Source organism: Saccoglossus kowalevskii, chromosome 17 (assembly GCF_978046115.1).
Source record: "Saccoglossus kowalevskii chromosome 17, keSacKowa6.1, whole genome shotgun sequence".
NCBI lineage: Eukaryota > Metazoa > Hemichordata > Enteropneusta > Harrimaniidae > Saccoglossus > Saccoglossus kowalevskii.
The window spans coordinates 7,623,479-7,744,144 of NC_140657.1; the positions used below are offsets into that span (position 1 = coordinate 7,623,479).

General features: G+C 34.0%; 4 protein-coding genes across 8 annotated transcripts; 2 read left to right on the forward strand and 2 right to left on the reverse strand.

The window, feature by feature from the left end:
- Positions 1-20,772: 20,772 nt before the first annotated feature.
- LOC100366284 (SH2 domain-containing protein 3C-like) lies at positions 20,773-52,694 on the forward strand. Of its 4 annotated transcripts, XM_085492544.1 has the most exons (6): positions 20,773-20,893; positions 20,985-21,058; positions 45,496-46,679; positions 47,701-47,801; positions 48,508-48,676; positions 49,905-52,694. In XM_085492544.1, the coding sequence occupies exons 3-6, from the start codon at positions 45,519-45,521 to the stop codon at positions 50,397-50,399; spliced, it is 1,926 nt and encodes a 641-aa protein (XP_085348670.1). In that variant the 5' UTR covers positions 20,773-20,893; positions 20,985-21,058; positions 45,496-45,518; the 3' UTR covers positions 50,400-52,694. The 4 variants fall into 4 exon arrangements, 3 of the variants coding, with proteins under 3 accessions (XP_085348670.1, XP_085348671.1, XP_085348672.1); XM_085492545.1 differs by lacking the exon at positions 20,985-21,058; XM_085492546.1 differs by lacking the exons at positions 20,773-20,893; positions 20,985-21,058 and adding an exon at positions 33,948-33,973.
- Positions 52,695-63,221: 10,527 nt separating this feature from the next.
- Positions 63,222-119,534, reverse strand: LOC102804110 (formin-binding protein 1-like). Of its 2 annotated transcripts, XM_085492054.1 has the most exons (14): positions 119,393-119,534; positions 98,483-98,598; positions 91,096-91,143; positions 89,952-90,162; positions 81,520-81,624; positions 80,431-80,559; positions 79,400-79,546; positions 78,526-78,738; positions 77,038-77,061; positions 72,019-72,128; positions 69,863-69,995; positions 69,060-69,250; positions 68,509-68,669; positions 63,222-68,203 (listed from the first exon to the last, which is right to left on the reverse strand). In XM_085492054.1, exons 1-14 carry the CDS (start codon positions 119,414-119,416, stop codon positions 68,061-68,063), a joined length of 1,755 nt encoding a protein of 584 aa, XP_085348180.1. In that variant the 5' UTR covers positions 119,417-119,534; the 3' UTR covers positions 63,222-68,060. The 2 variants fall into 2 exon arrangements, with proteins under 2 accessions (XP_085348180.1, XP_085348181.1); XM_085492055.1 differs by lacking the exon at positions 77,038-77,061.
- LOC146732613 (uncharacterized) lies at positions 82,572-84,714 on the forward strand. Its single transcript, XM_085492056.1, has 3 exons — positions 82,572-82,935; positions 83,779-83,994; positions 84,364-84,714. The coding sequence occupies exons 1-3, from the start codon at positions 82,691-82,693 to the stop codon at positions 84,521-84,523; spliced, it is 621 nt and encodes a 206-aa protein (XP_085348182.1). The 5' UTR covers positions 82,572-82,690; the 3' UTR covers positions 84,524-84,714.
- Positions 84,022-89,710, reverse strand: LOC102807232 (uncharacterized). The gene is made up of 10 exons (XM_085492053.1): positions 88,906-89,710; positions 88,650-88,739; positions 87,854-87,962; positions 87,430-87,652; positions 86,749-87,271; positions 86,467-86,653; positions 85,858-86,115; positions 85,591-85,762; positions 84,839-84,987; positions 84,022-84,685 (listed from the first exon to the last, which is right to left on the reverse strand). The coding sequence occupies exons 1-10, from the start codon at positions 89,314-89,316 to the stop codon at positions 84,507-84,509; spliced, it is 2,301 nt and encodes a 766-aa protein (XP_085348179.1). The 5' UTR covers positions 89,317-89,710; the 3' UTR covers positions 84,022-84,506.
- Positions 119,535-120,666: the final 1,132 nt, after the last annotated feature.

The following is a 120,666-nucleotide window of genomic DNA, read 5'->3' on the forward strand; positions in this document are numbered from 1 at the left end:
AGCTCTTCAGCAAAGGCTAAGAGGTCCAATACCTTAGCCTGTGCTAGAAAAAATTTGCATGAACACAGGCTAAGAAATACTAAGTACAGAGTAAATCTGGTCAGTCCAGAGCCTTAGCACAGGCAAAACAAAACATGCATGAGCGCTTAGCTCGGCTAAAAAACCATTGTATTCAATGTTCATTTAGGAGATTTACTACTATATTCATAACTTTTTATTTCGATGTGCCATTTCCTGCATGACAATCAACGTTAACACTTATAGAGAAATTTACTCAAGAAAAAAATGAACTGATGACGAGACTCTGTGCTACTTCCTGTTATTCTGCAATTTGCACTTTCTGAATTTGCTTTGGTATTGTTTTATAGCTGTAGAACTAACCTTCCTAGTTACTCTAACTGAGCAATCATAATTAAAATTCCTGCAGATTTTGCCTATTCTTAATAAGTTTGGGCGTTCCTTACCCCGTGCTAACCATCGTTTCCTTCTGTGCATGTACTCAAACATATGAGATTAGCTGAAATCTTAGCCCGTACATTGTGTAGTATGAACACTACTATTGAAGATCCAGGGGGCAAATGGATGAAAATTAAATAAATTATAATGGCTCAACTTGGACAAAAAACTATTTAGTCTATATAACGGGAACAGGGGCATGCTACTGTGGTTATCCCTTTCAAGTAAGCTTAGTTATAATCCTCTACCAAATTAACACCTTATAGAAACTGATAATTAATCTATGTCAACACCACTGTTACATCCTCTCCTGTTTCATAAGCCAAACATGCCAGGGTGTAGCTACACAAAATGAGACAATTTTGTGGTTGGAATATAATCAGAAAAATTAAATTTGATCAAAATAGCCAAGTCCATTCTATTGATGCGAGTGAAACTAAAAATTAAGTTTTTATTTCACTATGAAATCAGGAAAGGGAAACAAAAATGGTTAGTTTTCTCTGCAAGGAAACAAAAATGGCTAAAAGTAAACAATGACCTGTGAAAATTTGTGTCATTATAACAAGTGGATTTTTCATCATATTTAGAACAGATATAGCATAGTGCACTCATTATACACTGACCAATGGAATACTAGTAAAAACTGTTTCAGATGTATAAATCTTCTAGGGAGGTTATAACCCACATTGCATGCACATAGGATACTGGATTTTCTTTTGTCTCAGACAGAAGTTGCATGTCCCTGTTTTCTAAGGTCTCTGCTTAAATCATAACCATCTGAATACCATTATATCATTTTTCAAATTAAACTGTTTTTATATTTTTAATATCATTTTCTTGATTTTGAAAAAAAATATAGAAACAATATTACACTTATTATAATTACTCTATTAGCAGCACATACGCTTAGGTAAATTACAGGGATCTTCAATGGTCGAAATAAGTAATATTTTCATGATTTAGTATCCACAAATGTAATTTTAGAGCAAATATGGTATTGTATTGGATCATAATTATAATACAATTATTTATTTTGTGAAAGTACCAGGGGATCAATGAAGTTGTACATTCATAGTGGCGCATTCCCATTGTGGAGGGACTCTATAATTTTGTATGTACACAGCTTCATATTTTGATAGACAAAATCATGCAGCTGCATTGTTACATAACATTCTTTTGTCTCTTGTCTTGTAGGAAGTTAAATCCCCCTATTGTTCTCAGAAATTGGGTTCCTAAGTACTGTCCTAGTCTCTCAAGAGACAAACAGTGTGTATATATTGCACAACCCCCTAATATATTCGGTTAGGAAACAATTTGATTTGATTTTATTCTGTTGTCTAGATGGATTTTTTGATATTTATATTTTTTCAATCAGAATGTACCGGGTATCATTTTTTGGAAGTATATCTGAGTTGCATAGGGGAGAAAATAACATATCACAAGATGTCATTTTATCGACATTGCTATTTGTGAGGACAGAAATATGCCAGCATACACAGACACCACAATTTTTTGTTTCCAAAATTGGTTACAAAGTGTATTAATTAAAAACTGGTCATTGTAAGCTAATAGCAAACTGAATTATTTTTGCAGATAATGACAATTTATAAAAAGGAAAAAACTATATATATGGGACATAAGAAGTTGAAGAACCAGGATTTATGAACGTTAAGGGAAGAAAAAAGTTTAACAGTATTGATGGTTGCAATGGTTTAGCATTTACATGTTTATCAGTTTTACACTTGCACACAGATTTTGAAAGTTCCAAGTGTGTAGAGTCACTGTACATTGCTTTCCATAATATTGAAAAAATCCTGCAGAGATCAACAATCGGAAAAAAATTGACATTCCTACATCTTGGAGAAAAAATATTTTACACTAGAAAAAGAATAGCACAAAAACAAAGAGGAGAAAAAACATTTTGCACTGCCCCCTCCTTAAGCTAATCACCTCTCAAGAAAACTTGATAAATATCTGGAGGAGTATGACATTGCAAACATAAAATACTATTATCCACTAAAACAGTCTCTATGGCTGTGCACTACATCAAAAACAAAACTTGGCATACTTTTAATATTGCTTACATATACTTGTTTTGTTTAATGTTTTCATTAATTATTCAATTTCTGTACTTCATGTGTTTGTACAAGCACTGAGCTGAATAATTAAGATGATGTTTTGAAGCAATGTTTTAACCCCCTCCCTCCCCCATATGACCTTTTTACTTTGCAAAGCTGTACCTCCCAGATCTTTAGTTGTTTATGCATAGACGGTCTTTGGTTATAAATTATTTACTTTCCAGTCATTTTTTGAAGCGTAAGCCTTTGTCGGCTGTGGTGACTTCCTGTCACTATGCTTTTGTTTCCCTTTGGTTAGCTAAACATAAACGCTTGTTAAAAAACACACTTGGAAGTAAGAGGTTCTAATAAAATAGCAAGCAATCTAATCTATTCCTGAAATTGTTAAATTATATATAGTGTTATCTGGAAATGTAAAAATAAACTTCTAGAAATGTGTTATTCAGTTCAAAAAATAAACTGGCTGCATGCAGAATCTCAGAGAAACAATTGCATGTACATGGAGGAATGGACGGATGTTGTAGCAGCAGAAGTTTGGGCCTGGACATTCCAGTCGCATTTTTAAAATGATTTTAAATAATGTACGTATTCTTAACAAACTGTTACATGAGAGGGGGCAGAGCATGAAATAATATTTTAGTTTTGGAAACTTTACAAAGATGTGTGTTACAGTTCAGTAATTCAATACCTTTGATGAGCCATTATTAATAGCACACTAAGGGTTAGATTTGAATAGATTCCTAGTGAGATTGGTGCATTCTTAATTAAAAAAAAAACTTAAAAAGTTTTACTGCTACTAAATTATACATATGTTTGGTATAATTTATTGTAAAACATTAATGTTGTTGTGAAAATAGTTTTATACAAAACAGTGAAAATTTGCCAAAATCCTTGTATGTGTTGCCAGTGATATGCTAGTTTCCATTGTTATTTAAATGTACTCATCAGGGAGGTAATCCATTACAAAACATCGCTGATCCACAGTAGTCTGGTTTCAGGCTACACCAAGTCACAGTCCTTAGAGGGACTTTGACCAAGTGCAGGCTAAGATTTAAGCTAATCCCAAATGTTTGCATATCAGCTATGCGCAATTGTGTTCACTCACAGGAGGGCCCAACAGTTATAGCACAGGCCACAGTGTTGAGGGTCTGTGCACTGGCTAAGAACACCCAAAGTTGTTTCCCAAGGGAAGCAGCAATTATGAACAAACAATTAAACAGCAATGGTACAGTGCCATAACTACGCTGTTAACCAAAATAAACCAAACACAAATTATCGAACCAACCACCATATATTTTTCTCCTTTAATATTTGTTTTTTCATTCCTTTTCCATGTTTTATAGATTTATAATGCTTATTTTTTTTTATTAATATCACCAGTTTTTTCAATTGTTTTTTTTTAAACCATTGTGGTGCTTCCGATACGAGTTTGCTGATAGTTGATAGAATGGAATTGTTGTGACGTTGATTGGTACACTCAGAAGCACAACATCACATGTGCAAATTTACTTTACACCCCAAAACGGCATGCGCACGCATGCGAAATACCATATCTTCGACTTCTGGAGAAGTCGTCTACTAGTATCCCACCAGTCATCACTCCGTACACGCTTCCACACTGATTGGTCGCTGTAGTAGAGCATACAACAACTCCAATTTGGTTCGCTGTCTACGACATGCACTAATAAAACTCTGCATCCTGTAACGCCGTTATATACTGTTTCTGTGCATCCAAATAAATCGGTCCGTCTTTGCTCGCTTTCTTGTGCACGTCGCTTCATAAATTTGAACGAAACATGTCAGCAGCAGAAATTTTGCGTTCGTAAACAGCTGCTTAACAAAGTCACCGACTGATGGCGCCCCTTAGCCCGTGCTAAGGACTGGCCCTCCCAATGCGTAGACGCAATTGGGTCTAGTCAAAATGTAAACACCAGCTTAAATCTTAGCCAGTACTTCATGTAGCATGAACATTACTATTGTCCAGCATTATAATACCGTGAACAAACATGCCATTCACTGTGAAGTCAGCTAGCTACACATATGAATCTCTATGCTAGACCCCCCCCCCCATATAACTTACTGAACCACCCAACACCGTTTTGTACACACGCAGTAGTCGTGGAATATTTTTACAGATATTTTTCATATCGCATTAAACCATTCATAATAGCAGAATATAAAAATGAAGCAGAGCATCATGGGTATTTTTTAGTTGATTGTGTCTAAGCCACTTTAAAATCCCCTTCCATCTACCCTTCCACATAAACTTCTACAGTTTATAACACACATTATGAAAAGTTACTGATTAAGTATTTCAATGTAAACTGTTATAGTTTGGGTGTATTTGAAGACTGAACTTTAGTTTTTTGTCATTATTAAAATGGGAATTTTGTTTATGTTTGAGCTTAACCCCACTCATAAAGACAGGTTCTTTTTTCGGATTAATAACTCGCTGTTTATGTGACTTTTTGGAGTAACTCCCTGTGACTTTTTGGAGTAACCAGCTGTTTATGTGACTTTTTTTGGTGGAAAGTCAGTTGCTGAGTATTTTGGGGGTTGCACACTGTTCGAATGTTCAGTAGTGAATGTCTTGCTTGTTTGTTCAAGGTATTATAATGATAGACATTGATGGCATACAGAACCCGCAGATACAAAGTCGAACACATGAATGAAAACCAAATGAAAGCAGCCCATATTAGCACATTGTAATATGGGCTGTTCGTAAAATGTTAAAATACTGTGAGCAATGTACGAAAAAGCAATTGCAAAGTTGGCGAATTTGCTTGTATGATTGACCAAAGTCATTGTCAAGCCAAACCCGCAGTTAAATTGCGAAAACATTAACTAAATGTATAGAAAATGCCCCATATATAGGCAGATTATACCATATCTATTTTAAAACATTTCTAAACTTGAAATAGCCACGAATTCGGATAAATTACAAATTATTATTACAGCAGTGTGTTTAGGTGATCGACCAATGTCTAAAGTTAAGCTAAATCGGGCGTGATTAGTACATGCATGGGATACTGCCTGAGTAAACCAGCTGTTGATTTTTTTTTTTCGTTTTATCACACACATAAAAAAGATATGTGGCAATCAACTTTGTAAGCAGTTTATAGTAGATTTGTCGTTTGACTGTTGTGATAATCTGCTTATATATGAGGCATTCTCGAAACATCTACTCAATGTTTTCGAAATTTAAATGCAGGATTGTCATGATAATAACTTTGGTTGAATATACAAAAAACTCCGCCAACATTTCGTTCGTTTTTTCCATCTTTGTACGCTGTTTTCTCACATTTTACAGTAAGCTCGCGTGAACATGTATAGGCTGCTTTCAACTGGCTTTTATTAAATTTGTCGACTTTAAAACTGCGCGTTTCTATATGCCAACAAATTAGGTCATATATACAAATACATATACCAACTTTGCAATAACTTTTCACAACTTTGCAATAACTTTTCACAACTCTGCACGGTTTGCTAACAACTTAAAACCACTATGTTCCGACAGCATCAACATCATGTTCTTGAAAATTAGAAGTACATGTAATTTGAAAACCTTCAATTAGTTAAAAAAATTACAAAAATGCAAAGATTTCCCACTATAAATGATTGACATAACAGTAAGAAAAATACAGGAACGGTGCGTTATATCTTTTCCATGTGTGTGATGAAACAAAAAAATATATTAAACAGTTAGTTTACTCATTAAATTAAATGGCCCGTTTACTCAGGGAGTCTTTTATGCAAGTACTAAGTACGCCCGATTGTGCTTTACTTTAAACATTTGTCGGTCACCTAACCCCACAGCTGCATGTATTATTTGAAATTATGCCGAATTGTCGGCTATTTCATATTTTTTGATGTTTTAAAATTGATATCGCTTGCACAAGTACCTTTTAGAATTGATATGACCTCTACATACGTGGAGTAACACTACGGTAATTTAACAGTAATTTACGAAATATTTATTCACATTTTCGAACTTTTAACTAAAGGACTTATTAATAATATATCACAGGTAACAATCCCAAATAAAACTACCAACTTTGCAATCGCTTTTCACAACTTTGTAAGCAGTTTGTTGTTGATTTTTCGGTTGACTGTTGTGATTATCTGCTTCTATTTAAGGCATTCTCGGAACATTTACTTCCGAATGAAGCATTTCAAAACACAATAATCCTAAATTTGAGCATGAGTTTCCCAACAGAATGTTCATTTTTCGGTTACACCACATAACAGCTTAAACTTTATTTTGATTGACACTTATCCTTCAATTTATCTTACTTTTCGTACTAATGTAATCATTATTTTTGAATATTTGCTTATACCTTCACCGATGACAAGTTTCTCCTGATGCTTGGCGCTCAGTTGCAGATTCTACAAAGTCACCGCCCTGAACACGTGACAAGGGTATATTTGGCTGCTGTATCTCCCCTCTCTACAGGTTTCAAGATTTGAAAGATTGCGAATTTTAAGATCCTAAAGACCCGAAGAGTGGTGTTTCTCAGTTCTGGTCCTAATTGCATCCATCAAGGCATTGCCTGATGCAGCCTGCTACAATTTATCTTTTATTTCTTCTTCGTTTTTTTCAATTTCAGTCCATGTGTTTTAGACAATTGACCTTTATTAAGCTGCCTACATTGAAGGATATCAGTCAACCATTTGCTGATCTAGTGTTTTACAATATAACGTAACTTTTTAATAATCTACAACTGATTATTCTGTTTTCACTTACACATTATTCGAAATTCATTTTTGGATTGAAGCATTTCAAAACATAATCCTAATTTTAAGCACGATTTCTCCAAAAGAATGTTCATTTTTTGGTTACACCACGTGACAAATTAAACTTGAGATCATGAAGCCCTGAGATCACAGGATATTCGGTCAGGCCAACTGCCCCACCAGAGCTCTTGATAGCTTCATTATTCTGTTCATGTGCCTGGTTTAGTGCCATGCCCGAAAATATTTTGGTTTTTTCGTGGATGACCCAATGACCATGATCTTGCCGAGAATGAGTTCTGGAATATTTTCCATGTCTCTGATGTGTAATTGAAACCATCAGGCACAATTGTGGTGGTCTAATGCGAAGAACTATAGGACCAGTGTCTTTAGGCTTTCCACATACAAAAGAAAATTTCCCGCACATTGTGATCTGATGAAAATGACACCCATGAGCTCCATGTTGAGAATTGTATTCCGGTTCTGAAATGTTGGGTTCTGAACCATTTATTTTTTTGCATAATTCTTTGGTTTTATCATCCTTGCATGTCTGGGTGAGTAAGTAAGAAATCATTTTGCTGGAGCTTTGATAGGGATAATGCAGTCACCTGGTGAGCATATTTTGTCCTTGTTACATGTGTGACCTTCAAACAAGAGTCATCAGTGCCTGATGATGCAATTTCAGCTTGTTTTAGAGCATTGGTCCACCCAGATCCCTCCAAATAATCGCCATAAACGTTTAACATGGCCATTTCTATGTGTAGACCACCCAACATTACGATGCATTTGTCCTACTCGTGTGTGTCAGGCCATAAAGTGGTGCATCTGCTGCTACAACAGGCATCTCCGGGCCCAACATATTTCATCATAGCTGATGTCGCTACCTTCTCATAAAACAGAGGAAAAGGTTGTATGAGTGTAGAAAGCATGTTAAGAAGCATGCAATGCTGAACAGAACGCATCATTTTCCACTTCTCCATTTTTCATTACTTGACCAGCATACTCCAGCCAGCTCTTCCCCTTCAGCTCTGCATCTGCAAATTCTCTATTCTTTTGAGCACAGGCATATGACTCATGATTCTTCCTGGCATTAGGTGAAGGCATCCTGAGATCGTCTTGTCTGCTACCCAAATTTAACAGAGTAGGAAACTGAAACATGCGGATACATGCGCCTTGAAAGAACACCTGGGCAGTTGTACTCGGAGGAATGTAATCCAACTTGTCAAGTACTCCAACAGTGACCAGCCAACATCAAAGTTGGACAGGAACCACCACCCCTTTCTTCGTATAACTCTCATTGACAGGCAAGCTGGTTCTCATGTTGAAGGCTTACACTAAGACCGAAGTCATAAAGCTTGGTAATCATGTTTTATACCGAGTCTCTCTGAGATTCTTCATTCCAATATATATAGCCAGTGGCGGCTCTCTTTTCATGAATAACGAGCATTTGCAGAAGCTGGTGATTGTTAAATTACAATATAATGACTCAGTATGCATCAAACATGAACTGCAAACGTAAGCGATTTTCAGCGTATACGCGTTTTGGAATGTACTAGACAATTAACGCATATGATCTATTCCGTATACATGTGATAAATAGATAATCCCATGAGTTATTTTTTGTATACTTTATGAGTGAATTCTGTCAGTGTGTGTATCAATCCGAGCTGCACTTTCAAATTTCATTTTCGACAGAAAAATAAGTATTTAATAATATTCTAACTAGCATAATTGTTTAATTTGCCCCAGAAAATGTATATTTAGACACCAGTATTTTGAGTAGCTTAGAAGCCGAAATATTGATTGTTACATGTTTTTACATAGTGTCCATTTTGGAATTCGAGACGGCTGCCACAACCTATTTTAAGAAGGTCGGTCCTATCAAAAATTGAAGGCTTAAGCAATGTGTAACATATGGACCAAAATTGGTACTTTTGTCCGAAATGTCCACATCATCCTCAGATATGGGCCTAAGCTACCTGACTACAAGAGTTTCAAAAGATTATCGGCACTACTTTGTCAGTACCCATGAGATCCCTAGTAGAGATGTATGTTCCCATTACGGTATACTCTCTAATGTGAAATCAAGTCTGCAATGAACGTATCATTGATAACTTACATCATAAGGTTATTTTAACCTTTTCACCACCAGACTTCTATCATGATTTATATTTCAGTCAGTTTGACAGTGGCTGTCATGACATATACTGATAAAGGTTAATGACAAGACCAGATGGCGAGCTGGTCGAAATCAACCAAAAACATCTTATGACTCTGCAGTTTTTAAGACACAAGACAGTAGCTGTAATTCTAAACCAATGTTGTTTGCGAGTTTAAATAAGGTAGTATGTTTGTGGAATGTTAGTGCGAGATTATTACCCCATCAATATTAGTTAGCGTTGACAATGTATAGAAATGTTTTCTCTAGACAGCTTGACGAGTAATTAATTGATTATGATGTGTAAAACTTTCATGTGATTGGTTGTTTGTTGGAAGGCAAGGCCTTGGAGTCTCTTATACTGATTGTAATTGGTTAAGGGGTGACAAGAAATAAAGATGGATTTAATGCTGTCTCGGGTGAAAACCAGGGACTTGGCAGAGAATCGTTTTGGGAACATGAACGAAGCTTGTGTGTGTCTTTTGTTAGCCTAGCGTGGAAACGACCGAATCCCGGTTACCTAAGTGAAAGGTTTTTAACCATCAAAAATACCTATCACACGTGGTGGAGAATCCGGGCATTGTGTTCAACACAAAAATCATCCTGGGAACACTGTATGATTACAAGACAAAAGACATACATGATGGAAGGAATTCGTGAAGTTTTAATGGAACATCTTGGACAAATGACACAAGCCATTGCTGGAGACCAAAGAATGACACAACAAGCGGTAGAAGGAATTCAGAAAGTGGTGGAAGATCTTCAAAATCGTCCAACGCCTGTCAACATGGGAATTGGGCCAGCTCCGTTTAAAGGTAAACAATCAGAGAACGCAACATCCTGGTTACAGAGATTTAATGCGTACGCAGACTTTAACCAACTGCCGAATGATAGAAAAGCGGCAGGATTCAGAATGTTGATGACTGGCCCAGCCGAGATGTGGGTAAATGAATTGCCAGCCAAAGTAAGAGATGATTATGAAGCTTTAACGGCGGCCTTTATTGCATATTTTGAAAACGCCGATTTGGACTGGATACTAGAACAAGAACTGTCTGAGCGAAAACAAGGGACCGACGAATCCGTAGAAGATTACGCGGCAAATATCAAGTCGCGTTGTGCCCGACTTCGTAAAACACCCGAAGAACAATTACGTTATTTTCGCGCCGGGCTACGGAATGACATCAAGAGTCAGGTGATTGTCCATCAACCTCAAACCATTGATGAAGCGAGACGAAGAACCAGACTGAGTGAGATAGCTTGTCAGATGCAGGAAGGCGAGAAAAAAAAGAATGGCGCAGATCTATCAGCGATTGAATTCAGCGTGGAAAGGTTAGCACAGAAAACTGAACAATTATTACAACAACATCGACCGCAGTACGTATACAGCCCGCAGCAGTTCCAGGGACCAGAGAGTCAGGTTGGTTCAAACCTAACTTACCAAGGTAGACAATTCAATACAATTCCGATATGTGGCATTTGTAATAAGAAGGGTCATTCAGCAGCCGGCTGTTACAGCCGTGGAAATTATTTCAGTGGAAATTGTTATAATTGTGGCAAAAGGGGTCATAGGGAAAGGGAGTATCGAAGAGAAGCACAAAAAGGAAATTCGAGAGCTATAATTTGTTATAGTTGTGGGGCGAAAGGCCATATTGCTAAAAATTGTGATAACGAAAAACAAGGGGGTAATTTAAACCCAAAAAGTCTATTTTAGTAAGGGCGGAGAATAGACTGACTAGCCATAAGAAAAGAATGGTAGACAGCCCTCTTTTGTGTTCAGTATCAACCGATATCTATAGAAATAATGTAATTAAAGTAAAATTAGATAATGATTATGTATGGGCATTGGTAGACACGGGAGCTGAGATTTCAGTTATTTCAAGAAGTTTCATACGAAACTTTCCAAACTTGAGAAATCGTAAAATATATCCCCCCCTTCGAAGTTCAGCACGTACTGTGAACGGTCAAATAGTTCCGCTCAGGGGTCGAATCTATGTTAGGGCAGAAATAGCGGATCAAAAAGTGACTATTCCTTTCCACATTGTCGACTATACAAAAAGTAATGTGATAATTGGAGCAGACTTTCTAGCGGAACATAAAGCAGTTATTGATTTCTCATCCCGAAAGTTTCATTTGAGACCGAAGTCGCCAATATGGACACAAAATAGTATTACAATTCCTCCCAAGACACAGCAAATTATGACTTGTAAAACTCGATATCATTATCCAAACGGGGTAATTGCAGAAAATAAGTGCGTGAATAATTTATCTAAGTACGGGTTATTGACTGCAAAAGGCATTTTTGAAATACATAAGAATAAGGTGCCAATTTAGAGTAATGAATCCGTTAGACACAGAAATTCAAATTCCTCGAGGCATTAAAGTTGGAATGATACAATGTTTGACCCCGGATACTGGCATAATTAACGTCGGCTCAGAGGGGGAGCACTTAAGTTTGAATGAGTTCAAGTACGATGATCACCCTAGTGAAACAGTAAACCCTTTCAATATTGACATGGCGAGGGCAGATTTAAACTCTGAACAAAAAGAAAGGTTAAGGAAATTCCTAAATATGAATGGAGATATATTTGCCGAAATTGCAGGACACATGGGTCACACAAAATTAATCCAACATAGAATAAGATTAGTAGGCGACCCCGACCCAATTAGTTGTCGGCCATACAGGGTCACTCCTCAAAAAAGATCAGAGATTGAAAACCAAATTAATGATATGTTATCTGAAGATATAATTTCACCTTCTGTTTCGGAATGGAGTTTTCCGGTTGTCTTGGTTACGAAACCTGGGGGTGCTTATCGATTCTGTGTCGACTATAGGAAGTTGAATGCAATCACAAAATTAGAACCATATCCCTTACCCTTAATAGTGGATTGTTTTGACTCCTTGGGAATAGCCAAACCCAAATATTTTTCGACGCTTGATCTAAAAAGTGGATATTTCCAATTAGACCTACATCCAGATAGTCGTGAACTCACTACGTTTACGACCCATGCTGGGAATTATCAATTTAACCGATGTCCGATGGGGGTCGCTGGGAGTGGACATTCATTTCAACGGCTCATGAATATTGTGCTTAGGGGATTGAATTGGAAAAGTTGTTTAGTTTATCTAGATGATATAATCGTATTTTCCGATACTTTTGAGAAACATTTGGGGGACCTGAATCAAATATTCCAAAGGTTAAGAAAGGCTAACTTAAAATTGAAGTTATCAAAATGTAATTTTGCGTGTAGAGAGGTTAAATATTTAGGTCACGTGATAAGTAAGGACGGTATCAGAGCAGATCCAGAAAAATGTGCAGCCATAAGGGATTTCCCCGTTCCACGTGATGTAAGAAGTTTGAGAGGATTCTTAGGTATTTGTAATTATTATAAAAAGTTAGTGTTCCAATATGCGAAAATAGCCAGGCCTTTGAATACAATGACTAGCAAAAATATTGCGTTTGAATGGACGAAAGAATGTCAACAGGCATTCGAACAGCTGAAAGAAGCGCTAACAAATCCGCCTATATTGGCATACCCCGATTTTGAGAAGCCATTTATATTAAGTTGCGACGCCTCTGGCCAAGCCATCGGTTTTATTTTATCGCAAATACAAGACGGACGTGAGAGAGTTATTGCGTATGGCGGGCGGGCGTTGACCCCAGCAGAGCGTAATTATCCTATAACACAATTAGAGGCTTTGGCCGTAGTGGTAGGAATTAAATATTTCGACCCGTATTTAGGGCACGCAAAGTTCAAGGTAATAACAGATCACTCAAGTTTAAAGTATATATTTGGGTTAGTAAGACCTAAGGGCCGAATCGGAAGGTGGGTCATTGCCCTACAACAGTATGATTTTGAAGTTGTACATAGGCCCGGTAAGGTTCACCAAAACGCGTACCTATGAGGGGCCCCAAACGATCACAGAATTAGAGGAGGACGATGATTTGATTGGAATAGTATCCTTAGTAACTGATAAAGTCCAACCGGAAATTAATAATGAAGGAACAGTAGACGTATATTGTGAAGAAAATGTAGTCGGTGGAACGCCTGCAGAAACAGGCTGGTGTAATGTTAGCGAAATGCAACGAGCCGACCCAGAGATAAGCCAAATAATAGATTATTTAATAAACGGGACCCTACCGCCTGAACCGCGCAAGGCGCGAATATTAGCATATACTAGAGACGAATATGTTATGGAGAATGGAAAATTATATCACCTCTGGTTCCCCAAGGGTAAATTTAGTAAAGAACAGGATTGCGTAAAACAGTTAGTCATTCCGCATAAATTAAGAAATCGCGTTTTAGAACAATTTCACAATGAAGTAACGGCAGGTCATTTTGGGTTTGCAAGAACTTATGCTTCAATCAGGCAGCGTTATTATTGGCCAAAAATGGCTTCTGAAATCCATAGTTGGGTGTCTACGTGTGTAGATTGCGCCACTAGGAAATCTCCTAAACTACGCTCCAAGGCCCCCTTGATACCGTTAAAAATAGAAGCCCCTTGGCATAGGGTCGGAGTTGATTTTATTGGGCCCATGCATAAAACTCGAGCGGGAAATCGGTATATTATTGTGTTTACTGATTATTTTACGAAATGGGCCGAGGCGTTCGCGACGGAAAACATGAATGCTCGAACAACAGCTAGGATTCTATTTAATGAAATTATATGCAGGTACGGAGCACCAAGATGTCTCTTGTCAGACAGGGGTCAAAATTTCTTGTCGGAAGTAATCAAAGCGACCTGCCAAATGTTTGGAATCAGAAAAGCAAACACGACGCCATATAACCCACAATGTAACGCGAATACGGAACGTTTTAATCAAACATTAATTCAAATATTAAGTATGTTTTGCGACTCTAGACAGGAAGATTGGGATGTATTTATACCGGCCGCGTTATTTGCGTATAGAGTAACTAAACAGGAAACGATTCAAGAAACACCGTTTTACTTAACATATGGGAGACGGGCGACGTTGCCAATAGACACAGTGTTATTAGAACCAGAACAAGAGAATAAAGTACCCCGAGATTATGCGGAATTACTGAAAGAAAAATTAAAGGTTGCCCATGAGACTGCTTTAAAATGCATTGAGGCTAATCAAGAAAAAATGAAATATTATTTTGACAGGAGAGCGAAAGAAAGTACGTTCCAAGTTGGGGATATTGTTTATTTGTACACGCCTAAAGCAACGTCGGGATTGAGTAAAAAACTAGAACATCGGTGGCACGGCCCATATCGCACGTTCGAAAAAGTATCTCCCGTGAACTTTCGATTGCAACGCGTATGCGATGGGAAAATATTTAAAAATATAGTTCATGTAAACAGACTGAAACGCGGAGCTTTACGCGAAGAACAAAATGAAGGAGATATATTTGAGGAAGCCCCTGAGTTTGAAATCGTGAATGCTGATGAGAGGGGTACGGAAATGCAAAGTGAACCCCCATCCACTCAAACGGAAATTCCTGGAGAAAATGTTCCTAATTTAGATGATATACCCGAAGGAGAAAATGATTCGGTAGGGCCCAGAGACACAGAGATGAATAGTAAGAATAGCGGATATTTTGGTATCGAAAAGATTATTAAGGGTAGGCTAAGGAACGGTAGAAAAGAGTATCTTATTAAATGGGTGGGGTACCCAAAAGATCAAAATTCTTGGGAATGTTATGAGAATTTAAACGAACAGGGGAGATTATTTTTAGAAGACCATCCGATACCCCTTATGGGATCGACGAAAGCAAACAAAAGAAGGCGGGAAAAGTTGATTAATGGTTTAGAAGTATATTAAAAAGAGATTAGTGTGTGACAAGACGAGTGTTATTTAGGCCCTGGGACGCACATCATTCATTACTAACGATAATACTTAACGAATTCATTCATACGAGATCATTTCTCAAGGAGCGTGGAAAGAATCCATGATAAAGCCTAAGTTTAAATTACATGGAGGTGTTATGTCCGCACTATAGCTACGTACGGGTTTGGTGTTGGGGGTCACACTTTCATGAAGACGCCGGGTGGTGACGCCATGGACAATTTGATGAGAACTTAGAAAACGCTTTAGATGGGTACTTAATTCTACCATTCGACCACGCAAATTGAGAATTGGCCACGAATTTTTCATTTATCATGTGTCATACCCCTTTCTTTTCATTTCATTACTAATTTATAGTGCGTCTCCCGAGAAATTGATGTCAAGATGAGAATAGCGTTGATATTTATTAGTGTATTACTGGTCGTACGATGGAAACCGTCTGTGCAGATGAGAGATTATGTTCTGCGCCCCAATTATGGAGTATTGTTTGAACGGGTAGCAAACATCGATAACAGCCTAACGTACTGGCATCATACGTTTGCAATACCTTATTTAGATATTCCTATGATGAATGTGAATGAGTCATTATGTTCGAACGAAACAGTTCACCTCATTCCGAAGTTTTGTGAGGAATACGGGGAAACTTTGAAGTTAGTCGAACAACAGAATAAGTTCTATATGTATCATATTTCGAGAGATGAACGAGCGATTCGTGTGTTATTTCCAAAGATAGAGAAAAAGAATTTGGGAAATGAACGGCAGAAAAGGGGATTATTAGACTTTGTAGGGAAGGTATCGAAATCTTTATTCGGAACGGCCACGTCGAACGACGTAAATATTTTGAGACGGCATGTAGCGGCATTGGAAAGTTCCACCGAGGTTATGACAGATCAAATTGTTGCGTACGAAGATGATTTAAACTCATATGTTTTCACAACGAATAAAAGAATAGGGAATGCTCTGAATGGGATTAGAGAAAATCATGAGGCCATTTATTCGATCGTATCTGATTTATCGCAGTGGAGAAAGCGCTTGAACAGAATGGAACTAAATCAAGAGGCGTTAGAAAAAGAATTAAAATATGAACGGCGATCCACACATTTAATGTTTCGATATGCTATTCAACGCCTACAAGCGTTACAGTTACTTGAAAGGGAGACACAACGTAGGGTGGGTTCGATTGACGTGTTATTACAAGAAAGGTTACCTTTGCAGTTGGTAGGACCGAGAGTGTTAGGGGATGCTTTAAGGGCAGTGCGAAAGAAACTACGAAAGAAATATCCTAATTTTGATATAGCATACACGAATTTGAATTATTATTACCATAATGCGAGAGTGACATTTCGGCGTACAGACAATAATGTGTACATAAAGATTGGAATCCCCATTACTATAAAAAAAAACGACATATTCGAAGTGTATAAAGTGATAGTCATGCCTATGCCCCTCCCTTATGATTTAGGTGATAAACCTCAGCATTTCGACAATAATACAGCAAAGAACGGGCGCACGAAGATAGCGTCAGTTGCAGAGTATTTTGGGGTTAATGAAGATGAAACTTACTACATTGAAATGAGTGCAGACCAAATTTCGTCTTGTACTGGTCTGACAGTAAAAGATTGTCCCTCTGTGATTACCATGATAAATATGCGTAAGTCGTCGTGTACGAAGGCCTTGTTCTATGATAATAAAGAGGAAATTCATAACACATGTAAAATAGATTTAATACTCAACCCAGTATACGACCCTAAGATTCTCGAAATCGGACAGGGGAATATTTTGGTGAATAGCAATGATACAAAATGGTTAATAGCATGCGGGGATAAAAGCCCTGAGCCTATTGAAGGTTGTACAATGTGTATAATTAAATTGCCCTGTGGATGCGCTATAAATTCCGACAATCTCTATATATCGCCATTGTTAACCAGTTGCACAGAAGACGAGGCCCCCACGTTTCTGCATCCGGTAAATTTGCCATTTTTAATACCCTTTTACGACCCAGATGATTTGACAGAAATTACGGGGGAATCGATGTTTGAAAACCCGTGGCGAGTACAACTCCCTAACATCACCATTAACAGAGGGAATTTCGAGGAAATTGTACGTTCTGATGCACGTTTGGTGGTAGATTTAAACAGAACGGCAGATTTATTAAGGAAAAATAAACCAATTTATTATTCTAAAGTAGACAAATTATTTAGCGACATTACGGATGAAACCCCTGCCTTACCGTTTTTGGAAGTCAAAACTATTACTATAATTGAAACCATTCTGGCTATTATAAGCACAGGGTCACTGATTTTGTCAGTATATACAGTTTGTAAGGTGAGAACTTTGAGCATATTGATTGCATCCCTTCCCAGGGTCCGGGCTAAAACGTTATATTTGCCAGTAGACGAGTTAATTACGGATCATCCCTTGCGAGATTTGAAGAGTTCCATGATCCAACTTCGAAATGAAACGTTAATTCTGATTTTAATGTGTTCAGGATTCTTATTAATATTGGCGGTTATTCGATTGTGCAAGTGTTATCGTAATCGCTCTATAATGTATCGTGCACCTAAATTGCCCCGTACTAAGTTAATTTTAGAGATATCCAATGACAAGCTGTATGTCTTGGTAAATGTTATGACCCTGTACGTGTCTCCGAGCCATTTGGCCTTTGCAAAGCGACCCGTGATCTAGAATTTAACAGTTGAACGTGGTATAATTTCGTCCGTGTTGAATATCGAATGGAGTGATTTAAAATACAAATTTCATGGTGTAGAACGTGTAATTCCTTTGCCCAAAGCCGTTAAGATACCAAAGTGGAAAGATAGTAAGTGCGTGGCTGTGGAAGGGTAGATGCCGTCTATGATCGCAAGACTTTGAAAGAATATGAATAATAGACCACAGGTATCCCAATGTTTGATACAATTCCTATTTAGTTTCATCACAAGGAGCCCAGGAACTATGATCAACTGTATGCAGTCTCTATGAGTGGGGGTATCGTTTATATTGTTAAATATTTATGTAAATTGCATTTGTGATGTTGACCCAGTGGACCTGAATGGTGTGAAATTTAACTGTATTTTTTATACAGGTGATCTTCTGTTGCTATCCACTAGTCATGATGGTCTACAGAAGGGCATTGATATCATTCAAAATTACTGCCAGAAATTGAAATTTAAGGTTAACATAAACAAATCTAAAATTGTAGTTTTTAACAACACTGGTAAAAACCTTGAAGACAAAATTTCAATTCTACATTAATGGAACACAACTTGAATGTGTGAATTATTATAACTACCTTGGCATCACTTTTCAATCAAATGGGAAATGTAGTACAGCCACAGCAAGGTTGTATGAAAAAGCTCACAAGCATCATTTAAAATGTACAAAATGCTTTGGGATTCAAGTGACTGCCATTCAGTGGGTCTAGCCTGTAAACTGTTTGATTCTGTTATTAAACCAGTTATCCTTTATGGGTCAGAGGTTTGGGGTAGTTTTCTGTATAATATATTTAGCAGAACTGGCAATAGCAAATCAGAGATTGATACTACTGTTCCTCTATGCACTATTTATATATTCACCTGATTATCAAACCTCACCAAATGGAGAATTTTTTATCAATGCTTTTTCAAGTGTAGACAAATATGTTTATAGTATTTTAGCTAATTTTGTATTTCAGATTCTAAAATTGATTTAGTTTAGTTGTGTTACTTTATTTTTCTTATATTGGACTTTACTCGAGCATTGTTTTTGTGTACGTTCCGAATAAAATCTCCTATCCTATCCTAGTTCCTGGGCTCCCTGTGGTTTCATGTTACAAGCGACTGTGAATTGAGTAGTGAATCAGTCTTGAGTGTCGAGGGCGGGCCTTGGGTACAAGCCAGTCTGCACATGCGTGTTCCCATGGCAATGTACTGTAGTCATGAAGACAGCCAATCAGTTACTACACATGATACGGCGCCGCCTTCGCAGTTACTTGGCGATTCGTCTTCTTGGGTGTACTCGGAATGGCTGGATTCTAGTCTAGGCCAATGCTTGCCAGTCGCGTTGACAAGGCATGACTTATATTATTCGAAAACAAGCGTCCTTCGATAAAAATAATACGACTTTACGCTCTGTAATCCAATCATACACAACACCCAAGTATTTTTGGTGTTAGTAATATCGCACAAATATCTGGTTTATATTTTCAAAAAATTAAATGTCGTTAAAATATCATACTGAGAACAGAAAATAAAATGTAATAATATAGTACTGAGAACATAAGATACAAATGTAATTACTAGCAAAATATTCAGCGAATTATGTTTTCGTATCAGAGTAAAAGGCACAGCAGCTGCCTTGTAATACTTGCTGCATTTATTTATTTTGTTTTTTAAAAAGTCATAAGTTCATTACAGATAGTCCAGCTTTATTCACACAGGCAGTCAGCCGAGGTGACCCCTCGTTGCATCTTTCTCTCGTTCTCTCCTCCCCTTTTACAAAAGTTTACAAACTCTATATAGAAAATAAAATATCTAAGGCGTGGCAGAGTAACCATGCGACCAGCCAATCGCTGCAGTCGTTGGCACGATCACGTGATTACCAGGGTTGTGTCTTATTGTTAAAGCCTTGCGAAGTCTCCACTACCAAATACAATAAGTAAACAACCTATTTATAAAATTCCTGTAATCTATGTTTATAATCTCCATCCTAAACATGCAAGTTGTTGATTCTAAACAATAGTCTAATGGCATGTGAACCGAATGTGCGAACGTGAAGTCGCTATCATAACAATAAAGTTAACAAAATTGTTAATAATTGTAATTGTTTACAAACAAGCGTCTACCCATGAGTCTTTGCGTTTTTAGCATGCGTTGTTGTCGTCGCTTGGGGCTCAATTCTCGCGCGTGCGCAGTTGACGACCCCTCCGCTTTAAACTTCATTCCATGTTGAAATGACAATAGAACAATATTTACGTCGACATCCTAACAACAAAATACAAATTAAATAAAAAAAATTGATTAACTTATGTTTAGTAGTAGTATACTTGTAAAGTTTGTTTTTCAAGTGAATTATATTTTTGGTGTTGACCTTTGCTGGTAGTATACGTACGTACGTACGTTTTTTTACTTAAAGGGGCACCTTCCAGTTAAGCCTAATCTCACAACAAATTTACTCTCTGGATTAAAATAACAATGGATAACACAAGATAGATTAACATTGTAAACAACATAAACAATAGTGTCCCATGATTCTTTGGTGCAATCCAAGGGATTGAGCGGTTCCCCTTTAAGATTGGCGGCTTAAAGTGTGCCCTCAAATTCGGATATTATTTATCTTTCGTTTGGATACAAGCTGTCGATGTAATATAATTATTTGTTTCTAATGAACTGAAAGCGGAAAATTTTAAGAATTAATAATGATTAATGACTAACACTACTAGTAAAGGACATTTTCATTTAAAACAATTTCGAGAAAAACATCATTTTTACTTGATATCATAATCGAAAAAACAAAGCTTATACGGTCATCGAAGAGGGCGTGCATTGTAAACTCCCTATGATACTGCTATTTAGCGACGTACCCTTCCGGTAAATGCTGGACATACGCCTTTACTGTTGTCTCTTGATTGTTCTCGTGGAAAATAATTTGGAGTGATGGACGAATAAACTAAGAGAGACAATTCGGTAAGTAAACTACGTAAAGTGACAATCTCTCGGTCGGTTTTATCACGTTTAGCATAGAGGCACGCATGTTACGCTCCCGTTTTCTCCGCAGCGTTGGCAGCACGGGGAGCCATACTGCAGTCGGCCGGAGTCAGGCGGACAAGCGAGGTATCTACTTATAAACAGGTATGTGGCATACAGAGCTGCTTTACTACCCCTATCAGTCAACACTGAGCCGTTTCCTCAGTAACGTTCGATGCTATGTTGTGCCTAAATTCCAGTGGTGCCGGTGTTATTGACGTTCTGACAATGGTTAGACATATTACAGACAGTGCATTTGTCTGAGTGTTTACTGTTGTACTGTGAATAGTCCGACGTCTGCGTACTTTCCAAAATCTGATATTGCTACTAACTACTGTCGGAAAACATCTGATTAAGCTTTTCCCCTAGAGTAGTTTTGATTTCATTGCAATTTTATCACTGCTTATATTACAAAATGTAAATTAATACAGCTATTGTTTAGACTAATCTTTCCCAAAATATCGCTATATTCTGTTGTGTGTGAGTCATAACAATTTCAATTCAAATCCTGTATATTATTTTAGTTCTAAAAATTTACAAACCATTATAAAAAAATACAGACAAATAAGAGAAAGTTATGTTGCAATTTTAGTAAATAAACTTCAGTAAATAAAATTCCAGTTTTTAACTTAATTCTGAATTTTTTTCACTGCAGTATACATGGAAATAATTTTTCAAGAGATTACATTTTGTACACTGTTGTTTTGTCGTCGTTATGGTACCCAAGTATGGTATATCGGTAAATCACATTTTCGTGAGAGACTTTGATAGTAATTGTGAATATGTGTAGCAGTGAATATTTAAATGTGACTTTCACGAAGTTTTGTTTTCTCGAATTATTAAAATATGATAAATGATAGTGGTGAAACTGTTTTTATTTTTATCTGATTATGTCTGGAATATACATTGATTTATTTTGATCACATGACATTTAGAATGTAATAACAGGTTTTACCCAGACAAGATTGTAATCTGTTTATTGTTCCAGCCAGACCTTCATCTCAGTTAGCATACATCTCAACAAAATATGTCAGTAAATAATTAAGTGTGAATTCATTCACAAATGTTTATATATGAAAATATTTTTCATTTTAGGGGTGAGAGGATCTCATAAAACCTTTCAGTAGACATTCTCCAATGTAAAAAGGCCTAAAATGGGCTATATCAAACTGTTCAACACATATATGTACATAACATATTTGTAGTTGTGTATTCCTGGAAAACTGAGAAAATAGTGCGTTTTTGGCAAGGTGAATACTAGTATGTGATAAATGGGAATCATGTTGGAAGATTGTGTGAATTATTTGTCTACATGTAATACTTGAAATAGAAAAAAGCAAAAAAACATTTACCAATTCTGAATGGTGTATTTGTCAGGTTTAAAAACTCTGGTGTACTTCTGCCATTCACACATTTTCATAGTGCTAAATATGGTAAATGCACTGTTTTTTAGACTAACTTCCTAAAAATAAAACTGATTAAAAAAAATCAGTACATATAATTAGTATCTGTCCCTCTTTGCATCCTACATACATGTATCTGCTATATCATGTTGCGTATACTGGACTACAGATGCTAATAAATCTAGTCTGAGTACAATTTAAATGAAAGTTTATAGTTAAACATCGTATGCTGAACATTATTTATTTAAACATATAGCCAATACAGCTGTCATCAAAGTAAAAAAAGTTTAAATAATTTATACAGAGTATGTGCCTATAGGGGTAAACTAGCAGAGAAGTAGGTCTTATGCAAGATCCCCCAAGGTGACAAATCATGGTAATTTTTATTAAACAGAAGATGTCATACATGTATATATATATATATTTCCCCAAATATTAATAGTTGCCAGTAAAGTTTAGAAACACTTTTTCAAAAATGGAAGTTGTGGGTTAATTATTATAATAAAGGAACAACTGTACCCAAGTATTGGGATGTGTGACCTTTGGAGTTGGTACATATTAGGCAAAAAATCAATGCAAAAATCATCTGGCAAACGTAAATTTTGCAAAGTTGTATGACTGCCGATAGGTAATTGACTGTTCATACAGCATAGCAAGCAATCCTGGTAACCAGCTTCCATTTGGAACTTTTCTGCTGACAGCCAGGTGCATATTGTAAGGCCTGTGACATTTCAATTAAATAACCCTTAAGTGAGGCCCTTGTAACCTGTGGTGTCTATACAACCTGCAGGGCTTTATAGACTCATGTGCATTAACACTGACTTCATGTGGAATTCATCCTTGGTGAAAGTGTCTATACACCTGCTATGTTTAATTATCACACTGTTAATTAACCTTTGTGTGCATTCCATGTTGATGTCATAATGGGTAGGGTTTACAGCGTTAATCACTTGTACAGTTATTTTAGACTGGACTCGACTTGAAATGCAAGCACACCTGTTTTGAGTGTCTGTTTGTATGTCTTGTATGCTTTTCACATATCTGAATGAATAGTAACATTAAGTATGAGTTAGGTATGATAATGTACGTGTACCTGCATGTAATCGTCAGCAGTTTGTCATCAGTATCACTCAAACATTTTATTTATTCATGAATTTAAGTTAAATGAAGAGTTGGTTGTTATAGACAAGTTTTCAGTTCCCTGGTTGCTATGATACTGAGTGTGCATAGTGTGGATGTCATAACAAGGGGTCTGATTATTGCCATTCAAGTCTGTTTGTTGTACTGTTTTAAAAATAATGGTGACACAATAGACACATAATTTGCAGTGCTTTTTTTGCAGAGTGTGAGAATAAAAATAATTTTTTTTTGTAAACCAGGATGCCGAGAATACGAATTCAACAAGTTTGGTTCAAAATTGAAACTGTACTAAAAAAAAATGTACTATTGATGAACAGATAAGCTTTATCATATACCTCGTATTGCCCGGCTTCGTAACGCTATGGGAATCCCGATGCGCAAGCCGTGCAATTATTCTCCATATCACGCCCGGGCCCCGTTTACCATATTTGGTAAACGCGTCTATATTTCCTGGAACTACTTTCTGTTTATAAACAATGCGCGTAATTTGTGTCTGTGCTTCGATAATGGCTGACGATATTATTCTGTGGATGGAAAATATACCGAAAACACAAGTTGGACTCATTATTACCTTGACGAAAGCCGGCATTCCACCACAACCAATCATAAATATAACTGGTCACAAAAACGTGTCAAGTTTACAGCACTATGATACTTACATTCAGCTGGCATCGGTGTCGCGGGATACACCCAGCGACATTGATGCCAGCTGACTGTCTGACGATACTGTCTCTCAACGGAAGATCGTCGGCGCATTTCAGATATTCTTGGTTACGCCAGAATCTGGAACTGTAAACCAAACTGCTTCTTGTCAAGCAATTGTTTCTCGTTCACCGACTAAGGTTTTAACAACTGTGAAATTAATGTGTCTTTACCCGTCTTTACCTGTGGCTACAACATCAGCTCCAAGAAATCGTCCGTTGTCGGACGGTCAGTAAATGACCAACTTAGCTGGACTGTAGTGTCTATTCATAAGAAAGAAAGTTTATAATGAGTTCGTATTTATTACCGTTAAAATATTGTAATAAACTTATGTTCATTTGCTGTTTCATTAAAACGTAATTTGTGGATATATTTGGTGACATTAGTTTGTCTGTAGATCCCTGTCATGCGGTACCGGTCTATTTTGTGAGAGATGTTGACGCGTTTGCGTCATTTAGAATCCTCCGTATAAATCCGCACCAGTAAAAAGGCCCGTATCGAAAGCCGAATGAAATCGAATAGGTTTTCTTTTGGGCCAGACGAGCAAAAAATAACATAACTAAAGACTTTTTTTTCATATAAGGTATAGTATAATCTCCTTTTTGCTTGCAAGATGAACACTCAGTGTTATGTGCATACTGTATATCACATATTGCACCTGATATTGCCTGATAATTTGATAAGCGGTTGAACATTTGAAATCAGTGGGGTGGCTGGAAGTTTTGTTTTAAAAAAAAAAGCTAGACACAGAGATAGAAAAAAAAATGCATGCAAAGTGTGGCAGAAAAAGAAAATGCTGGGACTTTAAAAAATAAAAAAAATAAAATAAGTCATCTTTAAAAAAAAATTGTGCTGGTTTTACTCTTCAAGTCAACCCCCAGAATTTTAAATAGTTGACACTTAATGATTTCAATTTCATTATTCCCAAGATTTAGCTGTTTCTTGCTAAAAGCTCTGCACTCGTATTTATTTTTCTCAAAAATGTTCATCAAGATCTGTATATCCAAAAGGTATTTTTGTCCATTTGGTGTTCAAACTTTAAAAAAAAGGTTGTAGAAGAATAAAATATTGCAAAGATTGGATTCTTTGTAATATCGATTTAAATAATCAATTATTCTCAGATTATGGACAAAACTTAGAGAATTATTTTGTCTGCAAACTATTGATCTATATATTCAATAACACTCCTACACTTACCAGAGAACGGATAAATGTCTGATGTCAATGATCTTTTATCTGTTAATGTATTTGATTAGGTTTTGTTCATGTTATGTCAGTCATAATTCATAATGTAATGTATACACACAAAGATGGGAACTACGCACATGTCTGTTTCCTCTATAGCTATATTGCACTCTAGTTTCCATAATTTTATGACATTTTCCAGCTACAGGAAAGCAATTTGGATTTATAGTGTGTGCATTGTATTTCCGATATTTGCATTTCTTACAATATGCGTGATTCATGCACGCTTGACGACTATGAATTCCTAAAATAAACAGTCTTTACCGTTATACAGTAACACTTTCAGTATGGTTATTTACACTTTTGCTATGTGGAAAGAAGCTGATAGGTACACAATGTAATTGCTTAATTAACCAATTCATTCACTCAGCCTATTAATGATTCAAGGTAACAGTAGATTACACAATCAGCCGAAAAAAACGAACAATGTTGAATGTGTTAACCTATTCCCCACCAGACTTTGTTCAAATTTTTCTGCACTTTTTTCTTATATTCTTCAATATTTCTGGAATTAAACATGTGTTTTGGAGCCAACATACAAAATTTGAGTTATTTTTCAGTTTTTATGCAAAAACTTTGGCTATTTTTGTCCCAGTCTTCTGAAGGAATGTACACAGGACTATTTTGTGAATTTGTGATGAAAAGAGGGAATTAATGGTGAAATGGTTAAAGCCAGAAACAGGTAATGTGATTTTTATTGTGAAATGAGAGTTTTAAAAAAATGTTGCCTCTCTGGTGATTTTCCCAAAAATATATGTGGCATTCTGTTTACTGTACATCACTCTAAATGACATCACTAAACATTGCGTAATGTGGTCATTTATCGGACAAACAAACAAATAAGTAAACAAATATAGTGACAGTAATTTAACAAGGGTATTTGGGCAATAAACCTGATTCACAACATATCATTGACAAGTCACAGTAATGTATACATAGCTCAGTTACATTAAATTGCCATTATCATCTGGTCTTGTTTGCCCCTGTTTGATCTGTTTCACATGTTGAATAGCACTGGTTATACAACTTCTGTTATTAGTTAGATCTTGATCATGACAAACACTAACTATTGCATGTAGCTTATGCTGAAGATGAATGTGGAGAAAATATGAAAACATATTTTGTTTTATTTTTTCAAAAGCTGAATGTTGTGAATATGCCTGCTTCTGCTGTTGTACCACGGTATGATACAATTGTTCTTCAATATAATAATATAATAATAATATAATAATAATATAATAATAATAATAATAACTGCATAATTGCATCTTCAGAAATACAATGCTTCTATTAGTTAATAAATATTAGTTGTGATAACTACAGTACTAATTATATGAAAGGAAATAAATTAGGCAATAGGATACAGCAAATGTAACTTATCAGACAGTATTTTCATTTTTTTATTAAAATGAGTTACGGTATATAATTAACTGTCTTTTTTTATTATGAAATCTTTTCAATATGATTGTTATACCTGTTTGGTGCATATACTTTACGGTATATTCTCCATATTAGTGTTGTATTACCCGCTATACCAAGTTATGTAATGTATGCCAACCATTTTTTATACCACACACGTAGTTGTGATATTTGATGCTAATATTTACATCATTAATAATTTACTCTTTAATATGATTTTTCTTTTACAGTCATAATCAATTTCAATCAAATTAGGTTGACAATAATCTACTTTAACAGTTTTTTTGTTCATGATTAGCCTGGTTACCAACAGATTTTCTCGCCCAAATTTGTCTGCACTTTTTTTTGTATATTCTTCAATATTTCTGGAAATGAATCCTGATTTGGGAGCCAACAGACAAAATTTGAGTAAATTTTCAGTTTTTACTCAAAACATTTGGTTATTTTGTCTCAATCTTCTGAAGGAATTGCAGACATAAACAGGACTATATTTTGAATTTGCAATGAAAAGAGGGAACTGGCGATGAAAAGGCTGATCACTAATCGTTTTCTGTTCAATAAAGGCCGATTTCACTACGAGTAGTGTCACATGATAGTTCCAAGTCTGGCCAATTCTCTGTAATTTGTATCTATATGTACATTAACCACGATAGGGGATAGGGAGTAGAAAACTCAGTGAAGACAAAAAAATAAGCCATATTCTAAAACTAGCCAACTATCTGATTTTGTTATTATTTCTTTTTCCCACATACATGTACCTGGTAGTTTACAGTGCCCTGAACTCCACATTTTTGTTGTAATCTACACAGTTTTCTTATTCTTTATTTATAAATTAATTAATTTTTAGCTTAAATCTAAAATTGTATATTTTTCATAACCAGCAAAAAGTTGCCATCCAAGAGGCCAGACCTACTTCTGAATTGAAGTGTCGACATCCTTGTTGGTTCGAGTATATTTTGTGCTCCAGTGACATGATTATTTTACTAACTTTTAAAGTAAAGTAATATACCACCAACTGCTTGAGTACATGTCCATTATAATGAAACCCAGTCTGACTGTGTGGGGTCATCAGAGGTCACTTGGCAAGGTATTGTTTAGTGTAAACACAACTTATATTGGCAGCCTTCCAGTCTATACAAACAACAATGGTATATCTTTATTATCGTCATTATTTCCATAAATTTATAAAATCTGATGCAAAGTCACATGATCAGCCATGCTGTCCTAGTCTGAGTGTTTGTTATTCTTTTCTCCAATGACAAACCACCTTTGACTTATTGACACGAGTAAAGAGTAAATTACCGGAACTTATATATTGAGTCATCGCAATTGAATTTCCTGCAACACCCAGATGATGAGCCAATATTCTCTGAATTTAGGAGTTACCCAACTTCCTCTGTAAATCCCAATATTGATTCATTTTATCTACTCCAGTAGGTATAATATTGTAACTTTGTGTGGTCTATATTGCTGCATGGTTGACTTTGCTATGAGACTCCATCCTTATCTTCAGTGGTATGTACATACTTTTTTGGTATTGTATATCATCTCATGGGTAAACTTGTTTTCACAATTTTGTCTGTGTGTAATAAGTTAATGTTTTTTTGTTTTTTTCTCAAAAACTTTTCATAGTTTGGAATGATTAGAATATGGATGGTAAAGCATTACCAGTGATATGCTATGTCAATTGATAACTTTCTGAAACACTGATAGGAAAGCCATTTTGAGAAATGTTTTCCGTTAATACTTGGGGAATTCTTGGTATATCTTAACTGCTTTCAGCCTGTATCAGTTCAAGGTGATAAGAATGTAGCACAATTATTTAATCTCACATGAAGGTTGCCGAAAGTATTCCATATCACGGTATCTTGAATGTACTCCAGTCTGCAAATATATCTAAATGGCACAGTGTCGAATTTTTGTGGACTGTTAAAAATTCTCACAATCTGATAAATTGGGAACATTCTATCTTTAAATGCTCTCTGCTACTGTACTGTGATTGTTCTTGTCTTGTGAAACTCATACAAAATTATCTTGTATGGTTTTAATCAGTTTACAGTCCGTAAAACTTTATTATTTCATTTTACATTTCACATGCGTTTAAATAATATATTATAAAAAAGAGGTAGTTGTCAATCCCTGGAATTGCCCCATGGACTCATGGGATGTCGTTGTTTATGTTGTTCACACTATTCAATCAGTCTTTCACATTCTTTTGTAACCTATCAGATCTTTGAAAGCTGAAGTCAACTATATCAGCTTCGCATCTGTGTTTTTATTATCCGCTGGGTTTCTATCCCGTGCTAATAAACATTTCTTAAAAGTTTGGATTAATTTTGACCGGCAGCCAATTGTAAATTTTTATTCATTTGGTGCAAAATTAACAGTTTTTGACGGGGGAAAAGTTGATTTGTTGCCCTTTAAAGTTCTTCATACTTGTTAGAAAGTTTATGATGTCTTGTTTTGTAAGGCCAGGAAAAAAAATTCTGTTTCTTGTTTCATGGAAATTTAAAAACTTTTTTTTTTTTTGAATACTGAGCTGAAATGGAAGAAATTTGAGACAGTGCGAGTACAAGGGCATTTTAGAATTCTTTAGAAGGAAAAAACTGTCTGAGGCGCATAGTTCAAAATGATGCGTGTGGAAACGAGAAACAGAAATATTTTTTTTCTCAGCCTTACTAGTATACATGTATGTGTATGTCGAGTGATCCTGAAAAAAAAACTTGCCTGGCCTTCAAGGAGTTGAGCAAGACTCATTTCAAAGTAAACTAAACTACATGAATCAGTGATGCACGAAGTGTATGCAATTAAGGTTACAACAATTTCGCTCATACATGTAAATATTATGAACAGACCTTATTTTGTCTTTTAAGTAAGTTTGTATACTTTTTATAAGTCCACAAAATAGTCTTGTGGATTATCACTTTATTTTTGTAAAAAAAGAAAATTTAATTTATTTTTTCAAATGTCAAATTGTATATTTCAAAAAAAGGTTAAGCTTAGATCCTGAAAAGCGGGCAGGGCTTTGCTTTAAATTTGTACATTTTATCCAAAATGTACATTGTATATTGCATATATAGTTACTATACAGTTTGTTACAATGTGTGGCAAGTGAGTTAATTACAATTCAGTTGTCGGCATGGCAATTTTTCTTTTCTCTCCTGAGTTGTACATATAGAACTACCCTTAGTGTCAATCCTTGTAGGTGGGTGTACATGTACTAATATGCAAGCCCTAATGTACATCTTAAGTTAAATTGTTTTAGTGTTAAGTTATGGCTACCCTCTGAGTTGGTCTATTAAAAAATGTCATGTTATATTATTAAACATTCCAGCTAGTGTTGAAAGTTATCCCTTCTATGTATGTCACCAATACTCTGCTGGTGTGAAATGAGTAATGCCTAGTAGCAGTCAGTTTTCTATTGGCTAATGTGGGTAAAAACATGCCTTTATTTATTCTGGTAGGTGTGTACCACCACCAGTACTAGACCAGTATGTTATCTTTATTACATCCACTCCTTTTGATTTACAAGTAGGAATTCCCAGTATATAAGTTTCTGAAACAAAAAGTAATAAAAAAAAAGTCAAAATCCCAACCAATTATTACATCTACTAATTAACAGCATTATTGGTCCATTCTTTATTTCATACTTGTTCAGATCATTTAAAATACAATTTTTACTGTAGACCCAACTCATTTGCAGAAGCACATGTTCTAGATGTACTTATCATATACCTTGTATTGTCCATCCTTGTGTAACCCGATGAGTAAGCCATGTAATAATTTTCCGTATCACGCCCAGCACTATTTGACGATATTTGGACAAACTTGTTCCTTTTATAAATTTACTCGTACACTAGTTACTTGTACATTGTATTGCCGGAGATTAGATTCTAATTGATCTTGACAATGCAGATTTGGCTAATATGTTTTGAGACTTACCTTTATAAATATTAATCTCATTATCACAACTATCCGCCAAACACAGGAAGATAATCTAACCACATTCAAGGGATTAATAACCAAGATAAATGAATCGTTAGTAGTTTGAAACGATGACATTTCTTTTTAAAAGACCCTATGTACCTTACATGTATTAATATAAAACCCTTATTGACTAGGTGCAGCTTTTGCATTTGTCAGTCGTGTGGCTAACACACCCATGCAAGCTTGCGTGTTTCTGCCATACGACAACTGGATGCCAAAGCCATATCCAGTCCATAGAGAATGCAATAAAACAAATATACATTTCTATTCAAGATAATAATTATAATAACACCATATTAATATAACGCCAAAATCCTCAATAGTGCACATTATTATCTTAATCTATTTGCTTATACTGTTTCAAAATTATTAGTGATCTTAACTCCCCAGGGTGCATACACTTTCAACTCAACTTTACTTACAGGTGCACATGGATTAGGTGCCAACAATTCCATTCGTGTACCAGGTTACATTTATTCCTATATTGAGAGAGACACTAGGAGTAAATCATTTTGCCAAAGTACAACACCATGGTATAGCCAGGGTACAAACTCATAACCTTGTGATTGCCAGTTCAGTGTGATAACCGTTTATCCATGGTGTTTCTGTAATTCTTAACAACCTCCAGGGATTCTCAATACCTGGCAACCATCAGTGGTGAAAACAAATGCAGAAAACTATCAGAAAATTGTAACATTAACCCTAAGCATGCATCAGATAAAAATTTGGTTGCTCAGAATTGTTTCGTAATTGAGTTTGTGTTAATTGTTGTCTCGACTAGATGTTTTCACTGTTACAGAGCGCATAGAACAGTGGTGCCAGTCTTAGAAACATGGAAATGTTCTGTGACATAGCTCTCCACTCCAGAGAATAAAGCAAATATCACATATACAGGTGCACTAAGCTATTTGACTGCCATTAAAATTGATCGCCAGATTTCCTTGAATTTTACACTATGGTTTTCAGTTTGTGCTGTTCACAAAACCCACATAAAAATATATGGTTACCCATTACTTTTCGCACAAAACATAGGTAGACACCAAAGACTAAAATGGCAAATTTTGAAGCAAAATGTTTCATTTGATTATACATGTATTGTGAAAAGACCACACATTACAAAGATTTGTAATATAATGGGTATTTATAGTTGTCATATATACATGTATTGAGGAGCTTTTGACAAATATTCTTTGTGAAATAATGCCTTAACATGGATTTTTATAAATATTGATCCAAAAATGTTCGTTTTTGCATTTTGGACAGTTTTTCCAAAAAAAAATATTTCCTGTTGGGTAAAAATAATGAAAAGTGAATAAACATTGGTTATTTGATATTTTAGCAAATATTTATTAGGGATGACTGCCTGCCAATGACCTTAGGTAAATAATTTAAATACACCTAACTAAATCACATAGGTGTTGTTATCACTGACTTCTTTATAGAATAAATTGTTTTGTGTAGAGACCACTTTTGTAGTTTTTACTATACATTTTTTTTTATAATGTTAAAAAAAATGGTTTTGTTTCCTAGATAGTGTTGTTGCTTTCTTGTGTATACAAGCTTTTTAGTCTGAAAACGGGGACTTATGTTTTGACCTCTGTGTGTCCGTGCGTGCGTGTGTGCGTCTGTGCGTGCGTCCGGACCTGTATCTTAGAAATGCCTGGACCAATCACAATCAAACTTCACACATACATCATACATGATATTATACATATGCACGTCAATTTGTTTCATGATCTGATTCAAGATGGCCGAATGGCGGCCATTTTTGTGCTAGAAATCATAAAAATCAAGCATTTCTCGGCTGTTTACAAATGGATTTTGTTCAAACTTGCTATATGCATTAGACATTATAGGACCTTGATGCACCTCATTTTGTTATACGATCTGATTCAAGATGGCCGAATGGCGGCCATTTTTGTGCTAAAAAATATTAAAAATCAAGCATTTCTCGGCTGTTTACAGATGGATTTTGTTCAAACTCGGTATATACATTAGACATTATGGGACCTTCATGCAAATAATTTTGTTTTTCAGATAAGATTCAAAATGGCCGACTGGCGATCATTTTGTATTAATGAATGTGGTTCTTGTGCCATATCTCTGACTTGCTTTCACTGATTATGTTCAAATTTTAAATATTCATTATACATCATGTCATAGATAGACAGATATATTGGTTTGACTATCCTATTCAAAATGGCGGAATGGTGGTAATTTTTGTGCTACATACATTGGACATTACGGGTTCCTGATGCTCGTCATTTTATTTTTCAGATTGGATTCAAAATGGCTGACTGGCGGCCTTTTTGTTTTAGTGATTGGGCTTCTAGAGCCGTATCTCTTAAATGCTTTGACTGATTATATTCAAATTTTATATATTCGTTATACATGTACATCGTGTTATATATATACATGTATTCAAAATGGCTGATTTTGAATGCTGTTCCAGAGCAATTTCTCTCAATATGGACAAGTACTTGTTTGACGATCAGATACAAATGTCAATCATTTTAATGTTAAAAAAATCCTGACATGGTTATATTCCAGCTATATTACTATAAACAAAACTATATATCTTAAATTTGATAACTAACTGGGACTGTGCCATGCATGGCTTGTTTTTTATATTCTACAATATCTCTGGAATTTAACTCAATTTTGGAACCAACAGACAAAATTTGAGTCAATTTCACAAACAATTTGTCTATTTTTTTTTATCTTCTGAAGAAAAATGCAGGCTATAAACAGGACTATTTTGTGATGAAAAGAAGGGTCTGGTTGTGAAAAGGTTAGACCAAAAATGTTAAAATCGCAGACACACACCCCGTCCCCCAATTTGGTGTACATTCCTTCTTTTTTTTTCTCTGTAAAGTGGCACATGCATGCAATGTAAGTGGATAGATCGCTGACAAGTGTGGTCAGTAGTCTGCCTTTACATGAATTCTTACTGTGAGGAGATGTAAGCCCTGTCAGATTCCAGTCTGTATGCGTCAAAGGTTATATATCTATTGATGCAACCCGCTGAACACAAGTTATTTACCAGTCAATTGACATGTATCTGGGCTTTTTACAGCTACCTCAGTGTGAAGGCCAAATGGTGTTGATCACTCAAAAATCCATAGTAAGTTAAATTTCTCACTATGATGTGATATAATACAGGACTGGAAATATTTGCTGTTTGATAATTTAATCACGTTTACAGGAACTAAAAATCACTGAGGCTTCCTTTCAAACCTTTCACAAAATTTTGTGACTTTTTCTGACCCATGAAAGTTGTCTCTTGCTGAACAAAAGCAGTTTGTGTAGTATTCTGCATAGCTCAAGGATTTTAGAAGGAGCTCTATTTTCTATGCTTTCCTCATCATAAGGGTTTTAATGAACCTTGCAAAACTAATAAAGAAAATCATCACATGAGAAAACAATCTCTTCCTATCAGTCACAGTTGTTTTTTCTCCACCAGACAGGAATCAATTAATTCCCACTTTAAATGCGAGCAATACTGTTTCCATGACGATAAACCCTTCAAAGTGGATGCAGAGACAGTTGTAATCTGAGAATTTATTTGTAGCGTAGGGAAAATTGATCGATATTCACAAATTTTTTTTTAATAAATTATTATTCTTGATGCATCCATTCATGCAGCAATGGTATACAATTTTTTTTTTAAATTATATTTTTTTTTTTCTATTTGACTGGGCATTTTTACTCCCTCAGAGTTTTATATGAATTGTACATGTATCAGTCAGAACAATGTTTCAGTCAAAGATTGTGAACTTTCAGTGTCTTGAGGTGATCGTATCTAGCATGTACATCTCCTGGCAAAAGTTAATCAGTGTCAGTGCATCAGTGTTCTCGCCAGACATGAGACATGAAACATTTATCTTATGGTTTAATTTTTTGTCCCAGGTTTTTTTTTTCTCTCATGAGACAAATTGTCTCACACAAATGTAAGAAAATACAAGTGACTATTCAAAAAATTCAAATATAATAAACATTTGAGTATACTGTCTCCACTATGAGGGGAACAAAATACTTCACATATGTCTGTAGTTCCACATGAATGGGTAATTGTCTTATACTTTCTAAAGTGATAGAACAATTTCACCCCAGTATTTAATTCTTGATAACACTGGATACTACATATAGTATATTGTGTATACACCAACTGTTGATTAATCACTTTATTAGATATTTACAAGTGTAAGCCATTCCCATGGGATTTACAATCCAAATATTTCCAAACATAAACCAGAGTAAATACTGTATTTGGATAACCCTAATCAAAGGTTAGAAACTGCAATCAAGGGTATATATTTGTAGCAAATGTGAGACATCTATGGTAAAATTATCATATTTGTAGCAAATGTGAGACATCTATGGTAAAATTAGCATATTTGTAGCAAATGTGAGACATCTATGGTAAAATTAGCATATTTGTAGCAAATGTGAGATATCTATGGTAAAATTAGCATATTTGTAGCAAATTTGAGACATCTATGGTAAAATTAGCATATTTGTAGCAAATGTGAGACATCTATGGTAAAATTAGCATATTTGTAGCAAATGTGAGACATCTATGGTAAAATTAGCATATTTGTAGCAAATGTGAGACATCTATGGTAAAATTAGCATATTTGTAGCAAATGTGAGACATCTATGGTAAAATTAGCATATTTGTAGCAAATGTGAGACATCTATGGTAAAATTAGCATATTTGTAGCAAATGTGAGACATCTATGGTAAAATTAGCATATTTGTTGGAAGATAATAACCGAGCATAATATGCTAATTTGCCATTAACATGCTCTTGTATTTTAGCAGTGAAAACCATGTCTTGCAATTTTGTTTTTACTATCTGCATATATATTCGATATCATATTTAATTTGGGTTTCAGGGATTTTGTATATGTGTAACTTAGTATGGTTATGTGTTAATAAGTGCTTCTGGCAAATTCTACTCCAAAGTTACTTTTGCATGGCCTTATTTTGTATTTTGCTGCCGTATCTGACCAATGTAACCATATGTACATGTATGTTATACAATTCCTTGTAAACCTCTGCACCTGTGTCTTTTGCACTCTGTGATGAACACCATGTGAATAATTTATCAGTATATGATGATTTTTGTTTTGGGTGTTATCATGCATAACCTGCATATCTCCACAGTGTGACATAATAGGACAGATCAGATATTTTCACATACTGACACAAATTTTTTCATTGTACACTGAATTCTGGAGAATTAGAGCAAATATTGCATGAATGAGAAGAATCACTCTGACATAGTGTTTGCATGAAAATTGAACGTTGTGATATCAACAATGTTACCATACTATGCATGTACAATAATATATTTGAATTTTGTGTTATTTCAGTAATAGTTATGCTCTGCCATTTCACTATTTTGTACTGTGGAAATATGTACATGTGATTAATATATAATCCCACAATATTTTCTCTAGTTTGACGTCAACAGACACAAGTGATTATCGCTTGAGTAGCATCAATCCTCACCTGCATCTCGGGGGGGGAAAACTCAGTAATCACTTGTGTCTGCTGACGTCAACCTGGGAACAAATATTGTGGGATAATTTATAACTTAATTTATTGTCCTTTGTGGAAATAGTTATAATTGTGAGAGTTGTATTAAACCTTTTCACCACCAGTTCCCTCTTTTCATCATCATCACAAATTCACAATCTAGTCGTGTTTATAGTCTGCACTGTCCTTCAGAAGATTGGGACAAAAATAGCCAAATTGTCTGAGTAAAAACTTAAAATTGGCTCAAATTTTGTCTGTTGACTACAAAATTAGGGTTCATTTACAGAAAAATTTAAGAGTATGAGGAAAAAGTGCAGAAAAATTTGGACAAGAAAGTCTGGTGCTGAAAGGGTTAAAACTGAAAGATTTTCAATTGTGTAAATATTTCTCTTACTTTATCACATTATCTGCTGTAAGCCTTCACAGACAAAGACAAAATACTGAGTCAGTAGGTAATAATTATTTCTAACTAACTATAAGATTACACAGTATGTCAAATTGGATAGATGTTTCCTCAAAACACAGTATTAAAAAGCCTCTCCCCCACCCCAATTTCAAATTGCCTGTCCCTTAGATGTCACTATTTCTAAATCATGGTATTATATTAATCTTTCCACCATTTAATCTTCGTCAGTTCACGGCATGTATCACCATATCAAAGTCGGACAGTATGCTAAAATCCATGTCAGTCTCTGATGTCTCGTTTTAAATAGACATTTACGCTGAATGTTAAATGCAATCTTATGAAACATTTTATAAAAGCTGTGATGTCTTTATTACTTCATATAAGTGACACAGATTATTGCTAATCCTAAATCTTTTTATAGTGCCAGACAGGGTTCTACAAGAATACATATGAATCATTATTGATGACATAGTCACCGTCTGGTTTGTTTATGAATTTTTGACAATTAAAAACAATAAGTATCTATACATGTATCTAATATCAAACTTATTTTCATTGAAATTTTTAAGTCAAAAAAATCAAACACAAAATTATAGACATCATATTAGGATTTGAAGAAAACTTTTCAAAATATTTTAGCAAAAATTGGCTGTGGTCATAATAAATAAAAAAAAGTGGCGACCTGTTGGCCATATTGTGTCTTGAATTATTTAAAAACAAAATGGGTTTTAAAAAGTGCCAAGAAGTGCATTCATGGTTAACCTTGTTCTATGAAATTGTGCTAAAAATAGCAATTTTTGAAAAATATTAGTTTCTCAAAATACGTCACTGTAACACACAAAAGAATACTATTTCATAGTGTCATAGGACAGTAGCTTCATGATTATACATAGTAAACAAATGAGCATAGTCATGCAGGTCATGACCAACTTTCTCAAAAATTATGAGTTTTTTCTTAGTCTTGCACAAAATAGTCGATTGTTATGCTAATTGTTATTCAAATTCATGGCATTATTACAAAATGATATTAATCTGAATACAAGATAGGTACAACTCACTGCCTGTACATAAATCAATATTGCTACATCGCTTTATTTGGTTTGAGCTGATACAGTGGCATCATGGGCTCTGTGGTTACATACTTCCTTATATGGATAATACAGTGTGCTAGTCTATGAGGCTTATCACATGTATCAATAAGCTCTCTAGAACAAGTGATATTGGGTGATAATGAGGTAACGTGCACTGAATAGAAACAAATTTATTCATTATTTTTAGAACTATGTCTGCCTCTGGGTTATCTTTGGAAATCTAGAAATCCAGTTTGTGTTACCATATGTTGGTTATTTTAGATTGCTTTCCATGGGTCCAGACCACCCGGCATGCATTTGTATGTATGTAATAATACGGGTATACCTTCCTGTTGTATGTAATGTATATTGGCAAGGTAGTGTAAAACACTGCTAACATGATAGACCTGAATGGCATTGGACTCAAAATTTTTTTATAATTTCTATTCAAAATCAATCTGATCAAAAAGTGATGTAGGTATAGGTTTTATTCTTATTTAAATCATTCAGTTATTTTTTGTTTAATTATGAATATTTTTAGGTTTTTAGCCATTAGTAACAAATATAGGTTTTTTGTATACCCCCTGATGAACAATTTGATAACTGTAAGACAAACAAAAAAAAGTCATAAATAAACAGAAATACCGGTAACATTACATTTGAATATAAAAATTAAAAATTACGAAAAAAATTGGAGCCTTTATCTACTTAAGATTTTAAACAGATTGGCACAATTATTTGTTATTATTTATATTCTATAAAAATATAGACACATTCTATTTTCAATAAAAATCAAAAAAGAAAAAGACCAATTTTTTTTGACAATTTGAAAAATAAAATGTCACACACTCATCATTTTTGGGAAACAAATTACCCCGGTAACCAAACTTTTGTTTTTGTCTTTGATATTTCTCTGATACCTGAGAAGATTCAGTGCATTCCAGCACCTAATTTATTTATTCAGTGAAATTCTTAAAATTCAACACATTGCCTATATTACCATAATATTTATATATTGATCATTGAACGCTGGGTATTTTATAAATAACACTTCACTCATTACAATCACTCGCTTACCGTAAACATCATTTTCCCGCCAAAATTTTTAGCGCTACATTTTGCCAATTTTTTCAAGTATTTTTCTGTATTTATTTTATTAATTTTGGTTCAAATGGATATAATTTCCTTTCAGCTGCAGTTCTTGATCAAAGTTGTTGAAAAAATATAGAAAAAATATCTGGTTTCATTATTTGGAAAGTTCGCATACTAAACATTTTTTTTTGATTTGACGTATTAGTTATGCCTTGCTACCACCACATGTTGTTTTCTTGTAATATTAATCTAGGGTCCTTCCTGATTTATTGCATGCATTTTTCATTCGGAAGAAGGATTAGACCCAGCTGCCCATGCGGACATGGCTACAAATTAAAAATAATTATTTTCCGTAAGGAATTTTAAATATATGTATCGTATTTATTCTATTACATATGTATGATCGCATCTCCAATAGAAACGCATATGCTGAATTGTTTAAAAATTATTGGACCATAAAAAAACTCATAAAATTCAACACTCGTAGAACAAATACAACATTTCTTGTATTTTGGTAATCTCTAATCAGTATTCCAAATATTCTTGCATTTTATGTGTTATATCCATCTTATACATGTATGCATGTTTTCTCAGATATTTATTGGTGAATTTGAAATATTGGAAAAATCACAATCTGATGAAAGATGGTTGTCTAGCAGCCATTTTGGTTTACAGATTTTGTTATTTTATCAGGTGTATTTAACATGTCCTCATAAAGCAGAACTTTTTTCTGGTTACTGTGTGTCATAGTATTTAATATTATTAAAAAAAAAACATTACAAACTCAAAAAACATTACCAAAAAATATTAGCCACAAATTTTTGTTTTGTTTTGTTTTGTTTGTTTGTTTGTTTTTTTTTTGGGGGGGGGGGGCGGCATTCTGCTAAAATTTGATGATTGTGGCTCCATTGCAAAACAGGGAAATACAACTTAACTTGATTTTGAATCAGTTTTTTTGTCCATTTTCACTCTTCATCCCTGCATTTTTGTCGTTAAAATATGAAGCCAGGCCCCCTCCAAAGTCTGGCCTTGTGTACAATATATGGATTGTTGAATACTGACTGACTACTGTAGGGTTGCCCTTTTAGTAAATCAAGTTCATTATTTTCTTCTCTAAATTGCTATGGACAAGCTAAAATTGAATTGATCAAATACACCCTAGGGAATGTGCATTGGTAATTTGTTCATGCTTGTCAGATTTACAGTCATCTACCCAATCTGTTGTCGCTCAGGGTGTTTAGCGCCGATAGGATATTTTTACATTCATATATTATCATATTAATGTTCATATAGTCGGAATTATGGAATCATCATTCAAATCATATCCTTTAAAATATACAGTACAGATAAAAATATACTATTATGAAAACTATAAAAAAAATTCCAAATTATATAATTTATGAAAGACTATAAATCATCTTGTATTAATTTTCCTCAATTTTTAGTGAAGATTTGATCAGCATTATCGATTCTGGGAGAGATGATGACTGAAAATGTTTCTTCCAAATTTTTGTTTCCATTCTTTTTTTTCTTCTAATTTTGAGATACATTGCTCAGTGTAGATGTTAATCCCTGATTAATGTTGCTGTCATTTTTCTTTTGAATAATTTTCTTTCTGTCCTTTTTTTTCTAAGGGACTTTTTTCTATTTTAATTTTTTTTTCCAGTTTTACCCCACCCCTCCACTCAAGTTTGTTCATCCCTTTTTGGTGTTATTACTCAATTTGTTCCTTAAATATGTATCAAGCAGTAACTTTATATACTGACTCAACAAACCACTGCCTAATATTATATCTAAATCATCTAGTTTTAATTAAAGTGTCTATATTTCAACTAAAGGTTGTCAGTGTCAGTTTAATTTCAAGTGACAATCTACCAGAGTATGTCTATGGTATTTGATTAATTCTGTAGCAGGTTGTTTCAGGGTCAAAGGTCATTTAAGTCATGTGATTCCATCATGTTTTATACATATTTTCAAAAGTCATTAGTCTCTAACAGATGTTACATACTATATACATGTATATGTCTGTAAAGATATATGACCTAGATAGATATTTGGTTAAGCATACTATATACATGTATATGTCTGTAAAGATATATGACCTAGATAGATATTTGGTTAAGCATACTATATTATATTATCAAAAGCATACACATGTAACTTGCATATCACCACCGTGTGGCACAAAACAGGGCAGATCAAAAACCATATCACCACAATGTGATGCCAAACAAGACAGATCAAAAAACCATATCACCACAGTGTAACCCAAAATGTATGTGCTGTCTAAACATTGTCTTGAGCTTCCATGGTTATACATGTACAATGTATAAGGTCTGATAACTACTGATTATCATTCAGTTCTTCCAAAAAATCTGTTGAATCAAAAAATCACCTTCAGATCAGATTGATACAATATTTATGGTTGTCACTCGCTGATGTCAATCTGAAAGAAAGTATTTGGGGATTATATATAGTTACTCCATATTATTATACATCTGTCACCGTAACGCCATAAGTTACAGCCGTGCCATAATTTTGCGGTATTTCACTAGGTAATTTCATCCTACCATATTATCTTTTTCACCCAATAGAATACATCACTATTGCCTCAAAAAATCTCCATAATTGGGAATTTCTATAATAATGGACTTTGTATATTCATTTAATACAGAATTGGAACTATACATTCTCAATGATTGTTCCATTAGCAGAGCTTGTGCTCACATGTATGTAAATTTAATACAGAGATGTTTCTATGATCAAAATAATGATTAGTGTGAGTTTTAGTTATATACACTTCTAATAGAACAATTACAGTACTGTAACATCCACTTCTAATAGAACATGCAATTACAGTACTGTAACATCCACTTCTAATAGAACAATTACAGTACTGTAACATCCACTTTAAACCTTTTCACTACTAGACTTTCTCGCCCAAATTTTTCTGCACTTTTTTTCTTATATTTTTCAATATTTCTCAAAATGAATTCTAATTTTGAAGCCAACAGACAAAATTTTAGTCAATTTTAAATTTTTACTAAAATTTGGCTATTTTTGTCCCAATCTTCTGAAGGAAAGTGCAGACTATAAACAGGAATATTTTGTGAATTTGTGATGAAAGGAAGGAACTGGTGCTGAAAAAGTTAAGGGGTACATTATTTTATTTTGATTATAAATGGGGGTACATTCAGTCGTGATTGTCACATACAAAACATATAACCCACCTTATAGTGTTTAGTGTCTTAAAATATTACTCATTTTTGGAAAGAGAATAAAAATGTAACAGTTGGTATATGTTTTGGTTCATTAACTGAAACTTTCTTGAAGTAAGCAGTCTGTATATTTTAGATGTGTTGTTTACGTCACATAGGACTTGTACTGACACTATTACCTTGGCACTTTAATGAATGTAATAATACAAAAAATAAAACAAATTTAAAACTGAATCCCACCAGGTAATACAATTCTCAAAATGCAATCTGACAATTAAAATAAAATATCTCTTTTTACAAATATGTAAATCATCACTCCAAAAACAAACTTAAAACATATAATGAGTTCAAATTACACTGTTTTAGCTAAAATATGATATATTAGATATCTTGGACAATTTGGTGAAATATATATAGCTGTAATTTTTTGAATAACACTTTTTAAGATATTATTTGCATACTTGTTTTCATCTTCTAATTGTGACTAAATGACTACAAATAGACGCAGGACTTCCAGCTTTTCAAAGGTGTGTTTGCCATGCCTGTATCTGCATTCTATGCTGCGTTACTTAATCAAAAGTGAAAAATATCTTTTTTTGTAAAAAAAATAATTACGCATATATGCTGGTGATAAGAAGTTATACCTTCTAAATATTGCACTATCATTCCATTCCTTATATGGGGCTTGCATTTCCAAATAAGGTAGGAGTCTGGTTATGGACCCCTCATGATTGAGGTTGTTCTATCCTTGGTGCCAAGTCTGATAATATAATAAGTTCACTACATGGATTTGCAACTGTATTAACTGTCTGAGTGCATACTTTGTGATATTTTCATAATAACTAAATTGTTATACATCTTCCTGAACTATCCACTTGGTGTAGGGATCAAATAGCTGAATGAAATGGTATAAATTATTGGAACTTTTTTCCTACGATCTTTGGGTTTTTTTAGTGTCCGCCATCTTGGAATTACTATGTAATTTCTTCATATTTGGAATTTACATTTCCTAATACTAGTATGATAGGATGCTGGATGTCATACCTCAAAATTACGACGTGCTGTAACTTATAGTGACAAATGACTAATAATATAAGGTTATTAACAAAATACCAGAATTTATGTTTGAGTTTATCATACAGCAAAGGTATTATTAGTACAAGAACATAAATCATGGTATTTTATTAATAACCTTATTATTATACATGTATATCCTTTTTAGAGATGTTAAAAATGTCATCTAAACTATCACTTTCGCTTTTAAAGTTTGCCAACAGGCGCAGGGAGAGACAATTTAAAAATTTGCATAATCAAAATGATGCAATTCTGAGGGTCTGTTTTTTATACACGATTGGTCCCTAAGATAGAGTGTAGCTTTTGTAAGCTTTCATAGAAGGTAGAAAGACTGTCTGGCACATGCGTGTGTGCAGTCACTTTAATAAATACTGACTGAGAGATGCGATCAAATTTGAAGATCAGTGGCCAGAATATTGCCACCTTGACGAAAATCATTGTTTAACATGCCAAAATTGTCTCACTCATACCAGGTAGATAGTCAACAAATTTGTTACTTTCAATCATTCATGTTTAATTAGATTACAAAAATTTTTGTTGAAAAGGGTATTTTTTTGTGTGTTAATGTTGATATACTGATGAGGTCTAGAGGTTCAATCCAATAACATATAAATTTGCATAATTATAAGGTTGTGCATGCTAATTTGCATATAATTATTGGATTCTGCATTCTAATTTGCATATAATTATTGGATTCTGCATTCTAATTTGCATATAATTATTGGATTCTGCATTCTAATTTGCATACAATTATTGGATTCTGCATTCTAATTTGCATATAATTATTGGATTCGGCATGCTAATTTGCATATAATTATTGGATTCTGCATTCTAATTTGCATATAATTATTGGATTCTGCATTCTAATTTGCATATAATTATTGGATTCGGCATGCTAATTTGCATATAATTATTGGATTCTGCATTCTAATTTGCATATAATTATTGGATTCTGCATTCTAATTTGCATAGTTATTGGATGCTGATTCCGGAACTTCATAGGTTACAGTTGTAGATGTTTAATAATACTTATTATTCAGGTTGTATCATAGTCTTGTTTGAAAATACAGTAACTGTGCGTACTGTTGAAGATCAGTAGACTGAAATAAATAGAGTTGTGTGAGTGAACTCCTTGTATTATTGAAAGACGTGTCCCATGAGAGTACTACAGACATCCTGCTTTATTATTACCTCCTGCTCTTTCAAGATTCGTGAGCAGTATTGTTGTACGGTCTCTGTCATTAAATTGTGTAAATTTACAATACTTTAAATGTCATGACTTATAACATTTATTTCACTCATTTCGTATGCAATTAGAGTAGAGTTATTTGATTCACAGGAAATGCTTTGAAGATTTAATTCTAAAGACTAGCAAGTTGAATGAAAAAGAAAAATATGTGTCAATGATCCATGATCACATGATTACGGCATATGTGTATACGATGTATTGTGAGCGGTCACGGTATTTGTGGTTATTAGAAACGCATCTTTAATTAGAAATGCACTTTTAAACTAATAATTGTAAAATACTTTATTTTCGCTTGGAATTAATGTTTGCTATTTTCGCTGATGGAAGGATTCAGCAAAAATAAAATCCAGCACATCAACCTTTTTTTCTATATTTTACATTCAACTTACCAATAATCAGTGAAAATTAAATTCCATACAAAACACTCAAAAAGTTATTTTCAGCAAAAATTAATTCCAGCCAAAATAAAGTATTTCACAGTATACAGTACAGTCATGGGGTGGCTTAACTTTCAAGTGGCTTTGCCTTTTCATAAACAAACTAGTGAGTATCAGTGTCATGAATAAATTCAACTTTACTTTGTAGTATTTACCCAACTTACTAAAATAAGTCATATTTAGGCAGATTAATTTGCTAGAGTTATATATATTCTAAAGCTAGCTAAACTATGCCTGCTAAAAGCTAGCTAAGTATTAAGGCTGTACTATACATGTACATGTATGACTTTGTTTGACTGTGCAAACACATCTGTCTCTTACGTAAGTGCATATACTGGTAGTACTAATAGAGCAAATACATACATGTATACCGTATGTGCCATAACTGTCAAATGGCCAATGTTAATCTAGCTATAACCTTGGTTGATGCTACATGTAACTGTGAGATGATCAGTCATTCATGACCATTTCAAGGTAAAATTTTATTAGATTTGTGAATTTGTATCATTAAGTCATCATTCCAGAATTTTTTAATTAATTATTTTTAATATTGCAGGTTATGATTTGATTCAAAACAAAATGGAAATCGCTAAAAATTTATCTCCGGAGAAGGTGAAGAAAGACTTGGAAGAGGAATTGAAGCTGGGAAGTGATGATATCCGCAGCCATGCCTGGTTTCATGGATCTATTAGTCGAAACTTGGGTGAACGCTTAGTAAAAGAAAACGGGGACTTTATTGTGCGTGACTGCATCTCTCAACCCGGGGACTATGTATTGACGATGCGATGGCATCAAAATGCACTGCATTTTATCATCAATAGAGTGGTGTTAAATCCAGACACTACGAAACGTAGAATTCAGTACCAGTTCGAACGAGAGAGTTTTGACAATATCCCATCTCTGATTCGGTATTATGTGGGTAATAAGAAAGTGATATCGGAAGCGACGCACGCTGTGATTTCTAAACCGGTAAATAGGACGATACCATTAAGTTACCTTGGAGATAGTAAATACGGTACTATCACAGCGTATCCGCAAGCAAAACACCACAGGTCTGGAAGTCAACCGAGTATACCAGCACAGCGTGTTTCAAGTTTCCCACAAACAATGTCAGAAAGATGTGAAAGCCAACCACAAATGCAGACTTTGATTAACAGTAAAGTGTCTGAAATCCGAAATGAACACGGTATGACACGATACGGTAGTGAACCGTTACTAAGTCCCAAAACTGAACGCAAATCAGGATCTGACTTTTTGGATAAAATGCAGTCATTTGGATCTGATAGCCAGTTGGAAGTTAAGCAAGCACCGCCCCCGAAACCAAGTCGAAACCAACCTTTCGATAGAGATAGTAGTGACTATTCACAACTGGTGCAACAAGAACCGATGCCGATTGAATTCACTAAGCTGAAAGAAGAAAACAAATTGCACTTCATCAGTCCAATTTTGAGAGCCAGGAAATCTTCTGACACTCGGAATTCAATAATAGACACAGACACAAAAGATAAATCTTATTATAAACTATACTCTGTTTCACCGCAAGTCATATCTGAATATGATATTGAACTGATCTCCCGACTGGGCACAGAATCTGTTTTTAAGCCATCAGAATTTACAAGTACTTTATTGAGTGAAAAGAACAAACCACTGGAAAGTGCAGCCATTATTAAAGTTAAGGACATACTCCTAAAAGGAGATGTTGTGACAATTGCGAAACATCTGACAAAACAAGATTTATTGGTAAGTGAGTCTGACTCTCTGTTCTCTCAAGCATTCTTCATAGTGAAAAGGCCTGTCCACTTGATGGGCAGATTTCAGCTCAGACAGGTAAATAAATAAACAAATTTCCTGTCCATACGAACAGGTGAATAAAATATCAAATTTTTACTAACTGACTAAATTGGATGTCCCAAATCCCAAGTTTCCAATGTTTTCTAGATTTCTAAGACTTATAAAATGATGATGAGCCAAGAATTGAAATTTTATTATGAATAATCTTGCTAGCGTCAGGTTAACTTTTATTCACCAACTCATCCAATAGACAGGCTACTTTAATTTCATCCTTTGCTTTTTGTTATTCTCTCTTAATATGAAATCAGATAGCTTATAATCCTATGAACTTATAATTGCTACATCTGACTAAACAGAGAGATAGATAACTTCCTTTAATGAGATTTGTCAACCAATTAAAGCATGGCCTTCTATTATTCGTTTGTCAATTTCTGATGGATTGGTGATCCTACTTCAATGTTAGGTTGTTGCTCAGATGTACACTGGCGGCCATAAACTGGTTGGTGGCCATGTATCAATTTAGAAAAATTTAAATAGATATTTGACAAGTTTGAATAGAACATTGACAGAAATTTGAATAAAATATTGACAAGAAAATTGATAAAAACACTATTGAAAATTTGAATAGAGCATTAACCAAAATTTGGTAATACCATTGGCAGAGATTTGAATAGACCATTGACAGGAATTTGATAAGACCATTGATAGGAATTTGATAAGACCATTGATAGGAATTTGATAAGACCATTGATAGGAATTTGAATAGAACATTAAAAACACTGCCAGGCATTCATATAAACCATTGGCAGAGATTTGAATGACCGCGCATAGGAATTTGAATAGAGCATTGACAGAAATTTGAATACCGGTAAAGCCAAAATTAGAATTGGGCATACCGGTAGTCAGAAATTTAAATATTGTAAGTTTAAATCGACTATTCTAAATACTATTGTTATTATTTCATTACTAGGTGACTCGTATATTGTATGAAAATGACACTCACTGTTTGTCAGGATTGGAACTATTAACGTTACCACATGCAGTTGTATTCAGACAAGATCTTCTAGAAAGGTGTGTAATGATTGGTTGATTTGGTGTGTTTGTAGGTTTCACACCACAATTAGATTCCACACATTGCAAACAATGTAAAAATCGCTGTGAAAGACTGTTTTTCCTAGTTTACAAAATCAAATAGTGAATATTGTCACAGACGAGAAAAAACTACAATGGTATCAACAATATTAGAAAAGTTTAATCAGCTGACTGCTCACTCTAAATGTATCAAATTGTCATATTTTACCTGTTGGTTTTTGCTAAAATTCCATTCAAAAGTTGCAGGCTTACTTTTCAGGTATCTTATTTCAAAAATAAACCTTGATACAAATTCTAATTTTGTGATGTCAAATCTATACATGCATGCATTTAGTAATTGTAAGTAATTTAATATTAAAACATTATTAAGATGTATCAAGCAATAGGTGTTACGGTAATCTATTGTATAACTATACATGTATATTCATCAGTTCCATCAGCTGTAATTTTTACATAGTTACATTTATAGGTACAAAAATAATGTATTATACATTATAAATGGAGATCCAATCAAATATGAGTCTTTGCGTTTTTAGCATGCGTTATTATTGTCGCTTGGAACTCAATTCCCGCACGGGCGCAGGGGACAACCGCTACGGTTTAATACGTTTCCTAAATGTACACTGTACACTCTAATATATGATCTATAGAGTACTTAATGTGAATGCGTTTGTTTCTCTTTTAGATTTTATTGTCTCAAGCTGTGGGTTGCAGTAACTATTATGACTTGTGTGCATTTAACAGAGCGTGTTGCTATGGTAACCAAATGGATAGAAATTGCGGAAATGTTAAAAAGTAAAATATGTAATTTGTATGGATTTGCAGCTGTTATGGAAGGACTGTGTTGTTCACAAGTAAGTAAGCTAAATTATTCTTGTCTGGGAATAACCATTATCTCCGGTATATGTTCTAAAGTAGGTTGTTGCTAGTAAATGTATCTGGGATATTAGACTCAACTATTATACCTTTTAGGGTAGATAGTGGAAGGAGGGCTAGTATGAGAGATAACCATTGTATGCCTAGAGACACATGTAGGGGCAGATATTAACACAAAGTATACGTGTTCAACCATTAAAGGGTGGTGTTTGCCACACAATGTGTGTATTCAAATTTTATATTTTGTATACATCGCTATGAGTCTCATAGTCCCATATCCAACACAATGTGGTGTGGTGACCATCATCCTTTAAATGATTGAGGGGTTTATAGATGATATCATTGACATTTGGTTTTTATGTTATGGGTATCAAAGATAGTGAATTGTTGTTGTATGTGTGCGTATTATGTGTATTCTAAGCATTCATGGGAGTGTTTGGATCCAGGGATAAAGAGAATCATTTATCAGTATATATTTGGATTATCCAAAGACAACAGCATTGGACAGTAATCACTACACTTGGAAATCGCGTAAACCGAGCTCCAGACATAATCTTAGACCAAGACAGGTTGCAGTTGAGATTAAATGTATGGTTTGATCTTGAATTTAGGAGTTTTGATGTGATCAGAAATTTGTGGAGCTGTTGTCTTGTTGTATTTGAACACGAGATGAAGTTGAGATAGTTTGACCAAAACCATAAGTGCAGACAATTAATTTCTCATTCAAGTTCATTATGTACAATGGGATTTGTTAATGGAAGAGATTACTACACTAAGGAATGTTCTAAAATTCAGTGGATTACATTAAACTACTGTATTTTTGATCATTCAGATATCTCAATCACTCTCTTGATGTAAATAGTCTCAGTTTGATGACTCTTTAAACGACTAAGGGTTTGTAGATTGACATTTGGTTCTTGTGTTATGGTATCGAGGCCAGCGAATTGTTGTTGTATTTGTGCGTATTATGTGTATTCTGACCATCCCCCATTAAGCTATAGCATAATTCATGGCAGTGTTTATCAGTATTTATTTGGATTATCCAGGGACAACAGCTGATGTTAATCACTACCCTGAGGAAATTGCGTAAACAAAGCTCTAGACATACTGCACCAGGGAGTTCTCTAAATTCAGCAGACCCAGCTTCTGTATTTTTGACAGTTCAGAAATCTCACTTTCTTTCTTGTTAACTTTGTTATATTTCAGGTATCTGGTTTGAAATTGACTTGGGATGGTTTACGAAGATCTCATACAAACCTTGCCATTAAATTTGACACAAAACTACGTCACGATTACAAATGTTTGAACATCGGTGATCATAAAAGTATTCCCCTAACAAGGACAACTATACCACATATAATCCCCTTACTGCAGCTGCTGCAAAGGGATCCCTCCTCTGTCCATAATCAAGAAATTTGGGAAAAGTCTACGGATAATCACGGTTTGGATTCGGTGCTGATACACTTAGATGCCGCAAGATGTTACGCACAACAAAGTAATTTGTATAAAATAAATGCAGAGACAGAACTCCGTGAACTGAACGTTAATGATGAGTTGCAAGACTGTCTGAAGACAGAGTTTCATCTGAGAATACTATGGGGCATCCAAGGTACTGACGTTTGCAAAGAGGAAAGGTACGGGAAATTTAACCGGATTTTAACTGTCATGGCTGATAGAATTGAACCATTGCAAACTTTGTAACTTTCCAATTTTGAGAGAGTAGCATTTATTAACTAAAGGCAGTTTGATAATGTAAATAATTATTTGTTCTTTGTAAGCAGAAATGCTCATTTCAACTGACTTTATAGATGTATCCACATTGTAAACATGATGTCTCTGACAAAAGCACACATGTCACGTTTTTCAATAAATTCCAACTTCTGACTGAAGACTGTTGAAATTTATATATTTATGTACTGGATGCTCTGCACTTGAACAATACATTACAATGACACATTATGACATAGTATAGCGACACATAACAATACACTTTGGTGACATGTAACGAGAACACCATCGCATACAATGTAACTACACAGTAACATTGCAAGGTGGTGTATTACTGGCTTGGTGAATAATTGCTATATTCATAGAGTGGCATTTCTCATGCATTTTTGTGTGTTGCTATGTACAGTATAGAACTCATTCGCTAACAGCAACGTGATTTTGTAATAAATTTACAAGTGGATTATCTGTAGACATAATTAAATATAGATCTGGCTATTACACAAATATACACTGCTATTACACAAATATACACTGCTATTACACAAATTATCACTGCTATTACACAAATATACACTGCTATAATACAAATATACACTGCTATTACACAAATATACACTGCTATAATACAAATATACACTGCTATTACACAAATATACACTGCTATTACACAAATATACACTGCTATTACACAAATTATCACTGCTATAACACAAATATACACTGCTATTACACAAATATACACTGCTATTACACAAATATACACTTCTATTACACAAATATACACTGCTATTACACAAATATACACTGCTATTACACAAATATACACTGCTATTACACAAATATACACTGCTATTACACAAATATACACTGCTATTACACAAATATACACTGCTATTACACAAATATACACTGCTATTACACAAATATACACTGCTATTACACAAATATACACTGCTATAATACAAATATACACTGCTATTACATAAATATACACTGCTATAATACAAATATACACTGCTATAACACAAATATACTGCCCTATGCATAATTTTCTATTTGAGGCTCAGTATTTCCAAGTTTTTGTTTATTTTTGAGTAGTAATGAATATTTGTTCAGAAATTTTAAAATTATTAATTCAAAAATTATGATTTTAACACACTACATTGGTATTCACTTGCTATAAAGTATAAAGTTACAAAATGGGAAATTATATTTGCAATAAAATTGAACCAGTAAACGTCAGATGCTCATTTGTGAATTGTTTTTCACTCCCAATTAACTTTTTTGTTTCTGTAATTTATAATTTAATTAGTTTGTATTTAAGTAGACATCAGTATAATTTATAGAGTAATGTATTTTTCATTAGATAAAGATGTTGTGTATACTTTCACTTTATGTAGAGTTATGTTAAATACCTAAATGTTTTATACAATAGGTGCTTTTGTTTTAATATGTAACATCTATTCTTATTGGAGATATTTAAATGCCTTAGCCAATGGCTGAGGTGCTTATATTTTTTTTGCTATGTAACATCCATCCTTATTGGAGGATTGATATATTTGTGTCTGATATTTAAATGTGTTAGCCAATGGGTGAGGTGCTTTTATTTTGCAGCTAGCATCACCAAAGATGAGTAAATATGGTGCTAAAATAAACATATTCTATTCATAAATTTTGTAAATAAAATAAACATATTGTAATTTGTAAACTTATTATATGCCAGTGTCCAAAGGACGACTTCTCAAAACCATAGAAATGCTTTATATAAATTTTAGTGTGTAGTAATTCGATTAAATGCGATATCTAAAAAAACAACCCTAAATGTACCTATAACGACATGTATAATATGAAAATTATATTCAGATTTATTTGGTCAGCAACCAATCATAACCTGTGTAACATGCTGTTCTCTAGTAAGATGCACTGTAATTGGTTAACAGTAACCTCAAAATTGAGTGCATAGGTACTTTGTGTGAAGCTCTACCATATTTGTTCATTTCATAAGAATAATTCTTGTTTCAATGAATATTTTGATAACTTTGGTGATTATTTTTGTCATAATTGGTGAAGATTGCAATGTTTGACTACTAAATGAAATCCCCATGAATTTTCCTTGTATCAAATTTGTAACAATACTTGAATATTACAACTTTCATTGCACTCAATAGTAATCACAACTGTTAAAATTAGGGAAAATATTTGAAGGATATCTCTGTATGTTACTCAAGAGAGAAAACAATTCTTGATAAAGTCCATTAATACAAAGTAGCAATTTGTTTATATAAATCCCCACAATGGCTAGTGAACAGGTATATCAACTTCTGAATTCATAATATGGTATTGTAGGTATGTGGTATGATTGTAAGCTACTATTGAATTGTGGGTATGTGGTATGATCAGATCCTACCATTGAATTGTGGGTATATGGTATGATTGCAAGCTACTATTGAATTGTGGGTATGTGGTATGATCAGATCCTACCATTGAATTGTGGGTATGTGGTATGATTGCAAGCTACTATTGAATTGTGGGTATGTGGTATGATCCGATCCTACCATTGAATTGTAGGTATGTGGTATGATTGCAAGCTACTATTGAATTGTGGGTATGTGGTATGATTGCAAGCTACTATTGAATTGTGGGTATGTGGTATGATCAGATCCTACCATTGAATTGTAGGTATGTGGTATGATTGCAAGCTACTATTGAATTGTGGGTATGTGGTATGATCAGATCCTACCATTGAATTGTAGGTATGTGGTATGATTGCAAGCTACTATTGAATTGTGGGTATGTGGTATGATCAGATCCTACCATTGAATTGTAGGTATGTGGTATGATTGTAAGCTACTATTGAATTGTGGGTTTGTGGTATGATCAGATCCTACCATTGAATTGTAGGTATGTGGTATGATTGCAAGTTACTATTGAATTGTGGGTATGTGGTATGATCAGATCCTACCATTGAATTGTAGGTATGTGGTATGATTGCAAGCTACTATTGAATTGTGGGTATGTGGTATGATCAGATCCTACCATTGAATTGTAGGTATGTGGTATGATTGTAAGCTACTATTGAATTGTGGGTTTGTGGTATGATCAGATCCTACCATTGAATTGTAGGTATGTGGTATGATTGCAAGTTACTATTGAATTGTGGGTATGTGGTATGATCAGATCCTACCATTGAATTGTAGGTATGTGGTATGATTGTAAGCTACTATTGAATTGTGGGTATGTGGTATGATCAGATCCTACCATTGAATTGTAGGTATGTGGTATGATTGTAAGCTACTATTGAATTGTGGGTATGTGGTATGATCAGATCCTACCATTGAATTGTAGGTATGTGGTATGATTGCAAGCTACTATTGAATTGTGGGTATGTGGTATGATCAGATCCTACCATTGAATTGTAGGTATGTGGTATGATTGTAAGCTACTATTGAATTGTGGGTATGTTTTATGATCAGATCCTACCATTGAATTGTAGGTATGTGGTATGATTGTAAGCTACTATTGAATTGTGGGTATGTGGTATGATCAGATCCTACCATTGAATTGTAGGTATGTGGTATGATTGTAAGCTACTATTGAATTGTGGGTATGTTTTATGACCAGATCCTACCATTGAATTGTAGGTATGTGGTATGATTGCAAGCTGCTATTGAATTGTGGGTATGTGGTATGATCAGATCCTACCATTGAATTGTAGGTATGTGGTATGATTGTAAGCTACTATTGAATTGTGGGTATGTGGTATGATCAGATCCTACCATTGAATTGTAGGTATGTGGTATGATTGTAAGCTACTATTGAATTGTGGGTATGTGGTATGATCAGATCCTACCATTGAATTGTAGGTATGTGGTATGATTGCAAGCTACTATTGAATTGTGGGTATGTGGTATGATCAGATCCTACCATTGAATTGTAGGTATGTGGTATGATTGTAAGCTACTATTGAATTGTGGGTATGTTTTATGACCAGATCCTACCATTGAATTGTAGGTATGTGGTATGATTGCAAGCTGCTATTGAATTGTGGGTATGTGGTATGATCAGATCCTACCATTGAATTGTAGGTATGTGGTATGATTGTAAGCTACTATTGAATTGTGGGTATGTTGTATGATCAGATCCTACCATTGAATTGTGGGTATGTGGTATGATTGTAAGCTACTATTGAATTGTGGGTATGTGGTATGATCAGATCCTACCATTGAATTGTGGGTATGTGGTATGATTGTAAGCTACTATTGAATTGTGGGTATGTGGTATGATCAGATCCTACCATTGAATTGTGGGTATGTGGTATGATTGCAAGCTACTATTGAATTGTGGGTATGTGGTATGATCAGATCCTACCATTGAATTGTAGGTATGTGGTATGATTGCAAGCTACTATTGAATTGTGGGTATGTGGTATGATCAGATCCTACCATTGAATTGTAGGTATGTGGTATGATTGTAAGCTACTATTGAATTGTGGGTATGTGGTATGATCAGATCCTACCATTGAATTGTAGGTATGTGGTATAATTGCAACTTACTATTGAATTGTGGGTGTGTGGTATGATCAGATCCTACCATTGAATTGTAGGTATGTGGTATGATTGTAAGCTACTATTGAATTGTGGGTATGTGGTATGATTGTAAGCTACTATTGAATTGTGGGTATGTGGTATGATCAGATCCTACCATTGAATTGTAGGTATGTGGTATGATTGCAAGCTACTATTGAATTGTGGGTACGTGGTATGATTGTAAGCTACTATTGAATTGTGGGTATGTGGTATGATCAGATCCTACCATTGAATTGTGGGTATGTGGTATGATCAGATCCTACCATTGAATTGTAGGTATGTGGTATGATTGCAAGCTACTATTGAATTGTGGGTATGTGGTATGATTGTAAGCTACTATTGAATTGTGGGTATGTGGTATGATTGTAAGCTACTATTGAATTGTAGGTATGTGGTATGATTACAAGCTACTATTGAATTGTGGGTATGTGGTATGATCAGATCCTACCATTGAATTGTAGGTATGTGGTATGATTGTAAGCTACTATTGAATTGTGGGTATGTGGTATGATCAGATCCTACCATTGAATTGTAGGTATGTGGTATGATTGCAAGCTACTATTGAATTGTGGGTATGTGGTATGATCAGATCCTACCATTGAATTGTAGGTATGTGGTATGATTGTAAGCTACTATTGAATTGTAGGTATGTGGTATGATTACAAGCTACTATTGAATTGTGGGTATGTGGTATGATCAGATCCTACCATTGAATTGTAGGTATGTGGTATGATTGTAAGCTACTATTGAATTGTGGGTATGTGGTATGATCAGATCCTACCATTGAATTGTGGGTATGTGGTATGATTGCAAGCTACTATTGAATTGTGGGTATGTGGTATGATCAGATCCTACCATTGAATTGTAGGTATAATAACAACCTTTATTGATATCGTATCCCTTCTGGGATCTAGATTAGAATACAATAAGGATATAAGGAACAATAAAATACATAAGTAATAATAATAAAAAAAAAGAAATAAATAGTACTGTAAAATCTGTATTAGAAACCGCGGCTTCTATTAAAATGGTACAATCCAATAGAGGGGGTGCGGCTTCTATTAGAGCATCTACACATATGAGAAATGATGATTTTTTGGTTCTCAATTGTTTAAAAAGAATGGGTGCGACTTCTATTAGGGATGCGGCTTCTAATACAGATTTTACGGTAATACTGTGAAAATATTATTATATAAATATTTTTTTGATGTTATTTTGAGGCAGCTGGTAAATTGCTTTTCATGAAATTCTCTCTTTTATTAAAACAGTCGCTGATAAACTTGGCAATTGCTTGGACAGTTTCAGAATTTTTGTTATTGAGAAGTGCTTTCAGATTACCGGATAAGTTTACGTTTTCAAACAAAGCATCTCTTTCAAATTTGTACTGGTTATGTAGGTATGTGGTATGGATATGTGGTATGATTGTAAGCTACTATTGAATTGTGGGTATGTGGTATGATCAGATCCTACCATTGAATTGTAGGTATGTGGTATGATTGCAAGCTACTATTGAATTGTGGGTATGTGGTATGATCAGATCCTACCATTGAATTGTGGGTATGTGGTATGATTGCAAGCTACTATTGAATTGTGGGTATGTGGTATGATCAGATCCTACCATTGAATTGTAGGTATGTGGTATGATTGCAAGCTACTATTGAATTGTGGGTATGTGGTATGATCAGATCCTACCATTGAATTGTAGGTATGTGGTATGATTGCAAGCTACTATTGAATTGTGGGTATGTGGTATGATCAGATCCTACCATTGAATTGTAGGTATGTGGTATGATTGCAAGCTACTATTGAATTGTGGGTATGTGGTATGATCAGATCCTACCATTGAATTGTAGGTATGTGGTATGATTGTAAGCTACTATTGAATTGTGGGTATGTGGTATGATCAGATCCTACCATTGAATTGTAGGTATGTGGTATAATTGCAACCTACTATTGAATTGTGGGTGTGTGGTATGATCAGATCCTACCATTGAATTGTAGGTATGTGGTATGATTGTAAGCTACTATTGAATTGTGGGTATGTGGTATGATTGTAAGCTACTATTGAATTGTGGGTATGTGGTATGATCAGATCCTACCATTGAATTGTAGGTATGTGGTATGATTGCAAGCTACTATTGAATTGTGGGTATGTGGTATGATTGTAAGCTACTATTGAATTGTGGGTATGTGGTATGATCAGATCCTACCATTGAATTGTAGGTATGTGGTATGATTGCAAGCTACTATTGAATTGTGGGTATGTGGTATGATTGTAAGCTACTATCGAATTGTGGGTATGTGGTATGATTGTAAGCTACTATTGAATTGTGGGTATGTGGTATGATCAGATCCTACCATTGAATTGTAGGTATGTGGTATGATTGTAAGCTACTATTGAATTGTAGGTATGTGGTATGATTGCAAGCTACTATTGAATTGTGGGTATGTGGTATGATCAGATCCTACCATTGAATTGTAGGTATGTGGTATGATTGTAAGCTACCATTGAATTGTAGGTATGTGGTATGATTGCAAGCTACTATTGAATTGTGGGTATGTGGTATGATCAGATTCTACCATTGAATTGTAGGTATGTGGTATGATTGCAAGCTACTATTGAATTGTGGGTATGTGGTATGATCAGATCCTACCATTGAATTGTAGGTATGTGGTATGATTGCAAGCTACTATTGAATTGTGGGTATGTGGTATGATCAGATCCTACCATTGAATTGTAGGTATGTGGTATGATTGCAAGCTACTATTGAATTGTGGGTATGTGGTATGATCAGATCCTACCATTGAATTGTAGGTATGTGGTATGATTGTAAGCTACCATTGAATTGTGGGTATGTGGTATGATCAGATATTACTATTGAATTGTATGTATGTGGTATGATTGTAAGCTACTATTGAATTGTGGGTATGTGGTATGATCAGATCCTACTATTGAATTGTAGGTATGTGGTATGATTGTAAGCTACTATTGAATTGTGGGTATGTGGTATGATCAGATCCTACCATTGAATTGTAGGTATGTGGTATGATTGCAAGCTACTATTGAATTTGTGCAACTCCATTATAGATATATTTCAGTTATTAGTGGTGCTAAGTATTCTAATTATTGGTACCTAAGAGATTCAGCCAATGAGTGTGATGATTTTTACCTTGCCCGTACTATCAAAGATGGAAGGGAAAGGTATATTCAGGGAAAAATTGTGTCCGGCGTTGTCGTCGTCGTTGTCGTCGTCGTTAATAATTGTTATTGTGTGCATAATAACTTTACTAATTCTATTCCAAACTTTATCAAACTTGGTCACCTTATTCATCAGTATAAAGTCTTCCCTGAGCTTGAACAACAGATGCCCTGTATGAAAATATCATGCAAAAATTGAGAAAATCTGATAAAATATTTTGACTGTTTTTACTTGACTGATCACTGGTGATACACATCAAAGGTCACTGATGTCAGTGGAAATATGCATTGTTGTACGTGTTCAATGAAGCAAATGATTTATCTTGTAATTTATCTCAGAATCCCATACTGGGTTTCAAAACCAACTCATGGAAAGATTGCACAGTCTGATACACATTTGCAAACCTACCAATAAAATCTTTACAGAAAACAAGATGTCAGAAAATCAATATAAGCACTCTTATGAACTGGGTGCCAAACTTTGATCAAGATCTGAATTTAATAGAAAATCTGTTTAGTTCAAAGTTATCAAATCAAAAACAATACATAAAAAATACATAAAAAGCAAAACATTTCATCCACATTTTAAAAAGAAAATTGTTCTAAAATATATGTATTTTGTATTTGACAAACAGTTCATTCGACAAATGAAAACTCACAGGAATATGTTTCAGCTATTAGGTAGAACAGAATGATAGAGTTTTTATAATATAGGTTTAAAAACGCACTTCAAAGATTGCAGTGTTTGAAGATGTAGATTTTCAGGAGGCAACAGTACTGTTGACTTCTCCCTCCACTGGACACCAACTAACTATTTAAGTTGATTTGCATACAAAGCAGAGCTTGCAACATAATAGCTATTCATAAAGGGTGATTTTTTTTTTACTTTTCATATAATACAGTAGTCACACAATGAGGCAGTTCATATTTGTCTCAGTGAATCATTAATTTTTGACAGACACCTGTACAAAATACTTGGACAAAAGCCAGCTAAGATTTTCTGTTATCTTGCATGTTTTATGAATCTATTCACGTCTAAATGCAGCCCTTTTTTTTTTGAGATGGGGCATTTGTTTTTATACTAAAATATCAGAATTACCTTGAATAAAGCTGGAAATTATGTCCCTTAAAATAATTAAACAAATAAGGCACCAATGTTTTTGTAAGATGTTTACATCTTTAATGACATTCGGTAGACTGATTCCCCACTGTTGGTTCAACCCCAAAACTTGTTTGTATTCAAAATTAATTATGACAATGCATATTTATATTGAAACAAACTATGATAAAGGGAATTATATTATATAACAAAGGGCAAGGTCACCAGAGTTCAACTATGTTATTCTACAGTCAGTACAATTTGTTTCTTAAATGCATTTTGTAATAAAAAATAACTTTGCAATAACATGCCTTGTTTTATTTCTGCATTTTTTTAAAATTCCTGTGCAAAATACAGAATAAGAATATGCAACTGATGTAGCGGATACATCAAGCACCACTGATCCAGAACGTCTGAGGTTGAAGAGAAGCTGATTGATAAGTGGACAAGGTTATGTCATGAAAGGTGCCAACAAAGTGTTTTTAAGTCAGGGTAAAGCTGACAACGTTGCCTATAAAATCGATAGAATAATTTTGTAAGTCGTAAAAGCTTTTCGAAAAGTCAATATAGCTGGTCGAAAAAATCAGTTTTAAAATCAACAAAGCTACAAAAGTAGGATCGAATGTTAACAAATTTAGATGGAAAGTAAGCAAAGTTGGATTGAAATTGGGTAGAGTTGAAATGTCAACAAAATTTCTTGGAAAGTCATGAAAGTTTGTTGAGAAGACTACATGTTTGAAAAGTTGCATGGAAAGTCATAAAACTAGGTTGTAAAGTTGACATTAATAAGGATAAAAAGTTTACAAAATTATTCACAAAGTAGTTGACATGTCAACAAAATTGGTTGAAAAGTCAAATAATAACATTAGAAATTCATAAAAAATGGCATGGAAATTTGTTAACGTTAGGCTGGAAAAATGACAACATTGGTTGGAAAAAAATTGCAAAATCTGTGTGTTGGTTTGGTTTGAAAGTCTTAAAAGTTTAGTTGAAAGTCGTAAGATTTGATAGAAAATCATAAATGTTGAGTAGAAAATCAACAAAATTAAATGGAAAGTAGTAGGTGCTTCATATATATATATATATATATATATATATCCTGTGTTCAAATCCGTGTCTATTTGAATACATAATTTGCTAATTAATTTAACAATTTGGAGCCTGGTAAATTTCAAGAAACACTTTTAAAAGCTAATTAATTATGGATTAAATATGCACATACTAATTATAATAATTGATTTACAAGAGTCGCCCTGGTAATTCATTACAACCCTGAGACGTACTAATACTAATCTTTGTGATTTAGAAAGCAAATTACCTGGTTTATATTTTTTTCATTGAACACTGCCCTCTCTGGTGGAGTATGTAAATTGCTTGCATCAGAGTTTATTTTGATCCAAGACTACACTGGTATTTCATTTGTGAATTATTTTTTCTTAGTTTTCAATCAAAGCAATATTTGTTAAATGCCATTATAATGTTAATTTTTACAAAGTTTGTGAACTTGCTCAAAATAGTGAAATTAAATGCCAGTGAAAATATATGGTTTTACAATATTTTCATTATATTATTACTATGTTACAACAGAGGTAACACGGATTACCGGTATAACATGAAAATATTGTCGTTCAGTAGAAATTATTTCTTTTAAATTATGTAGAATTCCCATCTATTATTATTTATCTGTCACCGTAACGCTACAGAGTTACAGAGTGCCGTAATTTTGTATTGCACTGTGTATTTTCATCCTACCACATTAGGAAACACAGATTCCAAATAAACGTCCTCTAATAATACAAAACAAACATGGCTGCCCCAGGGTTTGACCAGACCCCACACAAAAAAGTTTGCTCAATTTGTGCTAAACGTTCTGGATTTCGGCAATCCCATGTTGTATTCCTGGGAGGAAAAAATGTAAAAGAAGATTATAATTTCATATTATTGTGATCACCTGAAAAATGATCAGTTGTGACAACAAATCCTGAAATATTTAAGTACTGAAACTGAAAGTCATGGTGTTTATTCAAACATGCTTTTCATTTTTTGTAACAACTAAAGGTCACTTTACTATTTTATAAGGAAGTACTCCTAAATTCAATTGCAGGATTCTGTTGGATAACGATTTCTCATGACCAATACACAATCAAAAACCTGTATTACAGCGGTCAATGAAAGATTTTCTTTGAATCATACAATATCTTAACCTTTTCACTACCAGTTGGCCAAATTTTTTGAGTAAAAACTGAAAATTAACTCAAATTTTGTCTGTTGGCTCCAAAATTAGGGTTCATTTCTGGAAATATTGAAGAATATAAGAAAAAAAGTGCAAACACATTTTGAAGAGAAAACTCTGGTGGTGGAAAGGTTAAGGAGGTCTGGGTCAAATTAAAAACTATATTTTATTTTCTTCATGCTTTCATTAAAATTGGGTAATGCAATTGGGCGATCAGACAATTCTTCAATTACCAAGGGTCTGAAATGTCATGGAAAATGTTTTAAAACAGCATTTTTACACTGGTTTCTATAGTAACATTATTTCTTCATATCTTGAAACTCTGTGGTTTAGAATGAAAAAGACATTATTGATATGAATACTAATATTAAAACAATTTCAAAATTTAGTTTTCTCCCATAATGCATTGCAATACCCAATCCTATGCTTAGTATTGCAAAATTTGAATTCTGTCTGAACTGTTTAGAGTGGCAATGATTCATGTATACATACTTCCTCGAGTATGTTTTATTTACAGTGCATTCAGACTCGAAACTGATTGTGAAACTGGATGCCATCTTTTAAATCTGCAACATCCTGTTACCGATAGTTAAACAAATATTGAATTTGGGATAAATTACAGGAATTCACATTTTTAAGTAGGCTTCAATATTACCATATTCCACTCATATCAAAACTGTATTAGAGATAAAGGCAATACTGTAATGAGGTTATCCAAGTGTCTGTTTCCAGGAAAAAATAAATTATAAATAGGCTTTTATCTATCACTATTTTAAGAAGAATGAGATTAAAGACTTGTTTAAAATACACTGGTTATAGCAAAACATACTGTATCTGCTCCATTAGTAGTGAATTTGTTTACAGAAACGATAGGTGTGGATCTATGGTCAAACATTTTAAAAGGCAATGGTCATCACGCCACTTGTGTTGATAAACTGATTTTTTCACAACCCAATGTGTTCTCTCACTAGCAAGCAATGAATTAGAGTTTTCATCTGGCCATGAATTGCACTAATGACTTCCTAGATGCGTTCCAATTTTTAAATGATCTTGTTTGCTGCCATCTTTTGTACATGTTGGTCTTGACAAAAATTAAAGTCAACGTTGTGAAGAACAAATTATGTAGACATCTGGGCGCAAATCCGTATTTGTATTTTGTCAGACAATGTACAAAAAGCTTCAGCCATCCATCCACATTTCATGCATTGTGATATGCTGTACAAGTTCAGTGGGACAACATTGAAGACATTACGGAATAAAGATTGTAATACATGTACTGACTGCTGAAGTTCCGAGTAATTTCTTCTTACATTATATGTTCTTGACACAAACCCTTACAGACATAGAAACTAAAACCAATACCAGTTACTGTCACCTCCATATCAAACACCAAAACAGCAACATTGCCAGGTAAGTTGCTGAATTTCATTCAATCATATAAATTTCTAAATAATAAATGGAAAAGTTATTCAAACAAAATGTACGTATGAACTGATGTACTGACCGCATTCACCTGAACGGCACATCCTTGTAAAAGTGGTCTGAACTAAACACCTCTAATCGAATAACAATGTTAAGACTTCGTGACAAACCAGTCAACAACTTAGCTAGCAATGTTGCTGTTTTGATGTTCGAAACAAAATGGCGATGACAGTAAGAAACCACAGACAAGCAAATATTACGTTTCTTTATATTTATTTCTTTGCTATTATCTTGGAAGAGATCCAATAATGTGACAAGTAAAAATTAGTACAAATTAAATTTTACAACGCATAAAAAAAAAAAAAATGCACTATGGGCAAAATTCACTGATATAAACAGCACTCTTTTTATGGAAAAAAAAATACAATATTATGTAACAATAAGTTTAGTTAGAGTTTGATGACACATGGATGGGGTGGCAACCAAATTATTGACAAACGATGTAAGTAGCAATGTTTATATAAAAATGATATATGATAACAGTTTTTAATTTTCATCAACATTATTTGTCATGATTTGATGGAATTTGTTGGAATAAAATTTTGTGATAGTCGCTGTGAATTTAAAGATCCAAATGAAAATGTTCTTGGTAAATGTTCGCAGAACACACAAATTTTAAAACATGTTGTCTCTCATGCAATAAAAGCCTATACAACTCTCCTAGTAATTTTGCTCCTGTGACAAAAATGTTCATTATGAAAGAAAGTGCAGTTGTCTGTCAATGATAATTATGTTTGTTTTTAGATTTTACTATAATCTAAAAGATGAAACTATTAAAGTTGATTGTAATGCCATTGCCTAAACTCTTATACATTATTTTAACTTCACAGAAGAGCTCCGTCACTAGAGAGCTAGAATAATTTATGATGCTAGATTCATAGCATGTTGTAAAACCAAAATTGGTTACTGTAATTTTGAAAACTTTTAATTCATATTGTACAGGTGTTTTCTACACAAACAGAATTACAGCTACCGTACATTCCACATGTTTGCTATAATGCACACCCATCTATACTCCAAAATCAAAGTGTACAATGGACTCGCTGATTTTTTATTTTAATAATAGACAGATTTTGTTGATAATGTATACAACTATAACGACACTACATGATATTTATATGATGAAAACTAGTCTACTAGTAAATTTGATGAATTGTCTGCAAGTAGCAATGTGATTAAAGCCGAGTCTAATCTAGTAAAGTTGTACATATGACGTATACTAATAATGACGTGGTCTTCCACAGCTATTCGGTTATTACGCCAAGTAGGCATAACTAATTATACAGCCTCTTACTGCATCTTTGGCACTATGTACAACTACCACCAAAAAGCTGAAATCCTTGTACCTGTCAATGTCCTAACATATTACCCACGACTCTGGCTATATATACAGGAATCATAAGAGCTCACTGAAAGTATACAAAACATTTTTACAATGACTTCCCATAAACAACGCACACAGGATGCAGTTATATTTATAACGATATCAAAGCAAGCAAGTTTGCCATCTTTGAATATTTTCTAATGGTGTTGTGATAATCATCACAAACACAACGGTGACTTCATCTCAGCGAAGCGCAGTACATGCATGCATGGACATCAAGGTCAACTGTAGTACTGGAAAACCAGCAACTAAATACTAAATAGCATTACAGAACAGACCAAATTCCAAGATGGCTGAATGATTTTGCTACAATTCATGATTCATAAATTTCCAGAAGAAAAAACTCGACTGAAGATGCAGATTTAAAACTGATATTTAACTTCACTTAGTAATTTCCATTGAACATTGTGTCTAGAGATGATCCTAAGTTACTGGACGAATGTATTTTTGATGACAAAAACGAAAATAAGAAAAGAAATGACTGATATTTTGGCAGTTATAGAAGAGTATGGACATTTGTGTATAACACTTAATATACAATAATTATTATTTAAATTTGTAATAATAAAATAAATTTACACTTTACTCAAAATATTTGCAATTATTGGTCAATGTGATATTACTTGACCCTTGACCGTATAATAAAGACGACAAAAAGTTGAAAATGAAGGAGCAGTCATATCATTCAGGTCAGGTCAGGTCAGGTCAGGTCAGGTCAGGGTTCAAATGAAAACCAATAGTCTTGTTGATATAAATATAAACCAAGAGATATAAAGATAAGCCTTTTTACCACCAGTTCCCATTTTCATCTCACAAATTCACAAGATAGTCCTGTTTATAGTCTGCCCTTTCCTTCAGAAGGTTAGGACAAAAATATTCAAATTTTTAAGTCAAACTGACAATCGACTTAAATTTTGTTTGTTGGCTTCAAAATTAGGGTTCATTTCCAGAAATATTGAAGAATATATTAAAAAAAAAAAGTGCAGACAAATTTGGACGAGAAAGTGTGGTGGTAAAAAGGTTAACAGTAATAGTCGAAAAAAAAATACACTACTGGCATTTGACAAATTACAGTATAGGAAAAGCACTGCCAAACTGGTTAAGTGTGTTTTCAAAACATCCATGTGTGCTTAAGGTAATCAGAGCAAATGCGCAGTCAACATATTATTGTAAAAATATATCACTGGTATTTCCTTATTTTGACTTTTTCAGCAAATTCACTGGGTTTATATTTACAATTTTTTCGGTGTAAAACAGCAAGTGACATGTTCACATGGATTGTATTTAGCGAATTTCAGTAAATAGCGAAAATAAAACTCAGTGATTAATTAATACCATATTATATAAGTGAGTGTGATTCTAATGGGTCAAATATGATATGAAGACTGCATTTATTTTCTTGAAAATTACCTTCGCTTCTCGGCAAAATCAAACAATGGGAAAACTTGTTTTTTTATATTTTGCAGGCCACTCATAAACAAATAAAGCGAAAATAAATTACAAGTAAAATAAAGGTATAGGTTGTTAATTTGGCATATTTTTCTTCAGCAGGATGAACCTGTCTTAATTCAACCTGGTTGTGAGGTGGAGAGGGTGTGTGTGGGGGTGGTGGGTTATAGTGAAAGTGAAAGTTATGGTGACATCAGGCATGAACTTCACATACACATACTGTAAAATGACTAATTTTCACTGGGTTTAAATTTCACTGATTTACTATTTCAGGCATATTCACGGTTTTATCATTTAGATAATATGTTCTATGCTCAATTTTACATATTCACTGGGTTTTAATTTAGCGCATTTAGCAGTCAGCGAAATAAGCAAAATTAAAACCCAGTGAATACAAATGTAATTTATCCTTTTACAGTACAAGAAAACGTGTCTCGAGATAGGAAAGGCTCTGAGAAGGTTTGTCAGTTTACAGAGAAGTCTGGTTTTTATAGAAGTAAGTCTATTGGGAAAGGGGATGGTAATGCTTTATTTTGACATTTTAATATTAGTTTCAAAATAAATCAGTTTATACAGCACACAATTATTATCAATATATCAGCATAATCTTTGATTTCTATTAACTACAAGGTTTATGAAACTTTATTATATTACAGACATAATCTAAATCCCCTAAAAATCACTTGAATTTATAGCTTTTTTATCTGGTTAAAACACCAAACATCATCAACATTATAACATTCCCAACTAAAATACTTAAATTAACAATTTACATAATTGAAGCAGGAAGTGACACCTGACTAATTTACTTTTTTTTTAAACATTTCTACCAGACAGTTATGAATAATGAACTTATTTGGATGTAAATGAGACTTCTTTGCCATATATGTATTTATGCTAATTAGCATAGCCTTATTTGGAATGTGTGCCTTTCTTTAAATATACAAACCAGCATCAAATCAAATCAAATGTTGCCATTTAGTGTCCTCATTAAAAGTTAAAAAGTAGGTTATTCATGTCGGTATGAGTGTTTGTCCATTGCTTATTCTTGGGGCGGATCTATGTCACAGATTGTTCTGTGTGGCTAAGACACTCACACGCATCACTATACCATGTATTTCTATCAGCTCTGTACAAGCTGCTGTGAGACGCTGGTCGAAGAGCCGGTGAAAACGGCTAAAATTAAGAAAACAACATAAACTAAACTTTGAGGTAATTCTGAGCAACCAAATTTACACATGTTACACATGTAGGGGTAATCTTGTTACACTGTTCAGTGAAGTCTCGACAACTATCCCTAAGTACCGTTTTCTAAGGCTGGGAAAATGCCTGCTCCGAGAATAGGTTTTGATAATTTGTTTTTAAAGATGAAATAAATTATGAGGCACATTTTTTTTGTAAAACATGACTCAAAGTCAGGGAGCTTAAGTATAAATAAAAATGCAAATGCTGATATAAAAAAAAATTGATACAGCATTTCTAGACATATCTTTAGACGGTTGGGTGGTGTTGGGTGGGATGGGATGAGATGGGATGAGATGAGATGGGATGAGATGGGATGAGATGGGATGAGATGAGATGGAATGGAGCGGGTTGGGATGGAATTCAAATTACAGATATTAAGTACAAGACTGATAAATCAAACGTCAGTCGGATTTTTAAAAAAAAGGTTAATATCACAAAATTGACTGCAAATATGGTAAATTTGATAGTGTATATCAGAAACAGCATTTTTTTCCAAAACAAGGAGGCATGCATTGCAGTTTTCAATATAGTGAAAAAACACAGGGACTGACCAGTATGAAAAATACGGTTAGGTAGTTAATTTAAGAAACAGGAAATAAACAAAATTCCTGTGTATCATATTACAGCAAACATTGGCCAGACATTCTCATTCATAATAGCAACATTTGCAGTAATAGCGCCCTCTACAGATTTTATGAAAAATATTAACATGATTTTGCAAATAATATTTAATATTTAGAGGCATTATTAACATCGATGAAATTTTCATAATGTCATTCCGACTTCTTCGTCTAGAGTATCGCAGTGAAATATTCGCTGAGACAAAAATTCATGAAATTCACTGACTCACGAAATGTCAACTGCTTGACGAGTTCGGCACGACTTGACCTGATCCTGGGTGAGTGTTCTAGTTTCGGTCTATTAACTAAAAAATGTGTTAAAGTGGAGGAACAATGTTCAGAAACATTCTATGTAACTAGTTGGTACATAGCCTTCTTCCACGCCACCTTTGCGTATTTTAGTCCAACCGTCACCCCCATCTTTCTCTATCACATCTAGTATCTCGTTCTCTTCCATCGGTATTGCACCTTCACTTTGAGCTGAAATGCAACAAACACGCAAAGTTATTAAATATAGCATGGCACTGTATGTCATTTGTTGACTAATCAACATAAAAATGCTTTTACTGAATAATTTTATTTTTAAGAGTGTCTAACATTATTTTGATGCACTGTAACCATTTAACCATTAGTGTGTATGCTTTCAACTGCTGCAGAACAAGGTCTGACAGTCTATGTCTGTCAAACAAATATGTAACAAACAAATATAGCGTGTATTCCTTTGACTACCAAATGGCAAAACAACCTACTATGAGCATGCATTCAACTGATAAATTGGTACTTACCTTCAAAAGCATATAAGGCTTTACATCTGCATATAACAGGGTCTAACGCTGCAGTTTGTTGTGTATATGTGCCAGAAGTGTCATCATCGCTGTCAAACTCACCAGGTGGGTAAGATGAAGTACTGGTATTAACACTGACATCAGCTATACCCGTATCTGGACTGTATACAATATACAAATAATTATTAGTGGATTTATAATGCTACTCAAATACTGAAACATTGAAAGACTTTTTGAAGATTGTGATCTCAAGTCTAATTGACCAGATGATATTTTTCTTGAGGTAATGAAAAATGCAAAAGCCCTTTCACTATACCTTAAAGATACTATCTATAAATCCCCTGATTAAATGTTGCGAAAATAGTGAAGTTTTTATTTTGATATTTCTTTAGTTTTATTGTTTGTTTTTATTACACTTGTTTATTTTTCTCAGATGATTTAGTTGTGTAATAAAGTTATTATTGAAAGCCATGAAATAACTAAATAAACTGCATCAATCAAGTTGAGAGAGAACAATACAATACAACCTGTTGATTTATACAAATACTCACCTTGTAGGTGCCGTACTGGTGGCGTAATGCGATGATGTTATACTCGACCTTGGTGAGGCTGTAGAGGCTATTGTACTGGCTGGTGACGTCAAAGAACTGCTGTTGGCATTGGTCTCCATATTTGAGAGTCTATTCTGTTTTGGCGTTCCCTGTGGCGTACTAGTTTTACCATCTACATCACCGAGGTACATCTACAATAATTAAACATCACAATTATTCTACAGACATTGAGAGCTATGAAGCAATGTTACATGTGATTTCAGTAGGACTATCATCACAAATGTGCATAAGAATTAAGGAGTACATTCATACATTATCAACATGCCCCCCGTACACTTTCAGACAAAATAAGTGAAGTTACCCTCTAAAATAATAACAAGAATTCTTCGTTATCAAGATTCACATATATGAATGCCAGTATTATAAAAAAAGTAGCAACACACTAGCACAAAATACTCAATATAATGTAAAGTATTTTATTTTCACTTGAAAGTTATTTTTGATATTCTGGATGAAGGAATGATTCAGTGAAAATAAATCCAATAAATACATGTATACCTTTTTCTTTACATTCAACTTGTCAAAAATCAGTGAAAATAAACTCAATACAAAAAAAGCAGGGATATCTTGTCAGTTAGTTTCAGCTAAAATACTGGGTAAAGTATTTTACAATTTTTGAAACCATATATCACTTTATTGCGTAAGCAATGATGTGTAATAAATAGTTATTAAAGTCATAATGTATCATCTACAATTTCAGTATTACATGTTTGAAATTATTTTTCATGACAGTTCTAACTTACTTGGTATTTTTGTAATTCTGTCCGTACAATGTCGAGCTTCTTGCCATTTTCGGCTAATTGTGCATCTACACTGTTAGGATCTCCCAACGCCGGCGTCTTTGTATAAACTTCTTTCATTTTATTCAATGCATCTCTGTAAACATAAAATGAAATGATCTGTTACAACTGCACAATGTACATTCCACTGTTGTAAATAAACTCCACATAAACAGCACGCACAGAAAATATGGTTATTAAATTAAAATATTCATTATTAAAATATATGTTAATAGCGATTAATGTTGATCACAGTCCTTAAAAGGCCACTGACCACCAACAGTCTATAATATCCTTTTATTGATATTTCAATCAATAATTTTTTAATTAATTAAGTCATCAAGCAGAAATTCCAGACAGGAAATTAAAGGTTTACAATTGCATATGAGTTTATTTATTAATGTACTGTACATATCACTAATGAGTGATCAAGACATTGGTTTGAAAGATGCCCAGTGCTCCTCACAGTCTTAGATTTACTTCACAAGAAGACTGCTTTGCCTCCCCACAAACTTAATTGCTGTCATATTATTTTTTTTTCAGAATATTCATCTTTATACTATGATATGCTTTTTAAGATCTTCTTCTACTTCTTGCTAATTTTAGATAATAATAACTTTATTACACTACTAAAAACCTTCAGAAGGTTTTTGTATGGTAAGGATCATAAATACAAAGAAAATAAAAAAACATACAATACATAAGAGATAAAAATAAAATGTTAGTAAAATAAAAGAAAAAATAAATTAATTACTTTCTGTGGTTTTAAAAAATTGTGCTCTTTAAGTATTTTGCTAAAGCTATATTATTCTCCATAATCTTTTTAAATATGGAATTCACATCCATTGTGTAAATATTTATTGCACACTCATCAAACAGTTTTTTTCTTTGTTAGATAGCACCTTCACTATTTCCGCCTCAAACCTCACATGATTTTATATGAGAGTGACAGGAGTCATGGACACTGGTCATGTCAGTACTTACCTAGTTTTCAATTCTTGTGATTTTATATGAGAGTGACAGGAGTCATTGACACTGGTCATGTCAGTACTTACCTAGTTTTCAATTCTTGTAATTTTATATGAGAGTGACAGAAGTCATTGACACTGGTCATGACAGTACTTACCTAGTTTTCAATTCTTGTGATTTTATATGAGAGTGACAGGAGTCATTGACACTGGTCATGTCAGTACTTACCTAGTTTTCAATTCTTGTGATTTTATATGAGAGTGACAGGAGTCATTGACACTGGTCATGACAGTACTTACCTAGTTTTCAATTCTTGTGATTTTATATGAGAGTGACAGGAGTCATTGACACTGGTCATGTCAGTACTTACCTAGTTTTCAATTCTTGTGATTTTATATGAGAGTGACAGAAGTCATTGACACTGGTCATGTCAGTACTTACCTAGTTTTCAATTCTTGTGATTTTATATGAGAGTGACAGGAGTCATTGACACTGGTCATGACAGTACTTACCTAGTTTTCAATTCTTGTGATTTTATATGAGAGTGACAGGAGTCATTGACACTGGTCATGACAGTACTTACCTAGTTTTCAATTCTTGTGATTTTATATGAGAGTGACAGGAGTCATTGACACTGGTCATGACAGTACTTACCTAGTTTTCAATTCTTGTGATTTTATATGAGAGTGACAGGAGTCATTGACACTGGTCATGACAGTACTTACCTAGTTTTCAATTCTTGTGATTTTATATGAGAGTGACAGGAGTCATTGACACTGGTCATGACAGTACTTACCTAGTTTTCAATTCTTGTGATTTTATATGAGAGTGACAGGAGTCATTGACACTGGTCATGACAGTACTTACCTAGTTTTCAATTCTTGTGATTTTATATGAGAGTGACAGGAGTCATTGACACTGGTCATGACAGTACTTACCTAGTTTTCAATTCTTGTGATTTTATATGAGAGTGACAGGAGTCATTGACACTGGTCATGTCAGTACTTACCTAGTTTTCAATTCTTGTGATTTTATATGAGAGTGACAGGAGTCATTGACACTGGTCATGTCAGTACTTACCTAGTTTTCAATTCTTGTGATTTTATATGAGAGTGACAGGAGTCATTGACACTGGTCATGACAGTACTTACCTAGTTTTCAATTCTTGTGCTTCTTTCTCTGCAAACTCATCAACTTTTTGTTGTAATTTCTTTCGTCGTTGGTTTGGAGGAAGATCACTGTAATCTTCAGGTTTTTCATCCTGAAAAAAAACTCGCAAATTATTTTCAAGAAATGAAAGTAATGGGTATATCTATTTATAGTGGAGGGGGTTCAGTCAGAAAATACTAATGGTGCATATGTATTTCATTTGTCTGGTAACAATTCAGATTAACCTGGGGTGTCTGGATGTTACTGCCTACCAACCTAGGGTGTTGTATGTGTGCAGTCTCTAAAGAACATGTGTACAAGTGACTTTAAGCATTGGTCAGTATGCTCCGTATTCATACTGCCTTCTTTATCAGGAAACTATACCAAGTTAGAACTTTTTACGGGTCAGCAAAACATTCACATGCTCAAAGACAAAACAAACTTGGTTTCCATCAGTCAGAGAAAACATATATCCTTACACGGTAGATTGCACAGGCAACGTCAGATATCAGTATGCAAATGAGCTAATTACATATGCACAGTTCAATGAGTTAATGATATAGCAGCAAAAATAGCAAGCAAGCAAAGAGATACAACTTTTTTCATGACATAGAATGTTGCATACTGGCTGACAATTGTACAATATTGATGACTTTATACCGGTATTAAGTAAGAAATTAAACATTCAAACGATTTGAATATGCTAATCAGTAACATTCACAGAAACTAACCATGCCAAAACATAAAAACACTGTATAACTCATAGTTGTAAAAACACATTTTACAACAAAATATGTAAATATTATGTCACTTATGTTAAAATAATGTTTATTTTTTTTAACTACAGATATTTGTAATTAAACAAAGCACATTTCATCCAATAGTCGAGTTAGTGAGAAACCATGGTGTACATGAACATGGAATTTGAACAAAGACACAAAAGAAATAAATTTCATTCAAATTTGACCAAGATTTATTGGAGACTATGAATTGTACATAAGTCATCTAGAATGCAACAATATGTGTGGAAAGAGTTGAATGTTTTGCGTGTAGGATTAGTTGCTAGAATCTACTATTGAAATCCTGGCAACACTTACCCCACACCAACACACAAGAGTACAAGATTGCTGTAAGACAGATCAGATGAAGCGTTACAGCTACACAGCTTTTAAAACTAAAACTACTAACAATATAAACACACATGAATATCAGGACAACTCAAATATATTCTAACACAATAATATAAGGGGTTATTTTAATGGTTACAGCAGTGTTAAAGCCTAGTTGAAATGATCAATCAAATTCTCCATAAAGGGGAGGGGGGGCATTAGAAATTCTGAGTGCACGGATGGCATAAAAAATTTTTTTTTCCTTCACTTAGTTTTGCGCTATCCCCCATGATAAATTAGCTATAATTTGTTTGTTTTTTTATTTTGACTATGTGTAATATTATTCCCCCGATTCTGCTAGCACCTCCAAAGAGTTTCTAATATCCATATAGGTTTTGGTGCAAAAAATAAACATTGCAAAGTAGAAATTTAAAATAATCTCTTGGCTATATAATAAGCACATGCACTGTTAAAAATGTTATTTTAATTGCTATTAAATTTTGTAATGTTTGATAGTTTGACATTAGTTTATGATGACTCCTTAGGAACAGAGCAAAAGTTACTACAACTCCCTAGGACTCTAGTGAAAGTAGCCTTGACTCTCTAGGACTCCAGTGAAAGTAGCTATGACTCCCTAGGACTCCAGTGAAAGTAGCCTTGACTCTCTAGGACTCCAGTGAAAGTAGCTAGAACTCCTCAGGACTCCAGTAAAAGTATTTGTGACTCCCTAGGAATCCAGTGAAAGTATATGTGACTCCCTAGGACTCTAGTGGAAGTAGCTGTGAATCCCTAGAACTCTAGTTGAAGTAGCTACAACTTCCTAAGACCCCAGTGAAAGTAGCTATGACTCCCTAGGACTCCAGTGAAAGTATGTGACTCCCTAGGACTCCAGTGGAAGTAGCAGTGAATTCCTAGGACTCCAGTGGAAGTAGCAGTGAATCCCTAGAACTAGTGAAAGTAGCTGTGACTCCCTAGGACTCCAGTGAAAGTATATGCGACTCCCTAGGACTCCAATGGAAAAGCTGTGAATCCCTAGGACTCCAGTGCAAGTAGCTAGGACTCCCTAGGACCCCAGTGAAAGTAGCTGCGACTCCCTAGAACTAGTGAAAGTAGCTGTGACTCCCTAGGACTCCAGTGAAAGTATATGTGACTCCCTAAGACTCCAATGGAAAAGCTGTGAATCCCTAGGACTCCAGTGCAAGTAGCTAGGACTCCCTAGGACCCCAGTGAAAGTAGCTGTGACTCCCTAGAACTAGTGAAAGTAGCTGTGACTCCCTAGGACTCCAGTGAAAGTATATGCGACTCCATAGGACTCCAATGGAAAAGCTGTGAATCCCTAGGACTCCAGTGCAAGTAGCTAGGACTCCCTAGGACCCCAGTGAAAGTAGCTGTGACTCCCTAGAACTAGTGAAAGTAGCTGTGACTCCCTAGGACTCCAATGAAAGTATATGTGACTCCCTAGGGCTCCAATGGAAAAGCTGTGAATCCATAGGACTCCAGTGGAAGTAGCTACGACTCCGTAAGACTCCAGTGAAAGTAGCTATGACTCCCTAGGACTCCAGTGAAAGTATATGCAACTCCCTAGGACTCCAGTGGAAGCAGCAGTGGATCCCTAGGACTCCTGTGAAAGTAGCTAGGACTCCCTAGGACCCCAGTGAAAGTACCGTATTTGTCTTCAATTAGGCGCCACTTTGTTACACTTTCATGTCATGGTGGCGCTTATTTGTGGTTAAATTTGAGCAACTTTGTTTCAAATGGCGCTTATTTCAAGCACTTCAAGTTCTAGTACCGGTAACTGTGTTACAAGCCATTGTTTTTGCTCCATTCTGGTGATCGATTATTGGCAATATTTTACATTACAGTCTGATGCTTAGTCACTGTAGCCTTTATTTTAAATACTGAGTAAATGACCCGTTTTCAGACAGTTTAGAAAGTTATACAAAAAATATCATTCTTTAGAAAACATTCACAGTTTGCCGTACAATCAACAGAAAAATAAAACAAACACAAATTCAACGCTTAGTAGTCAATGATCACGGTAGCAAAATCCGGTCATGCTGCATTCCACGGTTACGATTATTACTCAGTAGTAGTTATAATAACGTACAAAAAATAAAATGCAAGTAAAATTCAACTTAATTTCATCGTAAGCGAATGATTCTGGTCCCGTGTAAACGCTCAGCGCGATTTGATGTCTGCCATGCTTCCTGTCTAGGACTTGACCTGGAACGCGTTTTTGACCTGATAGGTCAAGTCGTTAATTAACCAATCAAAATGCTGGATGATGCCAACGTGATCAAATTACCATAGGTCATTTAAATAATGTATGAACGCAATGCGGAAGTGATTTGCCGATGTTTGCGATATTTTGGCTTTGATTTTGGTGGGAAAAACAGCATGATTTTTTTTTCAAATCAAGAAATTAGTTATTTTTGGAAAGTAAACTGAGCATTTAAAGAATAATTTAACACTGTTTACTGTGACAACAGCGCATTTGAAACAGAACATTTTCGCGTTGTTTTAATTTCGTTTTTATGGACTTACTGCGAAATTAAAAACCACGCTGATATTTTCTACAGTAGACTAAAAAGACATGTTTCAAGAGATTATAGACCGATTTCTTAAAAATTGTTAGAAACAAAACCAATTTTTTTTTACATAAAAGCCATTCGAACAGTAACAGCGAGGGACTTCCGCGATCGCGTCCATCGCTACGAACCGGTAACCGGTAGTCGATCCGCCGGCGCCCAATTCACGATCTTTACGTGCCAAAATTTCAACTTTGTCTGGCGCTTAATTGAGGTGTAAAATACAAAGTTTTTGTGGCACTGGCGCCTAATTGAAGGTGGCGCTTAACTGAAGACAAATACGGTAGCTAGGATTCTCTAGGACCCCAGTGAAAGTAGCTAGGACTCTCTAGGACCCCAGTGAAAGTAGCTTTGACTCCCTAGAACTAGTGAAAGTAGCTGCGACTCCCTAGGACTCCAGTGAAAGTAGCTATGAATCCCTAGAACTCTAGTTGAAGAGCTGTGAATCCCTAGGACTCCAGTGAAAGAAGCTTTGACTCCCTAGGACCCCAGTGAAAGTAGCAGTGGCTCCCTAGAACCCCAGTGAAAGTAGCTATGACTCCTTAGGACTCCAGTGAAAGTAGCTATGACTCTCTTGGACTCAAGTGATAGTTGCTTAGAATCCTTAAATGACCAAACCAACAAAATTTCATCTTTTCCCCTAATTTCTCAAAATTCATCAAAATATAGCGACAATACATAATATACAAATTTTCGCATCGACCTCCGCTGCACGACGGCCAATACTCCCGCTATACTGTAGTTTTGCATACTTTGAGGTATCCTCGTAATAATCTTATTATCATACCGGGGGTATATCTTTTCATTCCAAGGATACACCATTAGAACGCTGAAACCCAAAAAGTTTGGAACAAAATCAGAGAACTTTGTGTGGAGTCTGGTCAAACGCCGGTGGCAGCCATGTTTGTTTTTATTATTAGAGGACACTGACGCGCATAATCATTTCATATTTGGAATCCGCATTTCCTTATATGGTAGGATGTAAATACCCCTTAAAATACCGCAAAATTACGGCACGCTGTAACTTATGGCGTTACAGTGACAGATGTATAATAATAATCATTATATCATTTTTACATTGCATGTGAGCAATAACATTCTAAATATTGCATCTGGTTTCATACTGTATTAAAACTCGTGATCAAATGACCCTGCCCGTTAATTATCAAGTCAATGTAAGACTGTTTGCTTTCAGAGATTTTGGTGATTTGCAGGCATTCACTAATCATTGTCCTATTTACAAAGTTGTCCTGATATTAAGTGAATGTGACAGTTTTAACTTCTATAAAAAATACAAAGCCTTGTAAAGATGAATAAAGCTTACTTGAATTATTAAACTGTGTAGTTGCTGCAGATTATATTAATCCAATAAAATGTGGAAGCAATGAGAGAAACATAGAAGACAATAAGATATTAGCAGCAAATAATATCCAATGTAATGTCTTGCACTTAATAATACCAAGAATATGTCTCATTTGTAATCCATGTTCAAAACCAAAGACGTAAACACAAGATTTAGTTGTCGCTCATGGCCAAAATGTCAATTTATTCAAGTCAGTGAAGTAAGTAGAGTAGTTTTAAAATTTATTTGAGGTTATTTTGTCATATTCAATTTAACTGTGAACAAATAAATGAATCACTGCATTAATTTAAGTGGAGGGGAATTAACAGAAACATTTGGGTGGGTGGAGGGGGGGTTACAATTTCAATTTTGTTTTGCGTAGTATTGCAATACAGCTATCAAATATAAGTAGGCAAGGCTGTGAATATGTAAAAACAGATTGTGAGACTTCAGATTTCATTGGTGCAAGACATTACAATGTTGTAGATGAAAGCCGTGCAGTTTACATGCTGATATTCAATTTTAACCTCTCGTAATGTAATTTATTATAATACAAAAGATTCCAACACAATTCATGGTAATTGCCTCAAGATTTGTGATATTGTCCTATTTAAAAATATCACACCAACCAGATTTTACACCAACACACAGGAAATGAAGTGTACATATTTATTAATTCACCCTGATATCTCTATAAGGTGGGTAAGAATTTTTAGTCCTAATAAGATTTTTTTTTAAATATTTGTTTGCGCCAGTCGACATTCAGAGACACCACCGCTGTCTCTCCTGATATTTTATGTGTCATATGCTAATTTGCAAAAGGTACATGTGTGAACCAGTCTCCCAAACCAAATACAGTGTCTTTGGAAGGCAGGGTAGATTGTACTCTGATTAATACTGTTCTGTAAACAGTCATCTTGGAAAATGACCCAACAACATTCCTTATAAACTAATAAGTTAGGGGGTCACAAAAATGCATAGATGATTTGCATAAATTTGCATGCATGGAGTTGCAAACTTGTTTCCTAAGTTATTTAAATTGCCGAAAAATGTGGCAACAGACATCACAGTGCCCAGTTAGAGATTTATTTTGAAACTTGCATGGTGGCTAGCAATGGCACAATCAGCCATGTGTTAATATGAAGATGAAGGCTTAACCTTTTTCACCACCAGACTTTCTCGCACAAATTTTTCTGCATTTTTTTCTTATATTTTCCAATATTTCTGGAAATGAAGCCTAATTTTGGAGCCGACAAACAAAATTTGAGTCAATTTTCAGTTTTGACTAAAAAATTTGACTATTTTTGTCCCAATCTTCTGAAGGAAAGTGCAGACTATAACAAACTATTTTGTGAATTTGTGATGAAGAGGGAACTGGAGGTGAAAAAGATAACACAACAAAACAGGCAGGAGAGCTTACCCAATCAGCATGCCAAGAAGAAGACTGAAAATAAAATTGTGTGACCCTACCTTTTGAAAGATATGAAATATGCCAGCCCTATTTTTTCCTTTCCGTCTTCCTGTTCCAGATAATGTTAGTGATCCACTTTTGTATCCAGCTGGAGTATTCCCGCTTCCCGTTGAAATGTTATCACCGTCGTTGTTTTTACTAATATCTTCAAATGGAAAGTCACCGGGTGGATCTAATCCTGATTTATATCTGTCAATCATCATATTAGTATCCTAGAAATGATTAATATACAACAAATTAGAGGGTTAACAATTGGCATAAATTTCTTTTTGAACATTTGAACACATTTTCACTACTGCCACCCTTCATAATTGTTTGTTTCCATAAAAGATGTAAATCAGAATTTGAAAACTTTCACAAAAATCAAAAAGTACTGTAATGTTTTGTCTGTGTTGAGAACGAATTTGGAAGAAAATTTACCTAGATTTGATTCAACATTTTGACAAGTGTTGTACCATGCATCTTTTTTAAAAGCACATATAAACCAGAAATTGTACTTGTTGTATACTGAATCATTAAAATATTCCCATAAAATCTGTATTAGAAGCAACATCCCTAAAAGAAGTCACACCCATTCCTTTAGAACAATTGGAAACTAAAAATTCACTATTACTAATATGTGTACATTTCTCTAATAGAAGCTGTATCACCTCTGTTGCATTGTACCATTTTAATAGAAGCAGCAGTTTCTAATACAGATTTAACAGTACTCATTTTTACCATAGAAACATCTTTGTAATTTGTATAGTACCACAAAATTATGATACTAATGGTGATATAGATGTAAAATAATAATCTGGATCAATTTATTTCATATTAGCACAAGGCCAAAAACTGCTCTTTTAATCACAATTAAATGACAAACCAACATACTCTTGTATGATCTACACTATTGCCAGCAGCGGTCATTCCATCCAAACATTTTCCAATAATAGGTAAGATTGTCCGGTGTTCATCCGCATATATTTTGTAAAATTCTCCTAGCATATCTATTCTGTGATTATTGAGTTCTTGAAGTTGCTGAAAGGAGGAAATTATTGATTTAGTAAAAATATCATGAATGTAACTGGGAATTAAGTAAGCACAGAGCTAGGTTTACTACAGAAAACACAGCTGGCAAGTGAGCAGGATACCTTAATAAAGTTCAAACTGTTAGCAATGCACATTTCAAACAGAGAATTTAAGATATCAACATGAAATGAAATGAACAAATCTTAGAGGTCCAGCCTGAGCTACCTATATCATGTATAATATCAAAGAAATCGGACTTGCGATTTTCAACCACTAGTCGATAATATCTAATTTTACCAAAAATGACAAAAATATTCATCATAATTTTAATAGAGAATTAAAGATACCATCACGAAAAGAACAAATCTGAGAGAGGTCCATCTGAGTAACTTATATGTATAATATAAGAGCAATCAGACTTGCGATTTCAAGAAGGCAAAAAAATAAAAAGTTGATGCAGATGCCAACGATGAACAATAACTAATAAAATAATAATCTTCGCTCAACGAAGTCAACAGCGAAGCTAAAGAAAACCAACACTCTGATACTTACCCTAGACCTTTCACAAAAGAGACATAACACTACTTGCATGATTACCACAGATAAACATATATACCGGTATACTAGTAAAATTATAGTCATGGTTTAGGTGGAGTAACCAACAAGTGGTCATGATTTAAATAATTTTTACCACGACTGTAGTGAATTTGGAAAGTTTCAACCAATCAAATCTTAGTGAATATACACTAACTTAATTAGTAATCAATTTGTTGTGTACTTGAAGTAGTCTAATATACCATAACCATGTTACCACATATAACCATGAAACTTCTAGAACGCCTATTGGCCAATTCAAGACAGCCATGGTGTAAACATTGTATTTTCAACGATACCTTGAATACATTAGGCATTTCAACGTTGTAATGTTTTCTCTGTGCTTGGTTCGTGTTTTCTAATTGTAACACGTATTCATTTTTACAATCTTCACAAGTCTGTTTTTTCTGATTCATAAGATTTCTTTGCTGTAGAGAAAAAAAATAAGATGAAATAAAATAATAAAATTCAAAGAATCTTTGGGTATCCAATCGAATATCATCAAAGGTCCTGCAAGTTGAAGACTGCATGATAAAAAAAGTTATTCCAAGTTCACAGGAAGTAAAATATAATGACAGAAATTAGAATGTGAATGTAGTTTGCAACAACGACAATTGAATTTTATCCAAATGCCATGTGTATTGTACAGCATGTAATTTTGATGGTAAATTACTGTCATATCATAGTATTACTGTAAATCACTGTCATATAGTATTACTGTAAATCACTGTCATATCATAGTATTACTGTAAATCACTGTCATATAGTATTACTGTAAATCACTGTCATATAGTATTACTGTAAATCACTGTCATATAGTATTACTGTAAATCACTGTCATATCATAGTATTACTGTAAATGCATTAATTACTCACTAGGTTTTTCATTTCACTGCATAGTCAGTTCAATTAAATTCATGTGAACATGTAAAATTACAATAAAACTCATTCTTTCCAAATTGTGAACTGAAAACCCAGTGACTATGCTCAAAAGCTGCATCCCACCTTATTAGGGAATAAAATTTCCAAATATGGAACAATTACTGGGTATTTCTAATATGGTGGACAATTTTGAAAACAAAGTTCACAGTGTGAAATTTCTAATAATTTCCTCTATTTTGCTTAGTTCCAGGCTTCCTACACCAAATGGTTGGATCAGGTAGATTTATAATAACACAATGTGGACACCATTTTTTCCAATTTTTATGGCTATTAGTGGAGGCATTCAGCGGGTGATACAACAATAAGGTTATTATGAGGATACCGCAAAGTATACACACAGACAGAACATGGCCACACTATCCTCCGCTATTACTGTCTATGTGCATACTTTGCGATATCCTCACAACAATCTCATATAATTATTATCATAGCGTGATTATCTTTACCTTTTCTACTTGTACTCGTGGCAGATTCATGTCGTCTTTCACTTTTTCATATTGTTGTGTTGCATTCACAGCTGATTTATACGAAGATTCATAATTTTTTTTCGCCTGAAATGATAGAATAATTCAATAATATAATTAGTAACTATACAAGTACTCGATAGTTGTATGTAAATTCACAAATATGATAACACAATTATTATAAACCTGTTATTTTAGTTATCATATTTTAGAAATCCTATAACACTAAATTCAAGACGCAGTTATTTCAAATTAAGTATATTCCCACATCGTCATACATGTAGTACGTGCTTTAAAGATCTACACTATTTCATAAAACAGAATAGGTTTATAATTGTTGTATTTTCCAGTTTTTGTTCAGTGCTAGTAAACTGGTCAAGGGGGCATCTTCTTTAAAGTGTCACAGTCGTTATGCACAGCTTATTTGATTACATTGTAAACCAAACAATTTGCATTTCTACATGCATTGTATATGTCACCATGGAAACTATATTCAATTTTTCTACAACACAACCATGAAGCTTCAACCTAATGTTTTTCACCAAAATATTGCTGCAACATTTTGCACATTCAGTTTTTTTATAAATTTTTCTATAATTTTATCGGTAATTTTAAACCAAAGTGATGTAGTGTTCAATTAAAGACAGATTTTGATCAATTTTTTTGTAATAATCTGAAAAAAATTTATGCTTATTTATTTTGTGAATGGTGATGAAAATCAACTGTGAGGTTCAGACGACAGAGACATAGTAGCGCACAATACAGGATTATTACAAAGATATCACAAAAGCAGTAAGATGTATAATGGAGGTTTACGCCATCCTTCACAGCCTCAATATTATTATTACACATCTTTTCCCGCTTCTAATCATAATTCAGTGTGAAATGCTGACAAAAATGAATGTATGCAAACAACCTTAAAGTGTACACTGAACGATAAATTCGTCAAAGATATTATATTTCAATAAATAAATTGGTGACAATACCAACAATTTCATCAAAATTCACGCACCATGAGCTTTGTTATGGGCGATCAATGTTAGCATTTTTACCGGTGTGTCGATGCTCATTTGTCTGTCAGGAACTCCGCGTCATTTATGGGCGTCAAATCTGTGACGTCACAAGTGTGACCCAAACATAACCCTAAGGAATAATGGCGTCGCCAACTCATAGTGCTGAAAGTTCGTCAACTCCAAGTGATGCGTCGTCGCAAAGCCGTGATTGCGAGCTTGAGTTGAATTACGAGTCTTCTGACTTCGATGTCGAGGGTTCATCGGTTGACGGAGGTATACGGCCCTACCAATTTGAGCCCGAATTTAACGACGACAGTCACAGTGATTCTGCTGAAGAAAACGATGTCGGTGATGCTTTGGGCGATCGCCTGAATACTACCGAGTGGTAAGTGGTCGAATCAGCTGGTTTTGATAACATTAACTTCCGGAGTTCCGCATATTTTGAATAATTATTAACCTGTATTTCGGAGTAGTTTAAGTCCCAGAACGAAATGTTCTGATTACGTTCAATCACGGAACTCAGACATGCATAGCCCACTAAGTTTAATTTCATTTTCTGTATCTGTTGACATTATATTTGCAAGTCAGTACAATACGATCGGTGAAACAACAGCTACCATTTAAGCTTCATATTATTGCCTTAGTAGTTAATTACAATTTATGATTAAATTGTATGCATAGGAGCTTATATTTGTGATGCATGTAATCACAGTCCCTCTATCCCCAACTGTGATGTAATTATAAATTATAAAGTCGAATTTAAGCAAGACATTTACTAATTAGCCAAATTGAAATTATCTTGTATATTGGACATCCAGCATTATATTATTAGACAGATCATGACAACCACAACACATACAATTAAATTGTAAGGGGCCAGAATGTTAGCATTTGGGAGGAGGCTTAAAAAACTTATTCCCAATAAGTTGCTGTGATGTTTTTGTTTTTTTATTTGAGACTTGGGGTGGGGTGGCGCTATATCGTAGAGGTAATGCCTAATGAATATTAAGGTGAAGACCGTATTTTCAAGTGTCAGGAATAAATGATTTTGAAAATATGCAAAATAAATCAATTTTAAGATTTTGACAACTTACCTTTGATAGTTCTGATATGGTAATAATTTGTTCTCACAAATAATTATACTGTATTTAGGAGGTAAATAACAAGATAGTAAATTTCATTTTTGCTGAGATACCTGCTTCAAGTATATGTTGTTTATATAATTTAGGTGTCAGTGTAACAGATGTCATGTCATGCCCTCTGCTGAGGAATGTAGATGCTGTTATGAAATAATGCAGGTGAAAGCTGTCTGTGATGAAGTTCCAAATACAGCATGCATCACAGAACATCCTGGATTTAAGCCAGTGTGTCTGGACAAGTATGTATTGCTAACAGCTTATCATGTATATAGACAGTACCATGGAACTATTCCAGAATCCTCTGAGTAAGTATTAAAAGTCGCACATACTGGTCTGGTATGAACACAATTTTATTAGGACAAAATATATCATGGTTTTTGTTACACTGAAAATGTATTATGGTAGATGTGCATAAATGTTAATGAATGTCAGACCAATTACAATTATGTTTTGCTAGAAATTTCTGAACTTTGTGAACTGAAAATGGTTGACACATAAATATGTACAACCAGAACCTCAGTAATATTGTTGAGGGCCATACCAACTACATTACATTTGTAATTGTGTACTAACAGTATTCTCTCATGTCCAATAGAAGTATAGGCATTTTATTAGGTTGGAATAAACTGTGTGCAGTAGACAGAATTTGTACATTCAATTTATTTTCCTTGCAGGAGATACAGGTATGTTGCCTACAGGCAACTTGTCCGATGGTGCTGGGGATATTTAGGCAAAGATGTCAGAGTTCCACTCCCATCATGTGCAGTTCATCTTATCAGAGAAACATATCCTTCACAGAATGGAGTTTATCAGGGATTTAATTATGTTGATTAAAAAACCTCGACTGAAAGTCAGAAACTGCCACTTCTTTATTCGGTCTTTTGAACTCACTGCAGAGTGCAGGAGGTACTTTGTTCAACACATCACCTTTTGCCTGTGACATGGTACATTTTACCACTCTTGCAGTGACATTAGTTGTCACATTTTGTACATAATCTGTAATAAAGAATATTTTATTTTTTTAATTATTGTTATTGTTTTATTTGTTGAAAAACTGAGCTGTGGTTGTGATTTTAAGTGGCTTCAGTCATGCAAATATATAAAGCTGCTAGTATACATGCATGTAGAACATTTTATACCGGTACTTACTGTAGGTAGGTTCTGTCTTTACTTGACGCACTGTGTAACTGCCTTTTTTAAATTTTGGATAAGTTATTTTATAGCAAGGATTTCCCTGCTTAGTAACAGCAGCATGTCGCCCACCATTTTCATTATAATGCATTGCTGCCAAGACAAGCCTATAAATAAAACAACCATGCATTATGATATACTGTATTTTACCACTAAGGACTTAATAGAATTACAAATTCTGAGTGTTAGAATACTTGTTACATACTACATCAATTGTGATTGCTAACTTTTGAAGTTAGAAGGCTCTATCACAGGGATAAGACCTGTCAGTAAATAATTAAAGTCAAAGACAGTAATGAGAACTTGTGTATTACACACGTCTCCAAACCTGTTGATTTGTAAACAATATGTTGTTCTCTGTTTGATTGTAGAATTTAATGTGATAAAACTTATATTTGTACTAATTTAATCTACTAATTTGTTAGCCAGAACTACCAGGGCCAATGTTTTTTCAAAAATGTTGAATTTCAGGTCGTCATTTCAATGTTAATATATTTTGCTGCTATTATTCAACTGTACCAGTTGGAAGGTAGTTTTTTGGGGGGTACACATTGTGAAATAATACAATGACAAGTTTCTTTTATGGTGCCAATCTTTATCAACATCACTCCAGCCTACGTTTCCAACTCACAGTATATTACAACTAAGCTCTTTTGACCGCAAAGTTACTTGTTTATTTTCAATGTTGATTAATACAAGTACGCAGTTACCTGCACATCATTCCATTGTATGAGAACCCATGCATCTTTGGGGCAAACTGATTCACCACAGAATGGTATCCTTCCAGTTCTGAAGTCTGTTGTATTGTTGACAACTTAGGTATATCTTTCTTCATTTGTCGAGAATTGAGGAGCGTTATCAATTTCTCTAAGGGTTTAGTTCCTGGAAATATATATATAATATTTAGGCATTATAATAACAGCATACATATACCATCCTAGTCAAAGTGTGTTAAAATGTGAATAAGAGAGAAATACCTGGTTTTAACCATCGCTTTCTTCTCTCTTGTCTTGTTAAATCCTCATGTTCACATCTAGGAAAGAAAGTTCCATGCCCCTCATGAATATTTTGGATGTGGTTTCCAACAGATGTCCATTTGTCCATCATCAAATCACCATTTCCATCAGGTGTTGAGGCAGCAGTCCAATAAAGATGATTGGTGACACTTTTGATCCAGTCTTGTAATATACCACACTCTTTCTCTTTAGAAAGAGCTAGCATTTTTTTCTGTAGACCTTAAGGAATAAATCCTATCATCAGTATTCTGTGTTTTCAGTCATGATTATAGTTGAACTGTTGCAAGGTAATTTGCTGGTCATGTTATAAAATTGCACTTAAATTGCTCTGAATATTGAATATTATCAATATCACTGATGCTGTATTTGACTAAAATAAATTGAAAATATCCTACAAGGATTAACAATTTCATCTAAAATAATCTGTTCTACCCTAGTACCCATCAATTTTTGATATCAATAGACCACGGATAACAGTGGATCATTTGCATACCAATAGAACAATGGAAAAATGTTTAAGCATGATAAAACAGCTGCTCTCAAAGATTGTGGGGGGAGAAAACTGCTTACCTTTAGCAACATGCCACACATCCACACAGTGTTGAGTATCTGTCATGTTCTCTCTGACCCATTTAATTATTTGAACATGACGGTCTGTGACTATTTTGTAGATATTAATACCTTGACCCTGTAAATATGCCACACTCCTTGCCAAACCTTCCTTCTCCATGTGGCAGCTACTTTTCACCTCGTTACTCTGAATATAAACAATAGATTCAATTTAATTATAAATTGTTACTAGATTGGTGTTTACATAAAACGAGGTACTTGGTAAGTAAAATGTATAAATACCTGCACAAGCTGTATGTCAATCATAGTACCATTATCAAGGTCCATGACTGAATATGAGCCAAATTTAGCACTATGGCCAGGGGTGTCACACCTCCCATCTCCACCTATGCAAAGTGACCTTCCATTTTGAAGTGCATCATCAATGTACTTTCCACGCATGTTTCCCCATACTTCCATTACTGCTGGTTGGAGGTAGTACCTTTGATGTTTCATGAAAGTATCCGTTGAAATACTTGGCATATTCATAAACTGTAGGACACGTAAAGTTTTTGATGCTAATGCCCCAGCTAACAAAATTCCACAAGAAAGTCTAAGATTTCCACTTGGAATGGAACCTATCATGGATTGGCTGTTCCATTTTGTGCTTAGTCCACAAAAAACACAATTCTGCTCCACTCTTACCATTGTGCCACATATGTGTGTGATTTCACCTAATGTAGGTGAAGAGCATCTGGTACATGTGTGGAATAGATTCATGAGTTGAGCTTCCCCAACAACAAAGAATCTATTTTTCTGCATACACCTATAATTAAGAGAAATAAACTAAACTATATTTATTGTATAACACATTTTATTTTTACCATAAACCGTGTGATGTGAAGCTACTCAATGCTCACCATGTTTACCTACTTTCATTCACAAATTTTCCCATTTATATTTTATAATTTTATTAAAACTTACCAATCATCAGCACTCGAACATGAAGCTTGTGATTCACATTCTGACTGTTCATATGTCTCATCAGAATCAGTTGTTGCATTGGACTCTAAACTTGACCAAGTTGTGTCAAGTTCATTGTCTGGGGGTGGTTCTTGTACTTGTATTGTTTGGTTTGGTTTCAGGAGATCACATTGTACTTGAACGCTTCTTCTTTCTGGAGGATGCAACATCTCTGTCTGGCAAACTGTAATGCAAATAACACAGTCAAGTTCAAATACAATACCAAATGTAATTGTCCCATCTGAAAACCTGGCAGTGTGATGGAGAACCTTTTAAAAAAAAAATCTGAGGGTAAGAGAAAAAAAAAATATTCATTGTCAAGATACGAGAAAAAAATATTTTCAACATAAAATATTCTCCTAGCCTCCCCACATACAATACATACCTTTATTTGATCCAAAGGGCCTTACTTGTACACGCACACTTCTCTTATTAGGCTGCTTGTAAGATATTTGAGTACCATATGTTCTAACAGTCTTAGCCTTGGTTAAAGTCTTAAATGTGAAACAAAATTTAGGAAGTGATTATTTATTTATTTATTTATTTATTTATTTATTTATTTATTTATTTATTTATTTATTTATTTATTTATTTATTTATTTATTTATTTATTTATTTATTTATTTATTTATTTATTTATTTATTTATTTATTTATTTATTTATTTATTTATTTATTTATTTATTTATTTATTTATTTATTTATTTATTTATTTATTTATTTATTTATTTATTTATTTATTTATTTATTTATTTATTTATTTATTTATTTATTTATTTATTTATTTATTTATTTATTTATTTATTTATTTATTTATTTATTTATTTATTTATTTATTTATTTATTTATTTATTTATTTATTTATTTATTTATTTATTTATTTATTTATTTATTTATTTATTTATTTATTTATTTATTTATTTATTTATTTATTTATTTATTTATTTATTTATTTATTTATTTATTTATTTATTTATTTATTTATTTATTTATTTATTTATTTATTTATTTATTTATTTATTTATTTATTTATTTATTTATTTATTTATTTATTTATTTATTTATTTATTTATTTATTTATTTATTTATTTATTTATAAACACACTAATATAAACACACCAAGACGCTGTTTATAGAATACATACATGTTTTTCATGCAAGTTTCTCGCAAATGTTCAGTACCTGAATAGAGCTGTCGGTAAGAGAATCAGTGTCCTGTACTTGGTGGCTTGTGTCCTCGTCATGGGTGTCCTCCGAATACTGCAGAGTTACCTGTATCAAACAATGATTACAAATAATAATGTATGAAAAAAACAGACAATTGAACGTACGTAATAGCATTACCGCCATAGCCAGTCGTTATGTGTAAACGTAAACATACTCGCGGTAAATTCAGTGCGCGGCACATAGTCGAACATGAACGAATACAAATACCTACCCTAGCATTTTCTCTTTTAAGAAAAGCAATCCTTGGCCTTTTAGGTGTTGAGACAGCCGGATACGCTGGACTTGTATCAGTCTTGTTACTAATACTCTCCGCCAGGACGCCGGTATGAATTGTTGGCACGGCATCTTTGTGCAAAGTTTTTCTTCCGGGAACTTGTCCCATCGCACGCATAAACTTGTATTTTGCCGGGTAGCACTCGTCTGTGAAATGCACTGAGCAAAGCACAGAATGCTTCGTAGGACCATGCCATTTAGCTCTCTTCACCCGAACAAACTTCGTCCAAAGTTTGCTCAAAGACGGTCTGTCGAGGGGGAATGCGTGAAGCGAAACACCGTCAAGGTTCGTGTTCCAGCACCCGAAAGCAACGCAGCGTTTACCTCGTCTGTCACAACCACTTGACATTACTAGTTTAAATACGAAGCTCAAATGAATAAAAAAAATTCCCAAACGCAACAGTTCGCGTCTTTGGTTGCAATATCACTAAAATAAAACCGTAGAACATACACGAAAATCAACAATAACACAGCTGATCACGAACGACATTTACATACGGTTTACATATCAATGGCGGCAAACTGAACAGGGCGGTCACACTTATGACGTCACATCCAAGAGGTCATGTAAACGAGGTCAAACGGGGGGAGCTTACGTGCGATTTTAACAGAATCCGCTATATTTCGTAAATGAGTCATCGGATTTTAAAACAGATTTCTGGTGTTTGATATTTAAATACAAGATAGCAGAAAATGAAATAAAATCTAGCGTTCAGTGTACACTTTAAAACAACCAATCATACTGTATATTGAATACAAACAGCACCCCAAACTTTGAAAATTCATGAACTAAGGCCTAAAAAAAGGTAAATTTTATGGTCTGTTAAATTTGTGTTCACTTATAGCATAGCGCCCTCTGTAGACATATTGATTAAATTTGTGCACTTTCAAAGAATTGTAATAAAACAGCCAATATTTATAACACACTGATTACTGGTTTTGATTTTTAGTTGTGCAAATTAATAGATTATTGATTAATCTGACCTGTTCAAGTGTCTGGATTGACACTGCTAACGTTGCTTTCACTTTATGTCCCTCTTTGAGGAATTTTTTTCTATCAGCTTTTAATTCTCTTATAAGTTCTTCGGAGGCTTTAACAACTTTTTCTGAAAGCGATTCAGCGACACTTTCGTGCTGCCCAGACATATCTGTCAGCTCCTTGAGAACATCAGCATAACCTTTAAGATAACTATAGCTGTGAATAATAATATAATATGCAAATTAGATTAATTAGCTAATTAATAACAATGAAGATGAGATATGCAAATGAGAAGACATGCACTGATGATTTCCCATAATTGAGTGTGTCCATGAAATAAACAGGGCTTGTTTGTTCTAGTGTCAGTACATATTGAAAGGACAGCAGCCCAAGACTACAGCAAATTATAATGATTTCGCCATTATTGGTTTAAGACCAACTTCAAACCATCTATAATCCAATCACATTTGTGATAGAGGTCATTTACATATCACATGATACTTCCCAACAATAACAATAAAGATAGAAGTCATTTACATATCACATGATACTTCCCAACAATAACAATAGAGATAGAAGTCATTTACATATCACATGATACTTCTCAACAATAACAATAGAGGTAAAAGTCATTTACATATCACATGATACTTCCCAACAATAACAATAGAGGTAGAGGTCATTTACATATCACATGATACTTCCCAACAATAACAATAGAGGTAGAAGTCATTTACATATCACATGATACTTCCCAACAATAACAATAGAGGTAGAAGTCATTTACATATCACTTGATACTTCCCAACAATAACAATAGAGATAGAGATAGAAGTCATTTACATATCACATGATACTTCTCAACAATAACAATAGAGATAGAAGTCATTTACATATCACATGATACTTCTCAACAATAACAATAGAGATAGAAGTCATTTACATATCACATGATACTTCTCAACAATAACAATAGAGATAGAAGTCATTTACATATCACATGATACTTCTCAACAATAACAATAGAGGTAGAAGTCATTTACATATCACATGATACTTTCCAACCAATCACATTATTGTTAAAAGTCATTTACATATCACATGACAGCCTCCCACCAATAACACACTCTTTATCACTCACTTACTTACTTGGATTCTTCCTCTTTCTTTTTAAGAGCACATGATTTCACAAGTCTCCTACAGAGAAAATATTAACATATTAAATCAATTATTTGTCCAGACTTCCCAAAAGATTAGTGACTTGACTTTCTAAGAACCTTTATCAATTCAATACAGATATATCTTGCGCATATGAAGAAACGCATGTATATGTGATTGGAGATGGTATGTGCAAATACTTTAATAGATTAAACTTGAACTAGATTAAAATACGAGTTAAAATTAAATTCACATATGGTTTCCACGAGGTACCATAATGAAATGATTTATCAAAACTGTCTAAATGTCATGTCTAATATTTTAGTTTGTTTTTCTACTATGCTTGAGACGTTTAGGTAAAATTTACATTTGTATGGAAGTTGTTTGTTATTTCCCTTTTTCTCTCTCATATTCTGAATTATAATTTACTACATTTTGAACAATCCAGTGAGTCTGCCCAGTCCTTTGAACAAATTTTCCAAAGATACTGAGTGATCATTAAATTTACTATTCATTTACCGAGGCCTAATTTGGAAAACGTCGTTAATGAATTATGCTCTATGTAACCATTGTGTCACTGTGTACATATATTAACCCCTAAACCCCACCCACCGTCTCATGGTATGGTATGTATATGTATACACTGGTACAACAAATGATATCCCCATGTTGATATACATACCAGTAACCTAATAGGTCATTTCAAACACTTTGAACATTTGACAAAGATGACAATACATTAACTTTGGTAAAATGACCATACATGTATACTAGTACCAGATTTGATCTACTAGAAGCATATTCAAATTAAGGTAGCCCGCTACAATTAAAACATGAAAAAAACTGATCACAGTAAATCATTCAGAAATTGTTGTGTAATGATTCACATACATGTACATGCAAGTCATTCATATTTAAAGTTTTTATGGAGGAAGAAGGATATGTTTCCACAAAAGTTAAGCAAATTAATCTAAAAAGCAACAATTTTGGAACATTTTCCATAGAATTCAATGTAAACACATCATTCCATTGGTAACTCTTACTAATATTGAGAATTCTCCCATTTTTCAGTCATATGCAGCCCTCATAACTCTACATATCATTTATTTAGCATAGGTCAACAAACAAAATTTTGAGATATGATGTAATGTTTCTGCCATAGGAACCAATTGTAAACTATTTTTGATCAAATTTTGAGTTTGTTTTGTGGAAAACTTAGTTCAGCGACCATATTTCAGAATATTGAACATTACAGTAACCCAAACCCCTCTTGTTGAATTACAGGGATTTTGTGTATATGTTTTCAATGCTACCAAACTAAGTCATAATTTAATGAAACAGTATAAAACTATATGTGATTTTTGGTTTATGTGCACTTCTAATAGAACAAATATGGTACATGAACATGTAATTCTTAAATAATTGTGCCAACATTTTGTTTTGTTAATTTTCCTCCATGTCTTTTCAAAGTTGAGTTTGTGCTGTTTTCACTGGCTCTTTAACCAGTGTTCCATGGTACACGTCTCAGCAATGTAGAACGTTCTGTTTTCTATTTTCAATTATCACATTTATTAAAACTAAAAAAAAATCCAGGTGCTTCAAAGATCTTTTTTTATTTACATTCATTTTCAATAGTACCATGACTATCGTACATCGCCATGACTACATTTATACCTCCATCTCCGATTTTTTTATCATACCTTCTTTTGATTGGCTTAAATATTTCGTCAAGCTAGGAGCCCGCATAAACCGTGAATTCTACACCTCCATTCTACCCCTGATGGACGTTATAGTGTATTCCCCATTAAAATACCTAATAATAAATTAGCATTATAACAATAGTAACTGTAAATATGTATTTATTGTCAAATCTAGAGGGCCAGACCTCTATAAAGCTCTAGGGAATACCCTCAGATTGAGTCCTAAAAAGTAGGTCAGATAAAAGAGAGAGCACAGATAATCAAACGATAATAGATGTTCAAATAAATATACATGTAGGTTTAGTTTTAATACCAGCAATTCTATCAAGCAGACACCAATAAGAGACTGGAAACGTTATTTAGTTATATTATCACAAGTTTCCTGTTGAAATCGGGCTCAACTATCACTAGACGCATGGAGCCGGGAACAGCCACTGGTGGCGCTGTATACAATCAAGACCTATTGTGGCTTGCCTTTGCTCATGTAGATTTGAGTGTAAAACGCAGAAACAGTTGTTAAATTTGGTGACCAGTTTAGTAAGTAAGTAAGTAAGTAAGTAAACTTTATTGACATTGTACCCTCTTTAGGGTATTAAATTGATAACAATAAAGTAAATGTGTTTTAGAAAAAACAAACAATTAAAAATAAATGATCAGATAAAGTACAATACAGTTATTACTAAAATAGCTAAATAATAGAAACAAAATTAAAATCACTACTAGTATCAGAAATAAATATGTATAATGTAAATATTATGAGGCAGCTGGTATGGTAAGTTTCATGTTTTCTTCTCTCAAGTTAAAGCACTGATAAATGAATTTACCAAGTTTGATCAATGTGTTTTCATTTTTGCTTTCTAGAATTTTTATTAAACAAAATTGATCAATGTTTGTGTTGATAGTACGATAGAAAGCGTTTACAGTCTTCAAATAACCACAATAGAAAGAGTGGTTGTCAAGACCGAATATACGTGATTCCGACGTTTCATACTAAATGCTTTCTATTAATAATTTAACTTTCAAATAATATTCAAGAGATATGTCTATGTCATATTCTGTTAAAGGTTAGTAGCATATTGTGTACGCAGTGCGCATGCTTCAGGTTCTTTTTTCTGTATTCCACAATGCATGCATCATCACAGTAAGCTCAATTGAAATTTACGTTACATGCATCGTCACGTTCAGCACCATCAATGGGGTTTCACCACCATGATGGTACTGAACTTAGTTTTTTGTTTTCGAAGACCACACATAGGCGACACTACCAGATATATACAACAGCTAACAAGCCACACCAACCCTACGACTGCTGAGGATTTGTACACACTCCCACCATGTCTTACGCTGTAATAAGCAATTTACAATTCTGGTTTTCCCATATCTCTGGATTTTACAATAAGTGCAAGCCCTGCATGTTAAACATTATAATACTTAAAATACGACTGTAGACAGATGACTGACCCATAGTGTCAATAGTACAACAATTAATATACAAGTAGAAGCAATCAACATTAATCACGTAAGTGTTTGGGTTACAATGATGACATGTGAATGAGTCATGAGTGGGTTATGACGTAATTACATTATATGGATTATATTAAGGAGATAGTCACATTGCTTTACTGTCATGTGACTCTAATAATATTAATGCAATTTCTCAGCATGGATATTAATTAAAGAGTTATTGTCACTGTGTGTTCAATATGGGTCACATCAGGCATGGCATTTAAAAATGGCCTGGGAGTTTATAGTTGCTCTACAGAACAAGGTAATGCCAGTGATTAGGGGAGTTATGGTAATATAATCTCTTCAAAAGCAATCTTCTGCGACTTGATTTGGGCGAGCGCTAGGCGAGTGAAGGGATCACTCGCCTTAGAAAGTAAAGTCTGGTCTTATGTGATGTATACATTTTGTGTAGAACCAAAGATCAAAATTGTCCCAGACAAGTATTTGTCGCAACCAAATGTGGACGCTGGTTGCCCATTTTGACAACCATGACCGGTATACCAAAAACAGAAATCACATTATTACATAATCCATGACATTTTCACTTTTAACAATTTTTGAGCAGTTGCTTAATCAATGTCATAGCCACAACAAATTATTCATGCGCTACATGACAGATATTACTCTTTAATTTCGCAAAAGAACTAATACATGTACGTATAATTTCAATTTTTTTTAAATTAAATTATTTTTAGACAGGAAGATGTCAGTATCAACTCGTGAATATTTATGAGGAATTAACAGTTTGCAGTAAAGCCAGAGGCACCTTACATATGGTCAATGCAATGGACACAATAGTTGACACTTTGAAACAGGAATCAGATGTCTGTTTATCTAAAGATATCAGCCTTAACACAGTAACTGGTAAACCGTGGCCTGAAAGACATTATTTGAGATTCAGTTACCATGATGGAAGTAACTTCCGGAATATACAACAGAGATTTTGAAAATGTGTAAAGAACAAAGCGCCATGCATTCAAATTCAAATCTCTACATGTATGTATAAGTTTCCATGATGAATAGTGCATACTTACACAAAGGACAAGTATGGTCAAGAATCTATCTTGTTACAGGCTGCCACCTCCCCCAAGACACAAGTTCTCCACATCATTAAAATATTGTTGTTAAAAGTAGCACTCTTTTGAGAACTATTATGCATTCAGAAATATTTATAATCAAAAAACATGTGGTGTTCACAGAGACAAAATTTCAGTTCAGGCTCCCTATCGAAAGGTCGTCATACAAGACCAAAAACACAATCGGATGATTGAATGTGTGAACGGTGTGGTACTAATAAAGTTTAGAATGAATTTCACTTTCTGATTGATTGTCCACAACACAAAGAAGCAAGAATGAGACTATTTCAATCAGCACAAACCTCAAATCATCATTTCAATATATGTTAAATAACGAAGAAAAGTTTATATATATTATGGGCAACATACATATAGAACTAGCATTTTATATTAACGAAAGTGACATTTTCTAAACCAGTGTCAACAGTATATTTTATTTTCATCTCTTCTTCTTTTTTTTGTTTCTTAGAATAGTATTTGACTATGTTCTATTCAAAATTAATAATGTCAATAAAGTTATTATTATTAACTTTTTGAATGACAAAGTTAATTTTTGGTATCATTCACAAATCAAAGATGATAATTTTTTTTTCAACAATTTTGAATAAAATCTTGTCAATAGGTAATGCAAAATAATGTCCATAGGCAAAAAATTGAAAAAGAAATTGTTGACAAATATATACAAGATGTCCCAAAATTTTGAATGATAAAAAAATAGCCAGTATAAAGGTGGAGTGGAATCGTCAGAATTATAAAGTTGTTATGGAAACCATAGACATATCTATAATCCAAAAACAGAGTTATAAAAAATCAGGTCAGGGTTGGGATTAGTGATACCATAGTTAAAATTTGGTGTTTACGAGGTTTTCCTACAAAATTCATGAACATTTTTACATGTGAAATTAAAAATGATTTTACAGTAGTTTTCACACAATTTTGAGTGATTATACTTGTCTAATTTCACATGTTTGATTTTGTCTGTGTCTGTGAACAGGCTTCTCCATGGATCACTGGTGTATTAGGACATACACTGGGTCAGCATTCTGTGATGCAATGCGATTCAGAATGCTAATAGAAAAGGAATTCAGACTCAGCCAACAACCTGTCAGTAAACATTACAGACTAGTGTCCGTGTTTCAGTTAGTAACAGCCACACAGATACTGTTTCTACATACCGTAGTATAGAAATGTTTGCCATGTTTGTTTGTTTTTTGGCAAAAAAATTTAGATTGACATTTGTACAGTAACAGTTATGCTTTTACGGCTATAAGATATCATTAAATAATATTGATGCAAATCTCGAGTTCAGGGTTTCATGCCAAATTCATACATTTTTACATATTTTGTTAGTAATAATATCGTACCAAATGATCATAATTTCTCATTGCCAAACAGGTCTTGATAAATTTTTGATAAAAAAATAAGGAAAACATTTTATTTATGGAATGTGACTTATTTTTTTCAAAGACTGAATACTATCTGAATTATTCCAATTTGCAATATAGACTTGTACACTACAATATTATTTAACAAATATGGAATTTCAATAAATATACAAATACTAAAAAATGCTTGCCACATAAAATTATGACAATTTTAGGATCAAAACATGTATGTTCCATTTCCAACTGACATTTTAAACAAAGCTTAATAAGAAATTTATAAAAGCAGTATATTGCAAAATACAAGGTATGGCTTCTAATAAAATGGTACAATACAACAGAGGAAAGGCAGCTTCTATTAGAGAATCTAAACACATGAGAAATGGTGAATTTGAGTTTTCAATTGTTCAAAAAAAAATGGGTGCAAGCTTCTATTAGGGATGCGGCTTCTAGATTTTACAACAATTTGTTTGTGAAGAAGACAGTAAATAAATTCACAATTGGGACCTTGTTAATGTTACATGTTTGATTTTCTCACTGACATTTTTCATCATTTATATATTTTTTTTTTTTGTGAATACAAATTTGAAGATTTTGCATATTTGTAGGACTCAGGGGACATTACTAACTTTATACCAAGCCTACTGATTACGTTAACCTTTTCACCACCAGTTCCCTTCTTTCATCAAAATTAAATCCCAAAATAGTCCGGTTTATAGTCTGCACTTCCCTTCAGAAGATTCCAACAAAAAATAGCCAATTTTTTTGAGTAAAAACTGAAAATTGACTCAAATTTGGTCTGTTGGTTTCAAAATTAGGGTTAATTTCCAGTAATATTAAGAATATATAAAAAAATGAATACAAATTTAGGCGAGAATGTCTGGTAGTGAAAAGGTTAACACATAAGAACCTCAGAAGGAATGAAAAGGCAAACAATTGAAATGAATAAAAAAGAGGAAATACAGTTTTAAAATATGACAACTAAGCTGTGTGTTGCCGTCTATGTTGCATACATATTGAAATGAACTGAGCCAGTGGTATTGACATGTCATCACTTCCCATAGGAAATTCAAATTTATTTTTAACTAGTAGGAACCACACATTTTTTTTTTTATTCGGGCTAGGCTGGATCGCTTGTAAAAAAATGAATCTACATGCAAATTAACAACTATTACTGCATATTAAAATGCAAATTAGTAATTAAAACACTCTCCTAGAGTATTAATGAGCAAAGATCGATACAGCACATTCATGACATGATATTACTCTGCACTACTGCGTACATTGATAAATCAATCAAGTGTAACAGATTACAAATTGAAACATATTTAAATTGTTTTTATTATTTTTTCTGATTTATTTCACATAATCGGGTAACAATTGTCGACGACTCATATACGCTCAATGAAACCTGAATAAAATAATCCTGAGATACATATCGATATTTATTGTATTTCACCAAACACTTCAGCTTAGCAGGCCATTGTAACCAGATGGTACACAGGGAGCTTTAAATACAGCAAAACCTGTTCTGTCACAGCATATTGACACTGTGGTAGAATGAACGTAAATCTATTGGCACTGTGGCGGTCTAAGCAAAATGCTTCAAATAAACGACTTTTTCGTAATTTACATAAAATGGCACAGTGTAATACATTCAAATACATTTTCAGACCACAAACTACAGACATTTTAAATAATTTCTCAAACTTACCTCAATGCTGTGGCATATTCGTTTTCTATTCGACAACGTTCTTTCACAAATTTACAATATTTATCTACAAAGTCTATGCCATTTGCGGTGTGTTTCTCTGCTATCTCAAACTGGTCCTACAAGAATAGAAATGTAAACATTTAATTAATTACGTCAACAAAAATAACAATATCTTGTGTGTCCACATCAAGCATCTCCATCATTTTTAAATTACCATGGAATACTTTATTTTCCCTGGAATTAATTTTCGCTGAAAAGGCATTTTGGGCATTTTGTATGGAATTTATTTTCACTGATTTTTGATGAGTTTAATGTGAAATATAGGTAAAAAGTATATTCGCTGGATTTTATTTTCACGGAATCATCCCTTCAGTGAAAATGGCGAAAATAAATTCCAAGCGAAAATAAAGTATTCTACAGTATCTCCATACTCCATACATAAATCCATGTACACAAAACACATTTTTTTTTTCAAACCTATATACTTGCCCATAAAAAAGACCTCATTCAACTGAAAATCTTGGTAAATTGAACAACTTTCCACTGTACCAGGAAAGCAAAGAAGGACAGTATAATGTTATCATAACCCTTGACCTACATGTGGTCTGTAGTCCCACGATTTGTCTGACAATATAATTTAAATAACCCATATTTTGAGTGATCCCACCAAAAGTTTGAAAATTAATCTGGTGAGGTCTGTGCAGTACGTTGCGACTGTGATTTCCTAAAATCTTGGTAATTGCAATGTTAAAAGAAAGCTAAAATAAATATTGGCTTTTTCAAAAACATATACATGTAGGAAAGAATCTGTTACAATACTGAACACGTGACCCTTTGACTAAAAGTCAACTGAGCAGTCAATCTGGATTATTAAAATTATAACAGTAGTAATCTTTGAAGCATATCTCATAGATAATCCTTCTCATGACAATAGTGAGTTACTCATATATTTATTTGTTGATTTTATTTTTATAGAAGTCTTTGCTACAATAACAACGTTAAATAATGGCCTGCAGAGTTGTGCCTTTAAACATGACTTGCATAATGTAATTTGCAACCACATTTTCCAAAAAACAAGATGGATGCCATCAACACGTACTTGTATTCAGTATGATATAAGTACTAGACAAATGCAAAAAATGAACAGATTTGGTCCACAGGGTTCTGAAAAACGACTCTAGATGGGCGGACAGACAGACGGATGGATGGATGGACGGTCGGACAGACAGATGGATGGACGGATGGACAGAACCCAAATTACAAACTTTGTTCAAATGTGGACTGATAATGGGGGTATTAATTCTTATTGAATGTAAATGGGTACCCCCAGAAATACCAGGATTTAAAGGTCATGCATAAGGCCTTTAGTATATATATATGATGAAAGAAGGTGATGCTGGTCAAATATATTAATTACACTAATTACACTAATTACTATAGCAATGTTATAATAATAATAATACAATTAACTATTTATAACAATGACCAAACCCTTACAAATTTGATTATAAGCTATTCTAAGCACATTAATCTCGTAATCGACTTTGTATCTAAATACCACTGTTAATGTTAATATTAACCACACATCATAAAATCAAATTATATTTCAATGGTAAATATTTTTTTGTCAAATGTAAAAAGGATATGCCATATTCAAATCTCATTTTAGTCAGGTCATAGACCAACACAAGATTCCCATTCCCATCTTGTTTCCCTGTATGACACTATGACACTATTGTTTACATTTTGGTCAACCAGTATACGCAAGTCTGACAGAAAATGGCATGCGCGAATCCGTACACTATTTCGCATAGAATCTACTCATCCAAAATACACTGCATGGCATTAAGGTCATTCATTGTTATAAATATAATCTCCTGGGTTTTCGGAATGAATGCGATATCATCAAAAAACAAGTGTTTGCATATACTTGAAGACATCACTTGTTCCTGTAGAGATTATTTTTCTATTAAAAAGGTCTGATTTTGTCTATCGTTAATAAATGCAGAAAGGCTATGATTATTAATAATAATAACTTTATTACACAACCAAAAACCATAAGAGGGTTTAGTATGGTAAATAACAAAAGACTAATTAAAAAATAATGCGTAAATACGCATGCTCTAATTTCAGTGTGGAGTGCCATAAGAGATCACTGGTCTGTATTCTAAGAATCTAACACATCATGCACCCCATTACATATACTGTATATTCACAATACAATATATATGTAGATTAGATATAATTTAACTGAATTTTATAACTAATGACTCAATTTGCTGCTGATTTTTTTATGGGAGTTTTCACAAAGAATTGTCAGTTTTTATATACTTTTACATGCACAGATAATGAGCATCTTGTATACTATACAACACAATAGACAAGTCAGTCAATTTTGCGTATATATGTAGCATAATACACCCAGAGGAACACCAACTGCAGACAACTCTGACAATCAATGTAGATATAAATGCCCTTGATTAATTTTTATGCAAAATGCTCGCTTATGTGTTATTTTTAGGTTTTATGAGTGATATTTCTAATTACTTGATAAATGATATTCTGGTACCAATTGTTTCTGGCCTAATGGAACAGCATTAACATTTGTCAGTTTCAATCAAAATGAGTGATTATTTAGCAATCCAAATCATTGTAACTTGGTTTTTCATATTTCTACATTCTTCCATATTCTGAAGTATCATTCAAGCATGATGCCACACTGGAGTAATACAAGATTCATGTATGATGACAAACACCATCGATTGTGAATACAGGTTTCACACCTGTAATTGAAGTGGTGTCTTTGTGAATTAATTTCTGGGGTAGTAATAACTTGTATTTTTTCCTTTATGTCTTCAAAATTGATAGAGGGATAGCCAAAGTTGAAATTTTCGAAGCACTGACGGGTTGAGGCATGATACTTATTCTGGCACAGTGTTTGTGTGATTGGGTCAATAAAGTGTATCCTCATTCTGAGGTGTGAATAGCTGGCCAGTGTTACTATGGTATTGTATTGTATTGTATTGTATAGTGGTATTGTAAAAACAGCTGAGCATAAAATCTGATCGGATCGTGAAATTGACAACTGTAACTCCACTCAAGTACAAGAAATCATTAAGAATATGGTATGTTGAAATCGTGGCGTCCATTTCTTGTAAGCAATTTACATGGTTTTTAATGAAAGCTTCAATACAAGTGGTCTAAAACAAAGTAACCCTGTGTATGAACATACGGGTCACATCCTGGTACTACCCATACATCTCGGAAAGTTCATTATCGATGACACTTAAATAGCAAACAAATGAGGTATAAACATTTGAAATTATTGCTATTAAAGGAAATACCTCCCAGAAATGCCAGGATGTACGACCTTCGGGGGTTGTGTATAATGCCTATTTGTATGGAAAATCAGTCTCCATTTTCTGTGCACAGCAAATCATATATCTCTCACCCTACCCTAGTACTGAATTATGGCCCCTGGCGACGGTGGTTACCATGGGACTTTAGTGTAGATTATCATTTCTGACAGATGGTTTATTATACATACCTCTTGGGCTGATGAATTCAATGATGTACATAAAGAAATGAATATAAATTTTATTTCATTCAAGACAAGTTTATATTACAATACGGGGCTGGGGTAGAGGTGGGAGTGTTTATCAAGATTGTTTGATATTATGCACAGATACTGTCATACACAGTACACAATTTTTGCTTTGTTCATAAAGATTACATAATTAAATAACAGAGGTGTAACTATGGTCAGACTAATCCCGATTAAAATGAAATCTGTATTTTCAGTAACCCTATCTACCCATTTTCTTAAGGGAAATCAAAAAGTTTATTTTATTCATATGACTCAAAATTATTAATTCTGCCATGCAAATTAGCTTTAGTCATTCCACTATGTAGTGAATGACGAGCACTTAGTATTAAGAATTACAGGGGGGGGGGGGGGTTCAACATTTTATACAAGTGATAGATACATGTACACACCGTATTTGTTCTACTAAAAGTCTTCAATAAAAACGTACATTATCTAATATGACATTTATTATACACTGCACTATTAAAGCGAGAGGGTCGTCACTTGCGCATGCGCGAGAATTGAATCTAAAGCGATGATAACAACTAAAGATGCAAAGGCTCATGGGTAGATGCTTGTTTGTAAACAATGAAACCCTATGGCCATCTGACGCATGCGCAGGCGCCGACATCCCCACTTTAAAATACAACTTATTTTGACCATACACACACGTCTGACATTTACAAAGTGTATGTATGTATGCGCTATTAAATAAAGTAATGTAATTTTTTGCGTTTGAGTAAAGACTGAATACAATATTACATCAGTAAATATACCATAGGCATACATGGGAAATTAGAAATACCATATTTGCTCTATTAGTAACGCATGCACTTACATAAATTACAGAGCTATTTCTTAGTCAAAATTAGTACTGTAATATTTTACAGATTCAGTATACAACAATACGATTTTTTGTGTTACTATGAGATGTGCTTCTTATAGAGTAAATATGGTAGGTTTATATCATACAATCTGTCACATCCAACCCCCCCCCCCCCCGACTAAAAACAAAGGTATACATAATTAAGGGTGAAAGAGATTAATGTGTATGGTACTTCAGACAAGTTGTTATGTACGCTACATTAATATCTGTCACATTTTTATTCTGATGACTCATAGTAAAGTCGATGACCAAGTATTATGTGTACAGCAGTGTGTTTGTATGTGTGCACTAAATCAACTAAATATGAATATCAATCGTTCTTTAATTTTCTTGTCTGTTTTACCCTACCATGATTTCCCGCCAAAATGTTAGTGTCACATTCTGTCTACAGGTTTTGAATTTTTCTATATATTTTTTTATTTCAGACTAAAATGGAGATAATTTTCAACTGACACAGGTTTTGATGAAAAAATTTTTTAAAAAAATATTTAAAAAATTATGGGGGTTTTATTTTGTAATTGGTGAAGAAAGTTAACTGTGGTGCTCAAAAGATTGATGACGAAAAGTGATAAATTTATTTTGTGTTTCTTAAGCCAATAGTTTCTCAGTTTACATTCTTGTACAGGCTAAGATTAAAACTAATTCCATACGTTTGCATATCAACTAGACCATTAAGGCCTGTCCACCTGGCAGGCAGATTCCAGCTCGTACAGGTAGATAAACAAATTGCCCTTTTTGTGGACAGGTGAATAATATCAAATTTTGACTGTCTGACCGAATGCGGTAGTCCCAATTTTCTAATGTCAAGAAAATTGCTTGCAAAGTTTCTAAGATTTTATTTTGAATACTGTAAAATACTTTATTTTATAAAGTGGAAGTTGCATAATAACAGATAGTACAGTTGAGTCGTTGTCAATCTATTTTTTTTTAGAACAATATTGTCATGGCGGAAAGGATATTTATTATGGATATTTATTATGCTCATGAATACAATAGTAAATCTTTCTAACAACGAATACAATGGTGTTTTGTTGCCATGTTCCATATCCCAGTTCAGTCTGAGATAACCATACTTGTGATTTTTACATGTTGTGCCCATGATAAGGAACTGTACATGAACACAATTATTTTCATTCAAATAAGCAGCGAATTAGACTTTTGGAATTAGAAATTCAATTATTTGCAAAACAAAATATAAAGAATGCATAGATTCTATGGAAATAATAATACTGGGTAACATCTGGGGTTTGTGCGAAAAATAAAAAAATGTTCAATACTTGGGGTTGATTTTTAAACATTTTAATTTTTATTTGCATTAAAATAATTATGCAGAAAGTAAATGGAATGAACAAACTAATTCTTATATATTATTTATCAAAATTTGGTCTCACACCTACAAGTACATCCAATCTATCTGTACTGTATACATCTACTATTTTGTAATGAAAGCCACCCATCTCAAGCTTTTAATAAAATAGATGAAAAGACCATGTATACATAAATCATTCTTTTCTTAGTGGTTCATTTCCTCCACATTATTGCAGCTATTGCACACATTGTACAGCTAACAATTAAACATGTACTCCAAGACATTCACAAGTACATTCATTGGAGGTGTACGTGTTTAAAAGTATTTCCGGTGGATAGATTAAAGGGTGTGATCATTTGCTACATAATTGAAATATGAATTACGAATAGTCCACGTGAGCGCAAGAAATGTGATTACGGTGTTACGAGAAATACATGTGTGACATTATTATAGGCATAGCCAATGCTAGAAATACTAATTAAATAAAGTGATAAGTTTGAGTATTTTCAAATTTTTAACAATCATGAATCTTCAATAAAATCATTGTTTAGGCAGCAACCATAGCAGTATATTTCTTTGATGAAAAAACTTATAGAGATACTTATACATGTAATTAAAAGTGCATGCACATACATGTAAGTATATTCATTATTACACCAATCAATTAGTAAGATTTCTTTAAAAACAATGTAAATATTATCACAATTATACTTAACTGTTTCTATCAGGACATCAAAACATTTTTTAACCAATATACTATATTTGGTATTGTATAATTGTGCTGCTCTAATAAAAAAAATTGCTTTGATTGTATGTAAAGTCATTGAAATACTGTAGAATACTTTATTTTAGCTGGAATTAATTTTCACTGAAAAGACTTATTAGGTGTTTTGTATTGAATTTATTTTCACTGATTTTTGACGAGTTGATTAATTCCAAGCAAAAATAAAGTATTTTACAATATTACTTACTTTGACCATAGAAAAATCTATAATTAATCGTTGGTATATGTGGTACTAATAAAGTGAGTGGGGTATTTTTATATATAAAAAACAAAATTTTAAAATACTTATTATATGTAGTTGCTCTGAAGACATGGAACAAATGTGAAGTGATATTTTCTTGCCTTTGACCCTGGCGTAAGAAGGTATCCATTACAAATCAAATGACACATAAAGCCTATAACTGACTCTATAATCATGCTATGGATACCCCCCTACTGTTAGAGAGTTTTCTGAAGGCAAAAGATAAGATCCCATGTATAATGTGACATGAATCCATGTTGGTTGAAGTGTGCACCATAGACTGGTTTGCAGATGGAAATGCAGAGACAGACGGAGAAACGTTTTAAATGTCATGAATTTCCAAGTCCAAATATAGAATAGTCTTGAAAACATGATCCATGAAAACAAAGGTATACAAAAATCAGGTTTGTATTAGAGTCAGGTTCTGATGTTTCCATTTCTGGCAATTCCACCCAAGATGGATTCCTGCACCAAGCCATCTAGAGAAGCCCTCTCCTTAACGCACAAACACACACCCATACACCCACTCGATAGTTTAAGATAAAGAATACAGTTTAATAATCAAGATATTAAAGACCATAGAGATAATTAAGATATTATACATGTATTGTTAAACAAAGGATACGGTTTTCTTGGGAAGAAAACTGAGATTGGTGATATTTGTTATTAATTGGATACTGAATCTTCAAAATATTAATCTTGCTTCCAAAGCAAAACGTTGAGTGACGCAAATGTCTAACAAAAAAATAGTACATACTGCAAATCTTTCAATTATTGCGAATAAAATATGTTGTAATTTGATAGCGTTTGTGATGACGTAATTTCCCACAAGTCTCTGTACAACCCTGTCTTAAATAATAATAATAAATAAATAATAATAATAAAGATAATTTATTGCATCCTTAGAAATACAGTGTTTCCATCAGTTTATAGCAACAAAAGTAAGATATTAAAAAACAAAATAACAAAATAACTATAGCAAATAATAAATGATAGATTTTAGTGTTTTTGTTAAGTATCTTTCTCGTTTCTCATTAAGAACGAGCTGTGTATAAATTCTCCAACAAGTTTGATTACATTTGTGTTAGAATTTGTCATTAAGTATGTAAATTTCTGTTGGTCAGTTTTTGTTTCATCAGGAAACTGTATATTTGAGAATATATCCATTCGCAGTGTGGAAGCAAGTGACAACTTCAAAAGCTACAATAATTTTCCAAATTTGCAAAAATTTGTCTTATACGAAATATGCAGTTTAGAAGAAATATTTTGTACCTTTTGTATCTTTATGCTAGCCAGGTTGTATTAATACTACACTTACTGTATTTTTATACAATAGATACAGGCAAGGACACTTTCAGCAGTTCAAATTAAATTATTATTTTACAATTTCATTTTTAAAGTCCAATATACAATAGGGTTGCTGTTAACAGTAGTCAAATGGGCACAGACTACAAATCCTGTGCTGGGGCTACCATTTCCAAAAATTAGTAGACCAATTGGACCACTAGAAATTTCCAAAATATGACCGTACTACTCTATAGATGTCCTTCACAAATTGTAAATGACATGACTATTCACAATTTTCTGCATGGTTGTCACTACCTACTAAACCTGATAGACTAGCAAATAATATCAGGGGATTACCAGCTTTAAAACTAGTAGCCCAGCAGAGTTCATAAAGTTTTGGTAATTTCGAGCCTTGTGTACCCCAAAAAAATGATCCTATAGTTGTCTCATAAAGCTTTTGTGTTTAAAGCGGCGGAGACGTCCCTCTCGCTTTAAATGCCACATGAAGTTAATTAATAAAAAATACTTGCTAATAACAGCTACTATTAAAATTTAGCATTCTACGCAACTGCTCAAAACAAAGTTGAAATTCAATCATACTACATGTATGTGTACTATGTGATTTCTGTATTTATTTTTATGGTGACCCAATGCGTAGGCAACCACTTCTCAGGTTTTTATGGTGACCCAATGCGTAGGCAACCACTTCTCAGGTTTTTATGGTGACCCAATGCCTAGGCAACCACTTCTCAGGTTTTTATGGTGACCCAATGCATAGGCAACCACTTCTCAGATTTATTTGCCCGAGGATTAACCTATTTTCAACTGTTGGCACCATCTACATCTTTGAATACTGTTTGCCACCCCACTCCCACATGAAATGCAATACCAAAAAATGTCTGTATGGTCCAAAATGAACATAAAATTTAGTGAAAATTTCAAAAATGAGAAAATATTTGCACATAATTTTTGACAGTAAACAACCTGGGGACAAATGCCAATTTTGATGCCTGCATTATCGGACATCATTTTTCTTGGCGCTAGATTGCTGGTTAATTCACAAAACATATTTTTAATGATGTTAATTAACAGTAAATTCTTCCCAATTTGGCCAGAGCACTTGATACTAAAATCATTGAAATCATGTGTGATTTCATACCATTTTCAGATCTTTGAACAAAAGTAGGGCAGCTAATAAATTGTATGTACAGTTGTAGATGAGGGCCATCAGATCCACACATATTTGTTATTTGGCATTATGCCATTATTTTAACTTATTCAGATGTTGCATGGAAGAAAAACTATTTTGTCTGAAATGAGTGTAACTGCAGCCATGTTACAATGCATCAAAATCAACTATATTTGGTTCACAAGTCTCATTGATCAACAGAATGTATAAGTGTCATGAAGAAGAAATGTTATGAAGTGACAAGCTGGTACCAATAATCTGTTAAAAACAGACAATTTTCACCACTTCTCGCATGAATTATGTTTGGATTTTAAAACGAATTCCTTATTTATTAGTTTAATGTCAAAATCTTTTCTGAGATAACATGGTGTTGAGATACTGTTACTTCATCAATATCGCCCATTATCAAATCTGGCTAACATATTGTTCCAATTGAAAAAAACATCAATGTTTATTGAATCTCCTGTAAAGTTTTAACACCACTACAACACTATGACTTTTTGTTTGGCATGTTCTCCAATTACACTTTACACACAACACAGGATCTCAGAGTGAACGAAAGAAGGTATCTTGTATTTGTTACAACATACATGGCCAAAAAGCAATAATGAAATCGATAATGAAATTCTCAAAATCACAATGGCAACTTGCATGTTTGTTTGATAACTGAAGCCATTCTTAACATTCATAGATAACATCTGATTGGGTAATAAATCAGTGATCTACAGGGTCAGGGGTCAGATAAAAGTCAGCTCAGTCTCCTGGTCCCTTGACTTTAAAACACTGATTGATTGTTGAAGAGTCACCCGCTCGTAAAAGATATTTAATTCAGAATGTCTTTGTAGTACATGTAGATTGTATTTCAAACTAAAATTAATATTTATTATTGATTTAAAAACTGTACAAAGAATATTGGTCTTGATCTATATGGCTGCTATAATGTCATGCAGCAAATTCCTCAATGCATGTCTGCACAGCAGGTGCCTTGAATGAATGAACACACAGACAGATAGATCAGTAAACTATAAGGCTCATCCCACACCCCCTTACAATCTCTGAATAATGATCAAAAGCGTATACAAATAAACAAAACTATGAAAGGTTACAAACAGTACCATAATAGTATCATTCACGTTATAGATCATGGCACGTGAGAAGCCGAGATGAACAGGATTGACACAAGCTGAAATGTGTGTGTGGTTAATGGTCAGGACCGAGTTGGCAGACATCGAAAAAAACTTGGATCACGATCCCAATAGATGTCAAATCAAAACTTGGTTGAGGTTAGCTGTCACGAACCAAGATCACATCATCGGCGATGAACTTAAGAGACTATGACAGTTATGTTGTTCTGTGTTGGTAAAACTGCAGCATCTTATGAATAAATACTCTGTATATTATCACACTGTACAATTCATTGAATCATTGTGGTGGCTTGAATACCAGTCCCCGCCATGAACAAAATGAATGCAGAATATTGTCGGTGACACATATTTATACTGCAATCAGTTTCTTCCTGCAATGCTACATCTTCATGAAAATATTATCTGATAGAAGCAGTTCTAATAGAGTGTTAAAAAGGTAATCACAAGCCACTAGAAGCAAAAGCAAAACTTTAACTGACCAGCCCTTAAGTTTGTCATCAACAACGCCATCAAGCAACAGAAAGTAAAAAAATAAACAGCAATTGATTTGTTTCTGGTCATAGAACCATAATGCATCAGTGCCCAATTGAGTGTGGTGTGTAGTGCAATGTATTAAGTTAAGCCAAAGAAATTAGAATATTATATTCTCTAGTGTCTTTGGCTGAGTCAACCAATCGCTGCATTCTTGAGTGGGTTTAACACATCTACTGCAGAAAGGCTACACAGAGATGCAGACTGCTGATAAATACTGTACAAGTAAAGCTCCAACAGACGTTGTTGACATGTTAAGAGAATAGCAATCATCTTATCAGCACACACCAACTACTTCAAGGTGTTTACTCACATTACTTTAAGTAAAGTATAACAATGGAATTCCCGCCTGATTGGTTTTCATTATAGCCGGATATGTTCCGCAAAAGACACGCTGCAATGCACCAGGACAATACTGTGTATTGAAATTCAACATAGTATCCCTAATGAATCAAATTTCACTCCATACTTCCACATATACCAGTACAGTTCCTGCTCTAACTTTTAATCAACATCAATAACTTGACAATTTGTTCCAGATTCAGAATCATAAAAGCGGCTTTCAATCTGTCATATCTAAAACATGGGAGGGAGGGGTCACATAGTTGCTGCTGTGGGTATCATGAATTCCAATAAACTATTAAAAATCAAAACATTACAAACATGTGAATGGGGATTATGCTCACCCCAAATTAAAAAGAGACTCTAATTAAAAAACAAGGTGAGTGTCATATTTTAACAAGTCATTGTCAATGACATAGTCCCTGTCATGTTTTAGTGACTTTGTCAAACAATGAAAAGCAAAGTCAGATTATGTTTAAATATTATTAGTATTTAGCATATTACAAATGTGCATGAAACAGGTATAAAGACGAAGTTTGAATGAAATAGGTCAGAAACTGTTAATGACATGTCCAAATGTTGATTTATGATTAATGGCTGTCAGTTGAAGTTCAACAAAATAAAACAAAGCGATATTCACATGTAATGTGACTTGTGGTGTACCAAAAAAAAAACATGTAGCACATTATATTTTGTCTTTTTAACAAATTTAATCCAAATCTGTACAATCATCTCTGTGAAATGAGCAGAATACTCGTAAAAACAAAATGGCCATCAGACTGCCATTTTGAATCGAATCACCAAAAAAATTACGTGCATCAGTAACCCACCATGACTGATGTGAATGCCAAGTTTGAACGAAATCAGTCACGGCATGTCCGAAAAACGGTTGATGACATGTCCAAATCTTGATTTTTGAGTCAAAAATGGCCACTGCTCAGTCAAAGGTCAACCAAATAAAAATAAATCGATGTGCACATGTCTCCAATTATGACTTGTGTTTGTACCAGCTTTGAAGAAAATCTGTCCAAGCATCTCTGAGAAATGACGAAGAACGAATAGAAGCACGAACAGAACCCAAAACATAAGTCCTGGTTTTGGAATACGACTACGGAGACTAAAAATACACAGAATAACAATTCTTATGCATTTTCACATTGTGCCTAATGACACAGAAATCCAACTTGCATATGATTTTCTAAAATGCTAGATGATAATTTACCCGAAATATTTGCAGATGACATTATCTACCCCCAGCTTGGTTGAGTACATGATATTTATGGCGACATTGTACATAGAATAGACTGTAAACTTAAATATTTGTCATTAACAATTGACACATATATAAATAGTCGCCTATCACACTTATACTCAAGGCTTGAACTTTAGTTTCCTGAAGGCTCCAATTTTCAAGGTTAAAACAGCAGAAATATAAAATGCCTGACTGAAATATGAAATCATGAAGGAAATATGAAGACCAAGATAAGTCAGACAATGACCTTCATAGTTTCCATGCACTTTGAGATATGAGTCACATGACTACCAGTTAAAATATAAAATATTAAACGTTTTAGGAAACTGTATTAATTTATATATACAGTTAAATCCATGTCAGTGACCAACTCTGTATAAAGACCATCTGCCTATAGTAACTATATTAGGCAGTGCCAAGGAATAACCTACGAGCAATGTGTATAGACCACCTGTCTTTACAATATGTGACCACCCTTTCAACAATATTTCTGCAGATTCACTGTTGTTTACATACTAAAATAATCATTAGCATTTTGTTTATAACAAAATTGTTTATAAATTGGAATCAAATACTAAAAAAAGTAAAACTCAGACTATCTGAGATTTATATTCAAAGATGGAGAGAAGAACTAAATTTCAGTGAAACCAATGAAAATAGGGGAACAAAACTGAGAACATACAAACTATTCAAAGTAAGTTATAATATGGAAAATTATTTGCAAAACATTTCAAATTTCAGCCTCAGGAAAATGCTTTCAAAATTCCGTCTGAGTGACCACAACTTAGAAATAGAATCAGGTAGAAGAACAAAGCCCAAAATAGAATTAGAAAATAGACACTGTAATAAATGTAACACTAAAGCATTAGGAGATGAAAAACATTTCCTGCTATTTTGTACTGGCTATATAGAACAAAGAAAAAAACTGTTTGATGAGTGTGCAATAAATATTTACACAATGGATGTGAATTCCATATTTAAAAAGATTATGGAGAATATTATAGCTTTAGCAAAATACTTAAAGAGCACAATTTTTAAAACCACAGAAAGTAATTAATTTATTTTTTCTTTTATTTTACTAACATTTTATTTTTATCTCTTATGTATTGTATGTTTTTTTATTTTCTTTGTATTTATGTTCCTTACCATTCAAAAACCCTCTGAAGGTTTTTAGTAGTGTAATAAAGTTATTATTATTATTATTATAACAATTTCTTATTTCCTTATCATGACTTAAATAAATGTTGAATATTATGTCAAATATATGAGTTGGCAATCCATAAAAAAATAAATCCAACCTCCACATAAAGACCACCTGTCTATAAGGACCATTTTAATAAAGTCCTTCGAGTGATACACAGGTTTGACTGTATACATTGGAAGTTAATTTAAAGTACTGTTTCATAAATGTGGTCGGGTGCGATGTGGACTGACAGGATTATTAGCAGAGGGTAAACTAATAAAATTGTCATACCTTATGAATAGGTCTGTAGTCCCCCTCCCCTTTTTATTTATTTTTCAACATGCATTGATGACATGCACCTGTAACCAATATGTACGATTTTGATACAAAGTTTGAGTGAAATTACCCTGTTCATCTTTGAGAAATAGCCTGGACATATATCAGAATTTTGAGGACCAAAATGTCCGCCAGTCAGCCATACTTTATCAAATGATAATGAAAATTGATGTGCATATGTAAGTTATCATACATGGTCTGTGTAAAGTTTGAATGTGATCAAAGAATGTCTGAGAAATGGCTCCCGACACATGCACAAAACGATGGACAGAGGGAACCCAAATAGTCACCGATTTTGGACTTGGACTTGAAACATGAACTAAAAATACAGTTTCACATTGTTTCATGATCTCAAATTAAAACAAGCAGCCTATCGGCTGAGATAGCTCCGCTGTTAGCAATGCACATTTCAATTAAAGAACTGAAGACATCATTAGAAAATGAACAATATGTATAGTATCAAAGCAATCGAAGATATCATCACGAAATGAACAAATCTGAGAAAGGTCTACATGTAGTATCTAAATATATAATATCAAAGCAATTGAACTATTGGTTTTTAACAAGAAGTCGAAAATATCACTTTTTACCAAAAATTACAAAAATATTCACCAAAATTAGAGAATTGAAGACATCATCACAAAATAAACAAATCTGAGAGAGGTCCACGTGTAGTACGGTACCTATATATGTAATATCAAAGCAATCGGACTTGTGGTTTTTAACAAGAAGTCGAAAATATCACTTTTTACCAAAAATGATAAAAATATTCACCAAAATTAGAGAATTAAAGATATCATTACAAAATGAACAAATCTGAGAGAGGTCCACATGTAGTACCTATATATGTAATATCAAAGCAATTGCACTTGCGGTTTTTAACAAGAAGTCGAAAATATCACTTTTTACCAAAAATGACAAAAATATTCACCAAAATTAGAGAATTGAAGATATCAACATGAAATGAACAAACCTAAGAGAGGTCTACCCAAGGTACATATACACCAAGTATCAAAGCATTCAGGCTTGTAGTTTTCAAGAAGAAGTCGAAAAAGTAAAACATTGACACGGACGACGGACAATCACTCATATGATAAGCTCCGCTCGACAAAGTCGACAGCGGAGCTAAAAAAAGGGAAGAAATTTTCTAATTGTAGAGATTGTGTTTTACTTTTTTTTCCATAGTCTGAGTCTGATGTGTTTTTTTTTTTCTCAAAAATCAGTGTGAAGAAATATCACATTATTCATAAAAAATTTATTCATTACCCAATTCTTTTTTTTTACGGAACTGGAATGTCATTGATCTACGTTAATTTCATGGTCTAAGTCTTGCATGTAGTCATGCATTTATACATGTATCTTTTACACTACATGTGTACATACTAAACTTGTATAAAGATACTGTGACCTTACAAAGTTCAAGGTCATTAACATGTGGTATCAATACCTATTAAAGCAAACAGATTAGTCTTTGAGTAAACAATACACAAACTAACACTGAGAAAACTCCAAACAAATAAATTAGTTTGCATACAAAGAATAATTACATGTATATTAATTTAATATTTACAACAACAAAAATGTTTTACACAAATTCATGAGTGTTCTTGGGAACATTAGATAATGTATACATATATGTTGGAATGCTTTACTTCCTAGCTAGCAGTGTTTCTCAACATCAACACAAATAATAGTATATTAAATGTTTACAATATAAATTAATAAATAAGGTACATGTATGTTACTGTGGAATGTATTGTTGTAATGTGTTGGTATTAACGGGAAATATGAATGTTTAAATGATGAAAATTATGAGGAAACAAAATTTAAAAAAAAGTAAGAAATGCACTTTCTCAAATTCATTGTAATTCAATAAAATTCAAAAAATAATTCCTACAGAAGAGTATCTCCATAAAGAAAAAAATTGCATTTATTATTTGCTTGATCATTAGACTTGCATACATGTATAAGCAACCATGGACAAAAATGTGATTTACATAAGCACATGTGCTAATAATTGTAGATGAAACCTTCCTCAGACAAGCACATCACAAGGACTGACCCTGTCTTTAGTAAAGTGACATTTCAAATACGATAATGACAATAATGCTCTTAGTCATAATTATCGTTACTGTCAGGCCCTTTATTGAATTGATTTCAAAAATTATTACTTTTTGATATAAATATCAATATTTATATTATACATAATAATATCGTATATGTATATTGGTGTTTTACCTGAAGTTACCCCGGTACAAGTATATGACTATTATTTTTAGAAGAATAATTATTAATAGAATTAAAGTCTGTCTCTGACATGATGCAAGCATTGACACCCACCATACACGTCACCACACCCATCACCACACCCGCCACACCATCATCACCGTCACTACACCCATCACCACACTCGCCACACCATCACCACTGTCACCACACCCATCACCACACTCGCCACACCATCATCACCGTCACCACACCCATCACCACACCCGCCACACCATCATCACCGTCACCACATCCATCACCACACTCGCCACACCATCACCACTGTCACCACACCCATCACCACTGTCACCACACCCACTACACCCATCACCACTGTCACCACACCCACTACACCCATCACCACTGTCACCACACCCACTACACTCATCACCACTGTCACCACACCCACTACACTCATCACCACTGTCACCACACCCACTACACCCATCACCACTGTCACCACACCCACTACACCCATCACCACTGTCACCACACCCACTACACCCGTCACCTACTCCAGGACATACATGTATGTGTATTCATTACTGTATACAGCTTAATTACTAGGTGAGTTTTGTTTTTAAATTAGTAGTCTTAAATTTAAACTCAGCGAGTGTACAAAGTTAACAACAGAATATATTTTTTCCTTCACAAACCAGTGAATTAAAACCTAATTAGTGAATGTTCTTACAACATCAAATCCACTAAAATTGAACCCAGTGAATATTTCCTCCCATTACGATAACACAATATCCCTAGATACTGAAATACATGTGATTTAAGGTTGCCTTGTCATATAAGAAATGAATCATGAGCTTAGATGGATGCAGATATTGGTACATTATGATGGAAACACTCAATAACTTCAGCCAAATCAAACAACACAAACGATAACACAAATCTGGTGTTTCCAATAATGGTCTAAAATTTTTTTTTATTTTATTTATTTATTTATTTCATTAGGTTTTTGTGAGAAATCATTCCTTAATACAAGTAAGTGCTAGTCATTCATTACATTGAAGGAAGTACAAGAAATCAAACAATACAACATTGGTGGAATGACTATAGCTAATTTGCATAGAAATAAATAAATATGAGCTCATTTGCATCAAATGAATTTTCTGATTTCCTCCTTCAAAATGAGTGGGTAGGTTTACTAGAAACACAGGATATATTTTATTTGGCCTTATTTAAAACAGTTACAGTGGTTTCCCGTTACAAAAGAAATAGAGATTTCTAACATGCCATCAACATAGCAAAAATTCATACATTGAAACTAGTGATCATATAAATGAATCTAGCAGTAATTATTTTGATATTTAACACGAATCATGGAATCCACAATTTGCATAACTCAAAACAGTATAAAGACAATCATGGGATGTCACGATTTCTTTTATATGCCTCCATTTGAAGCCACCTACTGGTTTCCTATTGGACCAACCCAAACGTCCACTCACAACACCCCTATACATACAAATGTAAACACCTTATATACAGAACACTATAGTCCTATTACCAGTACCGTACAAAAGATTAGTTAATATCTTAATACCAGATTAATTAATAGTGTCAACAGTGTAACAATAGTTGTGTTCACATTATGCGAAGTACGGGCTAAGATTTAAGCTGATTTAGGCTTATCTAGCATATTTGCATTTCGGCTAGACCCAATTGCGTCCACGCACAGGGAGGGCCAGTCGTTAGCACGGGCTAAGGGGTGCCATTAGTCGGTGACCTTTGGTAAGCCGCTATTCACGAGCGAAAAATGGATAACAGGCGCGAGGTTCTATTTCTGCTGCTGACATGTTTCGTTCTAATTTTGAAGCGACGTGCACAGGAACGCGAGAGAAGACGGACCCAACTTATTTGGATGCACATAAACAGTATACAACGATCGTAACAGAATACAGAGTTTTATTAATGCATGTCGTAGACAGCGAACCAAATTTATTTTGTCTACGATTGGAGCTGGCTGCTGTACGCTCTACTACAGTGACCCGATTAGTGTGGAAGCGAGCGCGGAGTAATGACTGGTGGAATATTGTCGTTATACGAACATGGGACAATTTTCACACCCAAAGGTCGCCGCAGAGGGCGCTTAGCCCTGGGCTAAGCATTCGCGCATACTTCGTTAGCCCGTGCTAAGGTCTAGACCGCGTCTTAAATTCGGATCAGATTTAACCCGTACTTAGCATTCCTTAGCCCGTGCTAAGCGTTCACGCACGTTTTCTTAGCACGGGCTAAGGAATTTGACCTCTTAGCCCGTGCTAAGGAGCTGTGCGTGAACGCAACTAATCATATCCAACAATAGGACTGATCATGTACAACCCCTATATGAGGTCACACATTCTGCCACTTTCATTTCTATCGTTTTCCTGTGACAGTACGAAGTTCCCGAAAATATACTTCAATATTTGCCAAATAGTATTGTTTTTAAACGTTTCGACATGAAAATTAACTTTTGTCATCTTTTACAAATTAAGCCCACAAATTTTGGGTCCATATTTTTTCCAAAAATGTTGATCAAAAATTCTAGTAAATGAGGAATTATGTCTATTTGATGCAAAATTAACAAAAAAAATATTGGAAAATACTGAAAATTATGAAAAATGTAACAAATTTTGGTGACAGACTTCAATGACAACTTCTCATATTTTGTTGGAACAATAATCAAGAAATTGTTATTGATAGTAAGCACCCTTCCGTTTCCAACCCTCCCTAATTTCATGTGTATATTCAGTTAGTTGGAGAAGCATATACAATTACATTGAAGGGATGGACTGTTAGGGTTAATGTTTAGGATAGGAGTCAGGGGGGTTCTTTAAGGAACTCTTTCTGTGAACAATTATTTGAAACAGGAATCTGGGATCTAATTACAGATGGGTCACCATGTAAACACCCCAGTAAGGTCAAAGTACATATACATGTGGTTATTTTCATTTAAAAATGAAAACAAAAATATGTACACATCCACAGGTAAAGTGGGTCATGGACTTACAAGTACCTACAAATCAACACAGTGTCACAGTAGTCACAACATTCCCTCTGATAGAGGAACTGTATAGCAACAAACCAATACCAGAATTCCAGATTGCATCAATATATAGCTTTGTATGATTCAGTAAATATTTTATGGAAACATCAGTTTAGAAAATCAATATCAAAGATGTATACAGCATCCTTAAGTTGAACTGAGGCCTGAAAAACTCAAGGTTAACTAATCTACAATTCAGGATCTTTTAGTACATACTCTTACACAATTATAAGCACTCCTAACTCCAGTTGAAGGAGTGGGTGGGAAATAAATCTACAGACACATTTTACCTCAGTTATGTCATGGTTTTCCCACTTACTTTCACATTTCACCACAGCCTACCCACACTTTTGGTTTCAGTAACAAACATGGGAGGCTAGAGAATAATAAAATGAAATTCTTCGCCATCGATTCTCAATAAACCTACTCCAATATTTCAGAAAAGAACAATGATATGATATTTTGTATTTGTTGGTTGAGACTGCTGGTAATTTAAGATTTTGTCTTGTCTCATTCTGAAACAAGAGTGAATAAATTTTTATTATTTTTACATTTTAGCGCAACTTTGAGCATCCATTGTCGATCATAGAGTTGATTTTGCTAAAGTCAATATTTTTAAGCATGCGTTCTCAACTATCCTTGAAGAGGTTGCAAATTGAGAAGGAAATGTTTTTAATTTTTCATTTTCTCCATATTCTCAATGTAATAGACAGCAAACATAAATGCCAAAATGGATTCGTCAACCATCTTCCATTAATTATTCAAATGTACAATATTACAAGAGAATAGTAAAGAAACAAAACTTCCAAGTCAAGGTTGACACACCTGCCCAACCCAGCAGGAACATGCATCGTTACAAACAAAAACTACCGATATATACGGATAGTTGACTCATTTCATTTCACTTCCTTCCTCAAGCAATAACGTAACAAAACTACTTGCACGATTTGAACTGACGTTCACTGTTAAAACTTGTACGTTGTTGTGAATTAAGTTTATAGTAGGTACGATGGGGGATTAAAATGAGAGGAGTTATTTAGTTGTTATTGTCATTAGTGGTAATTGACACGGCACATCCAAGTGAATTTAATACGTAATAACTCACGATTATTATGACATATCGAACGCCATAGATAGGCTGAATCAAATTACAGACCGTCACTGACGCTGTCTTATCATGTCTCGGTTTAATGGCATTGATTCAATGGTGTCACTGTTATTGAAGGACGCCGAGAAGACCTGCAAATGCAACTTCAGTGATCAAGCACCCGGTTCGACGGGAACAAGCGATTTTCTAACCGCTTAAAAATACCGATAACTTGATTATAGTTTAAGTTCGTGTAGATGCGGTAGAATTATCGTTTACATTGAAACATGCACCAAGCACTGAGCTGGTTGTCTGCCATACCCTCATAACTTATGGAACAGTTTGATTTCGAATTGAAACACACGCGTCTAAGCAGCTTGCCCGAGCAGCTAAAATGCTCGAAAATTAGATCTCTCCTTTAAGTATTTTATTCGATAGTAGACTTACCCAAAGATCGATTCCCCAACTCATGTCTGATCTTCGTACGGGCAAAAAAACCCTGTCAGATTTTTAAAAAACACGAATATCCAGTTATCCGGAAGGAGGAACGGCACGGAAAACAAAATGGAGTACGCGAGTATATTGTAATTACAGTATCTTACCGCGTTGCATTGTGGTAGCACTACAGTTTGTTAACCTCAGTATTTAAATTTGAAGGTTTCCGTACAATTTCGAATAAAACAATGCATTAAATATATATATACCAGGTATGTATAGTTTTGTTTTTCGCCAGTGAACAGGGGTAAAAATATAACGCATATATTAATTTATTATTCACAAATTTAAATGAAAAGCATAATCGATAATGTGTCTAACAACTTGTACAACAACAGATGGTTGAGTGAATGTCGTCACGAGCTATTTGCCATTTCCAATGTTGTTGGAGAACAGGCGTGGTAGCTTTTTATTGCTATTGTTTACATGTCTATCTCTTATATTGTTTTATAATCAATTTGACAACGATACGCGCAGTTAGTCTCTAATAATATATTTTTTGCATTTACAAACACATTTAAAGGGCGGTGGTCGTCGCGCAGCGCGTGCTCGAATTTCATGTAAACAAACAATGTATTTTACACGCGTTGTGCACGTCGCTGTGAGTGGCATATCGAACAGAACGCGACGCGATGACCACCTCCCTTTAATTGGTTGAATATGTGGAGTGGTGGCAGATACACAGATAAATTCCGGATTTGAGGGGGGGTCGTATGTTTTCGTTTCGTATTCCTCACATATGGTAAACCGGCGATGATACGCCATGCGGGTGATGGGGCATAATGTCGTGAGGTATAAAGGTGAGGGTATAGTACAAGTTTTACCCACTGACATCACGCAATTGGAATCACTGAATTCGAAGAAACAAATTACGCGATATTATGATGACGTAGCAAAGTAACAACCAATAACAAGTCAGAATTTTGAAATGTCAACTTCAACAGAACCAGAATTTCGAGAGAGCGGAGCTGTAGAAACCCTCCATCCTTGTCAAGAAAGTCAAGCCATCTCTATATAATACATCGGTAGATTGGACATCAATGGTAACGACATGTCCCGTTCTGAATATTGTTGAAATAATCACAGTCTAGTATTAATATTTCATATTACAACGGAATGATGACAAATTCGTTTAGGTGTTTTACTTACAGTGCAGATGGGAGGTGAATGGCGGACGGTGTAGTCCAGAATCACGTCCGTTTTTGAAGAAGGTGGCATTTTATTAT

Coding starts and splice junctions, on each gene's coding strand:
- LOC146732613 (XM_085492056.1), top strand. CDS start 82,691: ATGGCGTCGCCAACTCATAGTGCTGAAAGTTCGTCAACTCCAAGTGAT. Junction 82,936..83,778: donor CGCCTGAATACTACCGAGTG/GTAAGTGGTCGA, acceptor TATATAATTTAG/GTGTCAGTGTAACAGATGTC. Junction 83,995..84,363: donor ACTATTCCAGAATCCTCTGA/GTAAGTATTAAA, acceptor TTTTCCTTGCAG/GAGATACAGGTATGTTGCCT.
- LOC100366284 (XM_085492544.1), top strand. CDS start 45,519: ATGGAAATCGCTAAAAATTTATCTCCGGAGAAGGTGAAGAAAGACTTG. Junction 46,680..47,700: donor TGACAAAACAAGATTTATTG/GTAAGTGAGTCT, acceptor TTTCATTACTAG/GTGACTCGTATATTGTATGA. Junction 48,677..49,904: donor AAGGACTGTGTTGTTCACAA/GTAAGTAAGCTA, acceptor GTTATATTTCAG/GTATCTGGTTTGAAATTGAC.
- LOC102807232 (XM_085492053.1), bottom strand. CDS start 89,316: ATGTCAAGTGGTTGTGACAGACGAGGTAAACGCTGCGTTGCTTTCGGG. Junction 85,763..85,857: donor AAAGCGATGGTTAAAACCAG/GTATTTCTCTCT, acceptor ATATATTTCCAG/GAACTAAACCCTTAGAGAAA. Junction 84,988..85,590: donor TACAATGGAATGATGTGCAG/GTAACTGCGTAC, acceptor TTTTATTTATAG/GCTTGTCTTGGCAGCAATGC.
- LOC102804110 (XM_085492054.1), bottom strand. CDS start 119,416: ATGAGTTGGGGAATCGATCTTTGG. Junction 91,144..98,482: donor GAATATGCCACAGCATTGAG/GTAAGTTTGAGA, acceptor TTTTCTCTGTAG/GAGACTTGTGAAATCATGTG. Junction 69,251..69,862: donor CAGAATTACAAAAATACCAA/GTAAGTTAGAAC, acceptor TAATTATTGTAG/ATGTACCTCGGTGATGTAGA.